The 144179-nt window shown below is 43.2% G+C and overlaps 2 protein-coding genes across 3 annotated transcripts; one reads left to right on the forward strand and one right to left on the reverse strand.

The window, feature by feature from the left end:
• Nucleotides 1–20461: 20461 nt before the first annotated feature.
• Nucleotides 20462–103284, reverse strand: kctd16b (potassium channel tetramerization domain containing 16b). 2 transcript variants are annotated; one of them, XM_039004603.1, is made up of 4 exons: nucleotides 102449–103284; nucleotides 76823–76845; nucleotides 66660–66694; nucleotides 20462–20863 (listed from the first exon to the last, which is right to left on the reverse strand). In XM_039004603.1, exons 1-4 carry the CDS (start codon nucleotides 103282–103284, stop codon nucleotides 20462–20464), a joined length of 1296 nt encoding a protein of 431 aa, XP_038860531.1. The 2 variants fall into 2 exon arrangements, with proteins under 2 accessions (XP_038860531.1, XP_038860532.1); XM_039004604.1 differs by lacking the exons at nucleotides 66660–66694; nucleotides 76823–76845 and having other exon boundaries at nucleotides 20462–20919; nucleotides 102453–103284.
• Nucleotides 103285–128422: 25138 nt separating this feature from the next.
• LOC120056865 (protein YIPF5-like) lies at nucleotides 128423–142669 on the forward strand. The gene is made up of 6 exons (XM_039005118.1): nucleotides 128423–128502; nucleotides 130255–130383; nucleotides 136018–136193; nucleotides 139064–139209; nucleotides 139374–139555; nucleotides 139850–142669. The coding sequence occupies exons 2-6, from the start codon at nucleotides 130265–130267 to the stop codon at nucleotides 140010–140012; spliced, it is 786 nt and encodes a 261-aa protein (XP_038861046.1). The 5' UTR covers nucleotides 128423–128502; nucleotides 130255–130264; the 3' UTR covers nucleotides 140013–142669.
• The last annotated feature ends 1510 nt before the right edge of the window (nucleotides 142670–144179 follow it).

The raw sequence follows: 144179 nt of genomic DNA on the forward strand, positions 1-144179 counted from the left end.
CGGATCTGGCTGCTCATGGCTGGCTGACGGATCTGGCTGCTCATGGCTGGCTGACGGATCTGGCTGCTCATGGCTGGCTGACGGCTCTGGCTGCTCATGGCTGGCTGACGGCTCTGGCTGATCCTGTCTGGTTGGCGGCTCTGGCTGATCCTGTCTGGTAGGCGGCTCTGGCAGATCCTGTCTGGTAGGCGGCTCTGGCAGATCCTGTCTGGTTGGCGGCTCTGGCAGATCCTGTCTGGTTGGCGGCTCTGGCAGATCCTGACTGACGAATGGCTCTAGCGGCTCCTGACTGACGAACGGCTCTGACGGCTCGGGACAGACGGGCGGCTCTGACGGCTCAGGGCAGACGGATGGCTCAGATGGCGCTGGGTAGACGGATGGCTCAGATGGCGCTGGGCAGACGGGTGGCTCAGATGGCGCTTGGCAGACGGGCAGTTCAGGCACCGCTGTGCAGACGGCAGACTCTGGCCGGCTGAGGCGCACTGTAGACCTGGTGCGTGGTGCCGGAACTGGAGGCACCGGGCTAAGGACACGCACCTTCAGGCTAGTGCGGGGAGAAGGAACAGGGCATACTGGACCCTGGGGACGCACATTAGGCCTAGTGCGTGGTGCCGGAACTGGTGGTACCGGGCTGGGGACACGCATCTCAGGGCTAGTGCGAGGAGCAGCAACAGGATGCACAGGACTCTGGAGACGCACAGGAGGCTTGGTGCGTGGTGCCGGAATTGGTGGTACCGGGCTGGAGACACGCACCATAGGACGAGTGCGTGGAGGAGGAACAGGGCTCTGGAGACACACTGGAAGCCTGGTGCGTGATGTAGGCACTGGTGGTACTGGACTGGGGCGGGGAGGTGGCGCCGGAAATACCGGACCGTGCAGGCGTACTGGTTCCCTTGAGCACCGAGCCTGCCCAACCTTACCTGGTTGAATGCTCCCCGTCGCCCTACCCGTGCGGGGAGGTGGAATAACCCGCACCGGGCTATGTAGGCGAACCGGGGACACCATGCGTAAGGCTGATGCCATGTATGCCGGCCCGAGGAGACGCACTGGAGACCAGACGCGTTGAGCCGGCTTCATGACACCTGGCTCAATGCCCGATCTAGCCCTACCAGTGCGGGGAGGTAGAATAACCCGCACCGGGCTATGAACACGTACAGGAGACACCGTGCGCTCTACTGCGTAACACGGTGTTCGCCCGTACTCCCGCTCTCCACGGTTAGCCTGGGAAGTGGGCACAGGTCTCCTACCTGCCCTCGGCCCACTACCTCTAAGCCCCCCCCCCAAGAAATTTTTTGGGCTGACTCACAGGCTTCCTACCGCGTCGTCGTGCTGCCTCCATTCGCCGGTATCCCTCCTCACACTGCGCCAGAGAATCCCAGGCTGGCTCCGGCACTCGCCCTGGGTCGATCGCCCACCTGTCGATCTCCTCCCACGTAGTGTAGTCCATATTACGCTCCCATTTCCATTCCTCCTTGCGCTGCTCCTGTTGCCGCTTTTCACGCTGCTTGATCCCGCATTGGTGGGGAATTCTGTCATGATCGTCAAAGGGACTGAGAGAGGACCAAGGCGCAGCGCGTGGAAAGTACATCTTCTATTTATTTAAAGAAGAAAAAAAAAAGAAAAAAAAACAACAAAACAGACGACCGTGACGCTATACAAACATAAGTGCTGACACAAAACACTTCGACATAGACAATTCCCCACCAACAGCTAAAGCCTATGGTTGCCTTAAATATGGCTCCCAATCAGAGACAACAATAACCAGCTGTCTCTAATTGAGACCCAATTCAGGCAACCATAGACTTTCCTAGATACCTACACTCAACCATAGACACAGCTAGACTTCTATACTAAACATAAACCCAACTACTCTAATAAACCCCCTAAACCTTACAACCACCCTAGACACTACAAAAAACACATACATTCCCCATGTCACACCCTGACCTAACTAAAATAATTAAGAAAACAAAGAATACTAAGGCCAGGGCGTGACACAGGTTGTCTTTCATAGTCCCCAAATCCAGAACAAATTCAATAAAACGTACAATATTATATAGAGCCCTTATTGCATGGAACTTCCTTCCATCTCATAATGCTCAAATAAACAGCAAACCTGGTTTAAAAAAACAGATAAAGCAACACCTCACGGCACAACGCCTCTCCCCTATTTGACCTAGATAGTTTGTGTGTATGCATTGATATGTAGGCTACGTGTGCCTTTTTAAAAATGTATGTCGTTTTGTCCTGTTCTTGTCTAATGAAGTTCTGTATTGTGTCATTCTGTATTAGGTTTCATGTTTTGTGTGGACCCCACGAAGAGTAGCTGCTGCTTTTGCAACAGCTAATGGGGATCCTAATAAAATTCCAAATACCAAAATACCTCCCCTTCCCTGCCCCTTCCCCTCCCCTGCCCCTTCCCCTCCCCCGCCCCTTCCCCTCCACTTCCCCTTCCCCTTCCCTGCCCCTTCCCTGCCCCAGAGTAGATCATTTAGAGACCGTCTCTTTTTTCATCCTTTTCTTCTCTGCTTCTTCGACACACCAGGTCTGTACGTCACGGGCTCTGGTATGCTGTGGACCGTTAATGATGTTCTAGGAGAGAGGGCCCTCAGGGTCGTGTTTGTGCATGGGCTTTACTCTTTTCTCTGTTCCACACATTCAGACCAATACAACATTAATTCACTATTCAACTTAGATTATCTTGTTTGTTTTTTATTCTGATCCCCCAATGATTTTATTAAGTACATGTACCAGCTAAGTTAATGTCATTTTTTCCAACATTGTTGCTCTAACTGACATTTGTAGGGCACATACATTTTGAACATTAAATAAATCCTTTGCATATCCACTTCCTCAGACGTCATGTTAATGATAATCTCTCGTGGACAGATCAACGTAGACATAACTGGTACCATAGAATCTGCCGGGAAAGAATGGGATAACGAACAGCAGTAGTTCCTGTGGTTTGGGTTTTTCATAAAATCATGATTTCGCAAGTGTTAGTATCTTTCAAATTTCGGAAGGGGAGGCGACCTTCGGCGCATAGACTTGCCGTAACTTGCAAAGAGAGAAGGTGGAGCTCCTTGTTCTAGCATCTCTTCATCTCTTCTCTTAACATGTATGGACTAAGAGCAGCAGTAGTTCCTGTGTTTGGGTTTTCGTCACTGGTTATTTGGACAAATCATCATTTTGCAGGTGTTAGCCAGTTTGGCCAGTAACTTGCAAAAAGAGAGAGGGTGGAGCTCCTCGTTCTATCATCTCTTGATCCATCTGACCAATTGTGCAAGATTTTAGTTCCGGGTTAATGAGAATCCATCATTAACCACATGGAACGTTAAATAAACATTTGATCACATCCTAACAACCCCACTTAGACGGACTGGTCGAGATGTACATTAAGCATAACAACATACAGCACCAGGCAAATGTATCATACATTTACACAGCAGCCGTGCATGGCGTCAGTTCTATGTGCTGATCGCTTTTTTACAGAAAATTAGTTAACACAAAAATGAGTTCACACCATTTAGATTTAAGAGGTGATTTTGCATGAGGGTTCCGATGCATGTGAAGTTCCATTCCCACAGGGAGGTTAATTAACACTGTAAGTACTCAAACATTATGCACTAATAATGTCACTAGTTATTCTTTATAGGCCTTCTCCCAGGAATCCATTCAGCTTTTCTTCCGTGGACTAATAGGATGCTCAAGGCATGAATCAATTGCTATTACATTGCCAAATGACCCTGGAAAAATTTCCTCTGCTATTTGGGTGGTTTAGACAGAAAGATTTCCTCTGCTATGTGGGTGGTTTAGACAGAAAGATTTCCTCTGCTATGTGGGTGGTTTAGACAGAAAGATTTCCTCTGCTATGTGGATGGTTTAGACAGAAAGATTTCCTCTGCTATGTGGGTGGTTTAGACAGAAAGATTTCCTCTGCTATGTGGGTGGATTAGACAGAAAGATTTCCTCTGCTATGTGGGTGGTTTAGACAGAAAGATTTCCTCTGCTATGTGGGTGGTTTAGGCAGAAAGATTTCCTCTGCTATTTGGGGGGTTTATACAGAAAAAAAATCCACTGCTATTTCTGTGGTTTAGAAAGATTTCCTCTGCTATTTGGGGGGTTTAGACAGATTGGTGGGATCCTGTGGAAGACCTATATTGAGAATGAAGAATGTGTTTGTTTTAATTGACTGCGTTTTGTATCTTAACGTTTATGTCTATATTGTCTATATGTCACATCTGCTCCTGCTACACCCCCTAGTGGACATTCGGTGTCTCCTTGACCTGCAGCCACTCCTCCAGTACACCCTCTCTCTCTCTCTCTCTCCCTCCCTTTCTGTTTGTTTGTGATTGTGTGGTTGGAGACAGGTGTGCTGGAGCCAGAGCGGATCCTCACCAGCTGCAACCCGTTCCATAATCAAGACCTCTACAAATACTCAGTCTTGCCACTTTCACTCTGCCACATTTTAATCTCTGCTCAGTCAGTTTATGACTCTAGCTATTTATGATTATTCAAGATCCTGTTACTCTGCCTGACGCTGTTTATCCTCTCACTGCAGATTTGCCGCTCTGACTCTGGCTCCTGTTCCAAATCTCACCACCCTGCTACCCTGTTCTGGATTCACCACAAAACCACTCCATTGGATTCCTCTCCGGACCTGTTTACCCTGTTCCAACCCAGCTAACTCCAACCTCAGCCTCCACATCTAATTTCCTACCACTCATCAGAGCTTCTCCGGATCTGCACTCCATATCTCCCCGTGTTACAATAAATACCTTGGTTCATTCATCCCTGTTTCTTGGTCTGAGTCTGATCTTGGGTTCCCCTGTGCTGCTCCGCATAACACTATATTTATGTTTATCTATAATTGCCTGTTGTAGGTGCTTGTTTTTGTATTGTGCAGTTCTTATTTGTAAAAGAGACTTTAGTCTCAATATGACTTCCCTGTTGAATTAAAGTTAAATAGAGTGTGCTCCTTACTGACCCAGGCTGATGTAGAAGGACGCCAATATAATGTAAAAATCCATTATAAGATCCTGTCCATGAAGGTGAAATGTTCAATATCTGTGTTGGGGATAAAGGGAGAGCATGGTACGATATCGAATTGCTAATTTCCTTTTTTATATTTATCTTATAGTCTCAGACAATCTAGACATCATGTCTAACTGGGGATTGAGCTGTTTTGTGAATGCTACAGTACAAAGGGAAACATTGACATACGCGTCCAAATGCAGAGCGGCAAAGACAAAGTACAACTGAAAACAAATCCGCTTCCAACTACAACTGTGCACATATGAGCCTGTGTGTTAATTTATGCAAATCAGTAGCTTTTGTGCTTTGGTTTACTAAGCTTTTCTAAATATTGCTTTTTTATTTTCATTTTACCTCTTTTATCTGAGAAGTGAAAGACAAGGATGGCTGGATGGGACATGTGAAAGGAGAGCAGAAGTAAATAACCCAGAGGCTCCAACACCCATACATTCAAAGAACGTTGCGAAAATCCCTGCTTTTGCAGATGCAACAACTGGTTTTGTTTGTGAAGCCTTAAGAAGCTATTGGCTATCTCAGAGAGAGATTGGTACACTATTGGCTTTCTGAGAGAAACACAGAGAGCGATCGAGAGAGGTATTTAAAAATAGCTTTATTGGTCCACTACTCAGCTATGTGCAGAATACCGTAGCTTCCCTCTGCTACCAGACAACATCCAGGAGACACATTCAACAACAACTAACACAGGACTGTAACTACTCCTGTTTCCGTTCAGAAGTTGTGCTGCAAAACGCACTATTCATGACTGTTCATTTAGTTTCTGTGATTCCTACACTATGTTAAGCATGTCCCGAGTGGCATAGCGGTCTAAGGCACTGCGTCTCAGTGCTAGATGCATCACTACAGACACACTGGTTTGAAACAAAGCTGTATCACAACCCGCTGTGATTGGGAGTCCCATAGGACGGCGCACAATTGGCCGGTGTAGGCCATCATTGTAAATAAGAATTTGTTGTTAACTGACTTGCCTTGTTAAATAAAGGTTACCTTCACCTTTAAAAAAGAATAACAAATAAAATGTACTTCCTAAGAATAGAGTGACAGAAGCACAGTGTGGCTGAGTTGACTCCCCGAAGAGTAAGTACAATGTTTGTCCTGATCTTCTTAGTGGATACTAAAGGCTGTATATAGTATGTTGAGAATGGTTGGCAGGGAGAGCCATTCAACAGTGTTGGGGGAAGGATTGCTTCCTTTTTCCTCTGCGCCTTATAACAACCTGATACACACTGATCATCTGATTGCTGTACAGGAGCGACTGCTTTCATCCGTTCTGCTGAAAAAATAGATCATGTTGCATACTTGTCTGAGAGATGGTGCTGCCAGTCCCAAGGTCTCCGGGCCCCTCCCTCTGAGCACACAGAGCACAATCCACAGGAAGATGTTAGGAAGATTGTTCTGCTATTTCCAACCCGGTCTTCCCCTTGTAAATCTGTTTCAGGGAGAGCTTCTCTTCACAAGACAAAACTATTTAAAGCTCACTCATCATCCCATAAATTTGGCAACTTCGGTCTTTTATCAATCATATCCACTTCACGCACATAAATGTAACATTGGATGTTTGTGATTGACTGGGGGTAAGATCAATCCCATTTACTTTTACGGTCTGGGTTAGCTCTAAGGGGCAAAGTACTGTACATATTTTGAACAAACCGAGATTTGGAACATGGAACAAAATAACATGTTCTTTGGAACTGATGGTGTTCCAAAGAACACCCCCATCCCTCTCCCCCATTTCCTTATACGCTTTGGGGTGGCAGGTGGCCTAGTGGTTAGATCGTTGGGCCAGTAACCAAAAGGTTGTTGGATGGAATCCCCAAGCTGACAAGGTAAAAAAAATATCTGTTGTTCTGCCCCTGAACAAGGCAGTTAACCCACTATTCCCCGGTAGGCTGTCATTGTTAATAAGAATTTATTCTTAACTGACTTGCCTAGTTAAATAAAGGTTAAATAACTTATTTTTTTAAACACACCTTCCCTATCTGCCAATTAACAACAGTAATCCTATTTATAAACCTCTCCTCCAACTTTCAACACCAACCAGGGGTTGGAACCAGTTCAGGGAACAGAACCGAAAACCGGAAAATAACAAAAAAATTCGAGGAACAGAATCAGAAACGGGAATGAAAGTGATCTATACTGTTCTAGAACAGAACCGTTATTTTTAAACGCCTGGGAATCGGTTAATTACATTATTTTAGCTTCTCTGCATTTTTTTCAAGTCCCACAAAAAAAAATGTACAAAGCGCCTACTGTATGCAAAAGCCCTCTGTCACCGTATTCCCGTGTCTGCCAGCCAGTTGAAAATCTTTGCCAGTGTGTTTGCGTGTAAGATACCTGCCTCTCCCCCTCCGAAGCATTGCCTACTATAGCCTACTGACATTACAAGCGTAATTCAGAAGTTAGGGAGAGAGATGTTTAATTATAAAATAATTGATTAACTTTTTCAATGCTAGTTAAGGATACTATATTTATCATGATTTATTAACTAAAAAAAGGTAAGTGTCACGCCTTGACCTTAGAGATCCTTTTTATGTCTCTATTTTGGTTTGGTCAGGGCGTGAGTTGGGGTGGGCATTCTATGTATTGTTCTATGTTGTCCTTTTCTATGTGTTTGGCCTGGTATGGTTCCCAATCAGAGGCAGCTGTCAATCGTTGTCTCTGATTGAGAACCATACTTAGGTAGCCTGTTCCCACCTGTGTTTGTGGGTAGTTGCTTTCTGTTTTTGTGTCTGCACCAGACAGTACTGTTTCGGTTGTTCTCTTTGTTGTTTTGCTATTCAGTGTTCAGTTCAACTAATACAGGATGAAGATGTACCACTCTGCACCTTGGTCCTTACCTTCTCCTTCCAACAGCCGTTACAGAACTACCCACCACCAACGGACCAAGCAGCGTGGAAAAAAGGAGGAATGGGCATGGGAGGACATTCTGGACGGGAAGGGATCCTACACAAAAAAAAATTGGGGGGCACACGGGAAGTGTGGCGGAGTCAGGTTGGAGACCTGAGCCCACTCCCCATTCTTACCGGGGCAAGCATGTGACTGGTCAGGCCCCGTGCTATGGGGTGATACGCACGGTGTCTCGGCCGAGCATCCACAGGCCGGTGTGCTCGGTGCCAGCGTCCCGCATTTGCCGGATGGAAGCTGGCATCCGGCCAGAACGGGTGGGGCCAGATCTGCGCTCGAGACCGCCAGTGCGCCTCCACGGCCCAGTGTATCCGGTGCCTCGGCCAAGGAAGAGGCCTCCTGCATGTCTCCCCAGCCTGGTGAGTCCTGTGCCTGTGCTAAGCCCTAACCCTCCTGCATGTCTCCCCAGCCTGGTGAGTCCTGTGCCTTCTCCCAGAGCCAGGCCTCCTGTATGTCTCTCCATTCCAGTGATGATCCAGGGCACGAAGCCTCCAGTGATGATCCATGGCAAGAAGCCTCCAGTGATGATCCATGGCAAGAAGCCTCCAGTGATGATCCATGGCAAGAAGCCTCCAGTGATGATCCATGGCACGAAGCCTCCAGTGATGATCCATGGCAAGAGGCCTCCAGTGATGATCCATGGCACGAAGCCTCCAGCGATGATCCATGGCACGTAGCCTCCAGCGATGATCCATGGCACGAAGCGTCCAGCGATGATCCATGGCACGAAGCCTCCAGCGATGATCCATGGCACGAAGCCTCCAGCGGTGATCCATGGCAAGAAGCCTCCAGTGATGATCCATGGCAAGAAGTCTCCAGTGATGATCCATGGCAAGAAGTCTCCAGTGATGTTCCATGGCACAAAGTCTCCAGTGATGATCCATGGCAAGAAGTCTCCAGTGATGATCCATGGCACGAAGTCTCCAGTGATGATCCATGGCACGAAGCCTTCAGTGGTGATCCATGGCACGAAGCCTCCAGTGATGATCCATGGCACGAAGCCTCCAGTGATGATCCATGGCACGAAGCCTCCAGTGATGATCCATGGCAAGAGGCCTCCAGTGATGATCCATGGCACGAAGCCTCCAGCGATGATCCATGGCAAGAAGTCTCCAGTGATGATCCATGGCACAAAGCCTCCAGCGATGATCCATGGCACGAAGCCTCCAGCGGTGATCCATGGCAAGAAGCCTCCAGTGGTGATCCATGGCAAGAAGCCTCCAGTGATGATCCATGGCAAGAAGTCTCCAGTGATGATCCATGGCAAGAAGTCTCCAGTGATGTTCCATGGCACGAAGTCTCCAGTGATGATCCATGGCACGAAGCCTCCAGTGATGATCCATGGCACGAAGCCTCCAGTGATGATCCATGGCAAGAAGCCTCCAGTGATAATCTATGGCACGAAGTCTCCAGTGATGATCCATGGCAAGAAGTCTCCAGTGATGATCCATGGCAAGAAGTCTCCAGTGATGATCCATGGCAAGAAGCCTCCAGTGATAATCTATGGCACGAAGTCTCCAGTGATGATCCATGGCATGAAGCCTCCAGTGATGATCCATGGCAAGAAGCCTCCAGTGATAATCCATGGCACGAAGCCTCCAGTGATGATCCATGGCACAAAGCCTCCAGTGATGATCCATGGCAAGAAGTCTCCAGTGATGATCCATGGCACGAAGTCTCCAGTGATGATCCATGGCACGAAGCCTCCAGTGGTGATCCATGGCACGAAGCCTCCAGTGATGATCCATGGCACGAAGCCTCCAGTGATGATCCATGGCACGAAGCCTCTAGTGATGATCCATGGCAAGAGGCCTCCAGCGATGATCCATGGCACGAAGCCTCCAGCGATGATCCATGTCACGAAGCCTCCAGCGATGATCCATGGCACGAAGCCTCCAGCGATGATCCATGGCACGAAGCCTCCAGCGATGATCCATGGCACGAAGCCTCCAGCGATGATCCATGGCACGAAGCCTCCAGCGATGATCCATGGCACGAAGCCTCCAGCGATGATCCATGGCAAGAAGCCTCCAGTGGTGATCCATGGCACGAAGCCTCCAGTGATGATCCATGGCAAGAAGCCTCCAGTGATGATCCATGGCACGAAGTCTCCAGTGATGATCCATGGCATGAAGCCTCCAGTGATGATCCATGGCAAGAAGTCTCCAGTGATGATCCATGGCAAGAAGTCTCCAGTGATGATCCATGGCACGAAGTCTCCAGTGATGATCCATGGCACGAAGCCTCCAGTGATGATCCATGGCACGAAGCCTCCAGTGATGATCCATGGCAAGAAGCCTCCAGTGATAATAAATGGCACGAAGCCTCCAGTGATGATCCATGGCACGAAGCCTCCAGTGATGATCCATGGCACGAAGCCTCCAGTGATGATCCATGGCACGAAGCCTCCAGTGATGATCCATGGCACGAAGCCTCTAGTGATGATCCATGGCACGAAGCCTCCAGTGACGATCCATGGCACGAAGCCTCCAGTGATGATCCATGGCACGAAGCCTCCAGTGATGATCCATGGCACGAAGCCTCCAGTGATGATCCATGGCACGAAGCCTCCAGTGACGATCCATGGCACGAAGCATCCAGTGATGATCCATGGCAAGAAGCCTCCAGTGATTATCCATGGCACGAATCCTCCAGTGATGATCCATGGCACGAAGCCTCCAGTGATGATCCATGGCACGAAGCCTCCAGTGATGATCCATGGCAAGAAGCCTCCAGTGATGATCCATGGCACGAAGCCTCCAGTGATGATCCATGGCACGAAGCCTCCAGTGATGATCCATGCCAAGAAGCCTCCAGTGATGATCCATGGTAAGAAGCCTCCAGTGAGGAGTTATGGCGCGAGGCCTCCAACGAAGGTCGTCAGTCCGGAGCCTCCAGCGACGCCCTTCAGTCCGGAACCTTCAGCGATGCTCTCTAGTCCGGAGCCTCCAGCGTCGTCCTCTAGTCCGGAGCCTCCAGCGATGCCCTCTAGTCCGGAGCCTCCAGCGACCCCCTCCAGTCCGGAGCAGCCAGAGTCTCCCTCCAGTCCGGAGCAGCCAGAGTCTCCCTCCTGTCCGGAGCAGCCAGAGTCTCCCTCCTGTCCGGAGCAGCCAGAGTCTCCCTCCTGTCCGGAGCAGCCAGAGTCTCCCTCCTGTCCGGAGCTGCCAGAGTCGCCCTCCTGTCCGGGGCCCGTTGCGAGGGTCCCCAGTCCGGGGTCGGCGGCAAGGGTCTCCGCTACAGAGGCGCCACCTAAGTGGGCCAAGACTAAGGTGGAGCGGGGTCCACGTCCCGCACCAGAGCCGCCACTGCGGATAGATGTCCACCCAGACCCTCCCCTATAGGTTTAGGTTTTGCGGCCGGAGTCCGTACCTTGGGGGTGGGGGGGGGGGGGGGGTACTGTCACGCCCTGACCTTAGAGATCCTTTTTATGTCTCTATTTTGGTTTGGTCAGGGAGTGAGTTGGGGTGGTTATTCTATGTTTTGTTCTATGTTGTCCTTTTCTATGTGTTTGGCCTGGTATGGTTCCCAATCAGAGGCAGCTGTCAATCGTTGTCTCTGATTGAGAACCATACTTAGGTAGCCTGTTCCCACCTGTGTTTGTGGGTAGTTGCTTTCTGTTTTTGTGTCTGCACCAGACAGTACTGTTTCGGTTGTTCTCTTTGTTGTGTTGCTATTCAGTGTTCAGTTCAACTAATAAAGGATGAACACGTACCACGCTGCACCTTGGTCCTCACCTTCTCCTTCCAACAGCCGTTACAGTAAGACATGATTTTATTTTAATACTGGTGCTGCTCTGCACACACAAGCTTGTTAGCTGGTTATCTCTGGTCCATAGCCACGGGAAGTAGGGGTGGTGATAAATTAAAATAAATAACAAATGCCCCCCCCCCCCACCCGAAAAAGATAAAAAATAAATAAAGACTCCACAACTCTTGGAAGTTCAAAGACATTCAAAGTTCTTTCATAGAAGCCGCTCCTCCATAGGTCTAATTCTGTGGACCTAATTTAGATAATGCATGTCATAACAAGATGCCCAGTGCTTCAAGCCTCCTCCTCCTCTCTCGCTTTCTCTCCACCCGCAAAATTTCTGTCGCATCTCTCGCCCTACACTTCTCTGTCCAATGCATATACAGTTGAAGTCGGAAGTTTACATACACTTAGGTTCGAGTCATTAAAACTCGTTTTTCAACCACTCCACAAATTTCTTGTTAAACTATAGTTTTGGCAAGTCGGTTAGGACATTTACTTGTCATGCACAAAGTAGTTGTTCCAACAATTGTTTACAGACATATTATTTCACTTACAATTCACTGTATCACAATTCCAGTGGGTCAGAAGTTTACATACACTAAGTTGACTGTGCCTTTAAATAGCTAGGACAATTCCAGAAAATTATGTCATGGCTTTAGAAGCTTCTGATAGGCTAATTGACATCATTTGAGTCAATTGGAGGTGTACCTGTGGATGTATTTTAAGGCCTACCTTCAAACGCAGTGCCTCTTTGCTTGACATCATGGGAAAATCAAAAGAAATCAGCCCAAAAAGTTGAAGATTTCCACAAGTCTGGTTCATACTTGTGAGCAATTTCCAAATGCCTGAAGGTACCACGTAGATCTGTACAAACAATAGTACGCAAGTTTAAACACCATGGGACCACACAGCCGTCATACCGCTCAGGAAGGAGTCGCGTTCTGCCTCCTAGAGATGAACGTACTTTGGTGCGAAAAGTGAAAATCAATCCCAAAACAACGGAACAAAGGAACTTCTGAAGATGCTGAAGGAAACAGGTACAAAGGTATCTATAGCCACCGTAAAATGAGTCCTATATCGACATAACCTGAAAGGCCACTGCTCCAAAACCACCATAAAAAAGCCAGACTACGGTTTGCAACTGCACATGGGGACAAAGATTGTACTTTTTGGAGAAATGTCCTCTGGTCTGATTAAACAAAAATAGAACTGTTTGGCCATAATGACCATCGTTATCTTTGGAGGAAAAAGGGGGAGCCTTTGCAAGCCGAAGAACACCATCCCAACCGCGAAGCACAGGGGTGGCAGCCTCATGTAATGGGGGTGCTTTGCTGCAGGAGGGACTGGTGCACTTCACAAAATAGATGGGGAAGGAAAATTATGTGGATATATTGAAGCAAAATCTCAAGACATCAGTCAGGAAGTTACTACTCCAAGGTATTGGAGTAGCCATCGCAAGCCCTGACCTCAATCCTATAGAAAATTTGTGAGCAGAACTGAAAAAGCATGTGCGAGCAAGGAGGCCTACAAACCTGACTCCGTTACACCACCTCTGTCAAGAGGAATTGGCCAAAATTCACCCAACTTATTGTGGGAATCTTGTGGAAGGCTACCCGAAACGTGACCCAAGTTAAACAATTTAAAGGCAATGCTACCAAATACTAATTGAGTGTATGTAAACTTCTGACCCACTGGGAATGTGATGAAATAAATAAAAGCAGAAATAAATCATTCTCTCTACTATTATTCTGACATTTCAGATTCTTAAAATAAAGTGGTGATCCTAACTGACCTAAGACGGGGAATTTTTACTAGGATTAAATGTCAGGAATTGTGAAAAACTGAGTTTAAATGTATTTGGCTAAGGTGCATGTAAACTTCCGATTTCAACTGAAAACAACTATAGCTTACCCGCTCCATAGCAAGCTACTCAATCTGCACTTATTGGTGAAGTAATTGAATGTCGAGCTAAATGTAAAACAAATGTTGATTTCTGATTTCCGAGGTTTAAAAATGAACAGAGAGAAACAATAAAAACTGTTACTTTTTGTGGTTTCGAACCGGTTCAGAACTTTATTTTGCTGGTCGGGAACAGTGGAACGATACCAAAAAAGAATGGTTCTGTTCAGAATGAACCTATTGAAAACGTAGTTGGGTTCCTACCACTGACACCAACACATCTGACTGAACAGCAAACCCACTCTTGATTTAACAGCTCTGCATTATATATATTTGAGAAAAATGCATTGTACTGTAGTATATCTTTTCACAACTTGAGAAGAAATCCAACCAACAGCTCATTGTACAGAATGTTTTTTTATTTGATGTGAGTACATTTTCAAAATTCCTATTCTTGTATCTAAAGACATTTCAGGTGAAGTGGTACTGTCTTTAATTCATAACATTGTACACCTGTGGAGAAACATCAGCAGACACAATCCACGCTTTTGTCCTTATCTTTTTTTTGCAAGTATTTTTTGGTCATTATTTCAGTTTTCACGTGTTCACAATAACAGACTAAATTATCTTCAATAATTCTTATACCAACATGCGCACAATGTTTCGGACCTTTTTGTAATCAAAACAACACCAAACAATACTCTGTTTCTATGTGCTGGTCTGTCGTGGCTGCTTCATTCTATTGTGGTTTTCTTTATGGATCACAGGTTCAGAAGGGCGTGTAATAAAAACTAAATGACAGGACTTGCATTCACTTAGAACAAGGGCTCTACCACTGGGTATATCTAGCTAGAAAACAGTCTCAGACAGATCACTCCAACTGAAATAGAAAATTGCATACTTTAATCTCCCTCTCTCTTGTAATATATGTTTTTGACAGTAAAACAGATCCATCCTCAATTGCATTAATTTCATAATTGATTCCTCAAACTGTGTAGGATAGAAATTTTTAAAATGGCAAGGTCTGAATATTCTTTTTTGGGGGTTTTGGGACTGAGAAGGGTCTATTTCTGATCATTAATTAATGATCAACTATATTCAAATACAATCCTCTCTGATGATTGATCTATGATTTTATCCATGTTACCATATAGTGTGCATTAAGTGAGTATGTACAGGTTTATCTTTTTCAAATACTTTCTTGTTAAGTACAATATAATTCACCCAACATTGTGCAAAAAAGCTCCAGTCTACATTTGAAGGCCACCGTGTGTCTTGTCATTCCACTATGCTCTTTTTCAGAACTTGTAAACTAGAGTACTTAGTAAGACTAATCTTTTTGAACTGGGTTTTAGTTTAATATTTATTTAACTAGGCAAGTCAGTTAAGAACAAATTCTTATTTTCAATGACAGCCTCGGTACAGTGGGTTAACTGCCTTACTCAGGGGCAGAACGACAGATTTTTACCTTGTCAGCTCAGGGATTTGATCTTGTAACCTTTCAGTTACTAGTCCAACGCTCTAACCACTAGGCTACCTGCCGCCCAGTAAAGTGGTAAGTAAGGTGATGTAAGGTGATGGTAAACAATATACAATCAACTCAAAGGAACATGATGTTTTTAAAAACACTGAACAAAAACTGCACTCAGGTCCTCACTGTCAGTTCAGTGACTCTGGTTGTAACCAACATGTGCAGTATTCAGATTGACAAACACACAAAGGAAATGATCCCATATTTACAGATCTGCAAAATGGGCAGCATTCACTTTTGCATCGCCATCGTATAACCATCTTTGTTCAAGGTTTAACATGCTGAATAATCCTCTTTATAGTCTCTGCTGTTGTGGAAGTAACACAAAACCACCTTGCAGACTCTCCTCGAACAGGGCTACTCATGTGAGCCTACCAAGTGTGCTACGCTCACAGCATCATCAGTTACAGTATATTACAAACTGGGTGGTTTGAGGCCTGAATTCTGATTGGCTGAAATTGGTATGACAAAACATTTATTTTTACTGCTCTAATTACATTGGTAACCAGTTTACAATAGCAATAAGGCTCCTCAGGGGTTTGTGATATATGGCCACTATACCACAGCTAAGGGCTGTATCCAGGCACTCCGCGTTGCGTCGTTCGTAAGAACAGCCCTTAGCCGTGGTATATTGGCCATATACCACACCCCCTCGGGCCTTATTGCTTAATTCGACTATGCACAGGCCAGTGTGAGACACCTCCCACTATGATTCTACAGGTATAATGAAAAGAACAACATTAACGTCAGTCTACTGTATTATTCAGACTTTCATTCAGGTCTCAGGGATGAGAATGTTACAGCTTGTTGATGGATGTCATTATTTACATATAAAATATAGTACATTTTTGGGGTTACTTAGAATATGATATTTACATGTGATAGGTTCTGTAGCTATCATTTTAAACAAATGTAACTGACAACATAAAATACTTTGGAATAAAAAAAGTCCTTTGTAGCTCAGTTGATAAGACATGGTTCTTGTAACACCAGAGTAGTGGGTTTGATTCCTGGGACCACCCATATGTAAAATGTATGCACACATGACTGTAAGTTGCTTTGGATATAAGTGTCTGCTCAATGGCATATGTAAAATGGAATATCTTGATAGAAAATGAATCTAAATGGGGAAAACTACATTGTGTACAGTATTAACTTCCAGTCCTCTGTTTGTATAGAGATCTAAACCATACCTCTGTATAGTAGTCAAAATGCATGGATTGTTCATGTTATTTTTAAAGAAAACAAATATGTTTTGTATAGGAAGTCAACAACTATATTTTATATTTGTGCTGAGTATTTCATTTTAATGTATAATTTCCATGATAGTGATTCTGGAAAATACATACAATGGGCAGTGCAGGGGCAACTAAAAATATCCTAACAAATAGAGACTGTTTTAGACCTAGAAAAAGAAATATAAGATTGCATCAAATAAAGAAAAATGACTATTTCTGCTTTTCTCTTTGAACTATTTTGGTGTTATTTTAATCAGCCCATGTCTTTCATGAGATCTGAATCAATTATCACTATTGATCAGAACTGGGTTGAAATACTATTTCAAATATTTTACATACTTTCCCATACATTTTAAGTAAGTATTCAGATATATTTTATTTGAAAAGACAAGTAATTGACCATTTTAATGTATTTGAAAATAGTATTTGAAATAAGTATTTGAAAATCCTTTTAAATACAATATGATTAACTATGTGGGTTTTTCAAATAACCATTGAGGTACTCAAATAAAAGTACTGAAAATACTCAGAAAAATATTTGTATTACAAGGTACTCAAAGACACATATATTTGAACCCAGGTCTGCTATTGATATCTGACAGTCAGATGTATGGAGTATTATTTTCAATGCAATTGTGCTTTGAAGATTTGATTGTATCGAAGACCTATATCTTTCAGTGTTTGATGAGCAGATGAATCGGTTTCATGATATTCATAACATCCCAGTTGTATATCCAAATCCTTTCACGTCATGACGCTTTAAAAACAGACAAAGCCATTTAATAAGCAATAAGCTAAAACTGTGAAGTCACTATGAAAAGTACAACATTCAGTAGCAATGCCTAGTGGAAATTATTGAAAGCTCAACAATTGATCATGCTGTTTAATTAAATATAGATATTTTTCAGGCTGAAGAAACAAGAGCATCGTCACCAGTTTGACCTTTGAATCCAGCGCTAGAGTGAAAGTATATCCAAAAGAGCGGTTCGGAGGAGAGTGACGAAGTGCCCAACAGCTCACCATCATCTTGTACATGTTGTTGATGTTGCACATCATAGTTCTGTTGTTCAGTTAGCGTTGAACGTTTTAGCGACTAGCTCTATAGAACTAGTAAATAGACCATGCAGTCTGTATCTGTATCTCACGATAACAAAATAAGATTTGCAAAGTTTGTCCATATTGTATCAGTTATACTGTATGTAATATTACACAAAATAATTACATTATTATGGAAATTATTAGAAAATGTCTGTGCTTTGTCATTTTTAATTCTCTATTGCACATTATAAAAAAGAAATGTTCACATAACAAATGTGTGTTGTGACTAAATTACAACATAATATTTAGATGTGGTATACAGTGAAAACAAGAGCAGCATGTCCTCATCAATGACCTACAAGCCTCATCAATTTCTGCAAGGATGTCCCCAACCATGTCTATTGCCCTCATCAATGTACCCCAGCACCTAATCATCAATATCTATTGACCACCATGCCAACAACTACGACAGAAACCATCAACCTGTCATGGGATGTTGAGCAATGCTATCCTGCCTATTCTTTTCTGCACTCAAGTCACACATCCATTGTTAAAATAAGCCTGTGTGTGTGTGTGTGTGTGTGTGTGTGTGTGTGTGTGTGTGTGTGTGTGTGTGTGTGTGTGTGTGTGTGTGTGTGTGTGTGTGTGTGTGTGTGTGTGTGTGTGTGTGGTAACACCTATGATAACTGTTAACCCCTTTGGGGAAAGCACCTTCACAGGACTACGCCTCTCTTTTCAGTCCTGTTTCTTGTTTCTTTTGACTTGTATCTCATTAAAACAAACTCCTCCTTCACGACCCCTTAAGGAACATCTTAATGTCCATTTCCATCTGAAAGCCGTTTTGATATATCTTTCGATGTTTTTCAAATTCGCCAACTGACTATGGCTGTATCCATTTTGGGAGGTTAGCCATCAGTTTGATACTTGGGGGAGTTTAAAGAATAGTGGTGAAAAAATCCCATACTTCCTCTGGAGTCTCCTGCGTTCCTGAAAGTGTTGAAATCGAACCAGCTATTCATCCTTCCCACTCTGGCAGCAGTTATTTTTAGAAAGAGCATTGTCGGGACAGCATGAATAATTTATCATTCTGATGCACATTTATCTTCGACCTCCGTGCCACCTGAATGCAGCTCCTGCACCAATAACACCATGGGTTCAAAACTCATCAATGTGTGTAACACAATCTCACGTACAGACCAATTGTGCTCTTTAGTGCTTTTAAAAGGTTGTTGATAAAACTGTGCCATCAGATATATCCTTGGAGAGTAAGAGGAAGAAAGATATGTCTTTTGTCCATTGTCATTATTTCATTGAGAACAGCCATCCAGAACCTAAAGCATAAGTTATACAGTAGACGCTCCGAGGCAGTGGTGAACACTTACATACATACATACATACATACATACATACATACATACATACATACATACATACATACATACATACATACATACATACAGTGCCTTCAGAAAGTATTCACGCCCCTTGACTTTTTCCAAATGTTGTTGTGTTACAGCCTGAATTTAAAATGGATTAAATGGACACAATACCTCATAATGTCAAAGTGGAATTATTATTACATATTAATTAAAAATGAAAAGTTGAAATGTCTCGAGTCAATAAGTATTCAATCCCTTTGTTATGGCAAGCCTAAATAAACTCAGGAGTAAACATTTTGTATGGACAGTGTGCAATAATAGTGTTTAACATGATTTTTGAATGACTATCTCATCTCTGTACCCCACACACAGACTTATCTGTAAGGTCCCTTAGTTGAGCATTGAATTTCAAACACAGATTCAACCACATACACCAGGGAGGTTTTCCAATGCCTCGCAAAGAATGGCACCTATTGGTAAAAAAAGAGACATTGAATATCCCTTTGAGCATGGTGAAGTTATTAATTACACTTTGGATGGTGTATCAATACACCCAGTCACTACAAAGATACAGTGTCCTTCCTAACTCAGTTGCCAGAGAGGAAGGAAACTGCTCAGGGATTTCACCATGAGGCCAATGGTGACTTTAAAATAGTTAGAGTTTAATGGCTGTGAGAAAACTGAGGATGGATCAACAACATTGTAGTTACTCCACAAAAATAACTAAATGACCAATTGAAAAGAAGGAAGCCTGTACAGAATAAAAAATATTCCAAAACATGCATCATGTTTGCAATAAGGCACTAAAGTAAAACTGCAAAAAATGTGACAAAAAAAGTAACTTTTTGTCTTGAATACAAAGCATTATGTTTAGGGAAAATCCAACACAACACTGAGAACAATCACTGAGAACTACTCTTAAGAGTTTTTCAGGATAAAAAAGAAACAGAATGGAGCTAAGCACAGGCAAAATCCTAGAGGAAAACCTAGTTCAGTCTGCTTCCAAAGGACACTGGGAGACAAATTCACCTTTCAGCAGGACAATAGCATAAAGCACAAGGCCAAATCTACACTGGAGTTGCTTACCAAAAAGACAGTGAATGTTCTTGAGTCGCCGAGTTACAGTTTTGACTTAAATCGGCTTTAAAATCTATGGCAAGACTTGTCTAGCAATGATCAACAACCAACTTGAAAGAACTTGAAGAATTTAAAAAAGAAAAATGTGCAAATACTGCACAATCCAGGTGTGCAAAGCTCTTAGAGACTTACCCAGAAATAACAGCTTTAATCACTGCCAACGGTGATTATAACATGTATTGAATCAGAGGTGTGAATACTTATTTAAATTAGATATTTCTGTATTTTATTTTCAAAACATGTTTTCACTTTTTCATTATGGGGCATTGTGAGTAGATGGGTGGGAAAATCTATTTATTCCATTTTGAATTCAAGCTGTAACATAACATAATGTGGAATAAGTCAAGGGGTAAGAACACTTTCTGAAGGCACTGTACATATATTAAAACATACGTGCAAACATACATACATACACACATACAATACATACAGTTACCTAAACAGTCATGGTTTTATGCTTGTCTCTTTGACTCCTACAGCAGCTAGCCTGGCTCCGTCTCTGTGACTCCTACAGAAGTTGACCTGGCTCAGTCTCAGAGACGGTACTTTCTCAGCAGCTCCGCCTGCCACATGTACTTCCTCTCCGGGAAGCGTTCAGGGATCTTGATCTTACGAAAGTCCTGGATGCACTTCTCCAGCTCCTCCTCAATGGTCATCTTCTCCTTAGCTGGCCTCTTCTTACAGGTGCTGGTGTCTCGGGAGCTAGTGGTGAGCGTGCGGAGGAGATCACTCTTCCTGCGCTGTTCTGACTGCTGCAGCATCTGCACTGGGCCCTTCTTCAGCGGCCGGTCCAGGGTCTGGACATGGGAGTGGGACTGCCGGTTGACTGGCCCACAGATGACGGTGCCCTGGGGTGAGCTGGCCTCTGACTGGCTTTCAGAGCTGGAGGTGGAGAGGTCGTTGAAGGAGGTGCCGCTCTCGCCCTCTCCGTCACCCTTGTGGTTCTTGCAGCAGCAGTCGCAGGGTGGGGAGGACCACCGAGAGGTGCCACCTGGAACACAGAGGGAAGAGACGGTGAGACAAGGTCTAGAAACAAAATACAACACAATAACAAGGTCAGTTTGGCGCTGGCAATATGCTGCTGTCACTGCATATGGCAAACCTTTGAGCATTACATTTTATCTAAATTGAGTCACCCAAAACATGGCTTGTCCTTGGACAAAGAAATGGACTCTAAACAAATAAACACACCAAAGAAGTGAAGTCATCTCTGACACAGAGGGAGAGGAATAATAAACAAAAAAAGGTCACAGAACAATGTTCCTTCCTGAATGACATGGTTGCTTTACATAAGAATCAAAGATCCTGACAATAGTTGTTGAAGTTTTAGTCACAATAAGTGGGTTGGAAAGTCTATAGACTGTACATCTTGAATCTTCTTCGGATGTGTTTGAAGCAGACAGCACACTCACCAGCCCCAGACTCAACCGTGCACTGGTAACTTCCTTTGACACTTGGCTATTGTTTGCATGCAACTTTGTGTGTGTGGTTCAATTGTTCCCCAAAAAATGTAACTCAAAGGAAGTGATGTTATGTAACAAATTGCTGGTTGTATAGTAGAGCAGTGTTCTCAGCTGTAACGTTTAGGTAGCATATAAACCAAGGCTTATTTATGTTTCATGGTTACCTCTTAAATAATTCAATAAAGAGGGAGCTATTGCCTATGAATTTATTTCCAATTTAGCAAGAAGAAGACATCGCCTCTTGAAACACAAGTTTTCTTTTCATCAAGTTAAATCCAAAAGTTTCATTTTATGTACAGGACAGCATTTAACATCAATAAAAAAGTATGTACTGGCAAATATATCATTTGGCTTTTATTAATCTAAGCATCAACAGTGGTTTAAATTAGTTTACTTACTAGCATGACGAGAATCTATTTATACATCCTACATGTATTCATTTTATACCCCAGTCTTTCCACAAGACCCGTCATGAATCATTCACAGTAGGCTATAAATCTATATAGTAATTACGGTCATATAAATATGATATTATTTGCAGTCAGATTTCAGAGAGCTCTGATGTCGTTTTCCAACACTCACTGTCATCTAAGTATAACCCGTGCATAGCTGCACACAGTCGAGCGCTACCTCTGTGGAATAGGGCAGGCCATCACATCTTGTGACAGAAATGGAGCGAAACGCCCTCAGTCACAGCCACTCCGGCAGCCACACAAAAACTCCATGGCTGCCTGCCCTAAGGGCTCTGGTCGAAAGTAGTTCACTACATAGGGAATAGGGTGCCATTTGGGATGCAGCCTGTAATTACCACTGACAGCACAACACATCTTTCCCTACTCAGTGGAGGACTGTGAATACTAGGCTGACATCTGACATGAGGGTTGGGTTCTTTCTATTGTGTTTATGTGCTGGGGAAGGCAACAGACATCTCTTGTGTTTATGTGCCAGGGAGGGAAGGCAACAGACATCTCTTGTGTTTATGTGCCAGGGAGGGAAGAACACAGACATCTCTTGTGTTTATGTGCCAGGGAGGGCAGGCAACAGACATATCTTGTGTTTATGTGCCAGGGAGGGAAGAACACAGACATCTCTTGTGTTTATGTGCCAGGGAGGGCAGGCAACAGACATCTCTTGTGTTTATGTGCCAGGGAGGGCAGGCAACAGACATCTCTTGTGTTTATGTGCCAGGGAGGGCAGGCAACAGACATATCTTGTGTTTATGTGCCAGGGAGGGAAGAACACAGACATCTCTTGTCTTTATGTGCCAGGGAGGGAAGGCAACAGACATCTCTTGTCTTTATGTGCCAGAGAGGGAAGGCAACCTACCTGGACCCAGGGGTAAACGTAAATCCAGGACACTCCCATTAGTATGATACAGTATTCTAAGTTTTGTATGGTATGTATTAATTTGTGGATGTCCATCATCAATTTCGTATGAGAAACTCAGCAAAAAAAGTAACGTTCCTTTTTCAGAACCCTGTCTTTCAAAGATAATTCGTAAAAATCCAAATAACTTCACAGATCTTCATTGTAAAGGGGTTAAACACTGTTTCCCATGCTTGTTCAATGAACCATAAACAATTCATGAACATGCACCTGTGGAACGGTCGTTAAGACACTAACAGCTTACAGACGGTAGGCAATTAAGGTCATAGTTATGAAAACTTAGGACACTAAAGAGGCCTTTCTACTGATTCTGAAAAACACCAAAAGAAAGGTGCCCAGGGTCCCTGCTCATCTGCGTGAACGTGCCTTGGGCATGCTGCAAGGAGGCATGAGGACTGCAGATGTGGCCAGGGCAATAAATTGCAATGTTCGTACTGTGAGATGCCTAAGACATCGCTACAGGGAGACAGGACGGACAACAAGTATATAACAAGTATTGTTTTAACCATGTTATGAGGCTATACAGTGTTTGTTTACATTTACAATGTTTACAAACATTGAAGAAAGACAAGCTTATATTTTGGGTTCTCATGGAGTGTGACAGTTGAACCCACGAGGCATTTCTAAGTTACATTCTGGATATATATAATTCATAAGTTAAAAAATGGATGTAGAAACTACAGATTGTCCCTTTAAGTCTATCAAAAGTGTGTGAGTTTGAGCAAGTGTCCATTAGGCCTATGGATAAAAAATGTTATCAGCATGAATTAGATTGAGCAATAAAAGCCCCACTTTTATTCCATAGGCTTGGATCAGCATTATGCAGCTGTTTGCGAGAGCCCATTCTTCACTGCCCATTCTTCACATTCTTCACGGTTTCAAAAACAATGATTGATAGGCAGCTTAAACTTCTTGAATTCAACCATTATTGGGTTCAAATACACATTTAGATTTGTGAACAGCCATCCACAACAACCACAATCCGCAAGGCGCAAATAGCTAAATGAGAGAGCAGCAGTGTGATTCACATCAATGCTATGTATATATTAATAATAGGTGATATCCGTATCGCTGTAGACTACACCACTGCTGTCATCCTTACCTCCAAGCGTTTATTCAAGTTGGAAGACAGCAGTCGCACCATTGGAAGACATAGCTTGGACTGTAGCCTACAAAAACCAATTTGTGCTCTTTTCTCGCGATTGATCAGACACATTTTGTGTGTCATCATCGTGGTCTCTGACTTGTGGTCAGACTCACTCAGGTGGAACAAACTTAAACTTGCGCCTTTTTCAATGCTGATTTGAATGTCATTGAGAAAACAGAGAAGTGTCAAAGATTTTTTTTTTGCAAACATCCTTTCTGATTTTAAAAGTAATCCTCAAAGTAATCATCTAGTTTTTCAAAAGTATCTGTAATCTGATTACAATATTTTCGTTGGTAACATAACGGATTACAGTTACCATTTTTTTGTAATCCCTTACATGTAACAGATTACATGTATCCGTTACTTCCCAACACTGGACTTGGTTGTGGGGACAGTAGTTAGGAACTGTACTGCTTTTATTTTCTTAGAATCTGTTAGGTAAATCCCCTGGTGTTGACAGACACCTTGTACACCTTTTACAGTATTTAAGACACATGGCATGGTCCTATATACTCTTCTCTCACATTCACATCTGGAATTATCACCTGTTTGTCTACGATAATTGAAATAGTTAAAATTATGATAATGTCCTTTTAGTGTAAGAGCTGTTTGAAAATGCCACCTAACATTTTTGCCTGTTTTGGTGGGATGGAATTTTGGCCTGACATCATCAGGCAGTAAATTAGTTAATAGACAAATAAGAAACCATGTTCCAAAACTCTCTGCCAATAACAGCTAGTTTTCAGTTTTCCCCTCCCCACTCAGACCACTCCCAGACAATTCTGGCAAAATTCTTGCTTGAGAAAATCCTCCTTGCTAAGAAGCTATTTTTGTTTCTAGTTGACCGTTTTGAAAACAATCACAGTAAGGTACTTATTGTTACACAGAAATGATTTGATATTGAGATAAAATTGGCTGCATTGGACCTTAAACAATGGTTGTGAGTGACAACCTGAGATAGAAATATTACAGACTTCCACATGACAATGAACTCTACTTCTCTACACTAAAACGGTCAAGAGATTAAATTGAAGATGTTTCCGCTCGTCACAGGAGGTTAGTAGAAAACATATTAGTGACTCGGGCTCTGACAGCTCTATTCACATCATAAACCACTGGATCAGTGCAGATGAAGGGGAGGAGACAGGTTAAAAAAGTTTTTGTTAAGCCTTGAGACAATTGAGACATGAATTGTGTATGTGTGCCATTCAGAGCGTGAATGGGCAAGACAAAATATTTAAGTGCCTTTGTATGGTACTGGTACATTTACATTACATTTACATTTAAGTCATTTAGCAGACGCTCTTATCCAGAGCGACTTACAAATTGGTGCATTCACCTTATGATATCCAGTGGAACAGCCACTTGTAACGGGTGTCTAGATCTTCCTCCTCCTCAGACGAGGAGAGGAGAGAAGGATCGGAGGACCAAAATGCAGCGGGTTGTGAATACATAATGATTTATTACAAAACAGACGAAACACTGACAAAACACTAGAACAAACTACAAAACAATAAACGAAGGCAACAGACCTGAAACAAACGAACTTACATATAGACGAAGGACGCAAGAACAGGAACAGACTACCTAAACCGAACGAACAAACGCTACAGTCCCGTGTGGTGCGCAGACACAGACACGGACGACAATCACCCACAAACAAACAGTGAGAACAACCTACCTTAATATGACTCTCAATCAGAGGAAACGTCAAACACCTGCCTCTAATTGAGAGCCATACCAGGCAACCCAAAACCAACATAGAAACAGAAAACATAGACTGCCCACCCAAAACTCACGCCCTGACCAATAAACACATACCAAACAACAGAAACAGGTCAGGAACGTGACACCACTTTACAATAGTGCATCTAAATCTTTTAAGGGGGGGGGGGGGGGGGGGGGGGGGGGGGGGGGGGGGGGGGTTAGAAGGATTACTTTATCCTATCCTAGGTATTCCTTAAAGAGGTGGGGTTTCAGGTGTCTCCGGAAGGTGGTGATTGACTCCGCTGTCCTGGCGTCGTGAGGGAGTTTGTTCCACCATTGGGGTGCCAGAGCAGCGAACAGTTTTGACTGGGCTGAGCGGGAACTGTACTTCCTCAGAGGTAGGGAGGCGAGCAGGCCAGAGGTGGATGAACGCAGTGCCCTTGTTTGGGTGTAGGGCCTGATCAGAGCCTGAAGGTACGGAGGTGCCGTTCCCCTCACAGCTCCGTAGGCAAGCACCATGGTCTTGTAGCGGATGCGAGCTTCAACTGGAAGCCAGTGGAGAGAGCGGAGGAGCGGGGTGACGTGAGAGAACTTGGGAAGGTTGAACACCAGACGGGCTGCGGCGTTCTGGATGAGTTGTAGGGGTTTAATGGCACAGGCAGGAAGCCCAGCCAACAGCGAGTTGCAGTAATCCAGACGGGAGATGACAAGTGCCTGGATTAGGACCTGCGCCGCTTCCTGTGTGAGGCAGGGTCGTACTCTGCGGATGTTGTAGAGCATGAACCTACAGGAACGGGCCACCGCCTTGATGTTAGTTGAGAACGACAGGGTGTTGTCCAGGATCACGCCAAGGTTCTTAGCGCTCTGGGAGGAGGACACAATGGAGTTGTCAACCGTGATGGCGAGATCATGGAACGGGCAGTCCTTCCCCGGGAGGAAGAGCAGCTCCGTCTTGCCGGTACAGTATAGTACTGTAGTAGGTGCCAGGCACACCGGTTTAACGGTGTCAAGAACTGCAAGGCAGCTGGGTTTTTCACGTTCAATACTTCCTGTGTGTATCAAGAATGGTCCACCACCCAAAGGACATCCAGCCAACTTGACAAAACTGTGGGAAGCATTGGAGTCAACATGGGCCAGCATCCCTGTGGAACACTTTCAACACCTTGTAGAGTCCATGCCCTGACAAACTGAGGCTGTTCTGAGGGCAACTTAATATTAGGAAAGTGTTCCTAATGTTTTGTACACTCAATGTATAAGCTAGTCAGCAACATATACTGTATGCCGTGGGGGATGGGAGGATGGGTTGTCACATGAGACGTGGGCCAGAGTCTCTCTCTCTGTGTCAATCCATACCTCCCATGTTGTAAGCCACACCTGTGGCTGGCATCACTCTTTCCCCTGGCACTGGCACCACACCATCACCTGCCCAGGCAGGGGTAGAACATGCTATGTTCAGAGCCCTGCTTGGTCCAAGGCTGTGGGGCTGTGGGAATAGAGGCTGTGAGGCTGTGGGATTAAAGGCTGTGGGAATAGAGGCTGTGGGGCTGTGGGAATAGAGACTCTGTGGCTGTGGGAATAGAGGCTGTGAGGCTGTGGGAATAGAGGCTGTGGGGCTGTGGGAATAGAGGATGTGGGGCTGTGGGAATAGAGTCTGTGGAGCTGTGGGAATAGAGGCTATGGAGCAGTGGGGCTGTGGGAATAGAGGCTGTGGAGCTGTGGGGCTGTGGGAATAGAGGCTGTGGTGGGAGCTGGTTCATGTGATCTCATGTGTTCTCTCTGACTAGAGGCTGTGGGAATAGAGGATGTGGAGCTGTGGGGCTGTGGGAATAGAGGCTGTGGGGCTGTGGGAATAGAGACTGTGGAGATGTGTGGCTTTGGGAATAGAGGATGTGGGGCTGTGGGAATAGAGGATGTGTGGCTGTGGGAATAGAGTCTGTGGAGCTGTGGGAATAGAGGCTATGGAGCAGTGGGGCTGTGGGAATAGAGGCTGTGGAGCTGTGGGGCTGTGGGAATAGAGGATGTGTTGGGAGCTGGTTCATGTGATCTCATGTGTTCTCTCTGACTAGAGGCTGTGGGAATAGAGGCTGTGAAGCTGTGGTGCTGTGGGGCTTTGGGAATAGAGGATGTGGGGCTGTGGGAATAGAGGCTGTGGTGCTGTGGGAATAGAGGCTGTGGGGCTGTGGGAATACAGACTGTGGAGCTGTGGGGCTTTGGGAATAGAGGATGTAGGGCTGTGGAAATAGAGGCTGTGGTGGGAGCTGGTTCATGTGATCTCCTGTGTTCTCTCTGACTCTGGTACGGGAGGTCTGAGGCTATCGTTGTCCATCCCCAGCCCACATGCTCCCTCCCTCTCTGATAGACTTCCTACGCCCTGAGCTATTGATCTCATATCTCAGAGGGGACCTCTGCCGTCTCAGTTATCAGAGCCCACAAAGGGAGCTGCCTCTCCTCCTCAGACAGCCACCTCCCTCCTCCTCCTCCCCCTCCATTACACAGCTCCCCTCCCTGCTTGGTACTAAGCGTCCCTATCAATCTGCCTGCTCCTCCAGCATGCCTACCCGTGCTGCTCTGCTCTGCGTGCCACGCATCTTTCTCCCCTCTGTCTCTCCGTCCACCCATCCCTCTCTCCCCTCTGTCCCTACATCCACTCATCCATCTTCAGGCCGCTCTCCAACCGTATCAGTTAATCAGCGGCTCGGTGGAGGTGTGCAGACAATTGCCCCCTGATTGATTTCTGTCAAAAAGCGCCCTGATGTGCCCAGGGTATTCACGGAAGACAAAATCATCTCTGTTGAACAAAAGCAAATAACTCCTCTCATTGTAATTTGTTTCAGTTTGGCACGTGAAAGCGACTGACATGCATATTTTTAATAGGCTAAGACAATGTATTCCTTGCTTGAAATAGTGAGTGAGGCTAGATTTGCAGAGTAAAGGCAGGACAGATGTAGGATCTTAATTTGAGCCAGTTTGCTACAGCAGGAAAATAATCCTGCAGCAGCATGAAATGTGAATTATTATGTGGATTATAATTCATGGACACAGGGATGCTGGCCCATGTTGTTTCCAATGTACCCTACAGTTGTGTCAAGTTGGCTGGATGTTCTTTGGATGGTGGACCATTCTTGATACACACAGGAAACTGTTGAAAGTGAAAAACCAAGCAGCATTGCAGTTATTGACACACTCAAACCGGTGAGCCTGGCACCTACTACTGTAGGGCAGCCCAGTCCCAGAAGTAACTCTTCTTATCAACTGTACGCAAGAATTTCATTGTGTTGTCTTGGGAATTCAGCCTTCTCTGTGTTGATCTTGCCAAACCCCATTGTTACACCTCTGAGAAGCATAGATTCCATCCTGTAGGTCTGATATCTGATTGGAGGTTAACTTTACATGTACAGTAATATTATTGGTAAACAACTCAGGTTTTGAATCCAAATAACTCAGATGCTTATTAAAGGGATTAAGATTCATTGTTCTTTCTCTTATGTGTTCCTGATCCTGCTGTGGTGAGATACTCTCTTTCCTTCTCCACCGCATGCACTTCTGGGGCATGACCTTTCAGGCTATGGTTTCAATTCAATTCAAAGGGGCTTTATTGGCATGTGAAACATATGTTAACCTGTCATTGCCAAAGCAAGTGAAAGAGATAATAAACAAAAGTGAACTAAACAATAAAAAATGAACAGTAAACATTACACTCACAGAAGTTCCAAAAGAATAAAGACATTTCCAATGTCATATTATGTATATATACAGTGTTGTAACGATGTGCAAATAGTTAAAGTACAAAAGGGAAAATAATTCAACATAAATATGGGTTGTATTTACAATGGTGTTTGTTCTTCACTGGTTTCCCTTTTCTTGTGGCAACAGGTCGCAAATCTTGCTGCTGTGACGGCACGCTGTGGTATTTCACCCAATAGATATTTGAGTTGATTTAAAAAATATATTTGTGGGTCTGTGTAATCTGAGGGAAATATGTGTCTCTAATATGGTCATACATTTGGCAGGAGGTTAGGAAGTGCAGCTCAGTTTCCACCTCATTTTGTGGGCAGTGTGCACATAGCCTGTCTTCTCTTGAGAGCCAGTTCTGCCTACGGCGGCTTCTCTCAATAGCAAGGCTTTGCTCACTGAGTCTGTACATAGTCAAAGCTTTCCTTAATTGTGGGTCAGTCACAGTGTTCAGGTATTCTGCCACTGTGTACTCTCTGTTTAGGGACGAATAGCATTCCAGTTTGCTCTGTTTTTGGTAAATTATTTCCAATGTGTCAAGTAATTATCTTTTTGTTTTCTTGGTTAGTCTAATTGTGTTGCTGTTCTGGGGCTCTGTGGAGTCTGTTTGTGTTCGTGAACAGAGCCCCAGGACCAGCTTGCTTAGGGGACTCTTCTCTGGGTTAATCTCTCTGTAGGTGACAGCTTTGTTACGGAATGTTCGGGAATCGCTTCCTTTTAGGTAGTTGTTGAACTTAACGGCTCTTTTCTGGATTTTGATAATTAGGAAGTATCAGCCTAATTCTGCTCTGCATGCATTATTTGGTGTTTTTCTGCATGCAGAGCCTCAATTTGGTGTTTGTCCATTTTGTGAATTCTTGGTTGGTGAGTGTACCCCAGACCTCACAGCCATAAGGGGCAATGGGTTCTATAACTGATTCAAGTCTTTTTAGCCAGATGCTAATTGGTATGTTGAATTTTATGTACCTTTTGATGGTGTAGAAGGCCCTTCTTGCCTTGTCTGTCAGATCGTTCACAGCTTTGTGGTGCTGATGTTTAGGTTGAAGTAGGCATAGTTTTTTTGTGTGCTCTAGGGCAACGGTGTCTAGATGGAATTTGTATTTGTGGTCCTGGCAACTCTGACCTTTTTGGAACACCATTATTTTTGTCTTACTGAGATTTACTGTCAGGTCCCAGGTCTTACAGAATCTGTGCAGAAGATCTAGGTGCTGCTGTAGGCCCTCCTTGGTTGGGGACAGAAGCACCAGATCATCAACAAACAGTAGACATATGACTTCAGATTCTAGTAGGGTGAGGCCGGGCGCTGCAGACTGTTCTAGTGCCCTTGCCAATTATTTTATATATATGTTGAAGAGGGTGGGGCTCAGCTGCATCCCCACCCCACAGCCCTGTGGTAAAAAAATGTGTGTTTTATTTTGTTCAATTTTCACTGCACACTTGTTGTTTGTGTTCATGGATTTTATAATGTTGTATGTTTTCCCCTCAACACTGCTTTTTATCAATTTGTATAGAAGACCCTCATGCCAAATTGAGTAAGAGAATTTTTTTTAAATCCACAAAGCATGAGAAGACTTTGCCTTTGTTTTGTTTTGTTTGTTTGTTTGTTAATTAGGGTGTGCAGGGTGAATACATGGTCTGTTGTATGGTAATATGGTAAAAAGCTCATTTGACATTTGCTCAGTACATTGTATTCACTGAAGAAATGTATGAGTCTGCTGTTAATGATAATGCAGAGGATTTTCCCAAGGTTGCTGTTGAAGCATATCCCACGGAAGTTATTGGGGTGAAATTTGTCTCCACTTTTGTGGATTGGGGTGATCAGTCCTTGGTTCCAAATATTGGGAAAGATGCCAGAGCTGAGGATGATGTTAAAGAGTTTAAGTATAGCCAATTGGAATTTGTGGTGTGTATATTTTATCATTTCATTGAGGATACCATCAACACCACAGGCCTTTTGGGTTTGTATTTTCTCCTGTAGTTATTTAATGAAATTGGAGAATCTAGTGGGTTCTGGTAGTCTTTAATAGCTCATTCTAAGATTTGTTATTGATCATGTAAACGTTTTTGCTGTTTGTTCTTTGTTATAGAGCCAAAAAGATTGGAGAAGTAGTTAATCCATACATCTCTCTCTCTCTCTCTGACCATGCTTAGAATAATGCTTTGTAATGCTTGTTAATGCTTTGTAACTTAAGTTTATGCCTTGTATGTGAATCCATTCATTTTACAAAGTCATTAAATTCTCTTGCATAAATTATATTCTCCTACATTTCTTATTTGCCTATTACTGTAACTCAACTATAGTGTTCTATTACTGTAACTATTGTGTTCTATTACTGTAACTCAACTATAGTGATCTATTACTGTAACTCAAATATAGTGTTATATTACTGTATCTATAGTGTTATATTACTGTAACTCAACTATAGTGTTCTATTACTGTAACTCAACTTTAGTGTTATATTACTGTAACTCAACTATAGTGTTCTATTACTGTAACTCAACTATAGTGTTCTATTACTGTAACTATTGTGTTCTATTACTGTAACTATTGTGTTCTATTACTGTAACTCAACTATAGTGTTCTATTACTGTAACTATTGTGTTATATTACTGTAACTATTGTGTTCTATTACTGTAACTATAGTGTTCTATTACTGTAACTATTGTGTTATATTACTGTAAATCAACTATAGTGTTCTATTACTGTAACTATAGTGTTCTATTACTGTAACTCAACTATAGTGTTCTATTACTGTAACTCAACTATAGTGTTCTATTACTGTAACTCAACTATAGTGTTCTATTACTGTATCTATAGTGTTCTATTACTGTAACTCAACTATAGTGTTCTATTACTGTAACTCAACTATAGTGTTATATTACTGTAACTCAACTATAGTGTTCTATTACTGTAACTCAACTATAGTGTTCTATTACTGTAACTCAACTATAGTGTTCTATTACTGTAACTCAACCATAGTGTTCTATTACTGTAACTCAACTATAGTGTTCTATTACTGTAACTCAACTATAGTTTTCTATTACTGTATCTATAGTGTTCTATTACTGTATCTATAGTGTTCTATTACTGTAACTCAACTATAGTGTTCTATTACTGTATCTATAGTGTTCTATTACTGTAACTATTGTGTTCTATTACTGTAACTATAGTGTTCTATTACTGTAACTCAACTATAGTGTTATATTACTGTATCTATAGTGTTCGATTACTGTAACTCAACTATAGTGTTCTATTACTGTAACTCAACTATAGTGTTCTATTACTGTATCTATAGTGTTCTATTACTGTAACTATTGTGTTCTATTACTGTAACTCAACTATAGTGTTCTATTACTGTAACTCAACTATAGTGTTCTATTACTGTAACTCAACTATAGTGTTCTATTACTGTATCTATAGTGGTCTATTACTGTAACTATTGTGTTCTATTACTGTAACTATGGTGTTCTATTACTGTAACTCAACTATAGTGTTCTATTACTGTATCTATAGTGTTCTATTACTGTAACTCAACTATAGTGTTCTATTACTGTATCTATAGTGGTCTATTACTGTAACTATTGTGTTCTATTACTGTAACTATTGTGTTATATTACTGTAACTCAACTATAGTGTTCTATTACTGTAACTATAGTGTTCTATTACTGTAACTCAACTATAGTGTTCTATTACTGTAACTCAACTATAGTGTTCTATTACTGTAACTCAACTATAGTGTTCTATTACTGTATCTATAGTGTTCTATTACTGTAACTATTGTGTTCTATTACTGTAACTCAACTATAATGTTCTATTACTGTAACTCAACTATAGTGTTCTATTACTGTATCTATAGTGTTCTATTACTGTATCTATAGTGTTCTATTACTGTAACTCAACTATAGTGTTCTATTACTGTATCTATAGTGTTCTATTACTGTATCTATTGTGTTCTATTACTGTAACTCAACTATAATGTTCTATTCCTGTAACTCAACTATAGTGTTCTATTACTGTAACTCAACTATAGTGTTCTATTACTGTATCTATAGTGTTCTATTACTGTAACTATTGTGTTCTATTACTGTAACTCAACTATAGTGTTCTATTACTGTAACTCAACTATAGTGTTCTATTACTGTAACTCAACTATAGTGTTCTATTACTGTATCTATAGTGGTCTATTACTGTAACTATTGTGTTCTATTACTGTAACTATGGTGTTCTATTACTGTAACTCAACTATAGTGTTCTATTACTGTATCTATAGTGTTCTATTACTGTAACTCAACTATAGTGTTCTATTACTGTTACTATAGTGTTCTATTACTGTAACTCAACTATAGTGTTCTATTACTGTATCTATAGTGGTGGTCTATTACTGTAACTATTGTGTTTTATTACTGTAACTCAACTATAGTGTTCTATTACTGTATCTATAGTGGTGGTCTATTACTGTAACTATTGTGTTCTATTACTGTAACTATTGTGTTATATTACTGTAACTCAACTATAGTGTTCTATTACTGTAACTATAGTGTTCTATTACTGTAACTCAACTATAGTGTTCTATTACTGTAACTCAACTATAGTGTTCTACTACTGTAACTATAGTGGTCTATTACTGTAACTATAGTGTTCTATTACTGTATCTATTGTGTTCTATTCCTGTAACTCAACTATAGTGTTCTATTACTGTAACTTAACTATAGTGTTCTATTACTGTAACTCAACCATAGTGTTCTATTACTGTATCTATTGTGTTCTATTACTGTAACTCAACTATAGTGTTCTATTACTGTATCTATTGTGTTCTATTACTGTAACTGAACTATAGTGTTCTATTACTGTATCTATAGTGTTCTATTACTGTAACTCAACTATAGTGTTCTATTACTGTAACTCAACTATAGTGTTCTATTACTGTAACTCAACTATAGTGTTCTATTACTGTAACTCAACTATAGTGTTCTATTACTGTAACTCAACTATAGTGTTCTATTACTGTAACTTAACTATAGTGTTCTATTACTGTAACTCAACTATAGTGTTCTATTCCTGTAACTCAACTATAGTGTTCTATTACTGTATCTATTGTGTTCTATTACTGTAACTATAGTGTTCTATTACTGTAACTCAACTATAGTGTTCTATTACTGTAACTCAACTATAGTGTTCTATTCCTGTAACTCAACTATAGTGTTCTATTACTGTATCTATTGTGTTCTATTACTGTAACTGAACTATAGTGTTCTATTACTGTATCTATTGTGTTCTATTACTGTAACTATAGTGTTCTATTACTGTAACTCAACTATAGTGTTCTATTACTGTAACTCAACTATAGTGTTCTATTCCTGTAACTCAACTATAGTGTTCTATTACTGTAACTATTGTGTTCTATTACTGTAACTGAACTATAGTGTTCTATTACTGTATCTATAGTGTTCTATTACTGTATCTATTGTGTTCTATTACTGTAACTGAACTATAGTGTTCTATTACTGTATCTATAGTGTTCTATTACTGTATCTATTGTGTTCTATTACTGTAACTGAACTATAGTGTTCTATTACTGTATCTATAGTGTTCTATTACTGTAACTCAACTATAGTGTTCTATTACTGTAACTCAACTATAGTGTTCTATTACTGTAACTCAACTATAGTGTTCTATTCCTGTAACTCAACTATAGTGTTCTATTACTGTATCTATTGTGTTCTATTACTGTAACTGAACTATAGTGTTCTATTACTGTATCTATTGTGTTCTATTACTGTAACTGAACTATAGTGTTCTATTACTGTATCTATAGTGTTCTATTACTGTAACTCAACTATAGTGTTCTATTACTGTAACTCAACCATAGTGTTCTATTACTGTAACTCAACTATAGTGTTCTATTACTGTAACTCAACCATAGTGTTCTATTACTGTAACTCAACTATAGTGTTCTATTCCTGTAACTCAACTATAGTGTTCTATTACTGTATCTATTGTGTTCTATTACTGTAACTGAACTATAGTGTTCTATTACTGTATCTATTGTGTTCTATTACTGTAACTGAACTATAGTGTTCTATTACTGTATCTATAGTGTTCTATTACTGTAACTCAACTATAGTGTTCTATTACTGTAACTCAACTATAGTGTTCTATTACTGTAACTCAACTATAGTGTTCTATTACTGTAACTCAACCATAGTGTTCTATTACTGTAACTCAACTATAGTGTTCTATTACTGTAACTATTGTGTTCTATTACTGTAACTCAACCATAGTGTTCTATTACTGTAAGTCAACTATAGTGTTCTATTGCTGTAACTCAACTATAGTGTTCTATTACTGTAACTCAACTATAGTGTTCTATTGCTGTAACTCAACTATAGTGTTCTATTACTGTAACGCAACTATAGTGATCTATTACTGTAACTATTGTGTTCTATTACTGTAACTCAACCATAGTGTTCTATTACTGTATCTATAGTGTTCTATTACTGTAACTCAACCATAGTGTTCTATTACTGTTACTCAACTATAGTGTTCAATTACTGTATCTATTGTGTTCTATTACTGTAACTCAAATATAGTGTTCTATTACTGTAACTCAACTATAGTGTTCTATTACTGTATCTATATTGTTATATTACTGTAACTCAACCATAGTGTTCTATTACTGTAACTCAACCAGTGTTATATTACTGTAACTCAGCCATAGTGTTCTATTACTGTTACTCAGCGTTCTATTACTGTAACTCAACTATAGTGTTCTATTACTGTAACTATTGTGTTCTATTACTGTAACTCAACTATAGTGTTATATTACTGTAACTATTGTGTTCTATTACTGTAACTCAACTATAGTGTTATATTACTGTAACTATTGTGTTCTATTACTGTAACTCAACTATAGTGTTCTATTACTGTAACTATAGTGTTCTATTACTGTAACTACAGTGTTCTATTACTGTAACTCAACTATAGTGTTCTATTACTCTAACTCAACTATAGTGTTCTATTACTGTAACTATAGTGTTCTATTACTGCAACTATTGTGTTCTATTACTGTAACTCAACTATAGTGTTCTATTACTGTAACTCAACTATAGTGTTCTATTACTGTAACTTAACTATAGTGTTCTATTACTGTAACTTAACTATAGTGTTCTATTACTGTAACTCAAATATAGTGTTCTATTACTGTAACTCAAATATCGTGTTATATTACTGTAACTCTACCATAGTCTTAATATTCCTATTTATCCTATGGAGTCAGATAAAGATAATTAATTTACAGTTTTTTACAATCATAAGGACCCATTTCTCAATACTTAGGTCACGTTTTCAAAACTCTTCACACAGTGAGTACAACAGCAGTCTATGTGGGATAAACTGTGGATCAAAATGGCACAAAATGCTTCTTTCAAATTTCATGAATTCTTTTTTCACTCAGACACAACCACCACCAAAACTCTACGTACCTACAGGCCAATTTGCACATGTTTACATTCTCTTTTCAAAACTGTTAAATTTAAGTTCAAAACCTAACATAAATTTAATAAGACAGCAATTTGCTACATTTCTACAGTAATACTGTATTTAAATATATTCCAAATCTAAAAAATGAAATACTATCAAAACAATTAGACCAACCACAGCTGATTCCCATTGTAGCTGAAAACCTACCCAGGTGTTAGTCTTTCAATGTCATTACCATCTATACAAAAGGGGACATCTTAGGAATAATGCTGTACTGTAATGTAAACATGGACCCAGCCAGAGATAGAGAGAAGTGGCTGACAGAGGAAGAAGAGTGGCTGGGAGAGGGAGAGGAGTACGTATGTTTGGTGGAAGAAGACAGAGGAAGATCAAGAGCTGTAGTCTCAGATTAGGGCTACTATAACTGATCATGTAATAAATCATGGTCTATCAATGAGAGAGGCTGGTCTGAGAGTGCAGGCAAATCTGCAACGCTCAACAGTGGCATCTATTCTGAGAAATTTCCAGCAAAACAACAGGTAAGATGTGCATTCTGCAAGGGCATCTGACTGAACTACACATTACAGACGAAAATTTAGCAAAGCCTCCAAACGCACTTGTGTGTAATTTTTTTTGTATTTCTGCTTAGTTACCTCCTGTTACCTCCCACATGCGGGAGAGGTAGGATTTTCATTGCTGTGCAGGAAACTGCCATCTTTGATATGGTCATCAGAAACAATGGCATAAAACTCACCGAGATTTGGGACAGAGTGTTGGCAGACAACATTACATTTGGAAATATTCACAATGTAAGCATAACAACTATTTCTAGAGTCCTGAAACAACATCAAGTCAGGATTAAGCAGTTGTACACTGTCCCCTTTGAGAGGACCTCTGAACGAGTCAAGCAACTCAGGAACCAATATGTCCAGGTAAGATGACTATAAAATACAGAACTGGTTTTGAACAAAACCTAACAGGGTATAGGCACACAATGGCATGTTTTAGGTATAATGTAAACTACCGTAATAGCCTAACTCTTATGTTGCCTTGTGGATATATTTTAGAGAGTCATGGAGATTGAAGCCAGGCAAACACCCCACATATTCATCTTTGTGGATGAGACTAGTTTCAACTTGGCCAAAACACGGCGGCGAGGAAGGAATGTGATTGGGAAAAGAGCCACAGTGGATGTCCCAGGCCAGAGGGGTGCCAACATCACAATGTGTGCAGCAATATCCTCTGATGGATTGCTGTTACACAAATCGCTAATTGGGCCATACAACACCGAGCGTCTCATTTCATTCCTGGATGACCTCTATGGAAGGGTTGTGCCAGGTGAGGAAAGGGTTGCAGTGAGGCAAAATCGGCCAACGTTTGTAATTGTATGGGACAATGTGGCATTTCACCACTCCCGTGCCGTCACAGAGCGGTATGCAGCCCATGCCAGGATGGTGTCACTTTTCCTCCCATCTTTCTCTCCATTCCTCAACCCTATAGAGGAATTTTTTTCCTCATGGAGGTGGAAGGTTTATGACCACCATCCACATGATCAAATGTCCCTCCTGGATGCAATGAATGCTGGATGCCTGGACATATCTGCAGAAGATTGCCAGGGATGGACCAGGCAGGCCAAAAGATTATTTCCTAGGTGTATTGCCCAAGATGACATAAGATGAGAACCTGTGGCCAAATGCAGAAGACAGGGTTGACTAGCATTGCTACTGTATCTGTATCGGTAGATGGTGTATATACAAATGATTGTATTTTGGAATCACTCAATGCCAAAAAATGACATAAAACATATTGAAGCATATTGCATAATGCATGATTCATTCCTGTAACATATACTGCAGTGAATTCCAAACAGTAGAGAGGTATCATTCTTGTTTTGTAAATACATTTTACAAAATAAAACATTGTGTAATGCTACCTGTTGTTAGTGTTTTTTAGGTCATTGTTTTATTAGTGACAACGTGTGCTTGTTGGGTAACAACCTTTGCTAGCGTTATGAAAGAATTAGTTGATTTGAGACATGTATGAAGTGTTTTGTTAGTTTTAGGGCATTTTGGATGTGAAATTAACTGCTGTGCTAAGCTGAAAATTGGTTAAGAGAACTGTGCGAAGACTTTTGAAAAAGTGACCTACAGTATGTATTGAGAAACGAGTCCTAGCGATTGTAAAAAGTGACCTACAGTATGTATTGAGAAACGAGTCCTAGCGATTGTAAAAAGTGACCTACAGTATGTATTGAGAAACGAGTCCTAGCGATTGTAAAAAGTGACCTACAGTATGTATTGAGAAACGAGTCCTAGCGATTGTAAAAAATAACTGTAAGGGGCTAATTGCTTATTCTTATTATGAGTCACATGTGAGGTTTTTATAATATCATACATTACAAAATATTACGCCCACTACACTACCATATCCCGTTCAAAAGGCACTTAGATCCTTTGTATTGCCCATTCACCCCTTGTCTCAAGACTTAAAAATCCTTCTTTCACCTGTCTCCTCCCCTTTATCTACACTGATCGAAGTAGATATAACAAGTGATATCAATAAGGGATCATAGCTTTCACCTGGTCAGTCTATGTTATGGAAAGAGCAAGTGTTCCTAATGTTTTGTCTGCTCCGTGTAGATTAAATTGTATGGAACATTTTGAATGATGCCTTTGACTGCATGGGGTCTTCAAACTGCAATTCTTTTACATCAGTCCCTCTGTCTTTTATAGCTGTTTTGTGTGTGTGTGTGTGTGTGCGTGTGCGTGTGCGTGTGCGTGTGCGTGTGTGTGTGTATTTGTGTCCCTCTACTCCCTTGTGAAAATGTCTTCTTTCTTTAATTTAGCAGGGTGTTATATATATGGGCTAAAAGTGACACTACTTGGTGACAGGTCTCAGCAAGACACTTTTCACATCCCATTTGTTCAGCAGTGTCTGCAGCAGTGTGTGTAGCAGTGTCTGCAGCAGTGTCTGTAGCAGTGTGTGTAGCAGTGTGTGCAGCAGTGTCTGCAGCAGTGTGTGTAGCGGTGTCTGTAGCGGTGCCTGTAGCGGCGTCTGTAGCGGTGTCTGTAGCGGTGTGTGTAGCGGTGTGTGTAGCAGTGTCTGTAGCAGTGTCTGTAACCGTGTCTGTAGCAGTGTCTGCAGCAGTGTGTGTAACAGTGTCTGTAGCAGTGTCTGTAGCAGTGTCTGTAGCAGTGTCTGTAGCAGTGTCTGTAGCAGTGTGTGCAGCAGTGTGTGCAGCAGTGTCTGTAGCAGTGTCTGTAGCAGTGTCTGTAGCAGTGTGTGTAACAGTGTCTGCAGCAGTGTGTGCAGCAGTGTTTGCAGCAGTGTCTGTAGCAGTGTCTGTAGCAGTGTCTGTAGCAGTGTCTGCAGCAGTGTGTGTAACAGTGTCTGCAGCAGTGTCTGCAGCAGTGTCTGTAGCAGTGTCTGTAGCAGTGTGTGCAGCAGTGTCTGTAGCAGTGTCTGTAACAGTGTCTGCAGCAGTGTGTGTAGTAGTGTCTGTAGCAGTGTGTAGTAGTGTCTGTAGCAGTGTGTAGTAGTGTCTGTAGCAGTGTCTGCAGCAGTGTGTGTAACAGTGTCTGTAGCAGTGTCTGTAGCAGTGTCTGCAGCAGTGTGTGTAGTAGTGTCTGTAGCAGTGTGTAGTAGTGTCTGTAGCAGTGTCTGCAGCAGTGTGTGTAACAGTGTCTGTAGCAGTGTCTGTAGCAGTGTCTGCAGCAGTGTGTGTAACAGTGTCTGTAGCAGTGTCTGTAGCAGTGTCTGTAGCAGTGTGTGTAGTAGTGTCTGTAGCAGTGTCTGCAGCAGTGTGTAGTAGTGTCTGTAGCAGTGTCTGTAGCAGTGTCTGTAGCAGTGTCTGTAGCAGTGTCTGCAGCAGTGTGTGTAACAGTGTCTGTAGCAGTGTCTGCAGCAGTGTGTAGTAGTGTCTGTAGCAGTGTGTGTAGCAGTGTCTGTAGCAGTGTCTGCAGCAGTGTGTAGTAGTGTCTGTAGCAGTGTCTGTAGCAGTGTCTGTAGCAGTGTCTGCAGCAGTGTCTGCAGCAGTGTGTAGTAGTGTCTGTAGCAGTGTCTGTAGCAGTGTCTGTAGCAGTGTCTGCAGCAGTGTGTGTAACAGTGTCTGTAGCAGTGTCTGTAGCAGTGTCTGTAGCAGTGTGTGTAGTAGTGTCTGTAGCAGTGTCTGCAGCAGTGTCTGTAGCAGTGTCTGCAGCAGTGTGTGTAACAGTGTCTGTAGCAGTGTCTGTAGCAGTGTCTGTAGCAGTGTGTGTAACAGTGTCTGCAGCAGTGTGTGTAGCAGTGTCTGCAGCAGTGTGTGTAACAGTGTCTGCAGCAGTGTGTGTAACAGTGTCTGCAGCAGTGTGTGTAACAGTGTCTGCAGCAGTGTGTGTAGCAGTGTCTGCAGCAGTGTGTGTAACAGTGTCTGCAGCAGTGTGTAGCAGTGTCTGTAGCAGTGTCTGTAGCAGTGTCTGTAGCAGTGTCTGCAGCAGTGTCTGCAGCAGTGTGTGTAACAGTGTCTGCAGCAGTGTGTGTAACAGTGTCTGCAGCAGTGTCTGTAGCAGTGTCTGCAGCAGTGTCTGCAGCAGTGTGTGTAACAGTGTGTGTAGCAGTGTGTGTAGCAGTGTCTGTAGCAGTGTCTGTAGCAGTGTGTGTAGCAGTGTCTGTAGCAGTGTGTGTAGCAGTGTCTGTAGCAGTGTGTGTAGCAGTGGCTGTAGCAGTGTGTGTAGCAGTGTGTGTAGCAGTGTCTGTAGCAGTGTGTGTAGCAGTGGCTGTAGCAGTGTCTGTAGCAGTGTCTGCAGCAGTGTGTGTAACAGTGTCTGTAGCAGTGTCTGTAGCAGTGTGTAGCAGTGTGTGTAGCAGTGTGTGTAGCAGTGTCTGTAGCAGTGTCTGTAGCAGTGTGTGCAGCAGTGTCTGTAGCAGTGTCTGTAGCAGTGTGTGTAACAGTGTCTGCAGCAGTGTGTAGTAGTGTCTGTAGCAGTGTCTGTAGCAGTGTGTGTAGCAGTGTCTGTAGCAGTGTCTGTAGCAGTGTGTGCAGCAGTGTCTGTAGCAGTGTGTGTAGCAGTGTGTGTAGCAGTGTGTGCAGCAGTGTCTGCAGCAGTGTGTGTAACAGTGTCTGCAGCAGTGTGTAGTAGTGTCTGTAGCAGTGTCTGTAGCAGTGTGTGTAGCAGTGTCTGTAGCAGTGTCTGTAGCAGTGTGTGCAGCAGTGTCTGTAGCAGTGTGTGTAGCAGTGTCTGTAGCAGTGTCTGTAGCAGTGTGTGTAGCAGTGTGTGTAGCAGTGTGTGCAGCAGTGTCTGTAGCAGTGTGTGTAACAGTGTCTGCAGCAGTGTCTGTAGCAGTGTGTGTAACAGTGTCTGCAGCAGTGTGTAGCAGTGTCTGTAGCCGTGTCTGTAGCAGTGTGTGTAGCAGTGTGTGTAGCAGTGTGTGTAGCAGTGTGTGTAGCAGTGTCTGTAGCAGTGTGTGTAGCAGTGTGTGTAGTAGCAGCCCCATATGCAGGGCCTCTGCTGTGCTCTCCTCTTCATTAAGCTTTTCTTTTAATTAGGGACATCTATTTCCAGGCCATTGAAAAATGGCCTTTTTAAGTTTAGCTTTCAGGCTCCTAACCTCGTTTCCAGTGATCAAGTCTACATAAATGAATGGGACCAATTAGTGACAAAGAACACAGAGTGTTCACACTTTAAACACAGAGTTATAGAGACCACAGGTCACCCTCCTGGTACCTGATAGTCTGTGTTTAGCATTCTCTTACAAGGCCTCTGACCAGACCTCTCTCACCTTCTGCCAAATAAACTTCCTTCCTTAGAGAGACTATATCACTAACTAAATAATCAAGTACTGGCATGCTCCACTCTATAATTCATAATCAAGTATTTGTGTGCAGGGTTTAAAAGGTATGTAGATTGGAATATAAAGACACTCACTAACTGTTAACGCATACCATAATGATCTCTTTTGTATACTCCATTCTACTTTACTACATTTGACACACATTTAGCATATAAGCAGTATTTTGCCTTAGCATTGCAAAAGCAACGCAAACTCTATCTAAGAGTGTGTAGAACTGAAATGTCCCACTATAAAGCTCTGCAGACATCAGACTACTTCAATATGAAAATGTGTCAGAAGAGTTCTGACTGCTCCCAACGCTGTTTCCACATCATTTCAACAAAAAATGTATATCTGATGACGTTGAATCAATGTTGAAAACTGATTGGATTTGAAAAAAGTCATCAACATAAGGGAATTTTGTATTTTTTTCCACCCCACTTTTAACCTAAATCCAATGACGCTCTGAAATGTTTTATTGATTTAACGTTTTCAATTCACGTTAGTTGACAACTCAACCAAATGTCAATCAAAACTAGACATTGAACTGCCGTAAGTGGCCAGTGGGCTGTCTCGTACTATGATAGAGAAGGATCTTGTTCTTGTTCAGTTTTGGGTCTGAGCTAAATACAGCTCTCGTCTCGGCCACAGAGGACTGTCTGCGTTAGTCTTTAAAATGACAAAGCTGCATCGATAGCAGTGTAAAATCAAAACATTTCATATGAGAAAGACCCGGTAGGATTTCTTACTAGTCACATCTTGTTTTCACATTGTACTACAAATTGAATCAATTCTACAATAACCACAACTAGTATGAATACGGACATTCCCAAACTACAGCATGCAACGGGGGTTTTGCATGTCAATTACAAATCTTCCAGTTTTTTGATAGGATGTTATGTGATGACTGTTAGTCCCACAAACTGATTCTACTGCAGCTGTAGACTGAATACTGTTACAGTGTAGGCAGACAAACACTCTCCAACACACTGGCCTATGATTAATTATGAACTGACGATGTCTATATAAACATCCCATCCCTCGGCGAACCCCCCACCATTCTGCACTAACTGTAATTTTTATTCAGACATTTGGAACAAAACAAATAAATAATCATAACACGTAAAACAATATAAATATAAACATATATATACAGAAATAAGTAACAAAGACAAATATAAACAAATTTGTGTTGATTTGGCACTCAAGCATCAATACATTACCCATCCCCCAACACTGTCAACCAAGAGTCAAGACTTAACCAATTCACCTTGGTGGTGTGCAGACTGGTTTTATATTATTCTTAACGATTTCGCACAAACCAGAAAAAAATCCAACAACATGTCTGTGAAACTATATATTCACAGTATTATGAATGAATTGTGGTTTATTTGGTAGCATTTCCTAGTAGTAGACTGATTTACTAATTGCATTAGTACTGTACAAAGTTAGAGGTGTGCTATTTGATAGATTTCCCTGCTCCCCCCACCTCGGGCTTCCAGTGGGGAGACCTGAGGTCAACCTACCCCCTACCCCCCTCCCCATCTCGTACTTCTGTGTGGGAGATCTTCCCAGGCAGTAGCCTGCCTAGCTCACAAACTAGAATCAGGGCTCCCACTCCGACAAGGTTATTTGACCCACAGTCCCACACGGTGACATCATATCATTGACGTGACGTGCAAATGAGCGATAGAAAACCGATCGCGCAAATGTCACCATTCCAACAAAAATTGTGCAAGCAGCCCGTGCCGACCCCGGCAAGATGCCGCCCTGGGCGGCTGCCTATGTCGTCTATACCTAAATCCGCCACTGCATCCCATAATCTGCAAACAATATCATAACTATTATCATGCCCCAACAGAGCCCTTCCGCCTCTCTCTCGCTCTTTCTGATGTTCAATTTCTCTCTCTCCCTTATCCTTCCTCCCTCCCGCATTTGTGTTCCTCTCCCGCTGTCTCCAAGAGCTGCTTACAGAGAGCAAACATATTGGTATGGCCATGCTGATTCCTTTATCTGTCTCGCTGCAGGAACAAAGTGTTGATGCGGTATTCGGGGGAGAGTGGTCCGGGCGGTAGATAAATGGAGAAACCAGAGCTCCAGGACACCGATAATGAGCAAAATTAGCACTGCACCCACTCTCCCTCAGCAAACAATTGACCGCCTAATTCATGGCCAGCTTTTCCCACACAGAAACCAACCTCTTTTGTGACTGGGGGATGCCAAAGTAAGAAAGGCTCAGGTCATTTTTAAAGGGAGAGCAGATTGATGGGTGTCAGATCAATATGCTGTATCAGACGTAAATCCCCTTATCATGTCACCGCTGGCTCGGCGTCTCTGCCTGCCGCTCAGATCTATGCTCGGAGATGCTTATCTTAAAGGGCATGTGAAGGAGGAAACAGGGGAAATGTGTGTCCAGCAGCAGCATCACTCATATCCCACCAGGGAGGGAAGGCATCACTCTCTGGCTACTGATGGATCTGTCCCCAACACTGGCTCTGAGCTCTGAGAGGCCTACCGGAGTCTTGACGACGTGGCACCTTACTCCATAAGCCAACTGTTTATTGCCATTGACGAATGGCTGTGTGCATGTTGCGTGTGCGTGCGCGTGCGTGTGTGTACACTGTAAACAAAATCAGGGATGACTAGCTAGGGAACAAGTAGTCTCTCTATTTCTTTACTAAGGTAGGCCTGGATTTCAACACAATGTCTTCTGTAATTAGTCTGACCAGGCTCCCAGCTATTTGCAAACAGCCTGATATTTGAAAGATATCAGTCGAGCATCCTGAGAGTATACAGTACAGAGCAGTAGACTAGAAGTTTTGTTTGCACACTTCCTGACACTTTAAAAATGGGGCTCATTTTTCTATGACTGCCTGGCTCTAAAGCTCGATCAACTTCTTTTATAGCAATGCTGTCATTCCTTCCCGAGAATTGTTTAGAAAATACAGATTTTGCATCTGGTCATGCCAGCTCACTGAGACTAAAATGTCATATCCTGATGACATGCAGGTATGATAGCGGAAAACAACAAGCTGAGAGAGTTCCTAATGTTTTGTACAGTCAGTGTATATAAAGCCTGCCCGTGAATAAATATGATAGCCTGTCTTAATATAATACTGGTGATGATGCCAGTCTGTTCTCACCACGTGGGCCAAACGCAGGCCTTGAGATTCAAAGGCAGCTAGAGACAGTCTGGAAATCAATGGAGCCATTCCCAGGGGTCTCATTAGGGCTGGGGAAACGAAACGGCATTGTGGATATGGGACACAAACGCTGGAGCGGGCCTCCAAATATGCCCTAACTATGCTAATTCAAGTCGCAATTAAGCCATGTGTTTTTCAGCTTATCAGCTGTGACTTAGAGACGTTTGTGCATATGCTAGCTCACCACAACTTAAGACGGAGAGAGAGAGCCTCAATGAGCTTGGCGACGTCAATGCAATTTCATACAGAGGCGGTAAGCTACAGTAGCTAATTTAATTCTCACTTTTTAGTACAGCCCTGTGTTCTTGATGAACTTAATGGCATTAAATGTGATGTCTGCGTCAGCTCGGGTTTACGGCGCTGAGCCATGTGTGGTGGGTCACTAGGTACAACAGCTTTGGCTCATTGTGGCTTTCTGACTCGCGCCAGACTTGCTCTCACAGAATATCATTACGTTATGTCAGTGTGTTTCACACATCTGCTGTTTGTCAGGGCTTTAGCAGCGGGCCGTGGATCTGACACATTGCATTTAGCTCCATATAGCACTCTGCATGAAGCCTCCTCCTACACATATTAGTCACATATAAAGCCAATAAATACTACATATAATGGAAATAACATGTTTCTCACAACATCAGGGAAGCTTATGAATCTGCCTTATGAAACATAAATATCTTGGTAAATTACTCTTAAATGTCAACCTGCAGTTGCTACATCCATTTTTGGACTTATAAATTAATGATGTGTAAAAAATATAAAAAATAAAACCCATTGATTATTGAAGAATATAATGTATAAATGCATGATTATCTTAGTTCAACTATCGTACCCCATCAAAACCCAACATATAAGCTTGTTTAACTCCAATGTTTATAAACAAAGCAAATGTAAACACTATATGCCCTAAAAAAAACATAAAAACTATCATTTTGATATGTATCATGGATGATCAGTCCTTGCATCCATAGCTCTGTCAATGAATTTGAGAGTGGTTACATTTCTCCATGCCCATCCCTACGTTTTTTACAGAAAGTGGTGGAGAAGACACTTAGTCATTGTTTCAACTGCTGATTGTTGCTTTAATGAAAAACACTGTAACATTGTTGTGGCGTTTCTGAGGGTTCAAAGGTTGGCCACCATGATGGAGACAAAAAAACAACATAGATCTGTAGTCATGGTTACGGCAACGCATATACCTGTCAGCCCCTCACAGCTTGTGCAGACACAGTGGAGAGTTTCATGGCTGCAGCAATGTGCTTAGATGTTGCATCTACTGTGGGAGAAAAATCCAGCTCTTTGGTAATTTTCCAGTACCCATGTTGGAGAGTCTCCGGTCGCCTAGTAATCTTCCAGTGCCCATACTATTTCTTTTGGAAGTAGGAAGAAGAAGCAGTATAAGACTAAGCGCGGGAGTGGTCCAAAACAGAGTTAAACATTAGACATAAAGAAATAGAACTAAGTGGTGTCTATGTGAATTAGCTAAACTGAGCCAACAAAGACCAGACTGTTTGGAGTCTAGAGTCTAGAATCTAGTCAAGGCTACTGGAGTGAAACAGACCTGAACTAGTGTGGGACAGTGACTATGCATTTTTACCAACCAATGCAGGAGCCACAAACTAGGTATATGTATTGGGAAGACATGGTTGTGTTCATTAAAATCTATTTGAAATGTACTTATAATGGGAACATATATATGTAATAAATGTATTCTTTTTTAAAGAGGACCTGTGGGTGCACCACCAATATAATCTAACCTAAGCCAGATGTGGGCGTACACAAGCCAGAATTAAGTCACAAAGATAATAGTGGCGCACGGCCAAGGGGAGTTAATCCTCTACATAAGAAGGAGGGAACATGTCTAGTGGAAATGTATAAATACTGATGTTCTGAACAAGAAGGGCATTTCTCCCATGGAATTGCTCGGCTTCGTTACTTTCTGTAATAAAGTCTATTTGAATTCACAAGCTCCGGTATCTGAGAAATATTTGACTCAATATTTCCACTACACTATCAGCCTCTTTCAGGCAGGCCTCAAAACCATAGAAACCACGAGCAGGACTGTCAATAACCCAATTCACTGTAGCATGAAAGAAAACATGGAAATTACGAGTATGTAGCAGCTCAGATGTGCCAGGTGCAAAACAATGTGGTCATCAACCTAATTGTGTTTTGGAAGAGGCTTGTTTTGAAATTGCACAGCTTGTACATATGGCAGAAAGTTCCTCTCCCTGATTTGGTGACACCATTTTTTTCAAGCTTAATAAAACCTTGAGTAACTAATTTTTGTTTGAATACCTCCATAGGGAATTTACTGGTGTATGACTAGCCATCGGGTTCGGTTTATGACTTTCCATTTGCAACAATCAGCCAGCTAAGATCAAAACCCCTCTGATCCTATCCTAGGTGTTGAAGGCAGATGCTGCTCTGTCATAAACGCACGGTGTGACCGGCAGCCAGAGACGGATGGCTGGGAGCAGACGCCGCTTCCTTTTAGTGGTGTTTAGAAACAGCAGGTCTTTGTAGGGACTGGAGTGGAGCCCTACTCTTATTCTGCCAGATGTTGCCTCTTATTCAGCATTCTGGGCCTTGGCCATCTCTCTCTCTCTCTGTCTCTCTCTCTCTCTCTCTGTGTCTCTCTCTCTCTCTGTGTCTCTCTCTCTCTGTGTCTCTCTCTCTCTCTCTCTCTCTGTGTCTCTCTCTCTCTCTCTCTCTCTCTCTCTCTCTCTCTCTCTCTCTCTCTCTCTCCCTCTCTCTCTCTCTCTCTCTCTCTCTCTCTCTCTCTCTCTCGGCAGGTCCCCTGTGCATCCAGTCTACCAGGAGGGGCAAATCTTTAATCTCCTAATAGTCACTGCCATTACCTGAATCATAGGCGAGGGAATCAATAGAGGCAAATGTCATGCTTTCCATTCCGCCACTGGGAAAGGATGACATCAGTCATCCTTTTCAGGGGACCAATCAAATGCAGCATTGTTTAATTTGTCTTCATTAATACATTGAATTTCTTAGACTCGGTTATGGACTTGGATATTTCCATCATCTACCAACACAGTAATGATCAATCCAACAGCATTCAATCAATGTCGCCGCATCTTCTCAAATTATACATTTGATATTTTATTCAATGACATGTTTTATTGCAGGTTTTAATGGACTTTGATGGAAGCTGTGAATGGAAGGAAATTCACGTTGAGAGAAAAGCCAGGCGGTGCCCATTTAGCTAAAGGAAAAAGGCGCTGGGAATAATTGAACGACCACAGACATTCCTATTTCTATTTCAATGTGCAGTGCAGAAGCATCCTTTCCTAAATGTGAGTGGGTTCAGGAATTAATACTGTAAGTCTTTATCATTGTGGTTCACTGATGAAAGTTTGAAAAGTTCATGAAATATGGCTGACAATCCACTCTGAGAATGCCTATAATTAAATAAATAATGTTTGATAGATGAACAATTGCATATGATCGCCATTATGAGAATGGTATTACTCAGTTGAAAGAGCAGTGGACTGTGAACGCACACCTTTGATTGTACAGTATATATTATAAACAGCCCACACATAAGGAATAGGCTGTCATTAACACATCCCTGGCCAGAAAGTCACTATAAATCTGTTCTTAGAGTAAACAACTGTTTTGATGATGGATAAATGCCATCGGCCCAGTGCACTTTGACAAGATCATCACTCCACACCAGTGTTGTTTTGGACAACCAACTACCAAGCCAATAAAGTTTTGATGAAGATGATGGATGTGTTCTATTTCTTTACTGTAAATCTCAACGTAGATATGTGAGGCTAAAGTTAAGTTGTGATTTAGCTGTGTGACATTTGCAACTTTTTTTAATTAAAAGCCCAAAAGTACAGGATCCACTAAATGTCAAAAATGACATGAAAATAAATTGAGGGACAAGAGGTTGCCCCATGAAATGGAAATATTGTTTTTTCCCTACCTTATTTACAAACAGCATATTGAGCCTGACACTATCAGGAAACGAGAGTGCCACTGCTAAGCTCTTCATTACACTTGTGTCACTATACGTTGACAAACAGGCCTTATGGGGAGAAAAATAACATATTAATGGATTGACATATTATGATTGCCTATTCACCTGTAAAGATATACAATATATATATCACATATGTAAGTCTGTGCAAACCATTTCAATAACAGCTAAATGTTTAATGAATCCAAGCACACAGATACTAACACATTAACTTTGAAAAGTGATAAAGAACTTAGTTAGATAGCTGACACCCTGCATGTATCATTTGGTGGTCTCTGTGTTCAGCTTCACTAAACTGTGCATAGTCCTAAAAAGCTCTTATTCTAATCCACCAATTAATGTCTAGTCTGTGGGGTGGCCTCCAATGCCCTCAAAGGTATTCTACTGCTCCACTTTCCACCAAACTTCTCACAGCAGAATTCATTAGCATGTCAAGCACAGAGCCAATTATTTGGCATTAGAGTGTCTGGCTAAAGGGCTTACCTACAGTACATGAACTTGTCAAATCACACTTGGATCAACCCAAACTAGCGTTGCAAAGGGAGGTTATATTATTGGAAACTTTCTATGTTTACCAGTAAACTACCAGAATTTTGGTCACTTTGATCAGATGACATCTAGTGGCCTTTTTGGATACTTCAGATTATCACATGGCCCTCTGTGTGACCTTATTACATATAGGAATGTAATATATATATATATATATATATATATATATATATATATATATATATATATATATATATTATATATATATATTTATTTTATTTTTTATCAAATAAAATGAATGACAAAGCTGTAAAACATTATTTTAAATATAAACCATCAACTAAGTGAATGCCATTGTTGTTTAATATGAGGGTTTCAGCATGAAATATCCTTGATTTATTTTTTTAAACACACTTTAGTTTATTTTACTATGTCAATATGTCTTTGTTTTGAATGTTTTGCCGCCAAACTGGTAGCAGTTGTGAAAAAGGTCAATAGTTGAAAGAGGTGCAGAGTTAATTGGAAATAATGGCATTGATGATTAGATGCTTTTTTTTAAATTAATTAGGCTATTTTCTCTTGTTTTTTTCATATGGTCTATCCTATAAAAACTCATGGACTTTATGGACATATAATATGAACAATAAATAGGAATTCATTTTTGAAAAGTTATTAAAGTATAAATTACCTAAATTACCATAGATTGTCATAGATTACTTGTTAATTACCAAAAATATCGAAGATTCCTGTAACTACCTCATCCCCATATTGTTTTGATTTACTTTTCTGCTCTTTTGCACACCAGTACATCACCATCTGCTCATCTATCACTCCAGTGTTCATTTGCTAAATTGTAATTACTTCGCTACTATGGCCTATTTATTGCCTTACCTCCTCACGCCATTTGCACACACTGTATATAGACTTTCTTTTTTTTCTATTGTGTTATTAACTGTACGCTTGTTTATTCCATGTGTAACTCTGGGTTGTTGTTTGTGTCACACTGCTTTGCTTTATCTTGGCCAGGTCGCAGTTGTAAATTAGAACTTGTTCTCAACTAGCCTACCTGGTTAAATAAAGTTTGAAATAAAAATAAATAAAATAAAAACATTGGTAAATTACCGGTAGCTTCACAACTCTAACCCAAACACAATTAGAAACTCAACCCCTATAAATGATTCACTTCACGCTCTTCATGATACCAATTCTAGAATAATAACATTTTTATTGAGAGCTGACCTGGAAGAGGAGGGGTTGTGAATCAACAGGGTTTAAGTAAATCTGTGTTACTGCTTGTAGAAGGCTGGTTTTCATGTTTTTAGACTCACCGACAAAAACTTTAGACAAAAAACAAAAATTTCATATCAGGTGAAGTATGAGGGGAAAGCCTACATAGTTTATGCGACCACAGGTAGTCTGAAGAGTTTTGATTGAGGGGAGATTGGACATAAGCAGCAGGCGTGCACGCACAGGGAGCGGGGAACTGATAGGGCCTCTGTCACGTCTGGCTCCAGATGGGTCTGATCATCACGGGCAAGATCATGATGGGTCTGATCATGATGGGTAAGATCATCACGGGCAAGATCATGATGAGTCTGATCATGATGGGTAAGATCATGATGGGTAAGAACATGATGGGTCTGATCATCACGGGCAAGATCATGATGGGTCTGATCATGACGGGTAAGATCATGATGGGTCTGATCATGATAGGTCTGATCATGATGGGTCTGATCATGATGGGTCTGATCATGATGGGTAAGATCATGATGGGTCTGATCATGATGGGTCTGATCATGATGGGTCTGATCATGATGGGTAAGATCATGATGGGTCTGATCATGACGGGTAAGATCATGATGGGTCTGATCATGACAGGTCTGATCATGATGGGTAAGATCATGATAGGTCTGATCATGATGGGTCTGATCATGATGGGTAAGATCATGATGGGTCTGATCATGACGGGTCTGATCATGATGGGTAAGATCATGATGGGTCTGATCATGATGGGTCTGATCATGATGGGTAAGATCATGATGGGTCTGATCATGATGGGTCTGATCATGATGGGTAAGATCATGATGGGTCTGATCATGATGGGTAAGATCATGATGGGTAAGATCATGTGGGTCTGATCATGATAGGATATGATCATGATGGGTCTGATCATGATCGGTCTGATCACGACGGGTAAGATCATGATGGATCATGATGGGTAAGATCATGATGGGTCTGATCATGATAGGTAAGATCATGATGGATCATGACGGGTCTGATCATGATGGGTCTGATCATGACGGCACTGATCATGATGGGTCTGATCATGATGGGTCTGATCATGATGGGTCTGATCATGATAGGTCTGATCATGATAGGTAAGATCATGATGGGTCTGATCATGATGGGTCTGATCATGATGGATCATGATGGGTAAGATCATGACGGGTCTGATCATGACGGGTCTGATCATGATGGTGCTGATCATAATGGGTCTGATCATGATTGGTCTGATCATGACGGGTAAGATCATGATGGGTCTGATCATGATGAGTCTGATCATGATGAGTCTGATCATGATGGGTAAGATCCTGATGGGTAAGATCATGTGGGTCTGATCATGATAGGATATGATCATGATGGATCTGATCATGATCGGTCTGATCACGACGGGTAAGATCATGATGGATCATGATGGGTCTGATCATGACGGGTAAGATCATGATGGGTCTGATCATGACGGGTAAGATCATGATGGGTCTGATCATGACGGGTAAGATCATGATGGATCATGATGGGTAAGATCATGATGGGTCTGATCATGATAGGTAAGATCATGATGGATCATGACGGGTCTGATCATGATGGGTCTGATCATGACGGCACTGATCATGATGGGTCTGATCATGATGGGTCTGATCATGATGGGTCTGATCATGATAGGTAAGATCATGATGGGTCTGATCATGATGGGTCTGATCATGATGGATCATGATGGGTAAGATCATGACGGGTCTGATCATGACGGGTCTGATCATGATGGTTCTGATCATGATGGTTCTGATCATGATGGGTCTGATCATGATGGGTCTGATCATGATAGGTAAGATCATGATAGGTAAGATCATGATGGGTCTGACCATGATGGATAGATCATGACGGGTGATTTATTTCCCTTGTATGTTACCTCTGTGGGTTTTCTTGCTTTCTTTTTAATACCTTTTTCTGGAGGCTTTAAGAGTGGGCTCTTTAAACATTAATGGGGGAAGAGACAGGAATAGGAGGACTGTAGTGTATGAGTTTAGTAAGAGACAGGAATAGCAGGGCTGTAGTGTATGAGTTTAGTAAGAGACAGGAATAGCAGGGCTGTAGTGTATGAGTTTAGTAAGAGACAGGAATAGCAGGGCTGTAGTGTATGAGTTTAGTAGGCGTAAACTTTTAAATGTGGTGTTCCTACAGGAGACGCACAGTGATGGTGGTAATGAGGTAATGATGGGTCTGATCATGACGGGTCTGATCATGATGGTTCTGATCATAATGGGTCTGATCATGATGGGTCTGATCATATGACGGGTAAGATCATGATGGGTCTGATCATGATGAGTCTGATCATGATGAGTCTGATCATGATGGGTAAGATCATGATGGGTAAGATCATGTGGGTCTGATCATGATAGGATATGATCATGATGGGTCTGATCATGATCGGTCTGATCACGATGGGTAAGATCATGATGGATCATGATGGGTAAGATCATGATGGGTCTGATCATGATAGGTAAGATCATGATGGATCATGACGGGTCTGATCATGATGGGTCTGATCATGACGGCACTGATCATGATGGGTCTGATCATGATGGGTCTGATCATGATAGGTCTGATCATGATAGGTAAGATCATGATGGGTCTGATCATTTTGGGTCTGATCATGATGGATCATGATGGGTAAGATCATGACGGGTCTGATCATGACGGGTCTGATCATGATGGTTCTGATCATAATGGGTCTGATCATGATTGGTCTGATCATGACGGGTAAGATCATGATGGGTCTGATCATGATGAGTCTGATCATGATGAGTCTGATCATGATGGGTAAGATCCTGATGGGTAAGATCATGTGGGTCTGATCATGATAGGATATGATCATGATGGATCTGATCATGATCGGTCTGATCACGACGGGTAAGATCATGATGGATCATGATGGGTCTGATCATGACGGGTAAGATCATGATGGGTCTGATCATGACGGGTAAGATCATGATGGATCATGATGGGTAAGATCATATGATGGGTCTGATCATGATAGGTAAGATCATGATGGATCATGACGGGTCTGATCATGATGGGTCTGATCATGACGGCACTGATCATGATGGGTCTGATCATGATGGGTCTGATCATGATGGGTCTGATCATGATAGGTCTGATCATGATAGGTAAGATCATGATGGGTCTGATCATGATGGGTCTGATCATGATGGATCATGATGGGTAAGATCATGACGGGTCTGATCATGACGGGTCTGATCATGATGGTTCTGATCATGATGGTTCTGATCATGATGGGTCTGATCATGATGGGTCTGATCATGATAGGTAAGATCATGATAGGTAAGATCATGATGGGTCTGACCATGATGGATAGATCATGACGGGTGATTTATTTCCCTTGTATGTTACCTCTGTGGGTTTTCTTGCTTTCTTTTTAATACCTTTTTCTGGAGGCTTTAAGAGTGGTCTCTTTAAACATTAATGGGGGAAGAGACAGGAATAGGAGGACTGTAGTGTATGAGTTTAGTAAGAGACAGGAATAGCAGGGCTGTAGTGTATGAGTTTAGTAAGAGACAGGAATAGCAGGGCTGTAGTGTATGAGTTTAGTAGGCGTAAACTTTTAAATGTGGTGTTCCTACAGGAGACGCACAGTGATGGTGGTAATGAGGTAATGATGGGTCTGATCATGACGGGTCTGATCATGATGGTTCTGATCATAATGGGTCTGATCATGATGGGTCTGATCATATGACGGGTAAGATCATGATGGGTCTGATCATGATGAGTCTGATCATGATGAGTCTGATCATGATGGGTAAGATCATGATGGGTAAGATCATGTGGGTCTGATCATGATAGGATATGATCATGATGGGTCTGATCATGATCGGTCTGATCACGATGGGTAAGATCATGATGGATCATGATGGGTAAGATCATGATGGGTCTGATCATGATAGGTAAGATCATGATGGATCATGACGGGTCTGATCATGATGGGTCTGATCATGACGGCACTGATCATGATGGGTCTGATCATGATGGGTCTGATCATGATAGGTCTGATCATGATAGGTAAGATCATGATGGGTCTGATCATTTTGGGTCTGATCATGATGGATCATGATGGGTAAGATCATGACGGGTCTGATCATGACGGGTCTGATCATGATGGTTCTGATCATAATGGGTCTGATCATGATTGGTCTGATCATGACGGGTAAGATCATGATGGGTCTGATCATGATGAGTCTGATCATGATGAGTCTGATCATGATGGGTAAGATCCTGATGGGTAAGATCATGTGGGTCTGATCATGATAGGATATGATCATGATGGATCTGATCATGATCGGTCTGATCACGACGGGTAAGATCATGATGGATCATGATGGGTCTGATCATGACGGGTAAGATCATGATGGGTCTGATCATGACGGGTAAGATCATGATGGATCATGATGGGTAAGATCATGATGGGTCTGATCATGATAGGCAAGATCATGATGGATCATGACGGGTCTGATCATGATGGGTCTGATCATGACGGCACTGATCATGATGGGTCTGATCATGATGGGTCTGATCATGATGGGTCTGATCATGAGAGGTCTGATCATGATAGGTAAGATCATGATGGGTCTGATCATGATGGGTCTGATCATGATGGATCATGATGGGTAAGATCATGACGGGTCTGATCATGACGGGTCTGATCATGATGGTTCTGATCATGATGGGTCTGATCATGATAGGTAAGATCATGATAGGTAAGATCATGATGGGTCTGACCATGATGGATAGATCATGACGGGTGATTTATTTCCCTTGTATGTTACCTCTGTGGGTTTTCTTGCTTTCTTTTTAATACCTTTTTCTGGAGGCTTTAAGAGTGGGCTCTTTAAACATTAATGGGGGAAGAGACAGGAATAGGAGGACTGTAGTGTATGAGTTTAGTAAGAGACAGGAATAGCAGGGCTGTAGTGTATGAGTTTAGTAAGAGACAGGAATAGCAGGGCTGTAGTGTATGAGTTTAGTAGGCGTAAACTTTTAAATGTGGTGTTCCTACAGGAGACGCACAGTGATGGTGGTAATGAGGTAGTGTGAGGCACGGAGTGGGAGGGAGAATATTTCCAATGTAAGTGCAGGAGAAGCAGATTCTGTTCTCATCAGGCCTAGATCTTAACCTGTTTGGGCTGCAGGGGCAGTATTGAGTAGCAAGGATAAAAGGTGCCCATTTCAAACGGCCTCGTACTCAATTCTTGCTCGTACAATATGCATATTATTATTACTATTGGATAGAAAACACTCTCTAGTTTCTATAACCGTTGGAATTATGTCTCTGAGTGAAACAGAACTCATTCTACAGCACTTTTCCTGACAGGGAGTGAGATTTCAGAAATCTTGGCCTCTGGTCCCAGGTCAGTTTTAAAGTCCCTGTAAATGCTATGAGGATACAAACACTGCCCACGCCTTCCTCTAGATGTCAGTAAGAGGTGACAATTTGAATGGAGTCGATTGCGCAATCAGGGCCTGTATAAAAGAGCACAAGGCGGAAGTGGCTTTCTTTTCCTGCTGCGCCTGACGCACGATGGACATCGGACTGGCTCTCTTTCCAAGCGTTGGTTTAGCCACTTATATATCGCCGGTCATGTTTTTACTCGTTATAGGTGTTAAAAACATCATAAGGTAGTTAATTTAAACCGTTTTATAGCAATTTATATCCGTTTAGTGCGATTTTGAGGCATTGCTTTGTGATGCACTTTGAAGCGCCGGGCACGTTTCCAGTACCGGTCGAACGTTAGTGGGCATTTCGACGGACAAGAGGACATCTTTCGACCAAAAGAAGATTAGACCCAAGAAAGGATACATTGCCCAAGATTCTGATGGAAGATCAGCTCATAGTAAGAAATATTTAAGATGATAAATCGTTGTTCTGTAGAAAAATGTTAAACGCACATTCCGCCATTTTTTTTGGTATAGCTTCGCTTGGCGAACCCTGTATTGCACAGTAAGGATAATTTTAGAAATGTAATTCAGCGATTGCATTAAGAACTAATTTGTCTTTCGATAGCTGTCCAACTTATATTTTTTTAGTCAAGTTTATGAATAGTTATTCATGAGACAAGATCACTGTGAAAGATGGCGCCCGACATTTTCAGGCCAGTTTTGCTAGTATTGTCATTGTATAACCACGTTTTTTTGTGGCTAAATATGCACATTTTCGAACAAACTCTATATGTATGTTGTAATATGATGTTACAGGAGTGTCATCGGAAGAATTCTGAGAAGGTTAGTGAAAAAATTAATATATTTTGGCGATGATTACGTTATCGCTCTCTTTGGCTTGAATCAATGCTCGGGTAACGTTTGCATATGTGGTATGCTAATATAACGATTTATTGTGTTTTCGCTGTAAAACACTTAGAAAATCTGAAATATTGTCTGAATTCACAAGATCTGTGTCTTTCCATTGCTGTGAGCTGTGTATTTTTAAGAAATGTTTTATGATGAGTAAATTGGTAATACACGTTGCTCTCTGTAGTAATTCTAGTCGCTTTGGGGAGATTTGTGATGGTGGCTGCAATGGCAAACTATGATTTATACCTGAAATATGCACATTTTTCTAACAAAACCTATGCTATACAATAAATATGTTATCAGACTATCATCTGATGAAGTTTTTTCTTGGTTAGTGGCTATTTATATCTTTATTTGGTCGAATTGGTGATAGCACCTGATGGAGTAAGAAACTGATGGAGTTAGAAAAGTGGTGTCTTTTGCTAACGTGGTTAGCTAATAGATTTACATATTTTGTCTTCCCTGTAAAACATTTTAAAAATCGGACATGTTGGCTTGATTCACAAGATGTGTACCTTTCATATGCTGTATTGGACTTGTTAATGTGTGAAAGTTAAATATTTTAAAAAAATATTTTTTTGAATTTCGCGCCCTGCACTTTGAGCTGGATGTTGTCATAGGTGTACCGATATCGGGCTTGCAGCCTTAAAGTAATATCTACCTCAGAGGTTGAGAAGGGGCAGGTGTTTTTTTCTGCATTTGTTTGTTCATTTCTATGCTCCCAGTAGGGGGGCTGACCGGGTGCAGCTTTTTGAAAAGCTTAGACAGGTCCTGCTGCAGTATGACAGGAATAGCTGTATTGTAATGGGGGGAGGGACTGAAACTGTATGACAGATTACATACTAGATAGGAACTGGGAGGAAGCTCATCCACAGTCGGGGGTGGTCTTAACCAATATGTTGGAACAGCATGGACTAGTAGATATGTGGAGGGACAGAAATCAGGGAGACAGGAGCTATACATGGGTGAAGGTAGTGGAGGGGAAGATTAGTGCAGCTAGACTAGACAGGATCTAAGGGGAGCTGTAACAGGGTTCTGGGCTGCTAGTGGTTTATCAGGATCTATGTCAGTAAGGACAGCTGTAACAGGGTTCTGGACCCCTAGTGGTTTATCAGGATCTATGTCAGTAAGGGGAGCTGTAACAGGGTTCTGGACCCCTAGTGGTTTATCAGGATCTATGTCAGTAAGGACAGCTGTAACAGGGTTCTGGACCCCTAGTGGTTTATCAGGATCTATGTCAGTAAGGGGATCTGTAACAGGGTTCTGGACTCCTAGTGGTTTATCAGGATCTATGTCAGTAAGGGGAGCTATAACAGGGTTCTGGGCTCCCGGATCTGCTCTAGAGGCTTTTCAGACCATCACATGGTAATGATCGAGTATAGCTTGTCAGGTGTACCTCGTCCAAGGTTTTACTGTCACTTTAGTGCTAAATTATTGCATGATGCCCCCTTTTCTGATTGGTTTGGTGTCTTTTGGGAGAGTTGGAAAGGGAGGAAGGTTGAGTTTGAGAACCTAAGACAATGATGGGAGGTGGGGAAAACACAAGTAAGGGTGTTTTGCCAGCAGTACTCTGCCCATGGAACAGCTAGGATAAGGTCTACTATTCAGAGTTTGGAGCAGGATATTAGAGACATTGAGACATTGACATTGGGCAACAGGACTTAGGGTCAGAGAGGGAGTTGAGGGCTAAGCGGACGCAGCTGGGGTATTTTTTACAGGATCAGGTGAAGAGTACGCTCATTAGAGCACGGATGCTACCCTGACGGACATGGATGCTCCTCAAGCCGGAGAAGAAGCCGGCGCAGCAGATATTCCACTTGAGGTGACCTTCAGGGTCTCTGACGTCGGATCCAGCGGAGATGAGGAGGATGACTATGGATTTCTACGCAGACCTCTATGGTGACAGCAACACTTATCCTCAGTATTCTCAGGAGATTCTACAGGGGTTGCCTAAGCTCGGGCATGAGCAGAATGCTGGGCTGGATGGCGATCTTTAGTTTCAGGAACTACCAGTGGCTGTGCAGCTGCTCTCCCCAGGCTGTGCGCCGGGGTCAATGGACTGACAGCTGAGTTTTATAAATGTTTCTGGGGTGTATATGTGTCCTTTGAGAACTCTGAACTACCAGTCAGCTACCAGCAGGCAGTGCTGTCACTACTGCCGTAGAAGGGGAACTTAGCTCTATTGAAGAACTGGAGGCCGGTATCATGCTCTGCTTGGATGACAAAATACTGTCCAAGTGTTTGGAAAATCGGCTGAACGGTTGTTTGGAACCAATAGTTCACAGGGACCAGGCATACTGTGTGCCTGGGTTGAACAATAATGGACAACTTGTTTCTTTTGAGAGATGTGATAGACATCACTAGGATGCATGATCAGGACCTGGGGCTCATTTCGATAGATGAACAAAAAGCTTTTGATAGAGTGTGTCACGCCTATCTGTTAAGGACTATGGAAGCATTTGGTCTGGGTAGCAGGTTTAGATCATGGGTCAAGTTATTGTACTGAGGAGCATCTGTTATGGTAAAAGTGGGGTGTGCGCTGAGCCAGCCAATCCCAGGTAGGAGATGGATTAGGCAGGGGTGTCCACTCTCGGGTCAGCTCTGCTGTTTAGCCATAGAAATACTGATGTGTAGGCTGAGGGAGAGTCTGCAGGTGGGGAGACGGTTTCATTGTCAGCTTATGCTGATGATGTAACAGTGTTTGTTAGAGGGGAGGGAGATTTAGAAGAGGCTTTAGCAGGGCTTTAGTGTGGTTTGAGGGGGCGGCATCAGCTAAGGTGAACTGGGAGAAGACCGAAGGTCTGATTATAGGGAGATGGGCCAGAGCAGGATGTCATAGTCTTCCTGAGGGGCTGCAGTGGGGCAAAGCAGGATCTCCTAGTCTTCCTGGGAGGCTACAGTGGGGCAGAACAGGATCTTCTAGTCTTCCTGGGGGGCTACAGTGGGGCAGAGCAGGATCTTCTAGTCTTCCTGGGAGGCTACAGTGGGCCAGTGCAGGATCTCATAGTCTTCCTGAGGGGCCAGAGTAGGGATGAAGTTCCTAGAGGTGTTGGTGGAAACTGGGAGGGGCAGGTGGAGAAGTTTGTGGCTAAGTTGTCTAAATAGCGGTGGTTGTTGCCACTGATATCTTTCAGGGGAAGGGTCCTGGTCGCTAAGCACCTGGCCGCTTCAATGCTTTGGCACAGGCTGATGGTGTTGGATCCCCCACAGTGTCTTGTCAAGCAACTTCAGAGGTTACTGGTGGATTTATTTTGGTTTGGCCAACACTGGACATGTGCAGCAGTGTTACACCTCCCTTTGCATGATGGGGGCCAAGGGCTGGTAGACATTGGATCCAGAGTTACAACTTTCCATCTACAAGCTGCACAGAGACTTCTGTAACAGCAGGTGGTGTCTTGGAGAGACACTGCTTGGGCTGTTCTGAGGAGAGCAAGGGACCTTGTTCCTGTTGGATCTGGAGCAGGTCGATATGTCAGCCATTACTCCATTGTACCGCGCTGTGCTTTGGGCGTGGGGAAAGACTATCTGTTCACAGAGATGTTTCACGGCCAGGAGCAAGGATAATGGAGGAGCAACTGTTTCACAATCCACTCATCCAGAGCTCTGTCAGCTTGTGGGCCAGGCTTGTGAGAGCGGGGTTTCCTAAGTTGGGTGACCTGCAAGAAGAGTCTGGGTGGAAATCTGGCAGCAACATGGTGGAGGCTTCCTCCATAAAGTCAACCAGGCTGCTGCAGCAGGTGGTGGAGGGGTTCCGAGCTGCACTACCAGACTCGTTCAGAGAGCTGCTGAGGACTAGGCAGAGACTGGACCGTCTAACTGCGAATGACACTGACCTACCTCCGTTCACCATTGCTGCCGCTGCAGGGGAATACCAGGAGGGTGAGGGAATGATGTTATCGTTTAAGACTCCGGAGCTGGAGTCCTTTTGCACAGCCAGCAAAAAAGCTCTGTACGCGGTGGCTGTGAAGGTGGCTCTTAGGGCAAAAGGGTGGCCGGGGTTTTGGGACCGGGCTCTTCTCTGAGAGGATGTTGGCGCTGCCTGTATAATCCTCCCAAAGAGAAGCTTATTTCTGATCTACAGTGGAGGATTATTCAAGGAGCTATCGCTACAAACAGATATGTGTCACACCTTGATCCATCAGTGGGGAGGAGGTGTCTTTTCTGTGGGGAGGAAGATACAGTGCAGCATTAGTTTTTTTCTTATTTCAGGTTGGTAGGGATGTTTTCTGCCCTTGGAGAGTGGTGCACAGGCCTAGGTTTGGGATTGGCTGTGGACCTACAGTATATGTAGCAAATAGGCGTAGTGAATTACATGGGGGGCAGGCAAAGTTTCAATATGGAAGACGAGGAAACATGAGATGCTGGGGCGGGACGTAGGGACCCCAGAGCTGTGTTGCTGGGACTGGTGCGGTCTCGGCTACAAGTGGATTATGTATATGGGGTGCTGGTGAACCGTCTGGGGGATTTTGTGGAGATGTGGAGTATCAGGGGGGTTCTATGTGCGGTGGAGGCTTGGTTTTAACTTCCTAGTTTGTTAAAATGTAATAAAGTTTGTGTTTTAATGATGTAAGTATTTGGGCCAAGTGAAGGTATTTTTTAAATCAGATCTCTCTCTCTCACCAACAAGATCTCGCCAATGAGATCTCATGGTCTCATTTCAGTATTCAATGTTTGTCCAGGGAGGGTTAAAACAGGAAAGAAAATTATGATTAAATGTAGGCATTTATTCTAATGGGTTATGGTAAGTAATAAGGTTTGGGATAGGATTAAAACAGAGAACATTTAAATGAGTGCCTAGCACTGGGATTGAAACCGCGATTCTTGGAGCTGTAGCTCGCGGTTTAAGCACGCTCTATAGCAAGCTGCTTGCCTACTAGATGGTAATAGGTGCTTGTGTTGCCCCTAGTGGACGGTATCGAAGGCATCTCCCTACTAGATGGTAATAGGTGCTCACGTTGCCCCTAGTGGACGGTATCGAAGGCATCTCCCTACTAGATGGTAATAGGTGCTCACGTTGCCCCTAGTGGACGGTATCGAAGGCATCTCCCTACTAGATGGTAATAGGTGCTCACGTTGCCCCTAGTGGACGGTATCGAAGGCATCTCCCTACTAGATGGTAATAGGTGCTCACGTTGCCCCTAGTGGACGGTATCGAAGGCATCTCCCTACTAGATGGTAATAGGTGCTCACGTTGCCCCTAGTGGACGGTATCGAAGGCATCTCCCTACTAGATGGTAATAGGTGCTCACGTTGCCCCTAGTGGACGGTATCGAAGGCATCTCCCTACTAGATGGTAATAGGTGCTCACGTTGCCCCTAGTGGACGGTATCGAAGGCATCTCCCTACTAGATGGTAATAGGTGCTCACGTTGCCCCTAGTGGACGGTATCGAAGGCATCTCCCTACTTGATGGTAATAGGTGCTCACGTTGCCCCTAGTGGACAGTATCGAAGGCATCTCCCTACTAGATGGTAATAGGTGCTCACGTTGCCCCTAGTGGACGGTATCGAAGGCATCTCCCTACTAGATGGTAATAGGTGCTCACGTTGCCCCTAGTGGACGGTATCGAAGGCATCTCCTTACTAGATGGTAATAGGTGCTCACGTTGCCCCTAGTGGACGGTATCGAAGGCATCTCCCTACTAGATGGTAATAGGTGCTCACGTTGCCCCTAGTGGACGGTATCGAAGGCATCTCCCTACTAGATGGTAATAGGTGCTCACGTTGCCCCTAGTGGACGGTATCAAAGGCATCTCCCTACTAGATGGTAATAGGTGCTCACGTTGCCCCTAGTGGACGGTATAGAAGGCATCTCCCTACTAGATGGTAATAGGTGCTCACGTTGCCCCTAGTGGACGGTATCAAAGGCATCTCCCTACTAGATGGTAATAGGTGCTCACGTTGCCCCTAGTGGACGGTATCGAAGGCATCTCCTGATGTCCTGGAGACCTGGACAATGTCTAAAACTGCTGTGGATCTGGTGTGACCTGGCTGCTCTCTCACACACACACACACACACACACACACACACACACACACACACACACACACACACACACACACACACACACACACACACACACACACACACACACACACACACACACAAGAATGAGTCACACACTGTGCAGCATGCACTCATACACACACACACACACACACACACACACACACACACACACACACACACACACACACACACACACACACACACACACACACACACACACACACACACACAAACTTATATCATCAGTCCCCTGGATCTACCCCCCCCCAGCTCAGTCTGAAGGACACATTGAAAGGCCAGTACACACATAAAGAGCAAATTAGTCAACTTTATAACAGAGGAGGCTGGTGGGAGGAGCTATAGGAGGACGGGCTCATTGTAATGGCTCTAATGGAGTAAATAGAACAAAGTCGATCATGTGGTTTCCATGTGTTTGATGTGTTTGATACCATTACATTTATTTAATTCCTTCCATTACAATGAGCCCATCCTCCTATAGCTCCTCCCACCAGCCTCCTCTGCTTTAGACGTTGTCTGTCATAGTACTGTGAAATAAAATGGGAGTCATTTTACCTTCCGTACCCTATTTACACATTCACCTATTCATTTTTTTGGTAGTCAAAGACGTTTTTCTTTTCACTGCTGTTGCTGAAGGTTCCGCTGCGTTGTTTTCGATATTCTGGTGACCTGATTCCGAGTGTGACCTGGTTCTGTAAATGAGAATCTTCGTCCCTAACCATAGAACATGGAATAGAAATTAGCTTGAAAATAGAAAAGTAACGCTGCTGCAGACCTTAGACTCCATGCAGTCGGCTGTCTGAGGAGAGGGACGTGGGCTGTGACAAAAAAGGAAAATAGACGATCACAGGAACACTCTAAAGTCCTTTGTGCCTCTGAAGGAGAGAGGGATGAAATGGATGTGAGCACTCTTGTCTCCTGGAGGGCATGATGAAAGCACATTCCTCCCTGGCTGTTTATTTAGTTAGACTTTGGTTTGGGGTCGGATTGTGTGGGTGGCTTGGGAAGATGTTAAAATGCTTCAGTGCATTCTTTCCATTTGTCTACATTTCTCAATGCAGCTATGCATCCTCCATCCTCAAGAGTACCCCAGCTATGCTGCAGTCCCACTCCTGCCTCCATCCTCAAGAGTACCCCAGCTATGCTGCAGTCCCACTCCTGCCTCCATCCTCAAGAGTACCCCAGCTATGCTGCAGTCCCACTCCTGCCTCTATCCTCAAGAGTACCCCAGCTATGCTGCAGTCCCACTCCTGCCTCTATCCTCAAGAGTACCCCAGCTATGCTGGAGTCCCACTCCTGCCTCCATCCTCAAGAGTACCCCAGCTATGCTGCAGTCCCACTCCTGCCTCTATCCTCAAGAGTACCCCAGCTATGCTGCAGTCCCACTCCTGCCTCTATCCTCAAGAGTACCCCAGCTATGCTGCAGTCCCACTCCTGCCTCCATCCTCAAGAGTACCCCAGCTATGCTGCAGTGCCACTCCTGCCTCCATCCTCAAGAGTACCCCAGCTATGCTGCAGTCCCACTCCTGCCTCCATCCGCAAGAGTACCCCAGCTATGCTGCAGTCCCACTCCTGCCTCCATCCTCAAGAGTACCCCAGCTATGCTGCAGTCCCACTCCTGCCTCCATCCTCAAGAGTACCCCAGCTATGCTGCAGTCCCACTCCTGCCTCCATCCTCAAGAGTACCACAGCTATGCTGCAGTGCCACTCCTGCCTCCATCCTCAAGAGTACCCCAGCTATGCTGCAGTCCCACTCCTGCCTCCATCCTCAAGAGTACCCCAGCTATGCTGCAGTCCCACTCCTGCCTCCATCTTCAAGAGTACCCCAGCTATCCTGCAGTCCCACTCCTGCCTCCATCCTCAAGAGTACCCCAGCTATGCTGCAGTCCCACTCCTGCCTCCATCCTCAAGAGTACCCCAGCTATGCTGCAGTCCCACTCCTGCCTCCATCCTCAAGAGTACCCCAGCTATGCTGCAGTCCCACTCCTGCCTCCATCCTCAAGAGTACCACAGCTATGCTGCAGTCCCACTCCTGCCTCCATCCTCAAGAGTACCACAGCTATGCTGCAGTCCCACTCCTGCCTCCAAGGTTAGGGTTAGGTTTCAAATCAGATTTTATGACTTTGTGGCTGTGCCAGTTAGTGACCATTCTGCAGAGCTGCCTCCAGAACAAGATTCATGACGAAAGAAACGCTAACTTGCGTGAGAGTCACAGGTCAGTTTTGCTGTCGGTTCCTGAATTAACTTGAATTCACTTATCAAGATGGCTTGTTAGACCAAGGTAGATTTACAGTAGTAGTCCCCTGTTGAAACTGATAACACATGTTAGAAAATACATGTACAGTAGTAGTGTTATTATTATGATTAACTTTATGCATGTTGTACTTGTCTGCCCTAACTGCAGCACTGCTAAAAGCACTGTACTATGTTCGCTCATTACATTATGTAACATTTCCTCAAAGTCCTTCCTTTCAATTGCACAATATATATTTATTTGTTTATTAGTAGGGAACTATTAATTTAAGATTAATGAATAGGAATCAAATTAATGCTTCAAGTTGACTGATGTACATGACTTATCAAAGAAGCAATTGTGCAGTTCTCTTTAATGTAACAATCAGAATGATGATAACAATCTTTTCCCCAGACAAATTGATTGTGTCTACGATCATTGTAATCAGGCTCTCATACGGCTTTCTGCTGGTGCTCTTTAAATCTGAATTTATGGCTTGGATAGTCTGTCAGATTTGACTGCCAGGCAGGTGTGGAGAGCTAAGGAGGCTGTATCTCTTTAATGTGCATTGGGTTGGCAGGATGAGAGCCTGGCTTTGACATCAAAGAAGAGATGAGCACATCCTTATCCAAGCCGTGTGCTTCAGAGGAACTTCCCAGCTGCCCATCGTGTAACTCCTTGTCTCCATCCACTGTTAACACCTTCCCATGTCAGACTGGGCCACTGACCAACATGCCTCTAGACTTAAGCCTTTTTATTTTACCAAGCCCAACGTTGCAGCCACAGAAGAGAAGTGTGTCCACTGCCACAGCTCTGAAGTGAGACGAGGACTTCCTCTGTGGTTCTGTCTGCGTGAGGTGTGTTCTCATATTTATGGTGGCAGTAGCTGGAGCAGCCCCATTCAGTCACTAGAGAGGCTGTCTCCATCAGTCCTCTGACCCCTGTACCGCACCACACCCTCCCTCTCTCTCTTCCCAACTACCTCCCCCTCCAGCCCCTCTACCTCACCCCATCCCAACCGCTCCTCATCCTCCTCCCTCTCCTCACGTATTCATGACTCCCTGCCGAGGACGATGACTTACTCAGAAGAAACTCTATAAATCATGTCATACAGGATGTGACAGCTGTTGAAATATGGCCTTGCTGGAATTTTCGGTCATACTGACAATTAAGTCCAGTATTGATTTCATTTTAGCGCCTCTGACAAACCTAAATGCTGATGCGAAAGCTGCAAATCCAATATTCGAGCTAAACCTAGAACAGTTTACTCACAACCACATTGGTATATTGACGTGTGGAAATGGCTCCATTTTTACTGCTATAAGCAGATTATTAGAGTAGATGACAGTAAAATACAACTATAGTTATTAGAAGCTAAAGCTACATCTCTACACTAACGCTACATCTCTACCCTAACGCTACATCTCTACACTAACGCTACATCTCTACACTAACGCTACATCTCTATACTAACGCTACATCTCTACACTAACACTACATCTCTACACTAACACTACATCTCTACACTAACGCTACATCTCTACACTAATGCTACATCTCTACACTAATGCTACATCTCTACACTAATGCTACATCTCTACAATAACGCTACATCTCGACAATAACGCTACATCTCTACACTAACGCTACATCTCTACACTAACGCTACATCTCTACACTAACGCTACATCTCTACACTAATGCTACATCTACACTAATGCTACATCTCTACACTAACACTACATCTCTACACTAACGCTACATCTCTACACTAATGCTACATCTACACTAATGCTACATCTCTACACTAACACTACATCTCTACACTAACGCTACATCTCTACACTAACACTACATCTCGACAATAACGCTACATCTCTACAATAACGCTACATCTCTACACTAACGCTACATCTCTACACTAACGCTACATCTCTACACTAACGCTACATATCTACACTAACGCTACATCTCTACACTAACGCTACATCTCTACACTAACGCTACATCTCTACACTAACGCTACATCTCTACACTAACGCTACATCTCTACACTAACGCTACATCTCTACACTAACGCTACATCTCTACACTAACGCTACATCTCTACACTAACGCTACATCTCTACACTAACGCTACATCTCTACACTAACGCTACATCTCGACAATAACGCTACATCTCTACACTAATGCTACATCTCTACACTAATGCTACATCTACACTAATGCTACATCTCTACACTAACACTACATCTCTACACTAACGCTACATCTCTACACTAACGCTACATCTCCACACTAATGCTACATCTCTACACTAATGCTACATCTACACTAATGCTACATCTCTACACTAATGCTACATCTACACTAATGCTACATCTCTACACTAATGCTACATCTCTACACTAACACTACATCTCTACACTAACGCTACATCTCTACACTAACGCTACATCTCTACACTAACGCTACATCTCCACACTAATGCTACATCTCTACACTAATGCTACATCTACACTAATGCTACATCTCTACACTAATGCTACATCTACACTAATGCTACATCTCTACACTAATGCTACATCTCTACACTAACACTACATCTCTACACTAATGCTACATCTCTACACTAACGCTACATCTCTACACTAATGCTACATCTTCACTAATGCTACATCTCTACACTAACACTACATCTCTACACTAACACTACATCTCTACACTAACGCTACATCTCTACACTAACGCTACATCTCTACACTAACGCTACATCTCTACACTAACGCTACATCTCTACACTAATGCTACATCTACACTAATGCTACATCTCTACACTAACACTACATCTCTACACTAACGCTACATCTCTACACTAATGCTACATCTCTACACTAACACTACATCTCTACACTAATGCTACATCTCTACACTAACGCTACATCTCTACACTAATGCTACATCTAGACTAACGCTACATCTCTACACTAACACTACATCTCTACACTAATGCTACATCTACACTAATGCTACATCTCTACACTAATGCTACATCTACACTAATGCTACATCTCTACACTAACACTACATCTCTACACTAACGCTACATCTCTACACTAATGCTACATCTCTACACTAACGCTACATCTCTACACTAATGCTACATCTCTACACTAACAGTACATCTCTACACTAATGCTACATCTCTACACTAATGCTACATCTCTACACTAACGCTACATCTCTACACTAATGCTACATCTCTACACTAACACTACATCTCTACACTAACACTACATATCTACACTAACGCTACATCTCTACACTAACACTACATCTCTACACTAACACTACATCTCTACACTAACACTACATCTCTACACTAACACTACATCTCTACACTAACACTACATCTCTACACTAACACTACATCTCTACACTAACACTACATATCTACACTAATGCTACATCTCTACACTAACGCTACATCTCTACACTAACGCTACATCTCTACACTAACGCTACATCTCTACACTAATTCTACATCTACACTAACGCTACATCTCTACACTAACGCTACATCTCTACACTAACGCTACATCTCTACACTAACGCTACATCTCTACACTAATTCTACATCTACACTAACACTACATCTCTACAATAACGTTACATCTCTACCCTAACGCTACATCTCTACACTAACGCTACATCTCTACACTAATGCTACATCTACCCTAACGCTACATCTCTACACTAACGCTACATCTCTACACTAATGCTACATCTCTACACTAATGCTACATCTACCCTAACGCTACATCTCTACCCTAACGCTACATCTCTACCCTAACGCTACATCTCTACACTAACGCTACATCTCTACACTAACGCTACATCTCTACACTAACGCTACATCTCTAAACTAATGCTACATCTCTACACTAATTCTACATCTACACTAACGCTACATCTCTACACTAACGCTATATCTCTACACTAACGCTACATCTCTACACTAAGGCTACATCTCTACACTAACGCTATATCTCTACACTAACGCTACATCTCTACAATAACGCTACATCTCTACACTAATGCTACATCTACCCTAAAGCTACATCTCTACACTAATGCTACATCTACACTAATGCTACATCTCTAAACTAACGCTACATCTCTACACTAACGCTACATCTCTACACTAACGCTACATCTCTACACTAACACCGGCACCGCCACCGCAGCACCAGCAGCAGGGAAATTAATAGGTAGCTGATAAATTACAGCCACTCCTCGTCCGTCTGATAAATTACAGCCACTCCTCGCCCGTCTGATAAGTTACAGCCACTCCATGCCTGTCTGATAAGTTACAGCCACTCCTCGCCTGTCTAATAAGTTACAGCCACTCCTTGCCTGTCTAATAAGTTACAGCCACTCCTTGCCTGTCTGATAAGTTACAGCCACTCCTCGCCTGTCTAATAAGTTACAGCCACTCCTCGCCTGTCTAATAAGTTACAGCCACTCCTCGCCTGTCTGCACAGCGGGATACAGATGGAGAAACAGAAGGGAAGAGAGAGCGCCGGAGAAAGACGATGGCAGTTTCTGAGAAAAAAATAAAAATAGAGAAATATGGAGAGAGCAGCCAGTTGGTGGTGCCAAACGACGGCATGGCCATAATGTATAATTACCTCCATTACCATCATTACTCTTGTATTGAAATGTACCCACTTTCCCTCTCCATCTACAAATGCCCCAAAATAGCTTTGAATTTTAAATGATACATTGTGATGGAAATAGATGAACCCCCACCCTCACGCTTCTCGTCTTCTCTCACAGATTCTTTCCAGAGCACATCCTCTCGTTAGTCATGCCCCTCTATCTTTCTGAGCACTGAGTCAGCTGATGAGACGGGGCCATCTTGACAGCCCCATATTAACTCCAATAAGAGTGGGCCATTCCTGTTTTTGTTTATGTTCTTTGCCTCCGCCTCCGCAATTACCGCAGAGTGCCTTTCAAAGCACTCATTAGGAATGCAAATAGCATTTTCTTCACATCAACAGGGAACAAGCCCTACAGCTAGTTGGTCATTTTTTATTCACATCGGTCTAAGAGCCCGATAGTGAGTACTATATACAGGACGGCCTTAACACGCCACTGTAAAATATGGCTCATTTACACATAGGATTTGCCTGAAAAGTAATGCAATGATACGATTACTGTATGTCCCAGGTTGGGAAGGAGGCAGTGGTGAATACACACAGCTGTTTTATACTGAACAAAAATATAAACGCAGCATGCAACAATTTCAAAGATTTTACTGAGTTACACTTCATATGAGGAAATCAGACCCGATTTAAATGCCATTCAGCATAATTCCTTCAAAATAACTATACAAAGGTGGTCCCGGATGTTACAAAGCATCTATAACTGTATGTCATGCTTTAAAAAGGGTTTATAAATGTGGCATAATGGTGTGACAAAATCACCAATATCAAATGTGACATAACCCACTATGTCGAATATGATATAAATATATGCTCTATAAATGGTGACATGCGGTGCTGAAGGATAACACACGCTCTAAAGTAAAGTCATGTTAGTCACATTACATTTATGAAAGGTTTGGTGGACCAACGCATCAAACATGACCTTCATTAGTTAGTTAGGGTTAGGTTAAAAAGAACATTTTAAGAAGATATATTTTGGAAATGGGCGGGGTGTAGCCATAATTATGACTGTGGCTGTCCTTCATAAATCAGCAGAACGTTAATAACCTATTTATTGACACTATGTCGTGTCCTGTAATACTTTGTTTGAAGTGAGGCACCTTGGCACATAACACACGCATATAAATGCCTTAGGTCACACGACGCTGTACTTACTTTACAGTTAGACCCCTTTGGTCATTTATAACACATACATACACGCCGTATATCGTATGATGCTGTACTTACTATACAGTCAGACACATCAGAAGTCTTCCCCTGATGAGGTTTAAGCATTGTTGTGAACACAGAAAATCCAATTTTGTTATTTTTCTATTAAAAAAAGTGGGGGGAAAAAACCAAAGCCTGGAAAAACAAAACTGATCATTTTCTTTTACAAATTTTAAAAAGGCCCTACAAATGTCTTTTGCTGTTTCTGACTGCACTTTAGAGTGTGTCATCTTGCAGCACAGCATTTTGGGGAAAGTTGAGGTCAGGTCCAATAGGCACCCAAAAAGGAAAGAGATAGAAATGTTTTATAGGAATATAATATATACAATTTAACAGACACTTCTATCCAAAGTGACTTACAGTCATGTGTGCATACATTTTTACATATGGGTGGTCCCGGGAATCGAACCCATTATCCTGGCGTTGCAAGATGCATCACAAGGTTACAAATGCTTTGTGAAGCCTCAATTTAGAATGATTTATAAAGCCTTTATTATGCGGTGCTTATGCCACCCTTTATAAAGCACAGGTTTATGTCATATTTGACCTCGTGAGTTATGTCACATTTGACATTGGCGGTTATGTCACACAGTTATGCCATATTTATGAACCCTTTATAGAACATGACATACGGTTATAGATGATTTGTGACACATTGATGCCTTCATAAACTTAAAACGTGACCAAAATAAATAAATTAGGCCCTAATCTATGGATTTCACATGACTGGGAATACAGATATGCATCTGTAAGTAATAGATACCTTAAAAAATAAAGGGCTTCACAATGGACCTCAGGATCTCATAACGGTATTTTTGTGCATTCAAATTGCCAATCAATAAAATGCAATTGTGTTCGTTGTTCGTAGCTTATGCCTGCCCATACAATAACCCCACCGCCACCATGGGGCACTCCGTTCATAACGTTGACGTCAGAAAACTGCTCGCCGACACAACGTCATACACATAGTCTGCGATTGTAAGGCCGGTTGGATGTACTGACAAATTCTCTAAAAAGACGTTGGAGGTGGCTTTGGTAGAGAAATGAAACTTCAATTCTCTGGCAACAGCTCTGGTGGACAATCCTGTAGCAAGCATGCCAATTGCACACTCCCTCAAAACTTGAGACATCTGTGACATTGTGTTGTGTGACAAAATTGCACATCTTAGAGTGGCCACACCTGTCAGGTGGATGGATTATCTTGGCAAAGGAGTGTCATAACTCAGGCCTCCCGAGTGGCGCAGTGGCCTAAGGCACGACCGGCTCTGTCATAGCCGGCCACGACCGGGAGACCCATGGGGCGCCGCTCAATTGGCCCAGCGTTGACCTTGGTTAGAGGAGGTTTAGGCCAGCAGGGATGTCCCTGTCCCATCGCGCACTAGCGACTCCTGTGGCGGGCCCGGGCGCAGTGCACACTGACACGGTCGCCAGGTGTATGGTGTTTCCTCCGACACATTGGTGCGGCTGGCTTCTGGGTTAAGTGGGCATTGTGTCAAGAAGCAGTGTGGCTTGGTTGGGTTGTGTTTCGGAGGATGCACGGCTCTCGACCTTCGCCTCTCCTGTTGCAGCGATGAGACAAGACTGTAACTACCAATTGAAATACCACGAAAAAAAAGGAGTGTGATAACTCTCCTGTGATGATCTGAAGGATCACGTTACAGTGGGTCTGCTCTACAGAGTGCTCTCTCTCTCGTAGAGGGGGAGAGCGGGAAGTCGGCTGTTTTATGGCGGTCATAAACTACGCTGCCTCTATACTCTGTAGTGTTCGAGATTGGAATGTAAACTGTGGAACACAGAAAGACCCTTGGACATCAAAAGTTGGAATAATTAAATAATATTTCTATTTTTGAGATGTTAACCTTCTAAATGAGAAAATATGGGTTTTCATATAAAGTTAACCAAATAAGTGGCCACGCTGTAACGGTTTTCTTCCAGGGGTGAAGGAGAGGACCAAAGTGCAGCGCGGCTAGTGTTAAACATGTTTAATAAAGAACAAGTAAAACACTACAAACAATACAAAATAACAAATGTGCAAAAACCGACACAGACCTATCTGGTGCAGACAATCACAGAGACAGGAAACAAACACCCACAAAATCCCAACACAAAACAAGCCTCCTATATATGATTCTCAATCAGGGACAACGATTACCATCTGCCTCTGATTGAGAACCATATTAGGCTGGACATAGAAACAAACTAGACACACAACATAGAATTCCCACCCAGCTCACGTCCTGACCAACTAAACACATACAAAACAACAGAAAACAGGTCAGGAACGTGACAGAACCCCCCCCTCAAGGTGCGAACTCCGGGCGCACCCCTAAAACTCAAGGGGAGGGTCTGGGTGGGCATCTGTCCGCGGTGGCGGCTCCGGCGCAGGACGAGGACACCACTCCACCACTGTCTTTGTCCCCCTCCTTAGCGTCCTTTGAGTGGCGACCCTCGCCCACGACCTTGGCCTAAGAATCCTCCCCAAGGCCCCCACATGATTTAGGAGGTAGCTCAGGACAGAGAGGTAGCTCAGGACAGAGAGGTAGCTCAGGACAGAGAGGTAGCTCAGGACAGAGAGGTAGCTCAGGACAGAGAGGTAGCTCAGGACAGAGGGGCAACTCCGGACTAATGGCAGCTCCGGACTGAGTGGCAGCTCCGGACTGAGTGGCAGCTCCGGACTGAGTGGCAGCTCCGGACTGAGTGGCAGCTCCGGACTGAGTGGCAGCTCCGGACTGAATGGCAGCTCATGACTGAATGACCGCTCATGACTGAATGACCGCTCATGACTGTAGGGCAGCTCATGACTGGAGGGCAGCTCATGACTGGAGGGCAGCTCATGACTGGAGGGCAGCTCATGACTGGAGGGCAGCTCATGACTGAATGGCAGCTCATGACTGGAGGGCAGCTCATGACTGGAGGGCAGCTCATGACTGTAGGGCAGCTCATGACTGTAGGGCAGCTCATGACTGTAGGGCAGCTCCTGACTGGCTGGCGTCTCTGGCAGCTCCTGACTGGCTGGCGTCTCTGGCAGCTCCTGACTGGCTGGCGTCTCTGGCAGCTCCTGACTGGCTGGCGTCTCTGGCAGCTCCTGACTGGCTGGCGTCTCTGGCAGCTCCTGACTGGCTGGCGTCTCTGGCAGCTCCTGACTGGCTGGCGTCTCTGGCAGCTCCTGACTGACGGACGGCTCTAGCGGCTCCTGACTGACGGACGGCTCTAATGGCTCGGGACAGACGGGCGGCTCTAATGGCTCGTGGCAGACGGATGACTCAGATGGCGCTGGGCAGACAGATGGCTCAGATGGCGCTGGGCAGACAGATGGCTCAGACGGCGCTGGGCAGACAGATGGCTCAGAAGGCGCTGGGCAGACGGATGGCTCAGACGGCGCTGGGCAGACAGATGGCTCAGACGGCGCTGGGCAGACGGATGGCTCAGACGGCGCTGGGCAGGCAGGCAGCTCAGACGGCGCTGGGCAGACGGATGGCTCAGACGGCGCTGGGCAGACAGGCAGTGCAGGTGGCGTTGAGCAGACGGCCGACTCTGACCTGCTGAGGCGCACAGTAGGCCTGGTGCGTGGTGCCGGAACTGGAGGTACCGGGCTGAGGGCACGCACCTCAGGGCGAGTGCGGGGAGGAGGAACAGGGCTCTGGAGATGCACTGGAAGCCTGGTGCGTGGTGTAGGCACTGGTGGTACTGGTCTGGGGCGGGAAGGTGGCGCCGGATATACCGGACCGTGAAGGAGGACACGCGCTCTTGAGCACCGAGCCTCTCCAACCCTACCAGGTTGAATGGTCCCCGTAGCCCTGCCAGTGCGGCGAGGTGGAATAACCCGCACTGGGCTATGCAGGCGAACCGGGGACACCACCTGTAAGGCTGGTGCCATGTACGCCGGCCCGAGGAGACGTACTGGAGGCCAGATACGTTGGGCCGGCTTCATGACATCCGGCTCGATGCCCAACCTAGCCCTCCCAGTGCGGCAAGGTGGAATAGCCCGCACTGGGCTAAGCACGCGTACTGGGGACACCGTGCGCTTTACCGCATAACACGGTGTCTGACCAGTACGACGCCCTCTCACTCCACGGTAAGCCCGGGGAGTTGGCTCAGGTATCCAACCCGGCTTCGCCACACTCCCCTTTAGCCCCCCCCCAAGAATTTTTTGGGTGAGCCTCTCGGGTTTCCAGCCACTCTGCCTCGCAAGCGCCTCATAATGCCGCCTCTCCGCTTTTGATGCCTCCAGCTCCGCTTTGGGACGGCGACACTCCTCTGGCTCTGCCCAGGGTCCTTCTCCGTCCAGAATCTCCTCCCATGTCCATTCCTCCTTGTACCGCTGCTGCTGTTGCTGCTGCCCGTTGCCACGCTGCTTGGTCCGGGTTAGGCGGGTGTTTCTGTAACGGTTTTCTTCCAGGGGTGAAGGAGAGGACCAAAGTGCAGCGCGGCTAGTGTTAAACATGTTTAATAAAGAACAAGTAAAACACTACAAACAACAATACAAAATAACAAATGTGCAAAAACCGACACAGACCTATCTGGTGCTGTAACGACCTGGGTGTCGGGGGGTGTGAAATCAGACGCAGGAACAGCAGAGCTTCAATGCGGTGATTTTTAATTCCCAACCGGCTTTCCAAAATGTCCAACACGGACTTACTGGGTGTCATAAACACCTGTCTACTAATACGGGAGACAAACCCAGTATACAATACAATACACCACTCCCGAAATCCACAGCTACAGACGAACAATCCCGCACAAAGAAGCATACAGGCTGGCTGACTAATAAAGCCACACTAATTACCAATTAACTCAAACCAGGTGATACAAATAAACACATAAGGAGGGGGAGGAAAAAGAGTCAGTGGCAGCTAGTAGGCCGGTGACGACGACCGCCGAGCGCCACCCGAACGGGAAGGAGAGCCTGCCTCGGTTGAAGTCGTGACAGGTGCAGACAATCACAGAGACAGGAAACAAACACCCACAAAATCCCAACACAAAACAAGCCTCCTATATATGATTCTCAATCAGGGACAACGATTACCATCTGCCTCTGATTGAGAACCATATTAGGCTGGACATAGAAACAGACAAACTAGACACACAACATAGAATTCCCACCCAGCTCACGTCCTGACCAACTAAACACATACAAAACAACAGAAAACAGGTCAGGAACGTGACACACGCCCACGTGAGTATAGGCATTACGTCGGCGTCATGGACCGCCCTTTTCTCAGAAGTATATAAAACTCACTCCTGACAAAATTTACATTAGACTAGAAAACATGCAGCTGATGCTACATGAGAACTGGTTAAGAACTACAACTCTATAGGCCATCAGACTAGAAAAATGCAGCTGATGCTACATGTGAAATGGTTAAGAACTACAACTCTATAGGCCACAAGACTAGAAAACATGCAGCTGACGCAACATGTGAAATGGTTAAGAACTACAACTCTATAGGCCACAAGACTAGAAAACATGCAGCTGACGCAACATGTGAAATGGTTAAGAACTACAACTCTATAGGCCACGGAGACCATACAGCGTGTAGCGTTGGCTACATGGCTGGAAATGGTTAAACTCTGAGACTATGGATCACTACAGAATAAGAGCAAATCCTAGATGTAGAATTACTAGTCTGCAGCTGGAAATTACGTAAGTCTAGTACGGGAATACCGACAACCGCGGAAGCATCTATTCTATGCAACAACCATCTGACGTATCCATTACAACAGACACTTTCCAAAGCCTCTGAGAAAGCTACAACCACGAAAGACATTGTGACTTCTAGGGAACTCTCTGATGAACTGACTCTCCAGCAGACGGACCGGCGATTCCAACAGAGAAGACAACAATGACATACGGGCGTAAATATATACATTGCAATTATTTTCGAATGAGCGGCCGTTCATGTGCAAAGGATTAGCATTTCAATGAATATAATTATCAACTGTGTGTAGTAAATCCATTTTGTCTTTCCTGCTCTTTCTGTCTCCACCCCTTTCCATTGTCTACCAAGCCATCATACAGGTTTAGCCCACAAGGGACTTATCAATGCATTGTGTTAGTAACCAATAACTACGTTGTTTGTTTATGTAATTCTGTGATTTGATTAGTTAGTTAGTAAATAAATAATTCAGCCAATTTGTATATGCTTATTCATTATGGAGGCTAGGGTTCATGCTGATATCCAAGGGTTGGCGACATTCAGTAATGAGAACTGATGAGGTAATAATAATTCATTAATACAAGAGTGTACTTGACAAGATATGAAAATATCTGAAGAGTTATATTCGGGAATTGAAACTCTATAAACAACATATTCCTGTGGTGCCCCGACTTCCTAGGTAATTAAAGTTACATGATTAGTTTAATCGCGTAATTAAATTACACATAGAGAATTGATTTGATAAGATACAATCTTCACATTTAATGACAGTCCAGACACGACAAAAAAATGCTCACTAACAGGGATATAAACAAATTTATACAGACATTTTTAGAGAAATAAGCTTTTTTGTGCGTCTGGAAAATTTCTGGGATCTTTTATTTCAGCTCATGACACATGGGACCAACACTTTACATGTTGCGTTTATGTCTTTGTTCAGTGTAGTATGATCTCATGGAGAAAAGGACACGCTAACATTGTTTATTTACCTTTCAATTCCTTGGAGCCATGAGTGTGTCATAAAAAACCAGCATCAATCATGCAATTACATTCCTCACAGGGGTAATGGTTGTTAATCACCAGGGTCACAGTTCATGTTCATGTTTTACTGGACATAGAGCTCATCCATTTCATGTGTCCAAATCAAGTGTTTGAATTTCAAATGAGACAAAAAGAACACAAGTACTGTATTAATACAGTACATTATTTACTGGTTGAATGCAAAGCCATATCATACTCATATTTGCATTCCTACAGACTCCATCCTTCTTTAGTTGCAATAGGTCATTCAAAATTACTGAAAAAAAGAGAGACATACAGTAGCTAAAACGGCAGCTTGAGGGCATACATTTTATGTTAATAAAACAAAATACATTTTCCAAACGATGATTGTGTTGTTTATTAACTAGAGTAATTTGACTGTCAATTGTTTCATCCTCCCATAACTGTATTGCCATTTTAAGAATGTGTGGACTTAAAGCTGTTAAGTATTATCCAATAAAACTGATGAACACACACCAAACCATTTTAGTTGCAAACGGCTTATGGAAAGTTAGAGCCATTCATCAGTGACTAGTACGGACTGCGATCAATGTGTCGACATTTAGGAAATGTAATGAACAATCCCTCTCCGCACTGCAATGCTAAAATTGCTTTGTGTGAAATGTCTACCGCCGGTAATGGTGATATTTTCCGAGGAGAGGGAGAGAGAGAGCACTCGGGATGAAGTTATTGACTGGCTCTAAGACTGAGTAAACCTGACACGGTAATCCCTTCCCCCAGAGCCATCCTCTTGCTTACCTCTCAACAGCCCTGCTAAGAGGAGAGTTCCTATTACAGCCATGGAATCCCATGGCCTAGGACTGAGGGCGGGCAGGCAGGCTGCAGACACAGCCTCCTGAACGGGTGATGATGCTGCCAGGTCCTGGTGGACAGCCCTGGGGAAGGTGGATATCATACCTGTAAATGATGTAGTCCCCTTGCTCTGTTGAATTAGAACATTAGTCAGTTGGGTTCCTTGTCATGGAGATTCCGAAGAGTTCATTGGGAAAGGGTTATTTTCAGAAGCACTTGACCTGCTTAATTTCCTCCTGTCTGTTGGTGCAATTACATCCAAAACCAGACACAACAGCAGTAATGCTCAGTCCAATTCAAACGGCTGCCGGACTAGAGTAAAAACAGGCCTACAAATTAGCATCTATTTAATTACAACTGGTGTTTCATTATAGTCAAATTGCTCTTCAGCAACTAACAGAAAATGGCCGTAACTATCTGAAGGCTCAGTGTATAATACCCACCAAAGAACCACGTAAAACTGCCTAAAAAACATTGGCAACAGTGAAAAGAGGGCAAAAGATATTGGGACAGAATACATAACAAACACAATACCTTAAGCTCTAACTAACCTCACGTCATGCATCTTGCTCCTCCACCTGTGCCCCCTGCTGATTCTCCCCCTGAACACAAAGATGCTGACTCCTTTAAGACGCATTAGCATGTAAACCATTCCTCCTCTACCTGCTGTCAAAATGGGCACATCACGTTCCCAGGAGAAATACCAGGAGACAGCATCATTGCCAAGTCGTCCCTCGTAATAAACGGCATGAAAAAAGTTCCAATGACCAAGTCAGAAGCACAGGGACCCATTGAAACAGCGGAACATGCATGAGTAAGTGTTTGACATTTTGACGAGAGCATTTTGTATGCGGATGGACCGGAGGGACGTAGGGAGAGAGAGACAGAGACGGCCCGCAGTTCCCCTTTTTTCTTCTGTTTTGTTGGGTTATTCAGAGTGACTGTTCAGATAAAACTAGGAGGAGGCTGGGGCTGATGCTGGGGCTTGTCATGCAGAGGCACGCAGCCTTGGCGCCCATGGGTGAGACTCAACCTTAACGTGCCAACCAGCCATTGCATGGTGTGCCAGTCAGTCAGTCCTGTGGACCAAGCTGTCCAGGTTTAGCATTTCCAGCAGCATATCCTATTCTACTGTAATAGCTTCATGCAGCTCCTCTTGCTTCTTCCTCTGTCCCCATACAACCTCAGAGGCCCCACGAGTCTATCAATAGACCTGTCCTTTTACAGTTGCCAGAGACGATCGGCAACCTATGAAAACCTGCTTATTATTACTACCAGAAGCGGAACACTCCATATTGTTCACTTTGTTTGTATCAGCATAGTATCTGACCTGAAGTGTAGGAGGGCATTCAAGCCTGGCTGAGTGCTGGCTCAGAGCTGGCCGAGTGGGGTCAAGGGTCAGAGGAAAACATATCCATCAATTTGCTAAGCTGCAGGCTAGGGCTGGGCTTCTGGACATTAGAGCACACTGGCTATGACTTATTATGACTGTATACTTTACGGATATGTCTCTCTCCGTGTGGTGTATAGCACTACATTAAAAACCAAGGCTTCTTGATGAGAATTAGCATAGGGATCTAGCCAAGTAGTGATTTAATGCAACAATCCATGCAATTAGCAAGATATTGAGCATATTTCAATGCTAAGCAGCCTGCAGAATTTGATCTTGAGTATGTCCTTCCTCACAATACAATACTTTCCAAATACCAGTCATCCAATATTACAAACAGCTTGCTGTATAATTCAATGCAACAGAATGCTGACTCAATTAAGCGTTAGAACTTTTAGAAAGAGCTAATCGTTCTTGTTTGAGACACCACTAACCAGGCATTGAGGCCTGCTTCGAGTATATGCATGCCCTATATGGATCTATGATCACGATGCAATAGATAGCCTGTCACCAGTGACTGGCCTAATGTAGGTCCAACAGCTTTTAGCTAATGTAATGGCTAAGTGCTAGACTCAGACGGCTACTGCTCTCTCTTACTGTATTTCAGAGGTTGTGGAGAGGCTCTTCCCTGCTATATACAGTACCAGTCATAAGTTTGGACACAACTACTCATTCCAGGGTTTTCTTTATTTTTAGGTTACATCCTTATTCTAAAATAGATTTTTTTTTAATTCCTCATCAATCTATACACAATACTCCATAATGACAAAGCAAAAACAGGTCTTTAGAAATGTTTGCAAATGTATAAAAAAGAAAACTGACATATCACTTTACATAATTATTCAGACTCTTTACTCAGTATTTTGTTGAAGCACCTTTGGCAGCGATTACAGCCTCTAATCTTCTTGGGTATGATGCTACAAGCTTGGCACATCTGTAATTGGGGAGTTTCTCCCATTCTTCTCTGCAGATCCTCTGAAGCTGTCAGGTTGGATGGGGAGCGTCGCTTTACAACTATTTTCAGGTCTCTCCAGAGATGTTCGATCGGGTTCAAGTCCGGGCTCTGGCTGGGCCACTCAAGGACATTCAGAGACTTGTCCCGAAGCTACTCCTGCGTGTCTTGGCTGTGCACTTAGGGTCATTGTCCTGTTGGAAGGTGAACCTTTGCCCCAGGCTGAGGTCCTGAGCGCTCTGGAGCAGGTTTTCATCAAGGATCTCTCTGTACTTTGCTCTGATCATCTTTGCCTCGATCCTGACTAGTCTCCCAGTCCCTGCCGCTGAAAAACATCCCCACAGCATGATGTTGCCATCGCTATGTTTCAACATAGGGATGGTGCCAGGTTTCCTCCAGACTTCACGCTTGGCATTCAGGCCAAAGAGTTCAAACTTGGTTTCATAGAGCCAGAGAATCTTGTTTCTCATGGTCTGAGTCCTTTAGGTGCCTTTTGGCAAACTCCAAGCAGGCTGTCATGTGCCTTTTACTGAGGAGTGGCTTCAGTCTGGCCACTCTACCACAAAGGTCTGATTGGTGGAGTGCTGCAGAAATGGTTGTCCTTCTGGAAGGTTCTTCCATCTCCACAGAGGAACTCTGGAGTTCTGTCATACTGACCTTCGGGTTCTTGGTCACCTCCCTGAAAAAGTCCCTTCTCCCCGCAGTTTGGCTGGATGGACAGCTCTAAGAAGAGTCCTGGTGGTTCCAAACTTCTTCCATTTAAGATTGATGGAAGTCACTGTGTTATTGTGGACCTTCAATGCTGCAGAAATGTTTTGCTACCCTTCCCCAGATCTGTGCTTCGACATAAACCTGTCTCAGAGCTCTACGGACAATTCCTTTGACCTCGTGGCTTGGTTTTTGCTCTGACATGCACTGTGAACTGTGGGACCTTATATAGACAGGTGTGCGCATTTCCAAATCATGTCCAATCAATTTAATTTACCACAGATGGACTCCAATCAAATTGTGGAAACATCTCAAGGATGATCAATGGAAACAGGATGCACCTAAGCTCAATTTCGAGTCTCATAGCAAAGGGTCTGAATACTTATGTAAAAACAAAGGTTTTTCAATTTCTAAAAACCTGTTTTCACTTTGTCATTATGGGGTATTGCGTATAGATAGCTGAGGATTTTTTTTATTTAATCGATTTTATAATAAGGCTGTAACATAACAAAAGGTGGAAAAAGTCAATGGGTCTGAATACTTTCCGAAGGCACTGTACATATACATGTATATATATATATACACTGAACAAAATATAAACGCAACATGTAAAGTGTTGGTCCAATGATTCCTGAGCTGAAATAAATGATCCCAGAAATGTTCCATCTGCACTAAAAGCTTATTTCTCTCAAATGTTGTGCACAAATTTGATTACATCCCTGTTAGTGAGGGTTTCTCCTTTGCCAAAATAATACATCCACCTGACAGGGGTGGCAAATCAAGAAGCTGATTAAACAGCATGATCATTACACAGGTGCACCTTGTGGTGGGGACAATAAAATGCCACTCTAAAATGTGCAGTTTTGTCACACAGCACAATGCCACAGATGTCTCAAGTTTTGATGGAGCATACAATTGGCATGCTGACTGCAGGAATGTCCAGCGGAACTGTTGTTAGAGATTTTCTCTACCATAAGCCGCATCCAATGTCATTTTATGGAATTTGGAAGTACGTCCAACCAGCCTAACAACTGAAGACCACCTGTAACCACGCCAGCCCAGAACCTCCACGTCCGGCTTCTTCACCTGCGGGATCATCTGAGACCAGCCACCCGGACAGCTGATGAAACTGAGGAGTATTTATGTCTGTAATAAAGCTGAACAACCCATGGCTGCGCCCCTGCCCAGTCATGTGAACTCCATAGATTAGGGCCTAGTTTATTTATGTCAATTGGCTGATTTCCTGATATGAACTGTAAATTGTTGCATGTTGTGTTTATATTTTTTCTTCAGTGTATACACACTACCGTTCAAAAGTTTGGGGTCATTTAGAAATGTCTTGGTTTTTGAGAGAAAAGCTATTTTTTGTTCATTAAAATAACATAAAATTGATCAGAAATACTGTGTAGACATTGTTAATGTTGTAAATAACCATTGTAGCTGGAAATGGCAGGTGTTTTATGGAATATCTACATAGGCGTGCAGAGGCCCATTATCAGCAACCATCACTCCTGTGTTCCAATGGCATGTTGTGTTAGCTAATCCAAGTTTATCATTTTAAAAAGGCTAGAGGAACTGGACAGAGGAACTAGAAGGCCAGCATCCTGGAGTCACCTCTTCACTGTTGACATTGAGACTGTTGTTTTGCAGGTACTATTTAATGAAGCTGCCAGTTGAAGACTTGTGAGGCATCTGTTTCTCAAACTAGACACATTTGTGCTCTTGCTCAGTTGTGCACCGGGGCCTCCCACTCTTCTTTCTATTCTAGTTAGAGCCAGTTTGCGCTGTTCTGGGAAGGGAGTAGTACACAGCGTTGTACGAGATCTTCAGTTTTTTGGCAATTTCTCACATGGAATAGCCTTCATTTCTCATAACAAGAATAGACTGACGAGTTTCAGAAGAAAGGTCTTTGTTTCTGGCCATTTTGAGCCTGTAATCGAACCCACAAATGCTGATGCTCCAGATACTCAGCTAGTCTAAAGAAGGCCTGTGTTATTGCTTCTTTAAGCAGAACAACAGTTTTCAGCTGTGCTAACATAATTGCAAAAGGGTTTTCTAATGATCAATTAGTCTTTTAAAATTATAAACTTGGATTAGCTAACACAACGTGCCATTGGTTGCTGATAATGGGCCTCTGTACGCCTATGTAGATATTCCATAAAAAATCTGCCGTTTCCAGCTACAATAGTCATTTACAACATTAACAATGTCTACACTGTATTTCTGATCAATTTGATGTTATTTTAATGGACAAAAAAAATGTGCTTTTCTTTCAAAAACAAGGACATTTCTAAGTGACCCCAAACTTTTGAACGATAGTGTATATATATACACAAAAGTATGTGGACACCCCTTCAAATTAGTAGATTCGGCTATTTCAGCCACACCCATTGCTGCCAGGTGTATAAAATCGAGCACACAGCCATGCAAACTCCATAAAAACACATTTGTAGTAGAATGGCCTTACTGAAGAGCTCAGTGACTTCACATTTCGTCAAATTTCTGTCCTGCTAGAGCTGCCACGGTCAACTGTAATTGCTGTTATTTTGAAGTGTAAACGTCTAGGAGCAACAACTGCTCAGCCGCAAAGTGGTAGGCCACACAAGCTCACAGAACGAGACCACCGAGTGCCAGTACAACAACTGTTTGGCGGAAGCATCATGAAATGGGTTTCCATGGCCGAGCAGCCACACACAAGCCTAAGATCACCATGTGCAATGCCAAGCGTCGGCTGGAGTGGTGTAAATCTCGCCGCCATTGGACTCTGGAGCAGCGGAAATGCGTTTTCTGGAGTGATGATTCACGTTTCACCATCTGGCAGTACGACGGACAAATATGGGTTTGGCGGATGCCGGGAGAACACTACCTGCCCCAATGCATAGTGCCAACTGTACCTTTTGGTGGAGGATGAATAATGATCTGGGCTAGCCCCTTAGTTCTAGTGAATGGACGCTACAGCATACAATGACATTCTAGACGAATCTGTGCTTCCAACTTTGTGGCAACAATTTGGGGAAGGACCTTTTCTGTTTCAGCATGACAATGTCCCCGTGCACAAAGCAAGGTCCATACAGAAATGGTTTGTCGAGATCAGTGTGGAAGAACTTCACTGGCCTGCACAGAGCCCTGACCTCAACCCCACTGAATACATTTAGGATGAATTGGAACGCCGACTGCGAGTCAGGACTAATCGCGCAACATCAGAGCCCAACCTCACTAATGCTCTTGTGGCTGAATGGAAGCAAGTCACCACAGCAATGTTCCAACATCTAGTGGGAAGCTTTCCCAGAAGAGTGGAGGCTGTTACAGTCACAAAGGTAGGACCAACTCCATATTTATTCCCATTATTTTGGAATGAGATGTTGGACGAGCAGGTGGCCACATACTTTTGGTCATTTAGTGTAGAGAGAGAGAGAGAGAGAGAGAGAGAGAGAGAGAGAGAGAGAGAGAGAGAGAGAGAGAGAGAGAGAGAGAGAGAGAGAGAGAGAGAGAGAGAGAGAGAGAGAGAGAGAGAGAGAGAGAGAGAGAGAGAGAGAGAGAGAGAGAGAGAGAGAGAGAGAGAGAGAGAGAGAGAGAGAGAGAGAGAGAGAGAGAGCACTGGGAGGGCTCTGTTGGGGCATGAAAATGGTCATGCTATTGTTTGCAGATTATGGGATGTTTATATAGACATCATCTCTTCATAATTAATCAGAAGCCAGTGTGTTGGAGAGTGTTTGTCTGCCTACACTGTAACAGTATTCAGTCCATAGTGAGACTGCAGAGAAGGAATTTAGAAAGATCTAATCACATTCATAATGAATGTGCAGGAATTAGAAGCTAAAAGGTCCCAAACACAACACAAAGCAGACTGCCACTGACATTTTCACTCCCAATTAACTATTTGGAGCTACACTGAACAAAAATATAAACATGTAAAGTGTTGGTCCCATGTTTCATGAGCTGAAATTAAAGAAATGTTCCATACTGTATGCACAAAAAGTTTATTTCTCTCAAATTTTGTGCATAAATTTGTCTACATCCCTGTTAGTGGGCATTTCTCCATTGCCAAAATAATCCATCCACCTGACAGGTGTGGCATATCAAGATGATATGAAAGGCTATGATTTATAGCAACCAGTGCATTAAATTCTGATGAGATTATTCCATTATTGATCATAATGTTCGGAGATTAACATATTTTTCCACGTGAGTTTACTGTATTGTAAAGATTGTATTCAAAATATTTTGACTGATTGAGGAATTAGGCAGTGGCATGGGAACAGCCTGTAGGAATGGCTCATGAAGATAACGATAAACTGAGCATAGCCCACAGTTCCATTGTCATGGTCAGCTACATACCGTCAGTAAACAAAACATTTTGGTACACGGCTAAGGATAAACGTTGGTTTTATATGTGCATAATAACTTATTACACTATAAGGCCACAAACCTCTGAAACCATGCTGCTGGCCGATGCAGTGGACTTAACTACTGCACAACATCTCAGCTTATTTCCATGCAATCATGTCCTATCTGTCTAAATTCCAGGATTATACTGACTGTGGTGTAATCTGAGTTATTTTCAACATGATTTGCTGTCAGTGCAATTGGTGCAATGAGGCAAACTTGGACATCATGAGGGACCGCAAGAGAAAGCGAGAGTGAGAGAGTCTGACAGAGACAAATAAAGCAAAACAATGGCACATCAGACTAGAAATGTTATTTTTCTCAGAGAGGATTAACTTGTGTTTGTCTTAAGGGACGGCTGGGGACGTTTTCCTCTCAGAGCCACCGTTCCTCAAAGCGCATGCAGTCAGAGAGCTATAAAAGGCGGAACCGGACACATTGTCTTTCTCCCTCCATTGGTGCTGCTGATGTTGGAGCTTTGCTGCAGAGCTAATTCAGTTACCGTGTGTGAGTGCTGCATTATGAAGTGTGCAGTGCATTTCCTCCCTCCATGCCTGAGTGAATGTGAAAACAGAATAACGTCCTGCTGACGTGTTTTCTCTCTCTCTCTCTCTCTCTCTCTCTCTCTCTCTCTCTCTCTCTCTCTCTCTCTCTCTCTCTCTCTCTCTCTGTGTGTGTCTCTCTCTCTATCTCTCTCTCTCTCTCTCTCTGTGTGTGTGTCTCTCTCTCTCTCTCTCTCTCTCTCTCTCTCTGTGTGTGTCTCTCTCTCTCTCTCTCTCTCTCTCTCTCTCTCTCTCTCTCTCTCTCTCTCTCTGTGTGTCTATATATCTATCTATCTATCTATCTCTCTCTCTCTCTCTCTCTCTCTCTCTCTCTCTCTCTCTCTCTCTCTCTCTCTCTCTCTCTCTCTCTCTCTCTCTCTCTCTCTCTCTCTCTCTCTCTCTCTCTCTCTCTCTCTCTCTCTCAAACCTGACTAGGCTTTGATGTCTGGAAGACTCGCTGGAAAACTTCAGCCGTCTCTAGGAAGGCACGGAAACCATTTGAAGAGCGAATGCAAACTTCCCTAATGGTGTGTGGGTGGAGGAAAGGAAGAAATGTTGAAATGATCTCACAATTTGCCAGTAAAAATGGTTGTTGGTTGTTAACCCTAAAACTGTGATTCAAAATGTACCCAAGTGGCTTCTTATGGCATGACCCTGGTCTTCACACAGCTTGTACAGAGAATCAATGAAGCTACTGGATCTTCCCCTCAAAGGAGTTCTCCTGCCCCCTCCCTCCTTAGCTCCAGCTCCTTGGGTAAGGAAGACAGAGTTCAACACAGATGTCATCGAGGAATGCCACCCAAACCGAGTCCTCTGGGCCAGCCGGGTTTCCTACAACTGTTTACACTAGAAGCATTGGAGAGGACATCTTCATTCAATTGATACTGACCTTCAATCCCACCAACGCCTATAACGGCCACGGCCATCAGCCTTCCTCACGTGTCCACTTACACACATTCTCCTCACAGCACAGCAAAGCTAAGAGCCTCCAGAGAGTATAATTGTCCTTAGCTAGCACTGTTCCACTGCTCATTGGTAGGAAAGAGTTGTTGAGACGAGGCGATTGTTGACTCAGGCATTCTCATGCAGTAGAGGGAATTGTGTGCCCATTAGCCAAGACTATGATCTGCAAACATTTGTCTTCAAATGTACACTCGCAGAATAAGTGAACAGTAAGCAGATACGTTTGTGAACAGAAGGCTAATACAAAATCTTCATTGCACTAATGCCAGATATATCCACACATCTAGAGCTTCCTGTGTAACAGTTTAACTTTACGTCCGTCCCCTCGCCCCAACCCGGGCGCGAACCAGAGACCCTCTGCACACATCAACAACAGTCACCCACGAAGCATCGTTACCCATCGCTCCACAAAAGCCGCGGCAAGGGGAACCACTACTTCAAGGTCTCAAAGCGAGTGACGTAACCGATTGAAACGCTATTAGCGCGCACCACCGCTAACTAGCTAGCCATTTCACATCCGTTATACTCACCCCCCTTTCAACCTCCTCCTTTTCTGCAGCAACCAGTGATCCGGGTCAACAGCATCAATGTAACAGTATAACTTCAGTCCGTCCCCTCGGCCCCGACCCGGGCGCGAACCAGGGACCCTCTGCACACATCAACAACAGTCACCCACAAAGTGTCATTACCCATCGCTCCACAAAAGCCACGGCCCTTGGGGAACCACTACTTCAAGGTCTCAAAGCGAGTGACGTCACCGTTTGAAAGGCTATTGGCGCGCACCACCGCTAACTAGCTAGCCAATTCACATCGGTTACACCTGCATTCTAACACATTAGTAGTATGAAGGTATTATGCTTGGTCAGGACTGGGAAGTGGCCACAAAAGGCCACAGCATATAACCACAGCATATGGCCACAGCATATAACAATTTTGAAGGGAATAATCACACATGATGATATTCACCCAACATTGATCATAACGGTTGCTGGACCTCCCACGGATGACATTTGGAGAGTTGATGTTAATGGGAGCTTTGGAGGAAAAGCAGAGACCCATAGTCTGTGTAGCACAACGGACTCAGCAAACCTCTAGGGTTCTCAGTGACATTTTGCTTAGAAGAAATATATAAATGTTTCTTTATTCTTTTTGATGTTGAAAACAGTTTCTAATTAATTTCTACTGTTTGAGTGGAAGGTTGCTTCACCAGGATTACAGTTTTTTTAAGCAATTATATTGTCAGTTATTTTGTCTCCGATGTGATTGAGCATCAGTCACATAGTCATCACACTAAATATTTTCAGTGTTTAACCATAATAATATGTTTTCTGTCTATAGAGAAATGTGCTGTTCTTTTTTCATTTTGCCTAAACCAAATTCACTCACTTGTTTAATGAAACACTGTATATTGTATGTGTATAAACATGCATGGAAAACATATCTCAGGCCTACTAACTATGTCTATAAGACTGTATCAGACAAGGAGTTCATTATTTTTCTTAAGTTTATCTATGCCACAGCCATTCTATATACAGTAAGATCTGTGAGAAGATGTGCTTGGATGGTGACAGCAGGACAGTGAGATATCTTCTGTTTCATCATCTAGGGATGATTTAACACTTACTATTTATCATTACGTTATATCAAAGAGTTGTATAGGTAAGCATGCTTGTCCTTGCTGCATTTCTTCATATAATGGGCTATTTTTCTTTTCTGGTGCGTGGAAAACGCCTTACTCCAAATCTACACGGCAGTTATGGCTTTGTCACAGTGAGGTATATAAGCCTGAGCGACAGGCCCCTACAAAATAAGAACATTAAATGTCCCGTGTGGCTCAGTTGGAAGAACATGGCACTTGCAACGCCAGGGTTGTGGGTTCAATTCCCATGGGGGACCAGTATGAAAAAATATTAAGATGTAAGCAGATGTAAGTCATTCTGGATAAGAGTGTCTGCTAAATGACTAAGATATAAATCATGTCTGAATCACCATGTGATGGGTGAGTGGGAGCAGTCCAAAGGGGAACATGCTCTACCAAAACATACCAGTGCAAACCTACCAGAACCTCTCTCTCAGGGGTCAGTGTGTGGTTTCCTGAAATTAATTAAATTGCCAGACTGAATTAAAAGCCCTGGACATATTTAATGCAAGAACTCTTAATTGGAGTTTGTTAAATTACTGCTGCCTAGTCATAATTTCCTTTCATGTTCTGAACCAGGGTGTTTATCATGCCTCGTCCCTGAGAGAAGATAATGATTCCTTAAGACAGCTCCTCGACAGGGATGTGTCCCAAACAGCAACATAGTCTACTACGATTGGCCAGAGGCCTATGGGCCCTGTTCAGAAGTAGTGCACTATATAGAATAGGATGACATTTGGGGCAGCACAGCCAGTTTCACACTGTTGTAGACTTCAAGGTGGGTCATAATAGCAAGCTGAGCACGGCACAATTATAATCAAACTCGCATCTCCTCTATATGCTGCCCACAAAGCTGTCCCGGTTGCGTACCAAGAAAATGTCATTTACCTCCACTGTAATATTTCTACAAAAGATCAGACAATTCGTCCAGCCATCAGCAGAGATATTACAATTTACAATATTTCAAGCCAAACCTATCTGTCCTTTAAAGGCATGCTGGCGGAGACTTGATGTCATTCTCCATCTCAAGGTTATATTTCTGAAGGGCTCCTGGATAGAGAGTTTCCTTCAGACCCTTTCAGGCAATTTTTATTACTGCATCATTGAAGTGAAAACACAGCTCAGGTATTATCTATCTCCCCACGTTCTACTGTATGTTAGATGTGGCTACATTCCAGACAGCCATCAGAGCCCAGCCGACTGTGGCTTTTTGAAAAGAGCATTTCCCTGGCAGGCTGGCACCGATCCTGCCAGTCAGTCCATTATGGCTGGAAGGTTTCACATGAGGTTTTCCCCACAAAAGGGCTTTATTACAGACATAAATATAAAGACATGTCACATAAACTGAAATTAGGCGAACTATTAGAATTTTAGCAACCAGGAAATGGTGGAGCGATTTCTGCATATTGCACATTTAAGTGAGAGAATGTATCTGCACCCTGTGTTATTCACTGTTTACTGAATTTCTCTCAAATTGGTTTTCTTCTATAAGGTCTCCCAGAGGGGTGGGAGGTTCAGGCAATTTGCCAAGCAGTTTCCCAACCTGTCAGAGGGCACACATCAGGTGATCAATTGTACTCTAAATACCACAAAAGCTGCTGAACTGAAAGGAAATATGAGTTGATAACGTTAGATGTGATTTCTTACTTTTTCCAAACCTTGTGACCTTGTAATTTATGATCCACATAATGCTTGTGTATGAGGGAAGATTCATAGGGAATAACTTAATAAATAAAGTAATGACCAGTAAAACTTCAGTAAGATGTTATATGACACTTATATACTGCACTGAACTACACATCAGCTGTGTAACATAATTAAATTATGATTGCGCATTCAATTCAAATTTACATTTAAATATACATAAAATCTCTGAATATCCACAGTAGACTATCTTTTATACGTGTATCTATAGCTACAAAGCTACACAGTTTACTATTTCTAAATGTCTACTATCGGGTGTGAATTCAAAAAGGCATCAATTCAGTTTTTATGTACTTTATTAGCTTCAAATCAGAATTATCTGCACGTAAGCATTTCATTGGACAGCGTATACATTATCATGTGTATCCTGTAGATATGACTAATAAATAAAACTTGAACTTGAAAAATCTGAATTACATACAGTATAGAACAGGGGTACTCAAGTACTATTTCAGAAGGTCCGGTCACACAAATTTCCTCGGTGGCGAAGCTCCAGATGGATAATGTTATTTATCGGCATAGTAGCAAACCCCCACCTTGCAACCCATGTGACTGTTCACACCCCTCTTGTTGACGGAGAGAAAATGTTGCAGTTTTAAAGCTAATTTACCGCAATTCTACACATTTTGCATGGGGCAGAGATTTCTTTGCTATTTTAAAGCTAATTTCCCGCAATTCTACACATTTTGCATGGGGCAGAGATCTTTTTGCTTTTTTAAAGCTAATTTCCACAAATTCTATGCATTATTCCATGTCTTATGTGTGTTTATATGATACCAGGGGTCGAAGCCCGACCTAGTAAAAAAATTAAGAAGAAAAAGTTGAGTATGGAGAGTATAGAAGATGCACCAATTCACATCATAAAACCCACCCATTCTAGAACCGCATCCTTCATGAGCTCATGGGAATAAGTCAATAGCCGTATTCCTGCAATATAGCTCAAGGGATCCTCCAGTGAGTGGGTGATCCAGGAACTCCCAGCTGGCTGGGGTCTAATGGGAACTTATTGTGCGAAGGCGATGACAAGCTGAGCCATTCTTCTGCAGTCATTTACTGTCTACCAAATACAGACAGACAGGGTGACAATTTAATCTCATGATTGACGGTGACAATCTGGGCCATGTTTCTGTGTCACAGAGGGGTCGAGAGGAAATCAGTTCTGCACTCAGGAGAGTTTCTCAGGAGCTGCAGAGAGGAACAAACAGCATCCCCTCATCAACCCCCTCATCAACTGTAAAATAATGTATAAAGTAAGATAAGGCAGGAGACAGACAGAGAGCACCTCCACTGACTTTCCTCCTTGTCCAGGTCCCTCTATAAATCAACCACTGGCAGAGGGACACAGCATAAGCCGTAGTCTAGCCATGTCAATTAGCTCCATCAGCCATGTATGTGCAATGCAGTATGGTTTACCTTACAATCTACAGCCAGGTACTTCAGCCGTGTATATGAAATGCAATATGGTTTACCCTACAATCTACAGCCAGGTACTTCAGCCGTGTATGTGAAATGCAGTATGGTTTATCTAAAGATCTAGAAGCTTCCAATTGTATCAAACTGTCAAATTGAAGGTTCTCAATAGGAACCGTTTATTTAGTTGTAAATCATCTAGGACTGATTTTACCTCGCCATTGCAACTGTTGACAGTAGAATTTAAAACCCGAAACAGGGTATACTACACTTAATGCCGTATCTATATGAGCAAGTAATGTGAACCTTACGGAAAGCCACTACATTCACACAGAAAGCCAAGGCAATATTGCATCTCACTCCTTTCTACATAAATAGACTTGGTAACATTGCATTGTGGGGCAGCAATGGCACAATGACACAGTCATAAAAATTTGAATTTAGAATTAGAAAAACTTTATTGTCCACACAATGTGGACATTTGTCTTTGTTTTTTTTTTTGTGAAGTAGAACAGCGCCAGTAACTGCTAAGGTGGAAATAATGAGGTAATGAAGCGCTGCAATGAGAGACTAAAACAAAAGCACTCACCCATCAGCCCCCGGCTCTGCACGCTTCAGGTGAAGTAAAGAAATCATTGGAAATGCAGCATACTCCAATACTGGAGAGAACAGTCGGCCCAGCTATCTACAGTTCAAGTCAGAAGTTTACATACACCTTAGCCAAATACATTTAAATTCAGTTTTTCACAATTCCTGACATTTAATCCGAATAAAAATTCCCTGTCTTAGGCCAGTTAGGATCACCACTTTATTTTAAGAATGTGAAATGTCAGAATAATAGTAGATAGAATGATTAATTTCAGCTTTTATTTCTTTCATCACATTCCCAGTGGGTCAGAAGTTTACATACACTCAATTAGTATATGGTAGCATTGCCTTTAAATTGTTTAACTTGGGTCAAACGTTTTGGGTAGCCTTCCACAAGCTTCCCACAATAAATTGGGTGAATTTTGGCCCATTCCTCCGTACAGAGCTGGTGTAACTGAGTCAGGTTTGTAGGTCTCCTTGCTCGCACACGCTTTTTCAGTTCTGCCCACAAATTTCCGATAGGATTGAGGTCAGGGCTTTGTGATGGCCACTCCAATAACTTGACTTTGACACAACTTCGGAAGTATGCTTGGGGTCATTGTCCAGTTGGAAGACCCATTTGCGACCAAGCTTTAACTTCCTGACTGATGTCTTGAGATGTTGCTTCAATATATCTACATCATTTTCCTTCCTTATGATGCCATTTATTTTGTGAAGTGCACCAGTCCCTCCTGCAGCAAAGCACCCCCACAACATGATGCTGCCACCCCTGTGCTTCACGGTTGGGATGGGCTTGCAAGCCTCCCCCTTTTTCCTCCAAACATAATGATGGTCATTATGGCCAAACAGTTCTATTTTTGTTTCATCAGACCAGAGGACATTTCTCCAAAAAGTATGATCTTTGTCCCCATGTGCATTTACAAACCGTAGTCTGGCTTTTTTTATGGCGGTTTTGGAGCAGTGGCTTCTTCCTAGCTGAGCGGCTTTTCCGGTTATGTCGATAACCGGAAAATATTACTGTGAATATAGATACTTTTGTACCTGTTTCCTCAAGCATCTTCACAAGGTCCTTTGCTGTTGTTCTGGGATTGATTTGCACTTTTCGCAGAAAAGACAGAAAGTGTTCCAAGGTAGGCCTTGAAATACATCCACAGGTACACCTCCAATTGTCTCAAATTATGTCAATTAGCCTATCAGAAGCTTCTAAAGCCATGACATCATTTTCTGGAATTTTCCAATCTGTTTAAAGGCACAGTCAACTTACTGTATGTAAACTTCTGACCCACTGGAATTGTGAAACAGTGAATTAATTATAAGTGAAATAATCTGTCTGTAAACAATTGTTGGAAAAATGACTTGTGTCATGCACACAGTAGATGTCGGCCCAGCTATCTAGCAGCACAGTTGGCCCAACTATCTACCTGCACGGTCGGCCCAACTATCTATCTGCACAGTCGGCCCAGCTATCTATCTGCACAGTCGGCCCAGCTATCTATCTGCACGGTCGGCCCAGCTATCTACCTGCACGGTCGGCCCAACTATCTATCTGCACGGTCGGCCCAACTATCTATCTGCACGGTCGGCCCAACTATCTATCTGCACAGTCGGCCCAGCTATCTATCTGCACGGTCGGCCCAGCTATCTACCTGCACGGTCGGCCCAACTATCTATCTGCACGGTCGGCCCAGCTATCTACCTGCACAGTCGGCCCAACTATCTACCTGCACAGTCGGCCCAACTATCTACCTGCACAGTCGGCCCAGCTATCTACCTGCACAGTCGGCCCAGCTATCTACCTGCAGTCGGCCCAGCTATCTACCTGCACAGTCGGCCCAGCTATCTACCTGCACAGTCGGCCCAGCTATCTACCTGCACAGTCGGCCCAGCTATCTACCTGCACAGTCGGCCCAGCTATCAACCTGCACAGTCGGCCCAGCTATCTATCTGCACAGTCGGCCCAACTATCAACCTGCACAGTCGGCCCAGCTATCAACCTGCACAGTCGGCCCAGCTATCTATCTGCACAGTCGGCCCAACTATCTACCTGCACAGTCGGCCCAGCTATCTACCTGCACAGTCGGCCCAGCTATCTACCTGCACAGTCGGCCCAGCTATCTATCTGCACAGTCGGCCCAACTATCAACCTGCACAGTCGGCCCAGCTATCTACCTGCACAGTCGGCCCAGCTATCTACCTGCACAGTCGGCCCAGCTATCAACCTGCACAGTCGGCCCAGCTATCTACCTGCACAGTCGGCCCAGCTATCTATCTGCACAGTTGGCCCAGCTATCAACCTGCACAGTCGGCCCAGCTATCAACCTGCACAGTCGGCCCAGCTATCTATCTGCACAGTCGGCCCAACTATCTACCTGCACAGTTGGCCCAGCTATCTACCTGCACAGTCGGCCCAACTATCTACCTGCACAGTCGGCCCAGCTATCTACCTGCACAGTTGGCCCAGCTATCTACCTGCACAGTCGGCCCAGCTATCCACCTGCACGGTCGGCCCAGCTATCCACCTGCACGGTCGGCCCAGCTATCCACCTGCACGGTCGGCCCAGCTATCCACCTGCACGGTCGGCCCAGCTATCTACCTGCACAGTCGGCCCAACTATCTACCTGCACAGTCGGCCCAGCTATCTACCTGCACAGTTGGCCCAGCTATCTATCTGCACGGTCGGCCCAGCTATCTAGCTGCACAGTCGGCCCAGCTATCTATCTGCACGGTCGGCCCAGCTATCAATCTGCACGGTCGGCCCAGCTATCCACCTGCACGGTCGGCCCAGCTATCCACCTGCACGGTCGGCCCAGCTATCTATCTGCACGGTCGCCCCAGCTATCTATCTGCACAGTCGGCCCAGCTATCTATCTGCACGGTCGGCCCAGGTATCTATCTGCACAGTCGGCCCAGCTATCTATCTGCACAGTCGGCCCAGCTATCTATCTGCACAGTTGGCCCACCTATCTATCTGCACAGCGTTTACATGCTCTAAATGCTACAGAAAGAGCACAAAGGCTTGATACGAGAATCGAGTGGCATTAAACTCCCTGGACTGCAGAGTGCATCTGTTCTGCAGCTCTTAGTGCAGTTACACAGTGCATTAAGCTGCCTGGGAATGAGACAAACCTTTTCTGGAACTACTAATGCAGCAGGTTGTGTTAGCGTTGTGGCTGTTAGCGTGGTGGCTGTTACCGTGGCCGTTAGCATTATGTCTGTCTCTGCAAGTCGAAGGAAATAGTTCACCCTCTGTAAGAGTTGAAGGGAAACCAGACATGAGAGGAGGAATGTGGGGAGAAGCTGAGCCACTCAATAGTGGGTTTTGAAGACAAGAGGGAGAGCTGAAAAAAACTCTCTGAAGCCAATGAATCAAAACAATTAAGTCGTCCTTCAGTTGACCTTGGTGCAATATAATCGGGAGGAAGGATCTGGGCCCCTCGCTGGTACAGATCAGGACAGATCATTACAACATATACATTTACACGTTTATACGTATCTGCGATTATCTCCCCGCTTCACAGTTTTAAGAGCTTAACCAGTGTTGACCATTTTTGTGTTGCAGGCTAATTGCTGTGGGTCCAGCTACAATGTCGCTGGTCGGCGCTCTGCTGGACAGGATGTGTGCTGATTGCAGACATCCTGGCAGCACCGTGGAGGAAGGCGTAGTGATTAAACGGTAGCTCTGCACAGAAATGTCAGCCTGTAACATCTCTAATGGGCAAACATTTGATTCAGGGGTGATGGATTTTGATAATTGTCTGCTCTGGCTGCCTCTTCCACACACACACACACACACACACACACACACACACACACACACACACACACACACACACACGCACGCGCACGCACGCACACACACACACACACACACACACACACACACACACACACACACACACACACACACACACACACACACACATTCACACACATTGCCCTCCACAGGCACGCACACCCTCCTGAATACATTACCAACACCTTGGGCCTCCATCAACAGAGCTGAACATACTGATCTCACAATTAGAGGTATACCTCAGGGGCATGTTTGGTATCTTTACCATGGCCCCGCTGACTTCTCACAGTATTCAAAAAGCTGGGTCTAAAGCCAGTTGCCTCCTGAGTCCTGATGCAAACAAATTAAATATTCTATACGTTTGCTCAAGTGCAACACAAGGGATGAAAAATTCAAAGTACATAGGAGATTTCCCTGAGGCTCACTATGTAGCTCTTTGAAACATGTAAGGGGACTTTCAAAGCTGGAACATCTACAGTAGTTTACAAATGTATGATCTTAATTTGACCTATACTGTCACAGCAACATAATCCTGCAGCAACAGGATTTGAACGTTTAGTCCATAACAATATGGTGGGTGCTTATATTTGTCCTATTTCACACTTGATTTTTGCATATCCCACTCTTCCCGAGACCCCCAGAGAGCAGGGTCACAGCCAGGGTTTGACATTCAACAGCAACCCTGGAGGTATTAGGGTTAAGTGCCTTGCTCAAGGGCACATCAACAGATTTTTCACCTTGTCTGCTCTGGGATTCAACCTAGCAATCTTTCGGTTACTGGCCCAACGCTCTAACCACTAGGCTACCTGCCGCCTTGTTGCTTGATCAGTGGTTAGGCTATTAGCTGGCCACAAGTAGGCTACATGAAAAGTGCAATACTGTTAATATAACTGTGTGTTAGTGTTGGTTTTCAGTAAATGTATGTAAATCTCAAAGCTCATCTGCATTTCCTGCAGTACAGTAAAATTCTCATCAACAAAAGAGTGATAAAATTAACATCCTACATTTGTACTATCACAAACACACACAATGAGACTAAAAAACAAACTCTGTCATCCATGAAGATTGGAAAATCATATATTCCAGGACCACATATGCACAGATGCATATGAAGCTCAGTTTTCAGGATTAAGGGTTTCTTACTAGAATCTTGATCCATTGCAATACCACTCAAATCCATATCAACAATGCCACAGGTCATCGAGCTATAGATCAGGGGTGGGAAACTCCAGTCCTCGGGGGCCGGAGTGATGTCACACTTCCCCCCCATCCCTAGCAAACACAGATGATTAAACTAATTGGATTCTAAACTGAAGATCAGGATTAGTTGATTATTGTAGTCAGGTGTGTTAGCTGGGGCTGGGGCTGGGGCTGGGGCAAAAGTGTGACACCAATCAGGCCCTTGAGGAATGGAGTTGCCCATCCCTGCTTTTGAGTGAAATATTTGCATTTGTTATGTAATACATGGATGTGAAGATATGCCATCAAGGAAGAACTACTGGTCATATCTTGGTGGAATCTTCACTGGGATTCTATTGAAATAAACATTTTTGAAACAATATTATCCTGCCCCAAGCCTAAGACGCTGGATAGCTTTTCATAAAATTGATATTGGCTACACAAGTATTACATTCTCAAGAACATCTCTACAGTTCCATTATAGGTAGAAATGATTCAGCACACCAGAGCAACGTAAACGTGTTAAAGTAAGCGGAGAGCATAATCTTCTCTAAAGGCTCATTTTAACATTGGTGGGCCCATTGCACTATTTTCCTCTAGAATTACAACAAGAATAACTCTCCTCTCCAAATGGGAGACGTCATGGCCACTTTCTGGCGAAATGGGTACCAAAACTGTGCAGTATCAAGCAGTTGAGATGGGTACTTAAAGTTAGATGGGTATGAAGGGTCAGTATCATCACCATGTGGATATCCACATTCAAAAGTGCAGATTGGCCATTTAAGTTTAATGGGTATAAAGGGTCAGTATTGTAAGGAATAGTCTCATCACCATGGATATCCACATTCAAAAGTGTCCTTTGTTATTTTTATAGTTGGTGACATGTACTTCCTTGGATAAAGATGACATTTCTGGACACAAATTATTTCTGTCTACAGACAGACTTGGATATGCTGTGTATATAAATCAGAGGTCTCCTTCCTCTAAGTTACATTTAGATGCTGATTACCATTTGATTGTTTAAGTGCATCAATTGCAAGAGAGGATTTATCGAGCACCTACTCTAACATCAACAGATATCCAATAATGCAATGATATGCACGTATTTATTCGAAATTGTCATTAAGATGTAGGCTTTTTTTAAACAAATTCTTATGTTATTTTTAATACTCTGCCAAAGCCAAGTGCCCAGTGTTACGCTATGCATGGCAGCATCAGCGTATTTGTGAAGTCCCTCCAGCAACTCTTTGTCCCATTATCTGCTGCACCAGAGAGCACTTACTCCATCACAACAGCAGAGGCATCCGCCTTTTCAACCCACTGTGCATACAACCATGCATAGAAAACGTCAGAAAATATAATGGATTGATAGAGACGTGGGAGCAGGTTGTTTGCACTGTGCAATCTCTCCCTCAACAGGTCTTTCTTAGTCAAATGCACAGCATCTCCAGAGTTCCCAGGATTGCCTTGGGGCCTGTGATTGCAGTCATTACACAGTTTGGAGAGCAGGTCAAGGGCCAGCCAGACAATCCATTCCATCCTATGCAGATATCCTTCCTCTCTCCTCTCTTCCCCTGCCTCCCTGGTTCTGTCTGAAAAATGCAGACTTTGGGCTTGGTGACTGCTCCCCTGACAGACTGGACTGTGGAGCAGCTGCACCTATTAAGAGCAGACTTTGCGCTGTCATGCCTTTTCTCCAGCTAAGCAAATCGGTTGAAACAGGCATAGGGCTCCATCCCAAAATGTCACACCAACATTTTACTGCAAAATGCTCATTATTTTTAGCACCTTGATCCAGCTGAAACCGGTGCATGTGTGTTTTTATTATTCCACTCTGATGAGGTGTTAAGGTCTTGAAAGTGTCGGGTCACAAATGGTGGCATGCACCCTGCCACCCACCTGCCACAACACAGGATAATTATTAATTTGTGTGTTCTAAGCTAATAGAGTTCCCTGTCACACGACTTACCGTCAACATATGAAAGGTCGTTCGCAATGACAGAATCTTCTCCAACGTAATCATTTAATGTACACATTTACACCAAAAGGAGGGGCCCAGGTGAAATTAATAATTTTGCCACCAAAAATGATAGCATGATTAATTATGTCTTCGACATGCAGGCCCTAACAGTGAGTCCTCATAATGTCTTTGCAAATGATTGATTATCAATCACTCTAACCATGCGACAAATTGGTAAATAAATTAGCTTGCAAGGGATAGCAGGCGATGCAGCCGCCGAGACGGAGCAGTGAGGCCTATGAAAGGCAACTGGTGCACTCTGCCAGGGGCGACGGGGGAGCAGGAGCGTGCCAGGGAGCCAGAGAGGGAGAGAAGACTAACAAGAGGCTGTCACTGACTTCATTGATTCCACTGGGTGCCTTCAACCTTTACAAACTTCCTGTGTGCACTCACCAGCTAAATATTGGTTGACCGAATCCAGAAAGCAATGTTATTTCACTGTAAACAAGGAGAGGTCTTCGGAGCATACTCTCATTGACAAATAGACAGGGTGTCACTAGATCTTGCGTGTGTGTAGACAAGACAGTGACAATTGCATGCTACTCATCAGAACTGTGTGACTCATGACACAGATTTACCTGCTGTGGAATAGCATCTGCTCGTTTTCTGAAGGAATAACTTGGAGAATCTCGAGATTGTTGCACCTGTTAATCAGGATACTTAGAATGCTCCCAACATTGGAAGTCTAATAACATCTCCCTTCAACTTAATGACACAGCAGCATCTACAGTATATGCTTTAAAAAATGGTCTCAATATGTTTTATGAGCTCAGAGTGGTATGCAGTCACAGTATAAAGCTTGCTTTGCGTTCTACCTTTTGGCAGAGCCTTTGCAGCAAAGGAACACATTATGTACTTTCGTCTCTGAGTATATGTGGTATTTTGTTGCACCATAAAATATTATGGGAGCCATTATAAAACCCATCATCCTACCCTGCCTCCAAATGATGGCTTGGAGAGAAAGGAAGAGAGACTGCAGCACACTCAGTATGGAAGATGAATAGCACTTCCCAGGTAGGAATATCTGGGAACAAATGGGTTTAGGCCCATGGGGGAATTCAACAGAGCACTAAGAGGGAACTCATATAACCCAATTAAAAGGAGCTAAATCGATTTAGATTAGTTCCAGAGTGGGCAGACAGACTGTCAACACATACTAGCACTCACAATACACATGATGTTGCTCAACTTGTAGAAGGCTGTTTTCAGTTGTCTTTTTACAGGGTGGATTGGAACATACCATTTCCACATAAGATACACAGTTTGGCACGCATTGATCACTGGCACTCACAGCCGGGGACTGAGTGACTATCTCTGTGCATCATGTTCTTGTGCGTGTGTGACCACTTTCAGAGCTACTTCAAAAGCAGAATACCTGGGAGAAACGTGTGAAACAAGTGTGCCTTCTAGTGGTGACTTGGAGGACTATTTGACATGGGATGTGTAGTTAAACTGATACCTGGTAAAAACGAAAGCCACTTACGATAGAAGATGTATTCAGTGTAACTTGACCAGATCTTGTCTTCTGTGTGTTGATTCACGGATGACGCTGTGACTGAGGAGTTACAGGCAACCATCTGGAAACCACACTCGGACAGCATGTCAAAGGATCTCTCAAGGTGTTTGAACTTCAGGTAAAACCTGGAAGTATATCGATCCAGTGTCCTGTCCGGATCTCGACTCTCGTTCAAGGTCTCCCCAAAAACTTCCTTGGCTAACGCAACCCTCCCACAAATCAAAATCCGTGGGACCCTTCTGAATTTGGAGTCGGTTTGACTCTCTCTGCCTATTGTACAAGAGCCTCTGTACCCAACCGTAATGAATCCACTTTTTCTGTCTGCCGGAACCAGTGACGACGGCGGACACATCTTGTGGTCGCTGCCTTGAGAACCATCTTCAAAATCACTGTGGAAGTATTCGTCTGGACTGTGTTTTAAATCTTCGGGCGTCAATAGTTTGACCAAGTCTGGCAACTGGAAGTACTCCGCCTCTTTCCTAAGCCTCCCCTTCTCTGGAAAATGGTCGGGCAGTACAACTTGTTTGTCTCTGAGGTAGTCCAACACATATCGAAATAAAAATCCATCTCTGTCGATAAAATAGCGTCCCTTAGGGTCCCGCGCCAAATCATTAGTGGCATCCTTCTTAGGTGAGAATATTTTGCCCAGCAAGGAATTCGGGGTGCTTACTAACGTTGCATGACGCGTGTAATACACCTGTCCCCCGACATTTAATTCTACAACATCTGGGAAACTATTCTGAACAGATCCTTGTTCTTTTGACGTAGGGTTAGTCCTACAGTTTCCACTTAATGCCATTGTTTCCGTCATGAATGACTAAAAACTCCACCGAATTTTAGATGGTGGATTGAAGTCCAAAAGTTGCTCTCAATGTTTACTTGAAATAAAACAAGGTATCTTGGTGTTTAATTCATTTTAAAAAAGCTACAATTAACAATTCAACACACTGAACGTAGATTTTGATAAAGAAGCCTTATAAAGCCAGTCATTCACCTACCAGTCCTAGTGGTCGTCGAATAATAGCCTAGTGGAGGATGTCCAAGAGACCCCCGTCAAAATGTACAATTGACAGAGCTGTGCAGTTGAAAAATCTGTGTTCTGAGAGTACAAAAAAATATACGGACGCATCAAAGGTTTGCACCTTACCAGCGTGCATCAGTTGCTCTGCATCCATTGGCCCTGGGAGAAGAACATTACCGAGGGAAATGACTGAGGTTCATGAGAATCACCGCGGCCAGATAACATAAAAAACGCTGACAAACGGAACATCAGCTGTCTTGCTGCTGTTTGCCAGAGCAAAATGAATATAGATAATACTCTACATCAATTTCAAAATATATCTACAATATATTAAATAGAAAAACTCCCCGCAACAACTTCTAAAGTCCAAAGGGAAATGTATCGTTATCACCAGCGTTTTATCTCTAACTTCCTTTGAACACGAGGAATTGGTCTTGCTGATGAAAAAGACTGTCTGAAAAATAGTAACTTCACATGGGTTGAATCCACTCCGCCCTAAGGAGCCATGTAGTGTAGTAGCCTATTACTGAGAACACCTGGTCCAGATTGAAATCTATCCAATTGCAGAGACAAACCCAGTGCTGAGGTTGTGCTGTTAGCGGTCCGAGGCACTCATTTTGTCATGGACGTGCGCGCGCTGAAGGCTGGATAGCTGGAGCTGTCGGAGGAGATGAAACGATTCTCCCGGTCCCCTCCAAGCAGGGTGGTGCCCGTAAAAAAAACGTCTCAGCTGATGTTGCCTCAGCGGTGCAGGGATAAACCATAATGGGTAATAAATAATTACATAATCTTAAAGGAATATACTGAAATATATATTGAATATACTGAAATCCACCTTTCACATTTGTTATTTCGACCTCTGATAAAATTACAGTATAGGTTAGTCGTGTGCCAACTGAAAATGAGCCTAATAAGACTAGGTTTCAAAAGCCAACACCCAATCCGAGTGCGATCATTTCTCCATTAGCTCAGTCCATGAGAGGTTTTCGTGAGTATTTAAAACGTAAACAATTTCAGGCTCGGATAGAATGGGCCGTAGGGTTGTCAACCAGAGTAAGCCATGATAATCAAAAATAAATAGGCCTACTAAACAGTATCAATTTGAACTGCAATTGAAAGGTCTAGTGTTGCTTACAGCTACTGCCTTAACCGTTAACTTCAACTTTCTGATAAATATGCAACAGCGCCACTCGCTGTATGTTCGACGCTCCGAAACAAAAAGCTCCTCGTTTCAGGACCACGGACAGCTCCACCGGCTCACTGGCATCTTGGACAGCGACGCACCACTATAGTTTGCGGCACGTGCACGTTTTGGCATTCTTTGTTGAAGTTTGTTGAAACTCAGCGTACTAAACAATCTAAAAATTACGGGTTCAACAAGGGTTCTTTGTACTGAAAATTGCCCCAGAAAGGTTATTCCAAGAACCAAATAGGAGGTGGGGTTAATCGAGGAACCTCCTTAGTTGGTGGGGGTTCCTGCAGGAAACTAACGGCCCAACTGAAACATTTGGATTTGAAAGGGCAGCAGGTGCAGGCACTTAACTGGAATATGTTAAGATCTCCTCAATTTAAGGGAAGGTTTGTCCCTTGTATGATCTAAATTGATCTTGTTTTGGATATCAATCAACAAAGAGGTAAGAATATGCAGGCTATAAGAATATGTTGTATTGGGTGCAGATGACTGAACTGCTCACTTTTGTGTCTGTGTCTGCAGGTATACAGACGAGGCATACAAAGGTATGTCAATTGGTATTGGTATGTTATGCTGATCACATTAAACATCCTCCTCCCTTACCTCTTCAATGAATATCCCATAGGCCTCTACATTATGGACAAGGTATGTGTATGAAAACCATTATCAAAACAGGTTTTTTCATTCACATTTACCACAAAAACTAAGGTATGAATACTGTCATGTGCATGTTTTGTATAATGTGCATCTGTATAATTACATTTTTTGGGGTTCACAGACTCTGATGAATATAACAGGAAACCTGTTTGATCACCATGCACTGTAAAATCCTTCTGGCTATAGATACGGAGAACATCAACACATTAACATCGACACGTCAGAGGATATACTGCTGGGAGTTTACCTCATATTTAGATTTTTTTATTCTGCTTTGCCACTAAAATCAAGTCAGTTAAGAACAAATTCTTATTTACAATGATGACCTACTAGGGAACAGTGGGTTAACTGTCTTGTACAGAACATCAGATTTTTACCTTGTCAGCTCGGGGATTCGATCCAGTAACCTTTCAGTTACTGGCCCAACGCTCTAAACACTAGGCTACATGCCGCCCCTAAACAAACACTGACAACTAAAATATTGTGTTATTGTTGTTATTGTTATTGTTATGGGTATTATTATTATTAATAATAATGGGAGGGGGGGTAGTTCAAAAATTAACCCCAAACGGTTCTTCAAAAGGTTCTTCGAGGATCCATTAAAAGGGGTTCTTAAAAGGGGTTCTTAAAAGGGGTCTTTGAAAGAACGTATAGGGGGTTCCCCACAGTTTCAATTTGAAGAACCTTTAAATGATACTCCAGGAACCTTTTCTTTTTATAGTGTAGTCTGTGTTAATGTCTGTTAAGTGGTATTCTAAATCCGCTGATACAAGAGGAGAATAGTTATCTTGGATAGAAGTGTTTGGGGGGAACAAGGCAATTATTGAGCCCCTGATACACAAATAATTTGTCCTAGCGATACTTTTTCACGGATAAGGCTGAAAAGGTCTACTGATTGTAGAAGCCAAGATTGCACACAGTACCCAAATAGACCATGTTTGGAATAACTCCACAATATGTTCAAGATAACTACTAACCCTACATTTCAAAACAAAAGATAGTACTGCTACTACTTTGTTAGATACAAGTTCACTCTGGATTTGGACGTGACTGGAAGTCCCAGCAGTCATTGTAAATGGGTGTTCTGTCCAATATGCCACATTACATCTGAGAGGAGTGGTACCTTCATATTTAAAATAACTTCTCTCTGCAACTTTCATCAAGTGATTAAAAACCGCTCTAGCGGTTTGACCCTGGATGATACTCAGTTAATTCAACAGGCCTATACAGTAATTAGAAGAGAAGATGCAATTGCCCTCTTTTTAAAAAGACTGTAGAACTGTAAATGTTTGTTTTCTACTCAATGTCTTCCTGTGGTATTTCTGCAGACCTGCTGCTTCTCAGAGAGGGGGCCTTGCTGAGACCTCTGTGCACTCAGTTGGAAGTAGGCCATGGCTGTAATCATGAATACATGCATGCAGCCTTCACCAACTCCATGTGCTGCTATTTAAAAGGCCTATGATGACCACCTGTAAGTTGTTATGCTGTTGGTGTAGTAGGGGTATGGCAGTTTCAAATGAGGTACATTACAAATCAACATCATGCTCTTGCATTTCCATCTGTTGTCTCTCTTTCATCTCTTGTCTCATTGCAAAACTTAGAGGCTTTGTTCAGTGAGAGGGAGATGGAAAACCTAGTTAATTGTAACAATCTATCATCATTAGACACCTGCAACTGACTGGAGGAGCGGGTCTAGATCTACTAGATCTACTTTACCATTGGCTTCCTCTCAGACTGCAGCCCCTCTATGGATGGGGCTTAATGGAAGCATCTCAGAGACAGAGAACCCCCTACTCACTCACATCTCTAGACACAGAACCCCCTACTCACTCACATCTCTAGACACAGAACCCCCTACTCACTCATCTCTCTAGACACAGAACCCCCTACTCACTCATCTCTCTAGACACAGAACCCCCTACTCACTTATCTCTCTAGACACAGAACCCCCTACTCACTCATCTCTCTAGACACAGAACCCCCTACTCACTCATCTCTCTAGACACAGAACCCCCTACTCACTCACATCTCTCTAGACACAGAACTCCCTACTCACTCACATCTCTCTAGACACAGAACCCCCTACTCACTCATCTCTCTAGACACAGAACCCCCTACTCACTCATCTCTCTAGACACAGAACCCCCTACTCACTCACATCTCTCTAGACACAGAACCCCCTACTCACTCACATCTCTCTAGACACAGAACCCCCTACTCACTCACATCTCTCTAGACACAGAACCCCCTACTCACTCACATCTCTCTAGACACAGAACCCCCTACTCACTCATCTCTCTAGACACAGAACCCCCTACTCACTCATCTCTCTAGACACAGAACCCCCTACTCACTCATCTCTCTAGACACAGAACCCCCTACTCACTCATCTCTCTAGACACAGAACCCCCTACTCACTCACATCTCTCTAGACACAGAACCCCCTACTCACTCACATCTCTCTAGACACAGAACCCCCTACTCACTCATCTCTCTAGACACAGAACCCCCTACTCACTCACATCTCTCTAGACACAGAACCCCCTACTCACTCACATTTCTAGACACAGAACCCCCTACTCACTCATCTCTCTAGACACAGAACTCCCTACTCACTCACATCTCTCTAGACACAGAACCCCCTACTCACTCATCTCTCTAGACACAGAACCCCCTACTCACTCACATCTCTCTAGACACAGAACCCCCTACTCACTCATCTCTCTAGACACATAACCCCCTACTCACTCACATCTCTCCAGACAAAGAACCCCCTACTCACTCACATCTCTAGACACAGAACCCCCTACTCACTCACATCTCTCTAGACACAGAACCCCCTACTCACTCACATCTCTCTAGACACAGAACCCCCTACTCACTCATCTCTCTAGACACAGAACCCCCTACTCACTCACATCTCTCCAGACAAAGAACCCCCTACTCACTCACATCTCTCTAGACACAGAACCCCCTACTCACTCACATCTCTCTAGACAAAGAACCCCCTACTCACTCACATCTCTCTGGACAAAGAACCCCCTACTCACTCACATCTCTCTAGACACAGAACCCCCTACTCACTCACATCTCTCTAGACACAGAACCCCCCACTCACTTATATCTCTCTAGACAGAGCCTATGATGTATGATAATTTAATAATTCAAATCAGGATTATTTGGTGTGTGTGTGTGTGTGTATGCGTGACTGCATGCTTGCTTGTGCTTCCTGCCCAGATTAATCCCTCTGCATTTCATTGCACTGCTTTCAGCCACTTGCAGCAGGGGATTGGGCCCCCTCCAGAACCGTGTGGATGAGATTCAGGGGGAACTGGCGCCTCGGAGGAAAAACTGATTATAGATCTGAGAAGTAGATAGATGGCAGCATGTCCCTTTATTTAGCACTTATCATTGAACCTGATAAGAGTTATTGGGGGGATTGTGTCTGTGCGATAAGCCAGGCGGTTGACAACTTGCTATTAGAGCTGTTGAGCGGGCCTTGGCCTTAGTGGCTTAGTCATCCACATCTCTATCACCACAACTGTGTTGCTGCTCTGGGGAGACAATTATATTGGAAGACTTCTGCAGTTTTACATACAAGCTCACATATCAATGCCAAGTCCAGTCTTAAGGCCAAAGTAGGTTCAGGAGGACAGACAGAGTGTTGTTTAAAAGTGATTATTTGTGTATTTCTTCAAAATCCGGCCTAGTCCAGATTCAATGGAGGACATTACAGCATGTGTTCTAAGTATATAGCATGTGTTCTTAGACCATAATGATGAAACATGCAGTGGCAAGAAAAAGCATGTGAATCCTTGGGAAATACCTGGATTTCTGCATAAATTGGTCATAAAATTTGACCTGATCTTCATCTAGGTCACAACAATAGACAAACATAGTCTGATTAAACTAATAACACACAAACAATTGTACGTTTTCATGTCTTTATTGAACACACCGTGTAAACATTCACAGTGCAGGGTGGGAAAAGTATGTGAACCCTTGGATTCAATAACTGGTTGACCCTCCTTTGGCAGCAATAACCTCAACCAAATGTTTTCTGTAGTTGCGGATCAAACCTACACGACGGTCAGGAGGGATTTTGGACCATTCCAATTTACAAAACTGTTTCAGTTCAGCAATATTCTTGGGATGTCTGGTGTGAGCCGCTCTCTTGAGGTCATGCCACAGCATCTCAATCGGGTTGAGGTCAGCACTCTGACTGGGCCACTCTAGAAGGCGTATTTTCTTCTGTTGAAGCCATTCTGTTGTTGATTTACTTCTGTATTTTGGGTCGTTGTCCTGTTGCATCACCCAACTTCTGTTGAGCTGCAATTGGCGGACAGATAGCCTAACATTCTCCTGTAAAATGTCTTGATAAACTTGGGAATTCATTTTTCCATCGATGATAGCAAGCTGTCCAGGCCCTGAGGCAGCCAAGCAGCCCCAAACCATGATGCTCCCTCCACCATACTTTACAGTTGGGATGAGGTTATGATGTTGCTGTGCTGTGCATTTTTTTCTCCACACATAGTGTTGTGTTTTCCTTCCAAACAACTCAACTGTAGTTTCATCTGTCCACAGAATTGTCACGATCGTCAAAGGGAGAGAGAGAGGACCAAGGCGCAGCGCGTGAAAAATACATCTTCTCTTTATTATAAGCAGGAAAACGAAACAAAACAACAAACAGACGACCGTGAAGCTATAAATCCAGATAGTGCTGACACAAACACTACACATAGACAATTACCCACAAAACAGCTAAAGCCTATGGTTGCCTTAAATATGGCTCCCAATCAGAGACAACAATAACCAGCTGTCTCTAATTGAGACCCAATTCAGGCAACCATAGACTTTCCTAGACACCTACACTGAACACTACACCATCTACTCTACTAAACCCCCTAAACCATACAACACCCTAGACAATACAAAAACACACAAACTTCCCCATGTCACACCCTGACCTAACTAAAATAATAATGAAAACAAAGATAACTAAGGCCAGGGTGTGACATAACCCCCCCCTTAAGGTGCGAACTCCGGGCGCACCAGCATAAAGTCTAGGGGAGGGTCTGGGTGGGCGTCTGTCCACGGTGGCGGCTCTGGCACTGGTCGTGGTCCCCACCCCACCATAGTCACTACCCGCTTTCTTAACCCCACTGGAATAAGGGGCAGCACCGGACTAAGTGGCAGCACCGGACTAAGGGGCAGCACCGTACTAAGGGGCAGTACCGGACTAAGGGGCAGCACCAGGATAAGGGGCAGCTCCGGACTGAGGGACGGCAGCTCCGGACTGAGGGACAGCACCGGACTGAAGGGCAGCACCGGACTGAATGGCGGATCCTGGCTGGCTGGCTCTGGCGGATCCTGGCTGGCTGGCGGATCCTGGCTGGCTGGCTCTGGCGGATCCTGGCTGGACGGCTCTGGCGGATCCTGGCTGGACGGCTCTGGCGGATCCTGGCTGGACGGCTCTGGCGGATCCTGGCTGGACGGCTCTGGCGGATCCTGGCTGGACGGCTCTGGCGGATCCTGGCTGGACGGCTCTGGCGGATCCTGGCTGGACGGCTCATGGCTGGCTGACGGATCTGGCTGCTCATGGCTGGCTGACGGATCTGGCTGCTCATGGCTGGCTGACGGATCTGGCTGCTCATGGCTGGCTGACGGATCTGGCTGCTCATGGCTGGCTGACGGATCTGGCTGCTCATGGCTGGCTGACGGATCTGGCTGCTCATGGCTGGCTGACGGCTCTGGCAGATCCTGTCTGGTTGGCGGCTCTGGCGGATCCTGTCTGGTTGGCGGCTCTGGCGGATCCTGTCTGGTTGGCGGCTCTGGCAGATCCTGTCTGGTTGGCGGCTCTGGCAGATCCTGTCTGGTTGGCGGCTCTGGCAGATCCTGTCTGGTTGGCGGCTCTGGCAGATCCTGACTGACGAATGGCTCTAGCGGCTCCTGACTGACTAACGGCTCTGACGGCTCGGGACAGACGGGCGGCTCTAATGGCTCGGGACAGACGGATGGCTCAGACGGCACTGGGCAGACGGATGGCTCAGATGGCGCTGGGGAGACGGATGGCTCAGATGGCGCTGGGGAGACGGATGGCTCAGATGGCGCTGGGGAGACGGATGGCTCAGATGGCACTGGGCAGACGGATGGCTCTGGCCGGATGAGGCGCACTGTAGGCCTGGTGCGTGGTGCCGGAACTGGAGTCACCGGGCTAAGGACACGCACCTTCAGGCTAGTGCGGGGAGAAGGAACAGGGCATACTGGACCCTGGGAGCGCACATTAGGCCTAGTGCGTGGTGCCGGAACTGGTGGTACCGGACTGGGGACACGCATCTCAGGGCTAGTGCGGGGAGCAGCAACAGGACGCACAGGACTCTGGGGACACACAGGAGGCTTGGTGCGTGGTTTAGGCACTGGTGGTAAAGGGCTGGAGACACGCACCATAGGGCTAGTGCGTGGAGGAGGCACTGGTGGTACTGGACTGGGGCGGGGAGGTGGCGCCGGAAATACCGGACCGTGCAGGCGTACTGGTTCCCTTGAACACCGAGCCTGCCCAACCTTACCTGGTTGAATGCTCCCCGTCGCCCGACCAGTGCGGGGAGGTGGAATAACCCGCACCGGGCTATGAACACGTACAGGAGACACCGTGCGCTCTATTGCGTAACACGGTGTCCGCCCGTACTCCCGCTCTCCACGGTTAGCCTGGGAAGTGGGCGCAGGTCTCCTACCTGCCCTCGGCCCACTACCTCTTAGCCCCCCCCCAAGAAATTTTTGGGTAGTACTCGCGGGCTTCCAGCCTTGCCTCCGTGCTGCCTCCTCATATCGCCTCCTCTCGGCTTTCGCTGCCTCCAGCTCTTCACGAGGGAGGCGATATTCTCCCGGTTGTGCCCAAGGTCCCTTTCCATCTAATATCTCCTCCCATGTCCATGAATCCTTGATGCCTTGATCCTGTTGCCGCTTGTCACGCTGCTTGATCCGGGTTTGGTGGGTAATTCTGCCACGATCGTCAAAGGGAGAGAGAGAGGACCAAGGCGCAGCGCGTGAAAAATACATCTTCTCTTTATTATAAGAAGGAAAACGAAACAAAACAACAAACAGACGACCGTGAAGCTATAAATCCAGATAGTGCTGACACAAACACTACACATAGACAATTACCCACAAAACAGCTAAAGCCTATGGTTGCCTTAAATATGGCTCCCAATCAGAGACAACAATAACCAGCTGTCTCTAATTGAGACCCAATTCAGGCAACCATAGACTTTCCTAGACACCTACACTGAACACTACACCATCTACTCTACTAAACCCCCTAAACCATACAACACCCTAGACAATACAAAAACACACAAACTTCCCCATGTCACACCCTGACCTAACTAAAATAATAATGAAAACAAAGATAACTAAGGCCAGGGTGTGACAAGAATACTTTGCCAGTAGCACTGTGGAACATCCAGGAGCACTTTTGCAAACTTCAGACGTGCAGCAATGTTTTTTTTTGGACAGCAGTGGATTCTTCCTTGGTGTCCTCCCATGAACACCGTTCTTGTTTGATGTTTTACGTATCGTAGACTCGTCAACAGAGATGTTAGCATGTTCCAGAGGTTTCTGTAAGTCTTTAGCTGACACTCTAGGATTCTTCTTAACCTCATTGAGCATTCTGCGCTGTGCTCTTGCAGGACGGCCACTCCTAGGGAGAGTAGCAACAGTGCTGAACTTTCTCCATTTATAGACAATTTGTCTTACCATGGACTGATGAACATCAAGGCTTTTAGAGATACTTTTGTAACCCTTTCCAGCTTTATGCAAGTCAACAATTCTTAATCTTAGGTCTTCTGAGATCTCTTTTGTTTGAGGCATGGTTCACATCAGGCAATGCTTCTTGTGAATAGCAAACTCAAATTTTGTGAGTGTTTTTTATAGGGCAAGGCAGCTCTAACCATCTCCAATCTCGTCACATTGATTGGACTCCAGGTTAGCTGACTCCTGACTCCGACTAGCTTTTGGAGAAGTCATTAGGGGTTCACATACTTTTTACAACCTACACTGAATATTTAAATGATGTATTCAATATAGACAAGAAAAATACAATGATTTGTGTGTTATTAGTTTAAGCACACTATGTTTGTCTATTGTTGTGACTTAGATGAAGATCAGATCAAATTTGATGATCAATTTATTCCGAAATCCAGGTAATTCCAAGGGGTTCACATACTTTTTCTTGCCACTGTATATCCTCTGATGTACTGGGTTGTAAGGGTTGTAAGGGTTGTAAGGGTTGTTCAAAGATCCCCTTTTAATGGATCCTTGAAGAACCTCTTGAAGAACATTTTGGGGTTGAACTAACCCCCCCCCCCCCCTCCCCCTATTATTATTAATAATAATACGCATAACAATAACAACAATATTTTAGTTGTCAGTGTTTATTATGATTTTAGTGGCAAAGCAGAAGTAAAACATCTAAAGGAGGTAAACTCCCAGCAGAGCCCCAAGTCCAACGGGTTTATCCTCTGGCATGTTGATGTTAATGTATTGATGTTCTCCGTATCCATAGCCAGAATGATTTTGCTGTGCATGGTGACATAACAGGTTTCCTGTTATATTCATCAGAGGTGTAGGGAGGGTGAAATAGTAATTATACAGATGATTAACAAAACACACTCACGACAGAATTCATACCTTGGTTTTTGTGGTAAATGTGAATAAAAAAAACTGTTTTGATAATGGTTTTCATACACATATCTTGTCCATAATGTAGAGGCCTCTGGGATATTCATTGACGAGGTCAGGGAGGAGGATGGTTAATGTGATCAGCATAACATCCAGGCTGTATCACAACTGGCCGTGATTGGTAGTCCCATAGAGTTGTCTAGGTTGGTGTAGGTGTAGGCTGGTGTAGGCCGTCATTGTAAATAAGAATTTGTTCTTAACTGACTTGCCTAGTTAAATAAAGGTTAAATACTTTTTTTTTTGTACTATAAAAAATGTAAACATACCAATACAAATTGACATACCTTTATATGCCTCCTCGTCTGTATACCTGCAGACACAGACACAAAAGTGAGCAGTTCAGTCATCTGCACACAATACAGCTATCCTTCAACATATTCTTATAGCCTACCTATTCTTGTTGTTGATTGATTTCCATTTTCTGTTTCAGAATGATTTGCACAAATATGAAAAGATAGATGGTATCATCATTAAACAAGATCCATTTAGATCATACAAGGGACAAACCTTACCTTGAATTGAGGAGATCTTAACATATTCCAGTTAAGTGCCTGCACCTGCTGCCCTTTCAAATCCAAATGTTTCAGTTGGGCCGTTAGTTTCCTGCAGGAACCCCCACCAACTAAGGAGGTTCCTCGATGAACCCCACCTCCTATGAGGTTTTTGGAATAACCTTTTCGGGGACATTTTCAGTGCCAAAAACCTTAGAAGAAGTGTAGTTGAACCCATCATTTTTAGAGTCTTGATGCAGTACATTGCAGGTGACTGATCATAATTTGATCACCCAGTTGCAGGAGAAGTTTCCAGCAATGCAGGAAATGTCAAACTTGCAGTGTATTGGAGGTTTATCATACTTGATTTTGCCTTATGAAAACATCCATTAATTATAATCCTCATAATAATTCACATTTCCTGTTGCTGCAGGATTATTTTCCTGCTGTAGCAAAACTGGCTCAAATCTGTACACCTCTGGCTACTGGATGAGTCATTAATACATTATTTGATTTATTCAGTAGCCTCTCTGATTTGTTGGGGCACAGTCAGAGGGTCCTTTGGTGACTTTGAAACATACCCTCCCTGAAGCATTTTCTAATTTGCAGCCGCTCTTGTTGCCCTAATTTTCATTTTCAAGTTTAAGCTAATTATTTGAAATTGGCAATTCCAAAATCATCACATTTGGTTGTATGTTTTAGAGTGTGCATAGGGACTTATAAAACAATTATAGGAATGTCTTCTGAAATGATTTCCCCTCTCCAATTCTCCTATTCACTTTCCCCTCAAACTAGCAGTTATAGTGCAGTGTTCCCTTGTTTAATCAATCAGTTATAGTGTAGTGTTCCCTTGTTTAATCAATCAGTTATAGTGTAGTGTTCCCTTGTTTAATCAATCAGTTATAGTGTAGTGTTCCCTTGTTTAATCAATCAGTTATAGTGTAGTGTTCCCTTGTTTAATCAATCAGTTATAGTGTAGTGTTCCCTTGTTTAATCAATCAGTTATAGTGTAGTGTTCCCTTGTTTAATCAATCAGTTATAGTGTAGTGTTCCCTTGTTTAATCAATCAGTTATAGTGTAGTGTTTCCTTGTTTAATCAATCAGTTATAGTGTAGTGTTCCCTTGTTTATTCAATCAGTTATAGTGTAGTGTTCCCTTGTTTAATCAATCAGTTATAGTGTAGTGTTCCCTTGTTTAATCAATCAGTTATAGTGTAGTGTTCCCTTGTTTAATCAATCAGTTATAGTGTAGTGTTCCCTTGTTTAATCAATCAGTTATAGTGCAGTGTTCCCTTGTTTAATCAATCAGTTATAGTGTAGTGTTCCCTTGTTTAATCAATCAGTTATAGTGTAGTGTTCCCTTGTTTAATCAATCAGTTATAGTGTAGTGTTCCCTTGTTTAATCAATCAGTTATAGTGTAGTGTTCCCTTGTTTAATCAATCAGTTATAGTGTAGTGTTCCCTTGTTTATTCAATCAGTTATAGTGTAGTGTTCCCTTGTTTAATCAATCAGTTATAGTGTAGTGTTCCCTTGTTTAATCAATCAGTTATAGTGTAGTGTTCCCTTGTTTAATCAATCAAAAAAATTATGTTTAATTAACTTCAGTACACAACGGACTGTGTATTTACTGTACCTTGGACCATCATGGTAGGGATTTGCTAGTGAGGGTGCTGCCACAGGAATCTGGCTGATACCGAACTCAAAATCCTCCTGACTTCAGAGTCTGGAGAGGCTGTTTTGATGTTGTCAGCACCATGCGTTGATAATGAAGGGGTTGTACTTTTCCTGGTTGGTTCTCCTCTTCGTCTTTCTCACTCAAACACCTACAGGCACAGCCACACACTGCCCCCGAGCCCCCCCCCCCCTCCTCCATTACAACAGGCACAGCCACACACTGCCTCCGAGGCCACCCCCTTACATTACAACAGGCACAGACACACACTGCCTCCGAGGCCACCCCCTTACATTACAACAGGCACAGACACACACTGCCTCCGAGGCCACCCCCTTACATTACAACAGGCACAGACACACACTGCCTCCGAGGCCACCCCCTTACATTACAACAGGCACAGACACACACTGCCTCCGAGGCCACCCCCTTACATTACAACAGGCACAGACACACACTGCCTCCGAGGCCACCCCCTTACATTACAACAGGCACAGACACACACTGCCTCCGAGGCCACCCCCTTACATTACAACAATGAGAGGAAAACCAAAAAACATTGTAGAGAATCAATCAATTAGTCCGCTCAATTTCTGAGCAAATATTGCATTAACAAACAGCCTCCTTTCCAAACCAGTGAGTCACAGCTCATCCTCGCTGTGTGGTCACGTGGGTCATGTCAGCTAGGCTAGTGCCACACCAGGTTAAGATTTTTCCTGAGCCTTTTTCAGTGGCTGCTCCATATACTTTGGGCACAGGCAGGCAGTTTTCTCTGCTAAACTAGGTCTAGGGCTGTCCCCAGAGAGAAGCAGCTTTAACATGGAGCCTAGTCCACATTAAGGGCTTTGGCAGGCGCTCCAGGAGCTGAAATAAGTGGGGCCACCAGACAGGGAAAGAAATTGGAGTGCTTGTCCCAGCGCCAGCAGCTCTCTCAAATCAAGTGCAGGGCCATCATCCTGTTGTCTAATGAAGGAGCCTGCTGCAGGTGCAGGGAAGGATCCCTGGCTGCGGGCTAAGCCAGATTGGGGTAAACAGAAAAGCAATAGGAAACAAAAGTGATTATACGCCCACCGTTGTTGTATACAATGCCCATCTGATGCCGCTGGCCACCGGGTCTCAGCCCCCGGATTTTGGAATCCTGGTTGGTTGCCAAGTTGCCATAGTTGAGCAGGATGACATGATTCATTAATCAGTGTTCAAGTTCTGCATGTTATCTGTCGAGAGAATATTCTCTGAGCTGAAGACATGAGGACGGGTTTAGAGATACTTGGAGCTTGATTACAGTCTATTAGGATGGGAGGTGGGAGATGAATGGTGGACAGTTCATTTTACAGAATACAAAGTGGCAAGACAGGTATCGTATAGGCCTAAGCGAATTACATGAGCATGCAATGTTTTACATAATGCATATATGTTGAATACATACTCACTTGCCTATTGTGTATTCACTAGCTTGATTATGTATTCACTCAGTAGTCTTTAGTTTTGTACGTCAGCTGTACATTGTTGAGGTTACATAACATAACTCTCCACACTCAGTCTTGTGGTGTCTGGTTGCTTGAACTATAGGATAAGTTCTGCACTATAGAGCTTTGAGATAACTCTGTAATGAAAAGAGCTATACACATCAAATGTATTATTATTATTGCTTTCCTCTTAAACTGGCTGATATAAGAGCAGAGTACAAGAGAGGGAGCAAGTAAGGGGATTTACACCACTGTAACCCCAGTGACATTGCATTCCCTTGAGTTGTTTTTGCTGTAGTTTTACGACACATTTACCAGCATGTATAACTCTGTGGTGTCTCCCACGGGGGGGTTTTGATATGTGGCCACTCTTTGGAAGAGTGGTATCCTCCCAGCTTCTAGGACATTAACCCTGTTGATTTGGTAAATCATGCAGAGGAGATGTTGCTAAGCACCCGCTCTGCTTCTGTCAGGGGAGCTGCCACTTTGGCTTTATACACTAGGGGATTTATGGGGCTGCTCTCAGTAATACTAAGGCTGTTTGCTTTTTTAATGCTTTCTCATTGTCTTGTCTTATGTTTGTATGGTCCAGGGGCCTGTCAGGGGCATGTCAGGGGCATGTCAAGGGCCTGTCAGGGGCATGTCAGGGGCCTGTCAGGGGCATGTCAGGAGCATGTCAAGGCTGTTGGCTGTTTTCCTTCCCTTCTCCTGGGCAAGTTTTTACGGAGGTCATCAAGGCCTCTAATCTCTCGGTAGTGGATACCATTAACTGGCATCCGATCAATCAAGGTCTAGTAGTCCTTTTCTCAAATCTCAATGGGGCATCATAAACTAATGATGTGGTTAGACCATATTGATCAAGTTTGTATCAATAGAATGTGTTATTTTGTTTCATAACAGTAAGTGCATAGAAAAATGCCCCTTCTAGTAAAGATACCAGTGGTAAATTAATGCAATTCTTATCAAGGATAAAGAATAGTCTCTGCTCTCATCTAATGTCAACAACCACCACAATAATAACCTTACATCCGCATTAAACAGAATAACGTGACTGACTAAAACGTGGACTCCTCTGAAACTTGTTTTTGGCTTTATGTTACACACAGGAATTCTGGGAGATAGTTAACAATGAATTATTTGTGTGTGAGTCAAAGGGAAAGTGACTCACCAGATCTGGAGAATGTATAATTCAGTTGTAATCTATGTCTTCCAATGAGTTTTGTTTCTGCCAGCTGTGATTCTATCAACAGTGGAGCACACCTGGGGGCGTGGTCCTCTCCTACCTTTATTTTCTCTTCACAACATTTTGCCTCTCCCAGAGAAGTGCTATGACATTACAGCAGATACCAGTGATAGTAACCGGTACTCTCGCACCGGTTCCGGGATTGTAGAATGGGACACAGGAAGTTAAGATTAGAATAGTAATCCCTCTCAGGCAGCAGAAGGTTCATAGAAAGGTGGCCTCACTTCCATCACTGATAACTAATTAATCGGCCATGTAGTTACACCATAATGGGCTGAGAAATGGATGAAAGGATAAAAAATGTTAGCATGTGAAATATACAATTTGAGTTATAGCATATGAGTAAAATATTTAGAATTCAGACTTGGAATTGCAGAGTATGTGTCATTTTGTCTGTCACCTGCTTTCACTGAGAAACATGTTATTATGAAAATGTACACCTATTTCACTTTGTAAGAGTTCCATGCTGAGAAGAGCAGAGAGGGACGGGGGTGGAGATGATGGTGGTAAAAAGGCTGTTGTAAACCACTCAGATACTCAGGCAATAACACAGCATTAAAGCAAACTGTTTAGCAGTAGGTTATTATTCCTGCATAGCAATGCTCTGACCTAGATTCTCCACATTCTCTGTCAGTTTAACATGTTCTCTAATTAAGTGGAGAAAGGAGAGACATGTTTTGAAATGATTAGAGGGGAAAGCATTTTTAGGGCCACGATTAGTCAAGGTTTTTTTCCCTGAATGAATTTGAGTTGGTGTGTCAAATTGATTTCTCTCATACCAGGAAAAATGACGGATTCATGTCTGCATCCATACGTGGTTTAATAAAAAGTGATTTATTGTATTTTCTCCTCTCGCCCAGTGTTTGGAAGTCGGTATTGTCAGATCTGAGTGTGTCAAGGTTTGATTCCATGTGTACCTATGAATTTGAATATAATTGATGAAAGTGCACATCAAAAGAACAGACGCTACAGTGCGAAGTGACTATCCCACTCATATTAACGTCACAGAAATGATATGGTAATAGGTAATAGCTACAGAGGAGAGTCAGAGGACAGAATATTTCTGTCATTCTGTGCTCCTTTAGCTCTTTGTACTCCCTCGTCCATTTTGTACAGGTGAAATCTACATCAGTGTTCATAGTGAACCTTACATCGCGGTCACTGACTTTCAGTCTCTTCCTGCACATTGTCCCATTAGAAGCCATATCCTCCTATTATTTCACAGTGTCTCTCACCATCAAAGGTGAATCCTCCCACAGCATGTGTCAGTCCCCAGTCCTCCTAATCACACACCTTCCTCTGAGTTTCTCCCTCACAGAGCCATTGATCTCTTCCTCTTCGTCCTGATGAAAGAGGCTGGCATTGTTCATGCAGGGCATCTCATAGACTTGTCTTTGAAAGATTTCTGCCCTCAGATTCTATCTGTTACTAATAGCCTTTACAACCCCAGCCTCCTATACCTACACTAACCCATTCATCTTATCAGAGCCATTCCCAAATCGGGTGTACTTTACCGTGAAATGCTAACTTATTAGCCTTTTCCCAACAATGCAAGTTAAAAAGTAAGAAAAATTGTCAAAAGAAAAAAGAAAATAGTAACACAATAAAATAACAATAACGAGGCTATATACACTGAACAAAAATATAAACACAACATGTAAAGTGTTGGTCCCATGTTTCATGAGCTGAAATAAAAGACCAGAGAAATTTTCCATACACAAAAAAAATATTATTTCTCTCAGATTTTGTGCACAAATTTGTTTACATCCCTGTTAGTGAGCATTTCTCATTTGCCTAGATAATCAATCCACCTGACAGGTGTGACATATCAAGAAGCTGATTAAACTGCATGATCATTACACAGGTGCACCTTGTGCTGGAGACAATAAAAGGCTACTCTAAAATGTGCAGTTTTGTCACACAACACAATGCTACAGATGTCTCAAGTTTTGAGGGTGTGTGCAATTGGCATGCTGACTGGCATGTCCAACGATGTTTAAGAGAATTTGGCAGTACGTCCAACCAGCCTCACAACTGCAGACCACGTATATGGCATTGTATGGGTGAGTGGTTTGCTGATGTCAACGTTGTGAACAGACTGCCCCATGGTGGCGGTGGGATTATGGTATGGGCAGGCATAAGCTACGGACAGTGAACACAATTGCATTTTATCGATGGCAATTTTAATGCACAGAGATACCGTGACGAGATCCTGGGGACCATTGTCGTGTCATTCATCTGCTGCCATCACCTTATGTTTCAGCATGATAATGGAACGGCACAATGTGGAGCTCATCCGTTCCCCTACTCTGCATCTCACAAAGACACGCCGGGTGGAACCAAATATCTAAAATTTGGACTCATCAGACCAAAGGACAGATTTCCACCAATCTAATGTCCATTGCTCGTGTGTCCGTTACTTGAACTCTGTGAGGTATTTATTTGGGCTGCAATTTTGGAGGCTGGAAACTCTAATGAACTTATCCTCTGCAGCAGAGGTAACTCTGGGTCTTCCTTTCCTGTGGCAGTCCTCATGAGAGACAGTTTCATCATAGCACTTAATGATTTTTGCGACTGCACTTGAAGAAACTTTCAAAGTTCTTCACATTTTCCGCATTGACTGACCATGTCTTAATGTAATGATGGACTGTTGTTTCTCTTTGCTTATTTTGCTTAAATTCCACAAATTAACTTTTAACAAGGCACACCTGTCAATTGAAATGCATTCCAGGTGACAATCTCATTAAGCTGGTTGAGAGAATGCCAAGAGTGTGCAAGGCTGTCATCAAGGCAAAGGGTGGCTACTTTGAAGAATCTCACATGTAAAATATATTTTATTTTGTTTAACACTTTTCTGGTTACTACATGATTCTATATGTGTTATTTCATAGTTTTGATGTCTTCGCTATTAATCTACAATGTAGAAAATAGTAAAAAATACATAAACTTTTGACTGGTACTGTACGTAGGAGTAAAAGTGACGAAGCAGTCCAGATAGATAATAAATAGAGTAGCAGCAGTATGTGAAGAATGTGTGTGTGTGTGTGTGTGGGTGGGTGTGTGTGTGTGTGTGTGTGTGGCGTCAATATTCCTGTGTGTGTGTGTGTGTGTGTGTGTGTGTGTGTGTGTGTGTGTGTGTGTCTTGTGTGTGTGAGCATATGTAGTGAGTGTATGTGTGTGTTGGAGTGTCAGTGTAGTACGTGTGAGTGTGTGGGTAGAGTCCAGTGAGTGTGCATGTGTCCCAACCACACCCCAAACATTTATCATGGCACCATGGTTCTCAAAACAGACACAGATTGTCAATGACGCCACAGTCTCTACACACCTTCATGAACAAAGCTCTCATCTGAACAGTTGTTAAAGGGGTGATTTTATACAATGTATATGTTCCCCACAAATTAGGGCCACAAGGGAAATACTGTGGTTCCTACCATGTCACAGACATTTCTACCTGTATATTTCCATAATCGGATAACTTCCTCTGAGTTTCTAAAATATTTTGGTGTGTAATATTTTTTTCCTCTCTCCATGCAATACTTTTGCTTGCCAAAGGGTGGCGCCAAAATGTATTTGCAAACAAGAATTTGGACCCTTTGGTGCACCCATCTGCAACCTAGCACGACCGGGGAAGACAATAAATACATTATTTTATTTTTCTCATTAGCGTCATTGCAGAAACACCAGCTGGATCAAAGACAGAAGAGTATGAAGGCTAAAACTGCTTCTCCAATAAAAATCCCCGATCACACTTGTAGGCGATGTCATTGCGACGTCAGCTAGTTAAGCGCATGCGCAGAAATACGCCATCGGGTCTAACGGTTGTCTTGCGCCGAACTGCGCATGTGCAGACCGTCACCTCAAAGGCACTCCTTGAATATAAAGTTTTTTTTGACGAAAATTAAATCGTGTCAGTTTGCCTCTTTCATGAGGTTGGAGTAATAACATGTTCAACTACTTAAAACATTGGCTCTAATCTAGGTTGTGCATTTACATTTCGAGAAAATGAATAAGGAAGAATTTTTCACTTCTCTCATTGACTTCACAACCCCCCCCCCTTCAACCCCCCCCTTCAACCCCCCTCCTCACCCCAACCCCGGCAAGCGTTCCCGGAAGTCTCGCGATGTTGAGTCCTACGGGTTCAGAAGCTCTGTAGCTGGATCCTATCTACATTAAGACTTCCGGTTATTGGATTTTGCCTTCCAAATAAAAGTCACGGTAAAACGCTATTAGGTTGGTACGGAATCTATATTTTTTGCAGCTTTGCGTAGTACATTTCTTAAACATTGAAATGTAATGTTTAATAAAAGTTTTATTGTACTTTTGTTGTATTGCACAAACAAATTGCACTGTACAGGAAAAATTATTGACAATGTGTCCATAAAACCAGGGCCCAGTCTAGTCACTACAAATCAAATGAGTTTGAACAAAAAGGTAGGTCATAAGAAGTGTTGCTGGACTTTTACTATGGTCAAACAGCTTAAAATGAGGTGCCTGGACACTATATGGTACAAATACAGCACTGTACAGGAAAAACGATTACTTGTGCCGATGTAAAAGTAGGGTCTGTAGAATCTATATATGTTGTCGTCTCATGGGGCTCCGAATAATATGGAGTGTTGCTGGACTTTTCTGTGGTCAAACAGCTTAAAGTGGGTTGCCTGGACACTATGAGGTACAAATATAGCACTGTACTGGAAAAAACGATTGATTGTGTGTCCATAAAACCAGGGCCCAGTCTACTCACTAGAATACAAAACAGGTGAGTTTGAATAAATGGCTGGGTAGGTCATAGGAAGCTTTATGTAGACACTTGAACAGTGAGACACATATCAGCACCACAGACAGCGACACTTTTGATGATAAAGAACATGCTTCTGATTTTTATCCTGATGTAGCCAAGATGTCATATGATGGAGTGTCAGTGGTGCAGCTCAATCAAATCTCAGAATCCCAAGATACAGAAAGTTATGGTAGAGGTTTATCAGATGAGGAAATCTTAAACTCTATGAAAACGGAATCAGATGAGCAGCATTTAACTGGAGAGGTTGAAGTTGAAATAAACGAGGATACACTGAAATGTGTTTTGGCAGATGAGGCAAATTTTGGAGGGTTTATGCGTACAAATCATAATAATTGTGTGTTTACATTGACTCGTGATGAAGGGGAGAGGGTCCATTCGGAGAGATGAGGTAGGTACGGTACTTCAAAACGTTCTCATGGGTAGGCCTATTTGCATGAAAGATTGAAGAGTCCAATCCTTACTGTGTAGTACATTTTCGATATCATAAAATTTCAGTCACTCAGAAAAGGATATAAAATAAAATCAAGCTCCAGAGAGGGAGCAACTTGCATTGTCATTACATAATAGTGCCTTATATAAGGTGCTCAGGGAATGAATAGCCAATGCCAACCTCTGATGTTTGGCTGCGCAGAACAGAAATGTGTGATTGGACGAGATACATAAAGTCTGAACAACACAAATAACTTTTTGGAAATCAAGTCGATGCAATTACTGAAAGAAAAACTTAAACATCGGCACAAATAATCATTTTTCCTGTACAGTGCTATATTTTTTACTATATAGTGTCCAGCGGAGTATGTGAGCGGAGCGGAGCTGGAGCGTAAGGAGAGAGGAGCAGAACACACACAATGTGACTGGAGTGAAGAGCGAGATTCCAAAAGGCTAGCTTCAGCCTTCTCTCCCCGCTCCAGTAGCGCTCACTTCACGATCTCAGGGCATGCCTGGCCTAGCATGCATTTGTAGTCTACATGTGTGCTGCTATAGCCCCTTGCTTTAGCTACTGTTATGGAGTTCGCAAAATATTTTCATAAAGAAACTGATAAAAGACAAAGGTGCAAAATCAAGGTGACTTACTAAGATGAGGACCAAGAGCAAGAGAGAGAGTGCGGTAATGTAGTGTCCACAACTAAAGAATCATTGTGGAATCTGAAAAGACACATATCCCGAAAGCATGATGGTGTACTTGTTACATACACAAGCTAAAATAAAGGAACGAGTTGGGTAGCTAATCAAGTGTGTCATTGTAGCAAAGTATTTATAAACAAAAAAATCAGATCTCTTAAAAGTTTCGTTCATTTTTGTTATATTATCTATATAATAGGCCTGGTATATTCTCACTTTCAAGGAGCTTTCCGTTTTGATTAGGTTATTTTGCATTAAAATCTTTAGGCCTACTTATAGAAGAAGACAAAAAAAACTGCATCTCTGCCCACCCTGGCAAGAGTGGCCCGAAGGGTGTTTAGCATCCCCAAGGGCTCCGCGAGCGGAGAGGATATTCTCTGCTGCTAGCTTGCTCTCCAGGCACCATCGCATGAGACTGAAACTCGTGTTTCTTAAAAATAAATTTGAGGGCACTGAGTCTCATAAGGCATTTTTGGTTTAATTTGTATTTAATTCTAAGTCACAGCCTATATGGGCAATTTATAGTCTATAATGTTTTAATACAAAGAAATGTTGTTTAAATGGTGAGCGCTTTATGTCCCTACCAGCCTGTTGTCGTACTCGCAAATACTTCACAATGCATTTCTTTGTAGGCTATAGCCTTGAAATAATATAAATAATATAGCTTAAATAATTAATTTTCGTTTCTTCTTAGGCTCCCTGTCTGACTACTGACCTATTTAGTGTTTATATGCTGTTTAATATGACATGTAGCCTATTTGAAATGATGAGCGCTTCTTACATTCACCTTTTCATGTTTATTAAAATACTTTTTATTCAAATCATATGGTAGCTCCAGGTACTCACAAAAATGGATGGGTGTTGGTTAAATTGTGATTTTAATGAATGGAGTGAATTCGGAGCTGCAGTTTTTTTCCTGTGAGTGCAGAGCGGTTGTTAGCATTGGATGTGGAGCACCATGAGTGATGAGCGGGATTTCCGACCGTTCAACTCCACTCACATACTCTGGTGTCCAGGCACCTCATTGTAAGCATTCCGTATTATTCAGAGCCCCATGAAATGACACCAAATATAGATTCTACATACCCTACTGAGTACTCCCTATAATACTTTTACTGCAGCACCTAGAATATTTTATGCTCTATAAGCTAATATGTATTTCAGATACATTGATTTGCATTGGGGACATTTATTTGACCTTAGAACATGTTTTAAAACCCAAATATATATATATTTTAAAATTTAATTTCACCTTTATTTAACCAGGCAGGCTAGTTGAGAACAAGTTCTCATTTACATCTGCGACCTGGCCAAGATAAAGCAAAGCAGTTTGACACTTACAACAACACAGAGTTACACATGGAATAAACAAACATATAGTCAATAATACAGTAGAAAAGGTCTATACACAGTGTGTGCAAATGAGGTAAGATAAGGGAGGTAAGGCAATAAATAGGCCATGGTGGCAAAGTAATTACAATATAGCAATTAAACACTGGAGTGATAGATGTGCAGAAGATGAATGTGCAAGTAGAGATACTGGGGTGCAAAGGAGAAAGATAAATAAATAAATACAGTATGGGGATGAGGTAGTTGGATGGGCTGTTTACGGATGGGCAATTTACAGATGGGCTAGGTACAGGTGCAGTAATCTGTGAGCTGCTCTGACAGCTGGTGCTTAAAGTTAGTGAGGGAGATATGAGACTCCAGCTTCAGTGATTTTTGCAGTTCGTTCCAGTCATTGGCAGCAGAGAACTGGAAGGAAAGGCGGCCAAAGGAGGAATGGGCTTTTTGGATGACCAGTGAAATATACCTGCTGGAGCGCGTGCTACGGGTGGGTGCTGCTGAGATAAGGCGGGGCTTTACCTAGCAAAGACTTGTAGATGACCTGGAGCCAGTGGGTTTGGCGACGAGTATGAAGCGAGGGCCAGCCAACGAGAGCGTACAGGTCGCAGTGGTGGGTAGTATATGTGGCTTTGGTGACAAAACGGATGGCACTGTGATAGACTGCACCCAATTTGTTGAGTAGAGTGTTGGAGGCTATTTTGTAAATGACATCGCCGAAATCAAGGATCGGTTGGATGATCAGTTTTACGAGGGTATGTTTGGCAGCATGAGTGAAGGATGCTTTGTTGAGAAATAGGAAGCCAATTTTAAATGTAATTTTGGATTGGAGATGCTTAATGTGAGTCTGGAAGGAGAGTTTACAGTCTAACCAGACACATAGGTATTTGTAGTTGTCCACATATTCTAAGTCAGAATCGTCCAGAGTAGTGATGCTGGACGGTCGGGCAGGTGTGGGCAGTGATCGGTTGAAGAGCATGCATTTAGTTTAACTTGCATTTAAGAGCAGTTGGAGGCCACGGAAGGAGAGTTGTATGGCATTGAAGCTCGTCGTTAACACAGTATCCAAAGAAGGGCCAGAAGTATACAGAATGGTGTCGTCTGCGTAGAGGTGGATCAGAGAATCACCAGCAGCAAGAGCGACTTCATTGATGTATACAGAGAAGAGAGTCGGCCCGAGAATTTAACTCTGTGGCACCCCCATAGAGACTGCCAGAGGTCCGGACAACAGGCCCTCCGATTTGACACACTGAACTCTATCAGAGAAGTAGTTGGTGTACCAGGCGAGGCAGTCATTTGAGAAACCAAGGCTGTTGAGTCTGCCGATAAGAATGTGGTGATTGACAGAGTCGAAAGCCTTTGCCAGGTTGATGAATACGGCTGCACAGTATTGTCTCTTATCGATGGTGGTTACGATATCGTTTAGGACCTTGAGCGTGGCTGAGGTGCACCCATGACCAGCTCTGATACCAGATTGCATAGCAGAGAAGGTACGGTGGGATTCGAGATGGTCGGTAATCTGTTTGTTAACTTGGCTTTCAAAGACCTTAGAGAGGCAGGGTAGGATAGATATAGGTCTGTAGCAGTTTGGGAATAGAGTGCCTCCCCCTTTGAAGAGGGGGAAGACCGCGGCAGCTTTCCAATCTTTGGAAATCTCAGACGATACAAAAGGGAGGTTGAACAGGCTAGTAATAGGGGTTGCAACAATTTCGGCAGATCATTTTAGAAAGAGGGGGTCCAGATTGTCTAGCCCGGCTGATTTGTAGGGGTCCAGATTTTGCAGCTCTTTCAGAACATCAGCTATCTGGATTTGGGTGAAGGAGAAATGGGGGAGGCTTGGGCGAGTTGCTGTGGGGGGTGCAGGGCTGTTGACCGAGGTAGGGGTAGCCAGGTGGAAAGCATGGCCAGCCGTAGAAAAATGCTTATTGAAATTCTCAATTATAGTGGATTTATCGGTGGTGACATTGCTTCCTAGCCTCAGTGCAGTGGGCAGCTGGGAGGAGATGCTCTTATTGTCCATGGACTTTACAGTCCATGTGTGTGTCATAATGCGTGTGTCACTTAAATATGGGATTAATATTTTTATATGACATGAATAAATACAAGTTATTGACACTTTTCTACTATTACGTGGAGGACTTTTATTTAAAAAAATGTTCGGAATACGTGACCCGGAAGTACTGTTTTAGTGTTGCTGATGAGACGCTGATATTATTCTCTTGACACGTAGCTAAGTTGGCGGAGTCCAGAGTTGAATTGTTCAACGTTGCAGGTAAAACAGTTAGTATTGCTTTGTAAAGGCCATAGTACATAAAAAAATATATATTGCTTGATTAAGTATTTATCGAGGCCCACATTAATTTAGTATGTTCAGTTGTGCTATAAACTAGCTAACGTACCAGCCACTCTGACATTCTGCTCTAAGTCTAAGCTAGGCAACAGCCAGCTAGTTAACTTTAAATACATTTGCATAGTTAGCTGATAATTAGGTAGCTACCACCGTTTTAGTAAACCAACGAGTTAGCTAGATATCGTTTTAATTTAGTAAACATTGCGCTACATTATTATTGGCTAACGTTAACTGTGACCTAGCTAGCTGACGTCGTTAGCAAACTACCTATCACCTTTTTGTGTTGGTTGGCTAGCTGGTCACTACTTTGGCTAGCAAAATGAGTTAGCTAACTAATGTTACCCAACAATAACTTTACCGTCAAGCCAGGTGCCGAATTGCGTAGTTAAAAAACGAACCTTAGCTAGCTATATTTTCATTGAACTCCTGAATAAAGCTAACGTTAGCTAAGTCTGCCTGGGTACTTTTACACATGCAGCTCAATTCTGATCTTGTTTTCACTAATTGGCGTTTTGCTCAATCAGTTCAGCTCTGAAAAAGATCTGATGTGATTTGTCAAAATACCTATTGGTGTAAAAAAAAAAAGAAAAGAATGGGCTACCTGTAAATGCAGCCTAAAATTGGCAACTAACGTAAATACAGTATTTGCCAATCTAGCAGCAGTAAAGAGTGCAACCACAAACTAAGGCGTTAGTTGCCTGGAAACTAGACATTAAATTACGTTGAATTCTATATCGGGGAGAAATTATCGTTTGAATCAAGAAAGGTACCTCTCATGACGTCTACAAGTCAGAATGTTGAATAAAATTATATTTTCTATATATTCACGTACTTTACTGGTTGTCCGTGCGGATGGTCCTTTTTGTCGGTAGGAATGTGAGACAATATATCCACAGGAAAGTATAATTACATAAACTTTTCAAAGCCTGGTAGTGTGTTCAGATTTCTACACCTGAAACATGCGGGCAGAACAAAATAAACTCGTGCACCAGCTAAGCAAGTCTGCATGGGTCTCGTGCGTGTATTTTAATCTTATGCCAAGCTTCAGGTGATAGAAATGTAAATGCACTACCAGCGCTTTAAAACGTTCATTTAATTATACTTTCCTGTGAATATTGTCTCACATTCCTACCCCCAAAAGGACCAACCGCACGGACAACCGGTAAAGTAAGTTAAAATATACTTTTATTCAACTTTGTGGCTTGTAGAGAATGTGAGAGTAAACTTTCCTGATTCAAACATTCATTTCAGCCCGACGTAGAATTCAATGTAATTCAACTTTGGGTTTCCAGGCGAAGGTGTTGGTTATCAGTATCTTCGCTGCACCGACATTATTAGCTGTTGCAACTAGCTAGCTATTATCCCAAATGAAAACGGAATCCTTAGAGTTTGGTATGATTGCACAACATCACTGTTCAGATGGATTAACGCCTTGAAAGTAAGCGAATGGCGTTCCCCAAGATGCTGCGTTTCTAGCTAACGTTTGCCATCTCATTAGGCTAATCTGATTTAGCTAGTTACTTGAAAGGACGAAGGGCAGGAATAAGTACAAGACACACAAGAACTTCCCAGATACCTATGCGTCAAGAAGCTGTGCTATGCCATCTATTGAATACTGTTGACAATTTTCTCCTCCAGCCTTACTATTCTTAGTGAACCATTTGTTTTTTGCAGACGGTCAGAAATGTCAGGGTCAGGGTTTGACAACCTCAACACAGATTTCTACCAGTCCAGCTACAGTGTAGATGACCACGGGCAACCTGCTGGATATGGCTACAGTAACACAGAAGATCCCTACAAACAGTAAGTTTTGTCAACCTGTTAACAGTGCATTAATCATGAAGTACTTTGAGAGGCAAGTTAAGGACCGTATGTATCACTTCCACCTTTTTTAAATTTATTGTATCTTTATTTAACTAGGCAAGTCAGTTAAGAACAAATTCTTATTTTCAACGACGGCCTAGGAACAGTGGGTTAACTGCCTTGGTCAGGGGCAGAACGACAGATTTAACCGACATGGATGACGCAATCACCATTGCACTTCACACTTCCCTATCCCACCTGGATAAGAGGAACACCTTTGTAAGAATGCTGTTTGACTTCAGCTCAGCCTTCAACACCGTAGTGCCCTCCAAGCTCATCACTAAGCTCAGGGCCCTGGGTCTGAACCCCTCCCTGTGCAACTTGCAGACCTGCCAACATGCCCGCATTTTGCGTACCAACTACGCAATTCTGTTCATGTACGAGATCCGAGTTAAAAGTATGCAGAAATGAATAGGGCCTGATTATTTATATAAATATGTATTTACATTTGAATGAAAAATATATCTAACATCCCGATTCTCGAGCTGCAACATGCAGACATGTACGGAGTTTGTGTCAACGGACATGGAGATTAATACATCATTATGCGACGTAGCTACCCCGTGTCTGCCCCTCCTGTTTTTTGTGATGCTGAGTTTTCCGACACAGTTGTACGTAAACACATGGACAAATCCCTTATCGACTCCGTGTGTTGTGGAAAGGTAAACATTAAATGTTTCAAGCTAACGTTAGCGAACATTAGATGGACATTCAGTGGGCTCTAAAGTGCCAGCAGTTCACTCGCATTTGCTAGTGAAAGAAATGAAATGTAAATACGAAAAATAACTGGTTGAATTTGTGCGAGTTTGATACATTTAATTCTGCGTCCCATTAGTTGTATTTTCCACGTAACATTACGAGGATCACGCAACCTGATAGACTGTAACTAATTATGATCCACGTCACAAAAAGCATAACAAAGTAAAAGAAATATAAATATCTTGGCATTAAATGAGTGGGGAGTTTAGAAGACTCTGTGATGAAGAATGAATGAGTGTCAGGTATTAGCTAAAGAGGCAATGCTTCTAAAATGCCTTTGCACTAGATTTGAGATTTTATCAATTTCGAAAATCTGAAATTATGTATGCGCTGCAAAGAAATCCAATAGGCACCTTTACATCGGCTGAAACACCGGACTCTTCTAGCGAACAGAGGTCAGATTCCCTTTGAGGTAGCCTACTTAAGCTTTGTGTAACCAGTTTGCGGTCTGTGTCGATGCAATTATTTGTTTTTGTTTTTATGTTTTCAAAATTATTTTGCTTTTAGTGTTGATTTTAGGAGCCGTGTCTAAAAAGCCAATACTTGTGAGCTGGCCCTGTGAGAGGTGACATGCGTTCCTCTACTATAGAGACTAAACTTGGGGGCATGTGCTAAGAAAAACGTTATAGATAATTATCTCCATTCTACACTGAACATGTAATGGTATAAACATACAATCTGTGCTAATTCCACAAAACATATATTTTATATGTTCTGTACTTATCAGTATGAATATTTTATTTGTTTTGTAAATACCTTTTCAAAGGACTGAACTGAACCAGGTGTGATCCATAATGTTTAAGCACATGAATATCCAATTTCCAGCTCGCGTCTGGTACTCTAAAAAGTTGGACAAGGTTGGCAGGCCTGGACTTCCTGATGGGCCGACCTCAAGTGGTGAAGGTAGGCAACAACACCTCTGCCACGCTGATCCTCACAGGGGGGCCCCACAGGTGTGCGTGCTCAGCCCCTCCTATACTCCCTGTTCACCCATAAGTGTGTGGCCACGCATGTCTTCAACATAATCATCAAGTTTGCTGATGACCAAACAGTGGTAGGCCTGTTTACTAAAGCTGAAGAACATACGCACATCAAGGTGCTGGAGTTGTAGGCAAACTCATGGAAAACAGAAAGGAAAACGCTGCTCATGCTCCCAGGTTATGTTTATTTATAACAACGATTTGACACTTGGGTCTTCTTCAGGCATCCATATCCCAGGTGGGGGTGGAAGGTCATTCATATATATATATATATATATATATATATATATATATATATATATATATATATATATTGCCCCTAGTACTGCCCCTAATATATATATATATATATATATTAGGGGCAGTACTCAGTGACATCACTTCCTGAAACGAGGTATTACCAACCACTATGAGACAACCTACAGTGAGGAGGATAGCACTCAGACAGAAGTGATACAAGGAAAATAACCTCTCCCTCAACTTCAACAAAACAAAGGAGCTAATCGTAGACTACATGAGACTGCACAGCAGAGAGCATGCCACCAACCATATTGACGGGGACGCAGTGGAGAGGGTCAAAAGCTTCAAGTTCCTCTGCGTGCATCAAAGCTGGGACCGAGAGACTGATAAACAGCTTCTATCGCCAGGCCATCAGACTGTTAAACAGTCACCACTAGCCGGCCCCCGCCCAGTACCCCCGCCCCTGAACCGTAGTCACTGTTACTAGTCTGCTACCACCCGGTACTCTACCCTGCACCTTACAGACTGCTACCCTATGTACATAGTCATTGAACACTGGTCACTTTAATAATGTTTACGTACTGTTTTACCCACTTTGTGTATATACTGTATGGGGGAGAAATAAAAAATATTTACTATTATTTGTATTATTTCTATATGATATATATATATAGATATCATATAGAAATAATTGTAAATATATTTTCTTTCTCCCCCATACAGTATATACACAAAGTGGGTAAAACAGTACACACACACACTCCGGCCGCCCCAGTCAAAGACTATTCTCTCTGCTGCCGCACGGCAAGCGGTGCCGGAGCGCCAAGTCTGGGTTCATATATGATATAGCCGTTCAGGAGTCCTATGGCTTGGGGGTAGAAGCCGTTCAGACGCCACCTGGACCCAGACTTGGCGCTCCGGCACCGCTTGCCGTGCGGCAGCAGAGAGAATAGTCTTTGACTGGGGCGGCCGGAGTGTGTGTGTGTGTATATACATGCATACATACATACACACTGTTTTCTGAAAGTATTCAGATCCCTTGACTTTCTCCACATTTTGTTACGTTAGAGCCTTATTCTAAAATTGATTAAATCATTTTTTCATCATCAATCTACACACAATACCCCATAATGACAAAGCAAAAACATGTTTTCAAAATATTTTGTACCCGTCAAAAGTTTGGACACCTATTCATTCAAGGGTTATTCTTTATTTTTACTATTTTTACTCTCTTCCACGTTGTGGAATAATAGTGAAGACATCAAACTATGAAATAACACACATGGAATCATGTAGTAACCCAAAAAGTGTTAAACAAATTCTTCAAAGTAGCCACACTTTGCCTTGATGACAACTTTGCACACGCTTGGAATTTTCTCAACCAGCTTCCTGAGGTAGTCACCTGGAATGCATTTAAATTAACAGGTGTGCCTTGTTAAATTCATTTGTGGATTTTCTTTACTTAATGCACTTGAGCCAATCAGTTGTGTTGTGACAAGTTAGGGGTCCCCAAGATAGCCCTATTTGGTAAAATAGCAAGAACACCTCAAATAAGCAAAGAGATACGACAGTCCATTACTTTAAGACATGGTCAGTCAATGAGGAAATTTAAGGAATTTGAAAGTTTCTTCAAGTGCAGTTGCAAAAACCATCAAGCGCTATGATGAAACTGGCTCTCATGAGGACCGCCACAGGAAAGGAAGACCCAGAGTTACCTCTGCTGCAGAGGATAAGTTCATTAGAATTACCAGCCTCAGATTGCAGCCCAAATAAGTTCAAGTAACAGACACATCTCAACATCAACTGTTCAGAGGAGAATGTGTGAATAGGCCTTCATGATCGAATTGCTGCAAAGAAACCTCTACTAAAGGACACCAATAAGAAGAGCCTTGCTTTGGCCATGAAACACGAGAAATGGACATTAGACCAGTGGAAACATGTCCTTTGGTCTGATGAGTCCAAATGTGCTATTTTTGGTTCCAACCGCTGTGTCTTTGTGAGACACAGAGCAGGTGAACAGATGCTCGACGTATGTGTTGTTCCCACCGTGAAGCATGGAGGAGATGGTGTGGGGGTGCTCTGCTAGTGACAGTCAGTGATGTATTTAGAATTCAAGGCAGACTTAACCAGCATGGCTACCACAGTATTCTGCAGCCATATCCCATCTGGTTTGCGCTTAGTCCCACTATCATTGGTTGTTCAATAGGACAATGACCCAGGCTGTGTAAGGGCAATTTGACCAAGAAGGAGAGTGATGGAATGCTGCATCAGATGACCTGACCTCCACAATCACCCGACCTCAACCCAACTGAGATGGTTTGGGATGAGTTGGACCGCAGAGTGAAGGAAAAGCAGCCAACAAGTGCTCAGCATATGTGGGAACTCTGTTGGAAAAGCATTCCACGTGAAGCTGGTTGAGAGAATGCAATGTGTGCAAAGCGTTCAAGGCAAAGGGTGGCTTCTTTGAAGAATCTCAAATATAAAATAGATTTTGATTTGTTTGAAACTTTTTTTTGATTCCGTACGTGTTATTTCATATTTTGTCTATTGTTCTACAATGTAGAAAATAGTAAAAATAAAACCTTGAACGAGTAGTTGTCCAAATGTTTGACTGGTACTGTATATCTATACACACACACCGTGGCCATTTTATTAGGTACCACCCTGTTTAAGAAAATGGTTCGCTCCTACAGACAGTCACGTGGCAGTGGGTTGCTATTTAAAGCAGACAGAGGCAATCAGTTACTGTTTGATTGAATGTTATATTGGGCAAACAAAGTTACCTAAGCAACTTTGAGTGTGGTATGATTGTCAGTGCCAGGTGTGCCAGTTTCAGTATCTCAAACGTCCGGCCTCCTGGGCTTTGCATGTATGACGGTGTCTAGGGTTTACTGAAAATTATGGTGCAAAACAAAAAACAGTAGTCCTTTGGGCGAAAACAGGTCGAAGGAGAATGGCAAGAATCGTGCAAACTAACAGTGGGCACATGATCACCAACACTGGACAATTGAGTGGAAAAACAATGCCTGGTTCGACGAATCCCGTCATGTTGATGGCAGTCAGGATTTGGCGTAAGAGGCATGAGTCCATGGCCCCATCCTGCCTGGTGTCAGCGGTACAGGCTGGTGGTGGTGGGGTGATGGTTTGGGAAATGTTTTCCTGGCACTCGTTAGGTCTCTTGATACCAATTGAGCAATGTTTCCATGCCCCGAAGAATCAGGCTGGCCTGGAAGCAAAGGGGCTTAATTTATTTGACTTTATGTGCGTTTTGTATTGCTAGGTATTATTACTACACTGTTGGCGCTAAAAACGCTAGAGTATCGCTGCACCTGAGAACATCTGCAAATCTGTGTATGCAACCAATAAACGTTGATTTGATGAGTCACTTCTCTAACTCACTGTGATCTGAGAATAGCTACACATTAGAAAAGCCTGTCAACAATTTGAAAAAGAATGCAGTTTTTCCTCCATTTTCTCGCAAGGGCCAGTTTTGTTAGTTCTGTTCCCATGTTCCTTACTAGCTTGAGACGTGACATGTTTGTGTTTAATAAAGCCATGGAGGGGTTCTGAGAAGTGTTCCTATGTGTCACCCCAGGGCTCAATATGGTCAGTATGACTACTCCCAGCCAATGGGATACGCAGCCCCAGGGATGATGCAACCTCAGCAGCCCTACACCGGCCAGATCTACCAGCCCACACCGGCCTTCACACCTTCCCCCACACAGTCCATGTACGGCAGCAGCTTTGACGACGAGCCCCCGCTGCTGGAGGGTAAGGATAACCCGTTGGTGAGACTCCACAGGGGAAAGGGGTGGTAAAGAATGCTTTATCCCAAATCAAGCCCTTTCATCCACCTCCCTAGGCACCTTTGTTGATCTGAGAGGATTGGCTAGTTTTAAGCAATATGGCACAAATTCCACTAGATCTATCAGAAGCCAAGTGGAGCTTTTCGATTGGACCCTATACTCTCAGACATATGCCAGAGCATGGGGGGCTTCATACTTGGGATTGATTGGGGGAATGAAAGACTGGAATTTCCTCAAGGTGAAAGAGTGGGCAGAGGTCAGGGGTAGAGGTCGACCGATTATGATTTTTCAACTCCCGATTATTGGAGTTTTAAAAAGCCGATACCGATTTAATCGGATTATATTTTATTTATATATTTGTAATAATGACAATTGCAACAATACTGAATGAACACTTTTTTAACTTAATATAATAAATAAATAAAATCTATTTAGTCTCAAATAAATAAATAAATAATAAAACGTTCAATTTGGTTTAAATAATGCAAAAACAATGTTGGGAGAAGAAAGTAAGTGCAATATGTGCCATGTAAAAAAATATTTTAAAAAGTAAACATTTAAATTCCTTGCTTGGAACATGAGAACATCTGAAAGCTGGTGGTTCAATATTCCCAGTTAATAAGTTTTAGGTTGTAGTTATTGGAATTATGACGTGTCGACTATTTCTCTCTATACCATTTGTATTTCATATACCTTTTGATGTTCTTATAGGTACTTTAGTATTGCCAGCCTAATCTCGGGAATTGATAGGCTTGAAGTCATAAACAGCGCTGCGCTTCAAGCATTGCTAAGAGCTGCTGGCAAACGCAGTAAAGTTTGAATGAATGCTTACCAGCATGCTGCTGCCTACCACAGCTCAGTCAGACTGCTCTATCAAATCATATACTTAATTATAATAAACACAGAAATACGAGCCTTTGGTCATTAATATGGTCAAATCAGGAAACTATAATTTCGAAAACAAAATGTTTATTCTTTCAGTGAAATACGGTCTAAATATTAAGTCTAAATATTGCTGTTACATTGCACAACCTTCAATGTTATGTCATAATTATGTAAAATTCTGGCAAATTAGTTCGAAACGAGCCAAGTAAATTGTTGCATATACCCTGACTGCTTGCACTGAACGCAAGAGAAGTGACACAATTTTCCTAGTTATTATTGCCTGCTAACATGAATTTCTTAACTGAACATGCAGGTTTAAAAATATATACTTCTGTGTATTGATTTTAAACAAGACATTGATGTTTATGGTTAGGTACATTTGTGCAAAGATTGTGCTTTTTTCGGCAATGCACTTTTGTTAAATCATCCCCCGTTTGGTGACGTTGAAGAAGGCTGTGATTCGATGATAAATTAACAGGCACCGCAATTGATTATATGCAACGCATGACAAGCTAGTTAAACTAGTAATATCATCAACCATGTGTAGTTAACTAGTGATTTGTTAACTTATAGAAAACATTCAATCTTAAGTTCAATGCTAGCAAGCAACTTACCTTGTGGATGCAAGGAGCCAAGGTCCTTTTTGACGCTGCACTTGCGTAACAGGTGGTCAGCCTGCCACGCAGTTTCCCCATGGATTGCAATGTAATCGGCCATAATTGGTGTCCAAAAAGGCCGATTACCGATGGTTATGAAAACTTGAAATCGGCCCAAAATGAATCGGTCGACCTCTAGTCAGGGGAGCGCTATGATGGGTTTCAGATGTCTTCAAATCAAATGTTATGTCACATGCTTCGTAAACAACCAGTCACTAACAGTGAAATGCTTACTTACTGGCCCTTCCCAACAACGCAGAGAAAAATATACAAATAAGTAGGAATAAATACACAGTAATGATAACCTGGCTATATACACGGGTACCGAGTCGATGTGAAGGGGTATGAGGTAATTGAGGTAGATGGTACATATAGTTAGGGGTAAGTTGACTAGGCAACAGGATAGATAATGAACAGTAGCAGCAGCATATGTGATGAGTTTGTGCAAAAAGGGTCTATGCAGGTAGTCTGGGTAGCTATTTGGTTAACTATTTAGCCGTCTCATGGCTTAGGATAGAAGCTGTTCAGGGTCCTGTTGGTTCCAGACTTGGCGCATCGATACTGCTTGCTGTGCAGTAGCAGAGAGAACGGTACATGACTTGGGTGGCAGGAGTCTTGGAACATTTTTAGGGCATTCCTCTGGAGCTCGGTTCCAGTGATGTACTGGGACGTAGTGTCTTGCAGTCAGCTGCCAAGCAGTTGCCATACTAGGCGGTGATGCAGCCAGTCAAGATGATCTCAATGGTGCAGCTGTAGAACTTTTAGATCTTTAGTGAGATCTGTTCTGTATCCATGTTGCGTTCCCCCTGAGACGGGAAAGTCTAAGTCAGTTGCCCAGTTATCCTGCTGTGTGCACTAAATGGGTCTGCAGTCAGGGAGGAGTCACCAGGGCCACCCTGCTAGGGAGGAGTCACCAGGGCCACCCTGCTAGGGAGGAGCCCCCAGGGCCACCCTGCTAGGGAGGAGCCCCCAGGGCCACCCTGCTAGGGAGGAGCCCCCAGGGCCATCCTGCTAGGGAGGAGCTTATTTTGGAGTTAGGCATACATCTTCCACTCCACTCATTTGATACAGTGGTGTCATAGTGAGACACGTGTTCTCGTCATAAATACTTTTTTCTTGGCTTGTAATCTCACTTAAATGTAAAAAGTGTATTTCATTCTAGGAGGTATATAGATTTTTATAGACTATTATAGACTAGATTTAGACTATTGTATGAATGAGTTGTCCCTCTCACCCAACCCTTTGTCTTATATCTGACATTGTTTTAATATCCTTTCATGGGTATGCCTCATAGAATTAGGCATAAACTTTGACCACATCTGGCAGAAGACCCTGACGGTGCTCCACCCCATGAAGGCAGCAGACGGTAACATTATGAACGAGACTGACCTGGCTGGACCCATGGTGTTCTGTCTGGCCTTCGGAGCCACCTTACTTCTAGTAAGAACTGTTCTATTGATGCAGTACAGCACTTGAACACTTACATAGTATCAATATGTATTTGAAATTTGACCTTGTGCTATAACATTGTTTGTACTGGGAAGAGATGACTATGTAAAAGATGGCTGATGAGTTGTCTATATGTTCCTGTCTAACTGCTACAGACAGGAAAGATCCAGTTTGGCTATGTGTACGGCATCAGTGCCATCGGCTGCCTGGGGATGTACTGCCTCCTCAACTTAATGAGCATGACCGGCGTGTCGTTTGGCTGTGTCGCCAGCGTACTGGGCTACTGCCTGCTACCCATGATCCTCCTTGCCAGCTTCGGAGTCATCTTGTCTTTACAGTAAGTACAAACATGGGCCTGAGAAGAGGTTAGCTCAATATGGTAAGGTCCTGTGTCACTACAATAGAGCGTACCTGTGTATTGTACGTGTCAGGTGGTGCACAACAATTTTATAATCAGCCTTTGACTCTTGATGCTCTATTTGTTTGTTTATGGAGTATTAAAGTGCAATTATCTTAATCAAACCAAACCAGTGTTTGCCCTATGATATTTTTTTTATGCAATGGTGGGTTTGGTGGTCCGGGTCCATGCCAACATTTTACTAACTGATCTAACTTTATTTACCTTTTTCAGAGGCATGTTTGGAATAATCATCGCAGCCACGATAATTGGCTGGTGCAGTTTCTCTGCTTCCAAGATCTTCATCTCGGCCCTGGCCATGGACGGACAGCAGCTTCTGGTGGCGTACCCCTGTGCCCTCCTCTACGGGGTCTTCGCCCTTATCTCTGTCTTCTAAAGAGTGTGTCTGTCTACACCAGGGTTCCTCCGAACTCGGTCCTGCGGCTCTGATGCACATTTCCTTTTTTTGCCCTAGTACTACATAGGTGTTTTGAATAACCAACTCTTCAAGCTTTGATTATTTGAGTCAGTTGTGTAGTGATAAGTCCAAAACCAAAATGTGCACCCAGGTGGGGGACAGAGTTGGGGAAACCCTGGTATAGAACAGTGTTTTCCAACTCCTATCCTCCTGTACCTCCAACAGTACACATTCTTCCTGTAGCCAGTACACATTCTTCCTGTCAACTTGTCAACTAATCAAGCCCTCATTGAGTTGAATCAGATCAGTTTGTCTGGGGCTACAACAAAAAAAATGTATGCTAATGGAGGTACTGGAGGACTGGCGTTGGGAAACACTGGTCTACACCCTGCAAACGGACCAACAAACCCAATTAACTTTGACAGGCCCTAGAGGCCCTTCTGTGCTGCACCCCCATCGCAGTGGTGTGGCCAGCTACCCTGTCTGTTGCATTCCATTTTTACACCCGCCTACAGGGGTCCACGCAAAAGTATAAATTCCAAACCCCTTCTATTCAGGACTAAGGACCCATCCACCGACCATCACAGAATCTTCTATTTCATGTAAAACTTCTTTATTCTGTATGTTTGTTTCTTAGATTTATTTGAGCCTCGAGGCCTTCAGAAAATGGTTTGCACAAGTATTTTCAATGTTATTCAACTGAAGCAGGAGAGTTGAAATAGAGCAGTTAGTTAATTCTGTCTTCTATATCAACGGCCCTCTCATGCATACATGCACATCTGGGTACTCTGAGGTCAACTTGCATCTCGGAAGAGGACATGTCTTACAAAGCTGAAATCGTTTTAAATTGCTGAAACACCAAAGCTCTGTGCCCTTCCCCGCTATATTTCCCAGCCCTCTCAGGTTGGCCCCAGCGCATGGCCTAACCGAGAGCCTCCTTAGCTAACTGCATGTGGTCACGGGTGTGTTAGTTATGCAGCTTGTGTGATTGTAAACTTTGGTCAGTCAGTGCCTGCGTAATGACAGCTGCACATGCAGACTCACAGAATTGATGTCCAAAACAAAGAATAGAGATGTTGGTTTTTCATTTTCTCTATTGACCAGTGGGAACCAGCTAATGTGCGCCTCATGACCTAGTTTTTGTTCATATTTACCGGCACGTTTATTTTTATTGTAAAATGATAGTTTGTTGATCACATTAAAGCTGAAATATGTACCTTTTTGGGCGACCCGACCAAATTCACATAGAAATGTGAGTTATAGCTCTGTCATTCTCATTTGAAAGCAAGTCTAAGAAGCAGGTAGATATGTTCTTTGTACGCTATTTCTATGCTTTCCTTTAGTTTAATTTTTGCATATTTTACTTTTGATTTTGTACACAAGCTGGAAATATAATAGTTTTGGTTATGGAAAATATATTTCAAAGCTGTATAGATGGTACAATGATTATCTACACTATACTTGCTTGTATAACTGAAATTAGGAGAACTATTAGTAACCAGGAAATGGCGGCATGATTTCTGCATAGTGCATCTTTAACTGCACTGTGTAATGGTATTGTACTACAGGTTGTCAAACCACACACGAAGTAGCTCATATATCCTGAGTTGTCTCCTACACCTTAACTTAAATCATCCTTTTCATGCAGTTGATCAGTTTTCTATTCAACCTGTAGGTCAGGGCTCTCCCAACCCTGTTCCTGGAGAGCTACCATCCTGTAGGTTTTCACTCCAACCCTGTTCTTGGAGAGCTACAGTCCTGTTGGTTTTAACTTCAACCCTACTCTAGCGCACCTGATTTTAATAGTTAGCTGGTTGATAAACTGAACCAGGTTAGTTACAACTAGGGTGGAGTGACAATCTCTAAGAGGGTAGTTCTCCAGGAACAGGGTAGGAGACCGCCCTGCTGTAGGCTATGCGTTGAGGTTTTTTTGGCTTCAGGTTGAAAGTTTCGGTCTTGCCATTCACTTTGTCTGGACTGATATTAAAAGGTGGCTTTGGAATTTTGTTTTCACACACAGGTGTCATCTGAGAGGCTGTTAATGAGCACAGGGTTTTAAGGTCATTGTTTGTTTTGTTTTTGTGCTAAACCTGAGCTCCTCAAATGGATGCCTTTTTATATTTTTGCCCTCTTAAGCATAATGCGGAAATTAAAATGGAGTGCTTTTCTATTTCAACAAACTTTAAGGGGATACTGCATTTCAAACAACCCAGAGTAAATACAGTAAGTAGCCTTTCATGAGCTAGCTGGAATGGCTCATAGGAGCAGATCTCCTGAGGTAGCTTGACGTACAAGTATACCCCCCTGGACAGGATGCTAGTCTATCGTAGGGCCTTACCCAAAATCTATCTTCTTAATGCTGAGTGCCAGGCAGCGACGCATGGTGTCCCATTCTTAGTCTCTTTGTATGATGCGGCCGGGGATCAAACTCCCAACCTTTCAATCTCAGGGCGGACACAAGGCCACTGAGCAATTACAGTGCTGCTCTTATATGGCCAAGTATTTATATACTGTATCATTTGTTTTGTACATCAAAGTCAATGTTGTGCTTTTGTCATGTGGAAATTCTTTATAGATGGGCGTCGTGCTTGGGTGGTTTTATCGGCCACTATCTAAATAAAATATCTGTCATGTCAGCTATCGTCCGTTGCATAATTTTTACATACACTTTGGTATTTCTGGAATTCATCCTGTAATGACTGGGTGTTGGAACCAAAACCACCCTCACTCTGAGTCTACTGTATAACGTTATCAGAAATATAATTAGTAGAAATACAACCTATTATCATTGAGTTCAGTTTTACATAAGCTACCCAGGAAAAGTTTAAAGTTAGCTGATATAAATATGTAGCCTCAGAACCAAAGTTCATGAGATTAATATTTGCTAATCTTAGGTAATATTAATATATTAGCCATTACTGAGACTCACTTAAGACAGCACCTTTGATACAGCAGTAGGGAAACAAGGATATAACATCTACAGAAAAGACAGGAATATCTACGGGGGAGGTGTTGCGGTATATATTCAGAGCCATATTCCTGTAAAGCTCAGAGGTTCTCATGACAATTGAAGTAGAAGTGCTGTGGTTGCAGGTTCACCTGCCTCATCTGAAGTCTCTTTTAGGGTGCTGCTATAGGCCACCAAGTGCTAACTGTCAGTATCTGGAGAATGTGTGGGATGTTAGATAAGGTCTCTGATACTTTATTTTCTTGGTGACCAGAACATTGACTGGTTATCTAGATGTCCTTTAAAGAGGAAGCTTCTTACTATGACTAAGGCCTGTAACATGATCCAGGTTATCACTCAACCAAACTGAGTGTATGCTGATAGTGTTTGTGACACTTGTATTGATCATGTCTTCACTAATGCTGCAGAGGTTTACTCCAAATAAATATCAGTTAACATTGGCTGTTGTGACTATAATATTGTGGTAATAGATTGTATATTACTGTTTTATATAATTATATCCTTTTAGTATGAATAGATTGTTTTTATATATCCTTAGAGATTGAAAGTAGTGTTAGGTTCAAGCTCTTTGTGTATGAGAAGTCAAATGATTTAGTGGACTAGGAATGTGTACTCCCAATAACTCCAGGCCTCTCCTGACTGATAAGAAGTCCTGTGGTGAGCACGGAGAAATCCTGGGTGATAGAAAAGTATTGAAGTACATCTTTGAGGAAGGGAGGGGGTGAAAGCCAAGGGTATAAATGGACACCACTGTACTGAATGTACAGTTGAAGTCAGAAGTTTACATACTTAGGTTGGAGTTATTAAACAAGTTTTCAACCACTCCACCACTTTCTTGTTAAACTATAGTTTTGGCAAGTCGGTTAGGACATTTACTTGTGTCATTCACAAAGTAGTTGTTCCAACAATTGTTTACAGACAGATTATTTCACTTATTTGCTATCAAAATTCCAGTGGGTCAGAAGTTTACATACAGTAAGTTGACTGTGCCTTTAAACAGATTGGAAAATTCCAGAAAATGGTGTCATGGCTTTAGAAGCTTCTGATAGGCTAATTGACATAATTTGAGTCAATTGGAGGTGTACCTGTGGATGTATTTAAAGGCCTACCTTCAAACGCAGTGCCTCTTTGCTTAGGAAATCAGCCAAGACCTCAGAAAAAACATTTTAGACCTCCAC

This window comes from Salvelinus namaycush, chromosome 12 (genome assembly GCF_016432855.1).
Source record: "Salvelinus namaycush isolate Seneca chromosome 12, SaNama_1.0, whole genome shotgun sequence".
NCBI lineage: Eukaryota > Metazoa > Chordata > Actinopteri > Salmoniformes > Salmonidae > Salvelinus > Salvelinus namaycush.

Excerpts from the sequence above, each read along its gene's own strand:
- LOC120056865 (XM_039005118.1), top strand. The coding sequence starts at position 130,265 with ATGTCAGGGTCAGGGTTTGACAACCTCAACACAGATTTCTACCAGTCC. Across the intron at positions 136,194-139,063 it reads CGAGCCCCCGCTGCTGGAGG|AATTAGGCATAAACTTTGAC; the intron begins GTAAGGATAACC and ends TATGCCTCATAG. Across the intron at positions 139,556-139,849 it reads GGAGTCATCTTGTCTTTACA|AGGCATGTTTGGAATAATCA; the intron begins GTAAGTACAAAC and ends TACCTTTTTCAG.
- kctd16b (XM_039004603.1), bottom strand. The coding sequence starts at position 103,284 with ATGGCATTAAGTGGAAACTGTAGGACTAACCCTACGTCAAAAGAACAA. Across the intron at positions 66,695-76,822 it reads ACAGGTGTTTATGACACCCA|AGCCTGATTACAATGATCGT; the intron begins GTAAGTCCGTGT and ends AAGCCGTATGAG. Across the intron at positions 20,864-66,659 it reads ATCGTAGACACAATCAATTT|GGTGACGGAGAGGGCGAGAG; the intron begins GTCTGGGGAAAA and ends AAGAACCACAAG.